At 36.4% G+C, this 114,586-nt stretch overlaps 4 protein-coding genes across 4 annotated transcripts; all 4 read left to right on the top strand.

The window, feature by feature from the left end:
• Nucleotides 1-16,834: 16,834 nt before the first annotated feature.
• Nucleotides 16,835-23,330, top strand: Smp_165560 (putative pcdc2/rp-8 (programmed cell death protein 2); the record flags this gene model as incomplete). The annotated part of the gene is made up of 6 exons (XM_018788800.1): nucleotides 16,835-16,906; nucleotides 17,902-18,099; nucleotides 18,135-18,283; nucleotides 18,325-18,499; nucleotides 18,551-18,744; nucleotides 23,291-23,330. The coding sequence occupies exons 2-6, from the start codon at nucleotides 17,923-17,925 to the stop codon at nucleotides 23,328-23,330; spliced, it is 735 nt and encodes a 244-aa protein (XP_018654306.1). The 5' UTR covers nucleotides 16,835-16,906; nucleotides 17,902-17,922.
• A 24,462-nt stretch (nucleotides 23,331-47,792) lies between these two features.
• Smp_080560 (putative ladybird homeobox corepressor) lies at nucleotides 47,793-62,466 on the top strand (the record flags this gene model as incomplete). The annotated part of the gene is made up of 4 exons (XM_018788799.1): nucleotides 47,793-48,653; nucleotides 51,024-52,067; nucleotides 56,348-56,419; nucleotides 62,395-62,466. The coding sequence occupies 4 exons, from the start codon at nucleotides 47,793-47,795 to the stop codon at nucleotides 62,464-62,466; spliced, it is 2,049 nt and encodes a 682-aa protein (XP_018654305.1).
• Nucleotides 62,467-62,661: 195 nt separating this feature from the next.
• On the top strand, nucleotides 62,662-72,150 carry Smp_080550 (putative developmentally regulated GTP-binding protein 2 (drg 2); the record flags this gene model as incomplete). The annotated part of the gene is made up of 15 exons (XM_018788797.1): nucleotides 62,662-62,690; nucleotides 62,862-62,996; nucleotides 63,036-63,121; nucleotides 63,153-63,224; nucleotides 63,270-63,359; nucleotides 63,395-63,455; nucleotides 63,617-63,707; nucleotides 64,186-64,258; nucleotides 68,311-68,401; nucleotides 69,107-69,204; nucleotides 69,244-69,320; nucleotides 70,038-70,126; nucleotides 70,175-70,233; nucleotides 71,524-71,577; nucleotides 72,064-72,150. The coding sequence occupies exons 2-15, from the start codon at nucleotides 62,933-62,935 to the stop codon at nucleotides 72,148-72,150; spliced, it is 1,092 nt and encodes a 363-aa protein (XP_018654304.1). The 5' UTR covers nucleotides 62,662-62,690; nucleotides 62,862-62,932.
• A 21,064-nt stretch (nucleotides 72,151-93,214) lies between these two features.
• On the top strand, nucleotides 93,215-111,091 carry Smp_165550 (Afg3-like protein 2 (M41 family); the record flags this gene model as incomplete). Its single annotated transcript, XM_018788796.1, has 11 exons — nucleotides 93,215-93,252; nucleotides 94,365-94,512; nucleotides 94,556-94,733; nucleotides 97,626-97,853; nucleotides 100,027-100,117; nucleotides 100,228-100,428; nucleotides 101,966-102,239; nucleotides 103,916-104,061; nucleotides 107,845-108,336; nucleotides 108,443-108,554; nucleotides 111,009-111,091. The coding sequence occupies exons 1-11, from the start codon at nucleotides 93,217-93,219 to the stop codon at nucleotides 111,089-111,091; spliced, it is 1,989 nt and encodes a 662-aa protein (XP_018654303.1). The 5' UTR covers nucleotides 93,215-93,216.
• Nucleotides 111,092-114,586: the final 3,495 nt, after the last annotated feature.

Below are 114,586 nucleotides of genomic sequence, written 5' to 3'. Positions count from 1 at the left end.
GTTATCGGAAATACATACTCTCCAACACTATGGAATAAGTTATTGGTCTTAGATGCAGAAAGATCCGAGTTGCCGATGTAATTGAAGGACTTTAGGAATATGCATAAGCTTTAGCTATTGTTCTAACAGGTAGCTAAACTTGCCTTTATTCACTTTGACATTCAATCAGTTACAAAACATGTATCCCACGCTTGACAGATAAGCGATTGAAAGCTAGGTCTAAGGGTTGAACGAAATTAGTGCAGTTTTACCAATAAAAATACTAGATTTTGTAAAATAGCACTTCATGTGACTAGGAAAGATAAACTTACTGCGAAAAACACTTAAATATACATAGTCTGTATAGAACCTTAGAAAGAATAGAACGAAGTAACATTGGTCAGTTACAATCAACATAGATACGCAAAAAGTGCTAGATAAATAAGCAGGAACTAGTGAGAGGAATATGGATCTCAAAAACTGATTCTTGGGCATGGTAATATTACATACTTACCACTTTTCATTTTTATTTATCTCTTTAGAAACATATTCTCTGTACTTAGATTGAACATAATTACTTACAACTGTTATCCCTCATGGAGGAGCATAGGCCGACCATCAGCATTCTCCAACCAACTCTGCCCTGGACAGTCATTAACAGTTGTTATTCATCCTTCTAATGTCTGCTTCCGATTCTCGGCGCAGTGTGTTCTTTGGCCTTATTCTTTTCCGTTTCCCTTCAGGATTCCAAGTTAGCACTTGCCTAGTGATGCAGTTTTATGATTACTTTAATGTGTGCCCTATCCACTCCCAGCATCTTTTCCTAATTTCCCCTTCAGCTCGAAGCTGGTTTGTTCTCTCCCATAGTGGGCTGTTGCTGATATCCGGCCAACGAACATTAAGTATCTTACGTAGACAATTGTTTAGAAATACTTGTACTTCTCTGATGATGGTTGTGGTAATACATGCAAGTTTCAGCTCCGTACACTAGAACTGCCTTGACGTTCGTATTGAAGATTAGTTGTTTTGAGTTACATACGCACTTCAACTGTAGGAATGCGGCCCTCACTTTGCCAATCCTCACCTTCATGTCTACATTAGATCCTCTACGCTCATCGATGATGCTACCCAGATACATGAATGTTTCCACTTCTTCTAGAGTTCCTTCATCAAGTGTGATTGGGTTGCTTTCCACGTGTTGTATTTGAGGATCTTTCTTCTTCCCTTGTGTATGCTGACGCCTACTGATCCAAAGGCTTCTGCTGTGCTGTCTGTCTTGACCTGAGTTTGTTGTTGTGTATAGGATAGAATGACCAGGTCAATTGCGAAGTCCAAATCATCTAGTAGCATCCAACCTGTCCACTTTATTCAGTGATTCCCCTCAGATGTATAGGTCATCATAATCCAATCAGCCACCAGAAAAGAGAGGAAGGAGGAGAGTAAGCAACCTTGTCTGACTCTGGTCCTCACTTTGAATTTGTCTGTTAGCTGCCATCCATACACCACTTTGTAGTGTGGTCCGTCGTAAGAATTCCGAATGATGTTGACAATTTTCTCAAGTACTCCATAGTGTCTAAAAGGTTTCCATAAAGTCATCCTATCCGCACCGTCGAATGCTTTCTCATAATCAAGGACGTTGATGCACAATGACAAGTTCCATCCAATTGATTGTTCGACGATGATCCGTAGTGTCGCAATTTGTTCTGTGCACGACCAATACTTACGGAATTCAGCTTGTTGATCTGGAAGTCGGGAATCCACTGAGCCGTTCATCCTGCTCAGCAACACTTTGTTGAAAACCTCTCCTGGTACTAACATTAGTGTGATGCCTCTGTAGTCCTCACATTTGCTCAGATCTCCTTTCTTTGGTATCTTGTTCAGGTGTTCTTCTTTCCAGTCTGTCAGTGGCACTTATTCTTCCTCCTAAATCTTCCTGAATAGAGTGTGAAACATGTTTGCAGTCAATTCTATGTCCGACTTTAGTGCTTTGGCTTGTATATTGTCGGATACTATTGCTTTCTCACTCTTGATTTGTCTTATGGCCATTCTGATGTCTTCCGTCGTTGGTGGAGTGATATCTATAGGAAGGTCTGTAGGTGCTACTCCGATGTTCGGTGGATTCAATAGAGTTGGTCTATTCGAGAGTTCCTCGAAGTGTTCCACCCATCTGTTCCTCTGTTCTTGAATCTCGGTGATTGGTTTTTCTTCTTTTTTCCTGACCGGTCTCCCTTATTTAGTTTATTTCCCTGTCAGTCTCTTCGTCCTTTCCTGGGTATTTCGCTATGATCGATTACAGCCTCTCGTTCAACTGATATTTATCGTCGTCATTGCCATCATCAGTGGGTGCATAGCATTGAATAACATTCACTGTGATTCCCTCCTTCTTTGTTTTGAAGGATGCTTTGATGATCGCGAGTCCATGAGATTCCCATCCTATAAGTGCATTTCGTACTTCTTTAGACAGCATTAGAGCAACTCTCTAATGGTGTGGAGTATTTACCGGAGTACAGCAGCATCTCTCCCGTACCTAACTTTTGCTGTTCAGCTTGGGTCCAGCGTGTTTCACTGATTTGGAGAACTTGTATCTTTTCGTTTCTCCAGCTATTTGACTGGACCTCCTGGTCTCCCACATTGTCCGGACGTTCCATGTATCTATAAAAATTGTTGCCGTGGTTGTTAGAAGGAGCATTGGCCCCGTGACTTCCTAAGAATCTCGGCTTTCATCCTCAGGCATCATAATTCTTCCTTCAACTGGGGGAGGGCAGAGTTTAAATGGTTTAATTTATTTATTCTGGTTAGCGTTTTTAGCAACGTTGTTTTCTATGGGGCGGGGTTGCCGACCCTACACCTATCCCTTTTCCTTTTTGCGGGCTTGAGACCGTTAGCAGCCCTAGAAGAGCTACAGGCGGAGTTATTTATATTGGAACTTCTCTGAATATTTTTTCTCAATTCGTGTTTTAATGACTTTTTCTAGCAGTGTTAGAGCAAATGAGGCGTCTTGAACCGATATAAGTCTTTTTCGGACGACGTGTTTTCTTTGATTGACTGGCTGAATCTAAAACAATAAATGACAATGCAAATCGGCAACCGATATTAAGTTAGTGTACTCCATCATATTCCAAATCATTTTGTTTGAACTAGTAATAATACTCGACTACACAAACTGAAATAGGATGAGTGAGTTTTCAACTTACAACTTGGTTGAGTGGTTGATTTACTCATTGGTATACCCGAAATCAAAGCCATAAGTCCCGTGTGATAAAGACTCAAAACTTCAAAGATGATTTATCTTTTTAACGAAAAATTGTCCGAATACGGTATAAAATTTATCATGGAAATAATGGTGATTAAGTGAAACGTCTACTTTGTGTAGAATTTGAGAGACTTAGTCATTACAAAGATCTCATTAAAAACATAAATATTCCGGAGATCGACAATTTTATTTTAAATCTGTTGCTTTTTCGCTTTATGGGTAGGTATTAAACATTTTTACTTCGAAGATAAAAATAGATAATTCAAAATTCTCCGAATGAAAAAGTGCTGCCCAGTGTGAGTTTTAACTCTCATGAAGCGAGATTTCGTTAAACACCAAACTACTAGTGCTGATGGAACTTTCAAGATGAATGAAGTGGTGGACACGCCCAACGACCTCATCTACTATCATTAACTCAGGTGTTGAAACAGACCAGCACTAATGTTTATAAGTTGGAAAAGACAAATTAACAGGTCACCTTTTATGAATCAACAGTGATGAAAATCGGAATTCTAGGTTTTGGTGTGTTTCTTCACAGACCACATTAATGCAAAGAAATAAACAAAGTTTACATACACGTTTGAAAAACATTCTCGATTAGCAATTTCCGACTTTCATTTAATGTAAAGTCTAACCTACTAGTGTAATCACTTAATAATAACTAGCAGAATTTAATTCAAACGATTCATTCATGCATTAGTGTGAATAGCTATCTAGTATCAGTAATCTTCAAAATGCGAGTGTCAGATGTCGAGACTGATGGCTTGCCCATATATCTAACAAAGCAATCCCGTTGTATATTCCATTTACACCAGAAAATTGGAGGAAACGGTTGTGCTGAACTGTTGAAATAGGAAACTAATATAGGGCACCCCAAAATGCCCTGGTACTGCCGAGGGTGGGGGGAGTCAACTCCCCCTCTCCGAATGCTCTCACATAGCCACGGTATACAGCCACTGCCAGAGAATTCCTAATTACTGCGTTCTCGCGGTGGAATGTTGTTTACGTGATTGAGAGGACGAAAAGCGAATATCCGGCGCTTAAACCGGACTGGTGAGTATGGAGTATCCACTTAAGGGATTTGGAAAACCTTGATTTCAAATCAATGGTGCACATGGGCTCCAGGATCCTAAGGGAACAAATGGCGTATGAACCTGTTGTTGGTCACTGGCTACCATGAAGGTGCATCTCTATTGTCTTGTGGATTAGACTTCTAGGTCAAAAACTCGGGAAGTGACAACTTAATAAAACCACTTGTTCTCGTTTGGACACACAGGAACCATTATGGCCATCACATCAAACGAATTATTTGTGTGGCGCATATATGGTTGGTAACTCTTTGTATCAATGTGTATGTGTTCACATAAACAATAAATAAGTACAAGGAAATACTAAATAAACGAACTTTTAAAAAGTGAAAGACAAGTGTTTTACTTAAAATAACTACGAATAAAACTAAACAAAGACGCCTGCTCAGTGATTTCCACATGACGGGACAACTTTCGAAAAAGTGAAAAATGTAAGTCCTCCAAAAAACTGCATTTTCTTGAAAGAAATTATATAAGGCATAACAATTCAGAATGTGCGTTTTATTTGTTGTATTTAAAAATGAAACCTTGGAGACAATGACGTCCCGTTCCTAAGAACTCCAAGTTTTGTCTGAAATGATATTGACATCAGAAAGCTATAGGACATTACGTAACAGAAACAGGAACTTTGCTCATGCTTATATATGCCCTGTAAGGAGATTATATTCCCTATGAAACAATGATATACTTATGTTAATATATTAAGTTGTCGATAAGAAGGCGTGTACGCGAGCACAAGATACCATTTTAAAGTAATGTGGCTTTTTTTTATAAAGAGAAACATTATAACAACCTGATGGATTATGCGCAGATAAGAAAAATACCAAATTTTGACATAATATAAAGGAACCCTACATCTGAAGTAACACACTTTAACGAACCTCCGCCACTCTAACATCGATAAGTGATCGAAATCCAAATTCCGACACAAGAACAAACAGTTTACCGATACTCGTCAAGGTCAAGGACAATCAATGCGCATTAGCCCATTCTACGCCGTAGATTAAGCCTAGTGTAAATATACTCACCATTGTAACACCAACTTAGGGTATCGTGGGCCCGAATTAACGGTCATGTTTACGTTCATGTAGTCAGTGAAATTGTCATATTATAATGTAATTTTTATTTTAGAAAACTATATTATGCTGTGAAGTTAGCTATGGCTATGATTCTTATTCACCATGTCATATTGTGTCACGCCGGAACACACAACGGTCTGGAATGATACCTTAAGTCGTTGAAAGCTTAATAAAAGTCGTGATTCTTTTGGAAGTAGACTGACAGTGAATAACGGATAAAAGTATGAGGCTAAGTTTAGCCTTTATAGTTGTGCTGTTAACCATGTTTTGATGTCCAAATGACTATAGTCGTTAGTCTTGAAACAATATCGTTTGTCCTCTGTTAGGTAAGTCTTGCTGGCCCATATCTTTTTAGGTTTGTATGCTTATTTATCCATATCTAACGACCTTAAGTAACACATCTATTCAAATGAAACATAAATACGACACAATTTACTACACTTTTTAGCGAAGTATACTTCGTTGTAGTACAATTCGGTTTGGTCGATATAATAATAGTACTTGAAAGAAGCGATAAAGCATAGAAGTTTGGGAACAAAAGTGAATAATTTTTCATTTCCGCTAATATACTTAAGCGCAAAACTTAGAAAAGACCGGTAAGGAATTCTGTAGTCATTGAAGAGGAGTGTTTCACTTTCTAATTAAGAGAGACTGGCTGTGAATCAAAATTAAAAATCTGTTTAACTACTGACAATGTTATTTTGTCAGACAGCGAATCCCCATATATATTTATATATATCCAATAAGACTTTTATGTTGGCTCGATAAGGAAAAGTGAGCTCACTATATGGGAACTAGTTCTAGTGCTATAGTGAATTTATTCCAAGACGTACTGACCACTGAAACTGCAAGAACTTTATCCAAAAATATAAATCGAGCAGAGGAGATTTTAAACCTCTAGGCTGTTACACATTACAATGACCTTAAACTATTTGTGTACTTCATCACAGACAGACTTCCGGAATAAGAACACTTTTGAAAGTAAATAAGTCTTAGTAAATTTAAAAATCTACTAAGGTTCACTCTGTATAATGACTTGCAACTGATCATGGTTTAATCTCCTGAACTACGAATCACAGGTCAGTTAACTTTTATCGCAAGGATAGTTTGGGATCATCTTAGGTGTAGCTATTATGTACCGTTTGAGAACGTGCTGCAAACAAAGCATGGCCTGGTAATGGCTAAGCTTCGATTTATTAGAAAATGAACACAATAACAGTTATTTACCCTTTTACTCTCTAACAATGGCTCTCGGCTTCCTTTCATAGTCAAAACAACAGACATACGCAGCTCACAGCGGATTTCCGGCCTTTTATCGTTTGACTTGCTTTATATATTGCTTCCAAGTGATCTAATAATGCTATATTTTCAAAAACGAGCCTCTCACAATTTAACGATTGTATCTCCGACTTGGTCCCAGGTTTTCAGATGCCTGTATTTCATTACTTACTTACTTACACCTGTTACCCCTCGTCGAGGAGCATAGGCCGCTCACCAGCATTCTCCATCCAACTTTATCCTGAGCCTTCTTTTCCAGTTGTTATTCATCCTTTTCATATCTGCTTCTATTTCCCGACGTAGTGTGTTCTTTGGCCTTCCTCTTTTCCGCTTCCCTTCCGGATTCCAAGTTAGGGATTGAGTCGTGACGCACATTGGTGATTTCCTTAATGTATGTCCGATCCACTTCCAACGTCTTTTCCTAATTTCCTCTTCATCTGGAAGCTAGTTTCTCCTCTCCCATAAAACGCTGTTGCTGATAGTATCCGGCCAATGAATGTTGAGTATTTTGTGTAGACAACTGTTTATAAATACTTGTACCTTCCTGATGATGGTTGTAGTAGTTCTCCACGTTTCAGCTCCATACAGTAGGACTGTCTTGACGTTCGTATTGAAGATTCTTACTTTGAAATTAGTTGACAGTTGTTTTGAGTTCCATATGTTCTTCAATTGTAGAAATGCTGCCCTTGCTTTGCCCATCCTCGCATTTACATCTGCATCCGATCCTCCTTGTTTATCAACGACGCTCCCCAGGTACTTGAATGTTTCCACCTCTTCCAGAGTTTCGCCATCAAGTGTGATTGGGTTGTTGTTCTCCGTGTTGCATTTGAGAATCTTGCTTTTTCCTTTGTGAATGTGGAGGCCTATATATGCAGAGGCTACTGCTACATTTGCTGTCTTCGTCTGCATTTGTTCGTGTGTATGAGAGAGGAGGGCTAGGTCATCTGCGAAGTCCAAATCATCTAATTGATTCTGAGCTGTCCATTGTATTCCGTGCATCCCCTTAGATGTCGAGGTCTTCATAATGCAGTCAATCACCAGAAGAAAGAGGGAAAGGGAGAGTAGACAGCCTTGTCTGACTCCGGTCCTTACTGGAAATGCATCTGTCAGCTGTCCTCGATGCACGACTTTGCACTGTGGTCCATCGCAGGAGTTCTGGATAATGTTGACAATCTTTTCAGGAACTCCATAGTGTCGAAGAAGTTTCCATAATGTTCTCCTGTCCACACTGTCAAACGCCTTCTCATAGTCAATGAAGTTGACGTATAGTGATGAGTTCCACTCGACTGATTGTTCTACGATGATCCGTAGTGTCGCAATCTGGTCTGCACACGACCTATCCTTACGGAATCCAGCCTGTTGATCTCGAAGTTCGGCGTCTACTGCGTCTTTCATCCGATTCAGCAGCACTCTGTTGAAAACTTTTCCTGGTACTGATAACAAACTGATGCCTCTGTAGTTCTCACATTGGCTCAGATCTCCTTTCTTTGGTATCTTGATGATGTATCCTTCTTTCCAGTTTGTCTGTGGCACTTGTTCCTCATCCCAAATCTTCTTGAATAGAAGGTGAAGCATGTTTGCAGTTATTTCAATGTCTGACTTCAGTGCTTCAGCTGGTATATTGTCAGGTCCTGCCGCCTTCCCACTTTTGATTTGTCTGATGGCCATCTTGACTTCTTCGATCGTTGGTGGAGTGACATCTATAGGAAGGTCAGTGTGGGCTGCTTCGATGTTCGGTGGATTCAATGGGGCTGGTCTATTCAGCAGTTCCTCTAAGTATTCTGCCCGTCTTTTCCTCTGTTCTTGAACCTCTGTGATTGTCCTTGACTGGTCTTTCCGGTTTCTTATATCTCCCTGCTAGTTTCTTCGTTGTATCATATAGTTGTATCATATTCCCTTCTCTTGCAGCTTTTTCCGCCGCCGTTGCTAGTTCTCCCATCTATTTTTGTTTGTCGGCCTTAATGCTTTTCTTCACTTCCCTGTTTGCTTCTGCGTAATCTGCTTGTGTTTTGACTTTCTCTGCTCGTGTTCGGGTGTTCCTAATTGCTACTTTCTTGTTCTTCCTTTCTTGAATCTTGTCCAGGGTTCCCATAGAGATCCATTCCTTATGATGATGCTTCTAAGGACCAAGAACCTCCTGACACGTTGAAGTTAGTGCTTCTTTGATTCCTTTCCAGTTGTCCTCCATCGTAGTTTCTTGTTCTGTCAGTAGATCCTGTAGAGCTTGGAACCTGTTGTTGAGAGTTATCTTGAATTCGTTGAGCTTGTCAGTATCACGAAGGAGGACTGTATTGAACCTTTGTAGTGCTGTTTGTCCAGTTGTCCAGTGTTTCTTTAGCTTCAGTCTCATCTTGGCCACAACCAGGTGGTGATCTGAAGCTATGTCAGCTCCTCTCCGGGTTCTCACATCTTCCATTGTCCTTCGGAATTTTTGTTGATACAGATATGATCTATCTGGTTCTGTGTGGTGTGGTCCGGTGAGATCCATGTAGTTTTGTGTATGCGTTTGTGTGGGAATATTGTGCCGCCTATAACCAGTTTGTTGAATGCGCATAGATTTGCAATTCTCTCACCATTTTCGTTCCTTTCTCCCAGTCCATGTCGTCTCATGACGTCTTCGTATCCGGTGTTGTCCATTTCAACCTTAGCATTGAAATCTCCCATCAGAATGGTCAGGTCCTTGGTTGGGCATTCCTCGAAGATCGACTACAGCCTATCGTAGAATTGGTCTTTAGCGTCTTCATCGTAGTCGTTGGTAGGCGCATAGCATCGGATGACGTTCATTGTAATACCCTCTCTCTTTGTTTTGAAGAAGGCTTTGATGATCCTTGGTCCATGAGATTCCCATACAATAAGTGCATTTTGTGCTTTTCTGGACAGCAACAATGCAACTCCTTGTGTATGTAGGGCATTTTCTTCTTCATGACCGGAGTATAACAGAAGTTCTCCTGAAGACAGTCGTTGTTGTCCAACCTGCGCCCAATGCGTTTCACTGATTCTAAGCACCTTCAGTTTGTATTTTCTCATTTCTGCAGCAATTTGGAAGACTCTTCCGGTCTAGCACATTGTACGGACATTCCATGTACCTATAAAAATTGTCGCTCTAGTTGTTAGAAGGCGCATCGGCCTCATAACTTCCGAAGGAACTCGGCTTTCATCATGAGACGTCATAATTATTCCTTCTACTCCCAAGGTAGAGTTTAAATGGTTTGAATAATTTTTACTGGTTAGCGTTTTTTTAGCGAGTTGGTTTTCTACGGGATGGGGTCGCTAACCCCATGCCCAACCCTCCTCCTTTACCCGGGCTTGGGACCGGCAGTAGCCCCCGGAGGCGCTACAGGCAGAGTTCTGTATTTCATAATCCTCTCGAATATTACACTGGTATCCATAACTAGGCACTCAGTATTGGTTTTGCTCGTTGAAGGAAGAGATGGGACCAACAGTGATCTTAGCATTAAAAACCCCTATACTGGTATCTGATATCTACAAAATAATACTGTAAGCAAAGTATATTAATTTTTTATCACATAACGCACTTAAGCATGCCGGAAAGAAAGTCCTAACCAGACTAGAAAGCGAAACCGATCCCAAAACAATAATGCTAACATTGACAGTATCACGTTAATGACGTAATTTCAGCACAATGATGAAATAACTTCCTCAGCAACACGAAAAAACCAGGGAAAAATTGCAGAACCAAGCAGGCGAACGACCACTGCCTACAGAGATGACGAAAATGATAATTCCCGTCTCATTCTGAATGGTCGCTAAGTAGACTGCCAAAATAATTAACCAGAGTTATGTTTATTTCTAGTCAAATAGCCCATGCAGCACGAGTCCTACTGTGCTTCTCGCACCCACTCTAACTAACATTTTTATCAGAAGGGGTTTTGTGGAGATTTTAGTAATTTTAAAGTTGAATTCATGAGTCAGTTGAAGCTAGAACACCATGGAGAACCTGGAAGCACTATGCGACCGTCTCGTCCTATTGTAGGACTCCTCAGCAGTGTACATCCACGATCCCGCCTCGTGAGATTCGAATCCAGGGCCTATCAGTCTCGCATGCGAGCGCTTTACCTCTAGACCTCTGAGCCGGCATCCGATTGTGGAAATGTCTAGCACCAACCAATTCACAAAACTGAGCAACCGTCCACCATCGATTTCAGCGAGTTACTATCTCACAACAGACCTTGTTTAACCCCACTGGTCACTGCTTCTCACTAGAGCTCCAGGAAATACCTCTTGAAGCCAGTCACTAGTGAGCATATGATTATTATCAGAAGTGTTTTGGGGAGATATTAGTAATTTTATAGTTGAAACCGTGAATCAGTTGAAGCTAGACCACTATGGAAGACCTGGAAGCACATTTGTGCAACGCTGTTTGTGTTGCACGGTCATCAGCGTCGCCATAGTACCTGGATGTGATGGAATGATGATCTATGATAGTTATAAACTGCGAGGAGTTATTTGGATGTAGGCTGGTTCGTCGTGGCATTCTCATTCAAACCAAGTAGGCTCCTAGTCATAGACACAGATCACCTACGTTGGTGATCCAAAACCTCATAACATGGTCGTATCTGTCAACTCCTGTGTGTCAGAAGGTCGATTCTTTATTTTAGAGACCTCACGACTAAGTCATTTCTTGGCGCTTTTTGTGGATAATTGAGGTTCCTTTCTCATTGGTTGTACTCAGGTGCATCATAGTGATATCAGACTTCGTGATACTAGCCAGTGAAAATGTGTAATCGATTGAAAGAGGATCCCCGAATTCCTTAGCACAAAACCAGACATAAAATAGATAACATATATTCGTGTTAGGCTGTGTGGGTTTCTTAAGATAAATGTCTCTGTCTTAGGTGCTTTTAAGGGCAGTTTGGTTGATCTACCAATATTGTCCTACTTTTCTCATCCGATTAAATCATATTCTTTCAACCTTCACAACTTCATTGTGGCTGAGAATCGTCGAACTCTTGAAGCACCAGAGTAAATATACAACCCCTTATCAATATGATGTTTCAGACTTGTATTTTACCCATATGTTGCAGATATTGCTCCTCTCTCTAGTTGTAAAGTGTTTTTTTCACAACTGATAGTAAATTTTTGTCCCTCAGTAAATAGATCCGGCATTCAGTTTAGTTGTTCAATCTGTATAAGCAATTTTGGCTGTCGAACGACACCATGAAGCAAACGCAAACTTGTAATCCTAATGAGAAATAGATTAGAAGAAGAACAAAGAACATACAGCCTCGAGAATCAGAACCAGATATGAATAGGGCGAATAGCAGCTGGAAACACTGTACAGGATTGTCGAAAGTAGAGTTCAGTTGAGAATGCTGATGAGCGGTCAGTACTCCTTAACGAGAGGTAACAGGCGTACGTTAATGATGTCCTTAATTCCAGTCGTCGAATCGTAGCTGAAAAGTGCTGTAAAAGTGATAGATTGAACTGGTTTTGTTTTAGAGTCTTATGGCATTACAAGTCTTCTGGTTAATATATAATCTGAAAACCGCTGATCTGCATATGCCATATAAAATATTTATTTGAAAGTAATGAAAAACCAGACCCTAATAAACAAAAAGATAGTAGTGTTATCTCGACTATGTTTCAAGAACGATAAAACCTGTAAAGCCGGTTTCAAATATGTATTGTTTTTTATGCACTCACTCGATTTCGGCACCGTTTATCTTGAGTTACTCATGGATGCTAGCACACTCATCTATGGAACCTAGAAGAATCAGGTTCAGTGACTTCATAAAAAGATTTCTTAGTCTCTTTTATGAAATTTTATGAGGACGTTACTCTGCACACCATCAAAATCAGAATCCATATATGTGGTCAGAAAATTACTTTCAGAAGCACTACTGCATATTAAAGCCTTTACCCAGACATTTCAACTTGAATAAAAGTATTTATGTACAGTTCATAAAGATCTTGTTCACTAATACATGTCCTTTCTCTTGTGTATAAATACGTCATCATTTTTATGTCAGCTGAGCGTTTCGGGAGTAACTTCAGATATTCAACGCACCATAAACTATTTTTCTGAATATCATTCTTTTTTAATACTTTTTGGTATATTCGCGGCACCCGATCTTCGGAACTGGTTTGCATGACCCTAGACTTTTTATTACCATTTTGCCCTCGATTTGGGCATGAAAACAACTGAATCTATGGGTTCTCACACACAAGTTACGTATTATCATGTCTTTGGGACGTGCTCGTTTCTCAGCTGTGGACAGTATTTTGCCAACTCATTTCCATTTTCGCGATTTTTTACCAATTTTATAGCTGTTGTCTTAGCAAGAAGTAGTTTGACTTATTTGTTGTTCATTGTTTGAGTGAATGGTGCTTCTTTCAATCAAAACTCGAGCCAGTGAAGTGTTCTGTTTCTCAAGACAGAAATAACATCAGATTTTCTAGCAAACGGAAGTTTTACTTATGATTTAGCAACACTCTGAGAGATGCTGATGAACAAAATGTCTAATAGTTGTTCATTAAATCCCAGTTAAAGAAATTCTATGTTAAATTATCTTTAAACATAAATGGGTTTCTAGTATACCACCATTTGCCACTATAACCATCATAAGTATCATCTTTTTTGACAGAACTAACTTTTTAGTAAGTGTTATAATGGTCAGAATATTTGATTAGCCTGACTAGGACGTAAATATATTTTTACACTCGAAACCGACACAATTCAACAAAAATCGATAATCAATAAGGATAGGGGAACATTTAACTCATTTAACGTTTGTTAGACTATGTATAAGTCTGACTAAGCAGACAACCAAACATTATCATTCTCTCCCATACGTCAGTAAGTATATATATATTTATTATCTGGGGGAAAATTGTGTGAGTAATAATTGACTCTGGTAACCTTCTGTATTCGCTTACTGAACATATGCAGCAACCATGTATAACATCACTGTAAGTGATAAATTAATTTGTTACATATTTTTCACAGGTATCATGATGTATATTTGTTTGAACAGTGTTGATGAACTAATTTAGAGTAATTGTCCCGTTCCGCATTAGTACACTGATATGAGCTGCCATAACAACAAAACTAATCTCAAAGTTGCAGATTAATCAGGATACGGCAGCCTAATCTATAAGATCTTACGTCGAAGTCACATTATTGTCTGTACTGACTCGTCACACCTGTTAATCAGCAACACAATGTTTAGTACTTCTGAAGAACACGCTGGATCTGGGGACATGAAAGGACATAATTAGCATAGTGATCGAGCCTGCATGACTGAGCTATGCCATTTCAAATCTGTTTTCGCGCGTTCCCACTATTTCGTTCGGGTAACCTGGTTCTATATTTATTCCCAAGGATAAATCTATGTGATCGAGCAGGAATAACAACGTGACCATTAAAACACCATCAGCAGTAGTGGACAACTTATCCCACTTTGAAAAAATAGCATTCCAACCTTTCCGTATAGCACTAAGTATACATCCAAAGTATCTTCGAGTTTCTCTAATGAGATCTGGATGTCTCACTGGTAGAGGTTCCACTAACGAACAGTCTGAAGTATTGACAGGTCTATATTCTAATGAATGCCGGGAAATGTGGTCAACGTCTTGAATTCGTTCGGCACTTCTGTGAGGAACCGTATAGTCATAGGCAACCAAATTAGTGCTTCATCGTTGAACTACAGTAGCTGAGAAACGCGCTAATGACTTTTCAGGATAACGAGTGAACTTTAAAGGCCTAGGATCAGTAACAATAGTGAACTTTCTTCAGAATGAATATTTATGACGGCTCAAAACACAGCTAATGCTTGTGAATAAACTTGTTCAGCAACAGTTTGTCCCGTACTACTTTATGGCAGTGAAACATGGCCGATAAGAGTAGAGGATATTCGTAGGCTAATAGTATTCGATCATAGGTGTCTTAGAAGCATAGCTCGCATATCCTGGAACCACCAAATAAGTAGTGCAGTTGTTAGGGAACGGGTATTAAATAGGGATGGCAAGTCGATTGATGAAGTGGTGAAACTTCATCAGTTGAGATGGATGGGACACGTGTTACGTATGCCCAACCACCGACTGCCCCAACGTGCAATGTTTTATTGTGTCGGCGTAGGTTGGAAGAAAGTTAGGGGCGGCCAGACCAAGACGTGGCACAAATCCATGAAGTCACTCACTGACAAGTGGACTGAGCCATGTTGGTAGGTGTAGACTACCCAGCTGGGATCCGCGAGATGATAACAATCGATGGTTAGAGACCTTGAATGACATAGCTCAAAATCGTTTGCAATGACGAAGGTGTATCCACTCTTTGTGTTCTCCCAAATTCTAATCTTCTGAATTCATGTCCCTTTCTTTTTTCTCTTTCCAAATTTATTTCACTGGATTACACTACTTGAATAACATCTTCAAACCCTAATCTTTCAGATTACTGCTTATACTCTTACTACTTCTACCACTACTGAACTTGGATAGACAACTACATCTCTGTGCCAATGTGGTGTGGCAACTCGAACTGATGTACGTACGTACGAAGTTCTACTCTGTGACTGATTGACTGACAGGTTTAATAAAAGGTGTTGAACATGATAAACATTCCACTGTTTATTACTTTTCGTAAAGCCAATTCGACTATTGGGAATCAAAATTATTTTGTGAATTTTAAAATGTAAAGAATAAAAATATTACTTTATCTGAATGACATGCTTTTGCACAACTAGCTACCTGAAGCTGAACTTACGGTTATGTTCGTCAACACTGAAGAATGTATCTATAGAGCATTAGGGAACAGTAATCACTTTAAATCAGTAAATATGTGTTCTTTTTTCCTTCGACTGCGCTTCTGTACCTTGTCTCTCATGATGTAAAAATAATCTTGCGTCGCGATGTCGTACAGCTTCGCAAGGTCTTTTTTGTTGACAGATCATGACAGGAACCGATCAGTTAATGTACCTGAAGCTCAAAAATATGTATGTTACTTCGTATCCAGCCGTAAAACCTGCACTTCTGAAGTGCTCGTTTTCATGAAGTGCCAAGTAGCGTGAAATGAATGGTAACTTCGTATATCATGGTGCGCGATAAAATATATCGCACATCTGTAATATGATCAAATTAATTCTGTTGACTTACAAATCTGTCCCTTCTTCCTTTCTGCTGGAGTCAAGCATCCAACGTTCCTAGTTACTCTTCAGATGACAAAGGGAACTTTTGAATTGATAGTCCACAATCAAATTGCCGCGGATGTTCGCACCCAGCGGACTTCGAAAGTAGCTGCTTCATATTTGTACTCAAGTTAGAAATACTCGACGATATGTTCTGTAGCACAGTATGCAGTCTATCAACGCTGAAAAACTACACTTGATCGTACTTACTCGGACGCTATTTTGCTGCCTTCACGCCTAGATCCGAACGTTGTTGGCGATGTATCTAATTGTGTCGAACTAGTTATTTCACATCTACAAAGTAAAGAAACCTTCTTGGCAATGGCGAGGCAACACTGTCAAATGACCGACATTTGGGATATTGAACGCGGCTATTTCCAGCTTACATCTCAGCCACATCCGTGTCAACAGAATCGTAAAGAAACCCTACTTTACGCTGTGATACGCCTCTACGAAATTTTAGTACGATTATTGTACTGAACTCTTCTGCTTCTCAATGTTTGGTAACAAGATGTTTTCGTCCGTCGAACTGTCTATACGGTAAACACTAAACTTTTTGAAGGAAAACAACAAACAATGGGCAGATTGGAGACTATCTTTAGGAAATGATCGTTAGTAAGTTTGCAACTTACCGCATTCATGAGTAACTTTACACTTCAGGACTGACCAATTGTCATCTGGCTGGTCACTGTTTTGAAGGCGAATATCAAACAGCTCCATTGGATAGGGACAAAGTTCTTTACCAATAATCCAGTGTCTAGTTGCTTCTTGCTTAGTGCGTCTATAATGACGTCTTGTTTGTTAGCGGGCTAAATATTACATGAGAGGAAATGAAACAAAATACATTTACATAAAAGCATGCAACAATGGAGCAATAACTAAATAATGAACACAGTTTATGGCGAGATTATAATTTATGGACGAAACAATCAGATTTACGACAACAAGTCTTAGGTTTCGGCGCGAAATCAATTTATTCATTTGGCATGAGCACGGAGTACTGAAATTGGCGCTGTGGCCTTGAAATCCCTCAAACTCTTGTGATTGGCTCGTCCATAAATTATGGTCTCGCCGTAGACGCAATAGGTAATCGCCGTCTGTTGCTATAACCGTTTTTCCAAATACGAAGATAGATATCATAGCCCCCTTGATAGTAAAACGTTATTGGACATTTTTGTTTTTAAGACTTGTTCATAGAATGAAAGGTTTCGTCGCTTCATTTTAGTAGTAGTAGTATTATAGTTTTATCAAATCAAAGTAGAAGACAAGCTATCTCTATAGATAGATATTTTGATTAATCTAGTTAGGTAATGGGCTTTAACTTTTCACCATAGTTTCTGCAGCGGTAGTATTCTCGTAATGAAATCGCTAAAATAGTTTTATAACCCATCATATCCCTTGGGGTAGGACTATCGAACGTTATTATAAGCTTTTCGACAAAGTGCACGTAGTTGAGTGTAAACTTTGTCACCCTCCCACAGTGCCTTAACTGATCATTAAAAAAGTACACAAATTTTATTAGTCTGTTTTTGCTTAGTTTAATATTGGTAACTTTCTCTAACTGTAACTAATCCAATCCCTTACAATTCTAGATCCGCCAGTAGTTTTCAAATTTATGGTATATGAAGTCACATAACCACTTCTAATAATACATCTTAAAAACGTACTACGTTACCGTTACAACACTCGGTTTTTTCGCCGACATGAATGAGACGCTAATTTACCTTAGCCAAATACCTACACTAGGTATCCCCTCAGTGCCTATTTTACAGGACTTCAACACAATTCAGATCAAAAACATGTGACTAGCCTGAATAAAACAAGTATATTTCTACACTAAAAGCCGGCAACAATCACAAAAATGGTAAGGGCAGGAGAATATGTATCTCATCTATTACCTGTCAAACTATCTACTAGTCTGACTAAACAAACAACTAATCATTATCTTCCTCCCCCACACATCACTTACCTACCCTAAAGATTTTTATGATTGTTTGTATGTAATTTCTCCAATTAGTTTTCTTTTTACTATCACTTTACGGCATAAACTCTAAATACAATATTTTCTCCTTTTGTGTTAGGAGTCGTACCATTTTTACCATATGTCAACTGAGCTTGCCCTTGGTTTCGCTGTTGAGGGTGCACCCTGGCACTTGGTTTCCCATTTATTCCCAGATAAAGTTGGTGGGCGACCAGCTTGGCTAGCTCTTCAACACCTACCACCTCCTAGTGAACTAAAGTGTCCAGTATGTTTGAATCCAATGTGTTTTCTCTTACAGGTATTGTCAGCATCCTAACCACTTACACTGCCTAGATATACTCCCCTCTATCTGAAAAACCAGACTGTTTTCATCGGATGCTATTCCTATTTATGTGCCGAAATAGTGAATGTCATTATAAGCCTGATCATACACCATTCTATGTATTTCGTTCTCAGTTATCAAGGCAAAATTGCTATTACAGGTAGTTATGTAATATATCGTAATCCATCTATTATTCCAAAGCTTCGAGCCTCCTGAGAACGAATTTCCCAGCCGCGAAATGTTAAACTCGATGATAAAGGCTAACTCTATTCCATGGTCTGGTAAATATTCATCTATCTGCCCAATATGTGGATGCAAAGCAGACAAAACTTGTTCAAAGTGTAAAACCACTTCTTATTGTTCTAAAATGCACCAGGTACAACGGTTTTACTTATTTGATTAAACATATTTTCTCTTATTGAATTAGGTTCTAGACTGGAAACGACACAAGTTAGAATGTGGTTCAAAGTGTCAAGATGTCATGTTATTATTCGAAGAAAATAGTTTCTTACTTCCTGAATACCGTTTATGTTCTGAACCTGCAGACAACTTTTCGAATGATGAAAGCACTTCGGAAGAGGTAGAAAGTGACACTGAAACTGTAGACCTGGGACTTCCAAAGTAAAGTAGTCGTAGTGTGACTTCCTGTTATGTACAAACGTGGATGATAATTTATTCCGCTACTTTTATCGTTTTACTAAAATGTGACAGTTTTTACGTGACACTAACCTTTGTGCTAGCTTGTTTGACAAATGTTTAAAGTTATTAGGGCGAAGATCCTGGACTCCATTTTTTTCGTGCTGACTTTTCAACTGTGTCTGAGCCCCTTAAGAAACTCATGCCATATTAGTTCCAAATGTTACTTAACCCCAGTTCATAGTTATTAATAATATTCTACTCTGTATACAAGAGACGTATTACATTATAAACCTTACCTACTCATTGCACTTATAGATGCTTAGTGTTAATACCTACCTGATGAAACTAAAGTAAGCTTTGTTAAAAACACTGACTTAATAGTTTCAAAGTGCTTACCCTGATTTTAAAGTTACAGTCCTTAAAATAGTATGAAACATCCAGCAAATTAAGATTAGAACGTGGTAGATAAGTTTACATAGGAGAACTAAATTAGTAATTTGAGTAGTTAAAAGTTAGGTCCAGTATTATTAGTACAATTATTATTCTGTTAGCTAGTCTTTGATACTGACAAAGTTTACGCTGTATACTCAAGAAATTTTAAGTTTAAGATGGTTTGATAGCACGGTACTTTGTTGCATTTATTAATTTTTGTTTGGAAGTCATTATTATTATTTTATTTAATCACATATATATTGGTACAAAGGGCACTGGATACATATGCGCCACACAAAATAATGAGAATGGGAGAAGGAAGAAGATGCGTATATATAAAAGATAAGAAAAAAGAAAAAAAGAGCAATAACAACCATAGATTAGTGTATGCTAGTGTAATAATAAGAATAATAGTGGGGGAAACAGAAATGTACAACCAGATCTCTTTCAGTTAAGGAAGTTATAACCACTCTTTATGAAGAAACTGATAACGTCTCTAGCCACTGTGTTGCACCATCTCTCGGACCCCAGCCAGGGAGTCGTGAAGGACCAACAGAAGCCATCCCGTTACAGCTTTCTTTCATACCACGACACCACTTCATACACTGACCACCTCTTCGCTTTTTCCAACCAGTCCCAGAGTCGGCAAATAATGCAAGACGAGGAATTCTGTGGGGCGACATTCGTAGAACATGTCCAAGCCACCGAAGTCGGTGTTTCAATATGGTGACACCAATCGAATTATCGTCTCTGCACCCGAACACATGATGCCGAACCTCAGCACTGCTAATATGGTGTTGACACTGGATGTCAGCAATCCTTCGAAGACAACGATGATCGAACACAGAGAGACGTCTAACATCCTCAACTCGGAGAGGCCAGGTTTCACAAGCATAGAGCAAAACTACTTTCACCGACGCGTTGTAGATCCGACCTTTTACATCCAGACTAGCATCACGAAGGCGCCAAAGATGGCCCAGATTGGCATAAGCCGCTCCAGCTTTCATTATACATGCATCAATCTCATCACTCACGCCACCACCAGCACTTATGTAGCTACCTAGATACACGAACTTCTCAACTACTTCAATCTGCTCACCATCTAGGGTGAGTACAGGATGAGAATCCTGCCAGTCTTGTAGGAGTACCTTGCACTTGGAGGGTGCAAAGCACATACCGTACCTGCGGACACTGATTGCCAACTGATTACGTGCGGATTGCATGCCTTGGGCATTGCATCCTCGACCAGAACGAAAACCAGCCTGCTCCTCGCGAGTCAATCGTTCTCGGGTTTTAAACAACCTACGAAGAATGACAGAAGCCAATAGTTTGGACGCAATCGGAAGTAGACTTATCCCTCGATAGTTGTTACAGAAACTATGTGAACCTTTTTTAAAGACAGGGACAGCTATAGACACGTTCCATGATGTTGGAACACTTTCTTCCTCCCAAACCTTTGCAAACAACGCAGTCAGTTCCTTAGCCAGAAAGTCATCACCATCTTTAGAAAGAGCCGGAGGTAAGTCATCTGGGTCCGGTGATTTGTAACGTTTCAAGAGTTGGAATTCCTTGCGGACTTCCGCCTCATTTGGTGGATCAGTCGTCACCGGCCATGGGGGGCAGGACAAGCTGGTTGATGTTGCCGGAGCAGCAGGCCAGTTGAACTGCCCTTCGAAAAATTCCGCCCATCGTCCAAGACGTCGACAGATGTTAGTGATTGGCATCCCATCATCCTCGTAGATTGTTTCACTCACACCAGACTTCTTGCTGCCAGTGGCTCAGATGAGTTGGAAGAGCTTCCGGCAGTTACCAGATGCAGCTGCTGCTTCCATCTCATTAGCACGCTCCAACCACCAGGCTTCTCGGTCCTTACGCAAGCTTTGCCCAATTTAATTACGTAACAGCCTTCGTTTGTGGTCATACTCACGGTGACCCGGAGTAGACCGGCGGGCTTCCATCAGTTGTAAGGAGCCAGAAGAAACCCAGTGCTTGTAAGCGGGACGTTTCGCGAAGCCGCAAGCGGCTTTACTCGCCATTTTCATGGCGTCGTGAAGATGCAACCAATGCTCATCTATACTTTTCGGTGAGATTATAGCTAACCTAGAAGCTAGCTCGGTTCAATACTTACTTGCAACAGAAGTTGCAGACAGTTTACTAACATCGATCCGTTGATGACGGTCGATCCTTCGGCCACTGAAAAGTAAGGTGAGATTGGGGCAGACCAGAGCATGATCAGACTCCAGATAGGTACTGCAAAAGGAGCAGCAGTCTTGTACACAACCACGCCAGCGGTAGCTGATCGCGATGTGATCAATCTGAGTCCAGGCTTGGGATGCAGAGGGAGGACGCCAGGTGGCACATCGGCGATGACTGTGCCGGAAGTTAGTGCTGGCCAGAAACAGGTTGTGGTCTGTTCACAGTTGCAGTAGACGGTCCCCGTTATCTGTCTTGCGACCAACAAGTCCCAATCGGCCACCTAAATGACTTCTTCTTTGCTTAGACGCCCGACCTGTGCATTCCAGTCTCCGGCTAGTACTACAATATCTGTCGAACGCGCTTTCTGAATAAGAACAGTTAATTGGTGGTAGAGTTCATCCTTGATCGCATCCGGGCATAGTATACTTATTCGGTGCAAGCTTTCACTTTCGACCAAACAGTGACTAGAAATCGTTTCGATAGTACAGAGTTTCCACCATGGGGGAGCTGCTGCATATGTTGAAAAATTGGAGTACATAAATTGGGAATAGAGAAAGATAAGTGACGTAACATATATATATATATATATATATATATATGATAGTACTAGTAATAATAATAAAAGTGAGTGTTACCAAGTGAATGAGAAATATCTGAATTCCAATTCGAGCGAGCATAGTATTCCATGGAATAATGGTCATCTCATAAGATTTGTGTGAGGGCTGTGGTACTGCCCGGGCCCCCAAATACCCTGGTACGGCCGAGAGTGGGGAGAGTCCGCTCTCCCTCTCGAAATGCTCTCACATGGCCTCGCATATATAACCTCTGCCAGGAAGTCCTACCCACTGCCTTTTCGTGGCATTATTGTTGTTTGCGAAATTGAGAGGACGAAAAGCGAATGTCTGGCGCTTTAACCGGGTTGGTGGACACGGAAAGTCCTTCTAGGGGAGTTGGATGCATGTATAGGAGTGGATGAAATTTATTGTAATCTTCCTTTGCTTTTAAGGTTGCTTTATTGACAGTGGAGTTTCATCAATGTAACCTCGTGTGTGTGGTTCATAATGGTCCTTCATGGCTATAATACGATCACAGCTCTCCCGAAGCTATTCTTTCTTGTCCACATTGTGTCAAATCGGTTTGATTAATTTCATGCACGACCAGGTTATATCTCATTTCTGTGACTATTTGAATGGTCCTCCTTGTCTTGCGCATTATTCGGACATTTCATACACATGTATTAATTGTCGCTCTGTTTTCCAGAATGGACATAGATCTTGTGGCTTCCGGAGACAGCTTTCACCCTGAGGCGTCATAATTCTTCCTTCTAAAAACCATCAACAGCTTCAAAGGGGCTCCATGTGGAGTTTGTTTTTAGACACAGTGTACTAGATGAAATGCAAAGATTTCCTTAAGTCGTCAGTTAGTGAATTTTAAGTTCCAATCCAGTTCAGTCTTCTTTTATGGGTGGTCTAAAAATATATTGGTAAGATGGCTTAAACCCTTAGACTAAAACACCACATTGGTTCAGGAAGTCAGGCAGTCACTCTAATCCACTTACCGAGATGCTGACTTTGCGGTTAATATCTTTTGGGTGGTCGTAGTTAAAGATTACAGGTTTCAGACAATCTCTGGAGTTGGTCGGTTTAATAATTTCTCATATTTCTTAAAGTTTATATTATATATATATAATATATTGTATATTATATTATATATTATTGTCCCACCACATTTATTCTTTGATCTTACTCATTTCTGTTCGTTGTTATCTAACCTTCTAACTTCAGTCGGTATTAATATTTTTTATCTATTTGAAGTGCGTTAACTCGTACCAGTATCAAGTCCTGTGTTGTTTATAGCTATCTACCATATATATTCCTTATTTGTTCTTGTTTTTATTTAGGTCATACGATTTCATAGAGGTGGTAAACCCATTTGGCTAAGTGACAATCCTGTAGAAGTTGAAAAATGTGAAGTTTGCAGTGCTGAACGTGTTTTCGAATTTCAGGTATGACTTTTAAAAGCATTTGAAGTTGATATCGTCCCATCTACGTTTTTAAAGTATTGTAGTTGATTTCAAACTAACCATATAGTTCTATGCATAAATTCAAGTCATGTAACATTGTCCACCGTATCATTGTGTGACAATCGATAATATTATTAGAATTATTTATCCGAACAGTAATATATTTGATCACTATATGCCAATAAAATCAATGCTGTAATCCCAAGTATTAATGGAGGTTAAATTACATAAGATTCGTGCAATATACTTACTAAGCCAGTTAATACAGTATGATAGACTGTGTTGAGTGTAGATCAGAGGTAGACATCGAACCTAATTCTCACAATTACTGGTAAGTTAGTTTAAGGAGCTAGACGTCAACGCCAATAAATTTAATCTTTCAACTATTTTTGAACTGTACATCACGTTTAAGCTTGGTATCTTTAAAGTTCCTCTTAACATGTACCAGGAAACAAATTTTTATAGGGTTCAAGAATGCTACTTTTTTAATGCTTTTTGTACCCTAATGACTCATACTCACGATTCAAATAAGTCACTTCTGTTATTCGTAAAGCATTTTTACAAATCTCTGTTCATTGTCTGCACTTATATCTGGAGTATTCTGCAAATTCGTGTAACTGTTTAGTTGTTTGAGTTCTATCTGAGGTGTTACAGGCATGATCGGTCATTGCATAACGAAGACCACTGCATCATATGCAAATTTAGCCCATCATCTTTCACAAAGTTGTGACTTTTAATGGGATTATAAATATCTTTTTTACAACACATGTTTGCTTTGTACGTGCGACATGTAGATCTTTTCATGGTGTGTATTTTATCATTTCTGTGTTCATGGTACTACACACTTTTAATGGCAATGCTATATAACAAGTATTCGGAGACGACAGAAATGATAACCGAACCTGTAGAAAGTAACTTCCTACAGACGTAGTTCTAAACTAATTCCCAGACTGTTGAGCACAGAGTCTTAGCTTAGCCAAAGTCAGACTATGTAAGCTATTTGGGTTGATAAACTTTATCTGTTCCTAAAACGTAAATTAACACCGTTAGCATATAAAAACAATTAATACAGCCTATCAAACAAGGAAAAAGAGCGACGTAAATAACACACCGAACAGTAATTAAAGCATAGGAAAAACGAGTCAACGTAACTAATTTCTTTTATGACAAGCATGGAAGATTATGATTAGTGAATGAATATGTGATTGTCATACGAAGTCAATGTGGTGGTGGGTGTTAAATACTGTCATTGTTGGGTTCATTCATCGATCACATCTTACAAAACCTGCAAATCTGTTTTCAATCATGGTGTTTAGCGGTTGCTGTCTTATGAACAATTGATCTTGACTTCTCGCATTACTTGTAAAATTTGGTTGCTGGTCCGTAGCATTGCATTTTATTAAAATAGACGATTTTGGTCTTTTAGAGTGTTACAGCCTCTTTAATGAAGTTCGAATTATCGAGCTCACAATTGGTTATATATATATATATATATATATATATATATATATATATATATATATATATATATATATTGGATAGCTAAAAATACTATTAAAAAATTATTAAATGCATCTATTTTATACAACCGTTTCTCGAAACTTTTAAGTCACTCATTCCCAATCTTATTAAGCTATTTTGTTTTGTTTATCTTTTACGTGGTTTCGTTTACTCCATAAAGTTTATATTTTGGTAATATTGTGGTTAAAAACATGGGAAAGTCCTTTTTAAAATACTTTTGTCTTACTTTCACAGGTTACTCCTCAAATATTGTGTTACTTAAAATTGGATAAAGTTGGTGAATTAAATCCAGATTTCGGTTCGCTTTACGTTTTTACTTGTTCTAATTCATGTGAACTTCCTAGAAGAAATAATAATACTATTATTGAATATCAACGTGAAATTGTCATTCGTCAAATGGTCCCCTAAACGATTAACAATTATTCTTATGTGAAGGTTCAGAGGGCTTGACTTTAAAATAAAATTTGATCCGAGTACAGCTTTGATCAGATATTGATATAGAATTGTGTAAATCAGTACCACTTTAATTCTTTACTTTACTTTACAACTATCAGTTATTATAAAAACGTAAAGTTCTCCCTCACTATTCTGTTAAACGTTGAAACGCATCTGTTTTCGTTGTTATTTATTGTTAATCTGTTGATTTAATCTTTGTAAAAAATATTTAGAATTTTATTGCTACCACTAAACTGATCGACAACGGTATTAAATTTTTGAATTTTGAAACGATAATCCCTGTCTCTTCATATTAACTTGTAATGTCTACACCATTGATATGTCTGTATCGATGACGTAAGAAGATAATTATTATCGACAAAGTGCATTTATGCTCTATTTATTTAGAATAATCCTTTGAAAGTGATGCGGTTATATGTAACTCTCAATTAATGCCACCTAGAAGACTTCTTTTCACATTATTACATCAAAAGTTATCTAAATAATATAAAATATCAACGTCTAAATATATTTTTCAATAATTTACAAATTTTCTGAGTTACCAAAACAGGGAGCTCGGAAAAATCAATGCTAAAGAGCAATTAAAAGTAATGAAAACCGGACATTAAACGAAGATACCGGTATCATTTTAAAGTTTACAACATGCTTTAGCAGGGTAATTAGCCACATTCCTTAATAAACACAACCGCGTTGGGTGAAAAAGTCAATTAGCATTCAGTTTCGTTTTGGCTAGTTGAAACAATAAAAATTATCAATCTATCGAACTATTAAGATGTGACTAATTAATGGTTGTTTGTAAATTTCCAGTAATTAGTATCACGAGACTCAATAAATCAATGATTAAGTTACATTGAGTAAATTATTTTCTTGTATACAATATAGAATAAATGTAATCAGAAGATAATTTGTATGCAAAACATGGTGGGAGAGAAAACAATAGATTATCAGGTAAATATAATATTAAAAGCTAATTAGTTTTCTGTATAGTCCCTGACTGTTGTTGGATGCTAAATTAACAGTCAACGTTCTGTTTATCAAGCGCTGAACTTTATCATCGAAATTATTGGTCTCTAACTATGATTAGTCGTCCCTTCATATCTGATGCAAAATGTAAAATTGATCAATTGTCCGGCTCACAGCAAGACAATATCTTGCTAAATGCACAAGAAGTTGTGACAGTATCAGATGACCGAGAAAAATAAGATCCTGTAAATGAAGCCCTGAGTCCAGAATTAAATGAAGTGTTATTGATCCCGCCTAACGCCGCAAATAAACTTCAGCCAGAACAGTATTATAGTTCACACGATATTGGTCGAGAAAGCTGTCGGGACTCTTATCCAGAAAATAACTGAAACAGTACGGTGAGCCCAACTGTGCCAGATGTAACTCAAATTCATTGGGAAACAGAAGCTTATGAACCAACTTGTCCGATTTTTCGTATCCTTTCACTAGATGTTATTTCTCATATTAACCGACCCAACATCGAAGCAGCACCATTGGACCTCCCAATCGATGTTGGCCAGCCAACAATTGAAGAGATCAACATGGCCATCAGGCAAATCAAGAGCGGCAAAGCAGCTGGACCCAGACAACATTCCACCAGATGCTCTGAAAGCAGACGTGTCAGTAACTGCAAAGATACTTCAACAAGATTTGGGATGAAGAACAAGTACCAACAGACTGGAAAGAAGGAAACCTGATCAAAATACCGAAGAAAGGCGATCTCAGCAAGTGTGATAACTACAGGAGCATTACTCCTCGCTTAATACCAGGAAGCGTCTTCAATAGGGTGTTGTTAAACAGGATGAAGGACTCCGTAGACGCCCAACTTCGAGACCAACAGGCCAGATTCCGTAAGGATCGATCGTGTACAGACCAAATCGCAACTCTACGGATCATTGTAGAACAATCAACTTCATTGACTATGAGAAAGCATTTGATAGCGTAGAAGGGACAAAAGTATGGGGGCTTCTTCGACACTACGGCGTGCCTGAGAAGATGGTCAATATCATACGGAACTCCTATGATAGATTAACCTGCCAAATCGTCCATGGAGGACAACTCACCGACTCATTCGAGGTAAAGACCGGTGTTAGGCAAGGTTGCTTACTCTCACCCTTTCTCTTTCTCCTGGTGATCGACTGGATCATGAAGACGTCAACATCTGGAGGAAAGCACGGAATACAGTGGACAGGCAGGATGCAGCTTGACGATCTAGACTTCGCGGATGATCTGGCTCTTCTATCACAAACGCAACAACAAATGCAGAAGAAAACGACCAGAGTAGCAGCAGCCTCAGCAGCAGTAGGCCTCAATATAAACAAAGAGAAAAGCAAGACTCTCCGATACAATACAATATGCACCAATCAAATTACACTTGATGGAGAAGCTTTGGAAGATGTGGAAACCTTTACATATCTGGGCAGCATCATTGATGAACACGGTGGATCAGATGCAGATGTGAGGGCGCGGATCGGCAAAGCAAGAGCAGCATACCTACAACTGAGGAACATCTGGAGCTCACAACAATTGTCAACCAACACCAAGGTTAGAATTTTCAATACAAATGTCAAGACAATTTTAATGTATGGGGCGGAAACCTGGAGAACTATGAAAGCCATCATCCAGAAGATACAGATGTTGATTAAGAGTTGTCTACGCAAGATACTTCGGATCCGTTGGTCAGACACTATCAGCAACATTCTACTGTGAGAGAGAACAAACCAGATTTCAGTGGAGGAAGAAATCAGGAAGAAGCGCTGGAAGTGGATAGGACACACATTGAGGAAGGCAGCCAACTGCGTCACAAGGCAAGCTATCACATGGAGTCCTGAAGGCCAAAGGAGAAGAGGAAGACCAAAGAACACATTACGCAGAGAAATGGAGATAGACATGAGAAGAATTAACAAAAATTAGATAGAACTAGAAAGGAAGGCCCAGGACAGAGTGGGTTGGAGAATGCTGGTTGGCGGCCTATGCTCCGTTGGGAGTAACAGGCGTAAGTAAGTAAGGTTTCTCATATTATTAAATTTCACCAATAATTATTTCCAAAATATTAGAACGTCTTGTCTTTATAAACTTATACTTTCGTCAACCTTTTGTCCAGTTGGTTGTAATGTCTCACTGTTAATTTTGTTATCTCCTTATGCCCTGTTTATGTATCACGTGAGTAAATCACCAATTAGGACATTAACTTATACGACCGAGGCATTGTGCCAAACCAATCCTGTGTTAACCAGGAAGAGCAGCCTAAAGTGAATTCTGAGTTCTTATTGATTCTTCTCTCCTAGCCTTGTCCTTTTAAGTTCAGGACACAATCTCAGCTTTCCCTATATGTGAATCGTTTGTTTCAGACATACGAAGTTTATATACTAGCGAATCAGACCGCATCATACCATGAAATAGGAAATAACAATTATACAAGATCAGGCCAAAGGTGACTGTGGGTGTGAGAGACTGTAACTAATAAATTGTGAATAACTTAAGAATAGTAAACCGTATAACAGTAGCCAATAGGTCAAATGAAAGCTTAGAATAAAAGAATTATGAACATACATATAATCTAGTTACTTAATAGTTATCTGACTAGAATATATGTGGTAATAGTCCATAAATAAATCCTAGCAGTTACCACTCATGTATTCTTCATTAGGATTTAACAAATTTTATGTGAATTGAATCGACCAAGTACTCTAGAATAAGTTTGGGATCGATGTGCGCAAAACGATCGTTCTTCAGTAATTATCCTTACTGTATTTGCATTGTACACTTAATCGAATTCTTTTGGCCATGTTTGCAATTTGGCCACTGAAGTAAGTGGCTGGACAGCGTGGTGTGTCTTGTCTAAAGGTTTGAAGGGATTATTAAGCAGCAGTAGACCTGTGTTTCGTGTGGTTGACATGCATCAGCAAGCTGTATCTACGCTGTTATATCTCGAACTTAGATTTCTTAGTCTGTCGCGTAATACTTGAGCACTCGAACGCCAGAACCCTCCCAAGTCACAAAATCAGAAGACAAGTAGAAGAAATGTTATTCCAAGCAGTGTCGATCATGGTACAAAACTGTCAGGTATTTATAGTTTTTAGTGGAAACGAAATCATCATTATAGTTATCCAATCCGCACACAGGGAGTCATCAGCATTGTCCAATAGGGAAGCTACACGTAGCGATTCTGGAATATTCTTCCAAAAGCTGATTAGATGGAATATGTCGGGCTCCTTCTGGGCTTCTAGGAGCTTCCTCAAATTCACCTGTGGACCATCCTCACATACACGAAGAGATGAACTACATATTTTACACTGTCTGATTTTTGCAATTGTGAGAGTGACAGTATGTTTGTAACGACTTGACCAGCCTAGTAATAATGTTTCTGGTTAACGTAGGTTTAAATTGTTGTGGTGGGGACACTGGTTTCTTCAGGTGTCAACCGGAATGAAATTCGTTTTCACAGTAGCTTCGCAACCATCTCTAATGATTGAAAATGAAAATCAATGATATGTATTATTTTACAGGGTAATGTTGCTAGAACTGGTAATTTAACAAAGTAGTTTACAAAGAGTAAGATTATAAACCTAATCTGTTATGTTATGTCGAGAACCCAACATCGGTTACGTCGTTTGTCCTAAAATAAATGTGAAGAGGTTTCTACTAAAGACCAATCAACTTGTCTTCGGTAATTTATCCCGTAGTTTCTTTTTCTGAAGATAAAGTTTGGGACATTGTGTTTTTAGATTTTTTTATTCCTATCTTTTTTGTAAATCTTATATTTAACAAACACCTGTTTGAGTTACCTTTCAAATCTATCACTTTTCATGTCAGGCACACCTATTTGATCCCTCAAAATATAATTTTACGTTTTTGTTCCCGTCTGTCTTACTGTAACTGATCGTTGGAGGTTAAAATTTTACCTGCTTATACTATGCTTTTAGAATGTCATTAAAATTTTCACATCGGTTGACGATTTTTGTGTCCAAGCTATCCTGAATGTTACCATGTTAACAATATTTTTGGTAACTTTTCTGTTTATTTCCTCAGTGAATGAAACATGTATATATTTGATGTTAAGATGTATTAATTAATCAGTAGAGTCTTTTAATTTCCACCCTGTGGATATTCTCAAAATGAGATCCAGGTTACAATTTTAGTAACAACATTAGTAATTGCTGGGTTACATTTATCGTAATCTCGAAACCTAATTGTAGGATCAAATGTGACCTTTCGAATGTGATTAGTTGATACCGTGTAAACACACTGTCTACATAGGAAGTAGTAATATTTAATGTTTTCAGTTGCATGCTGACAGTCGACACGTTTGGTCTCCACTTGTCGAGTGTTGGACATTTATTCACCGAAGGCAAGGAGAGAGGGTCGCTCAATATCATGAGTTGACTGAAGTTAAACATTAATATTATTGGATACTGATTCTGTTGTCTAGAGGTTAAGTTTTCGTGTGAGAGACCGATGGTCCTGGATTCTATTCCCTATAACTGAGGAGTGGAAGAACACTTATGAGAAGGCTCATACTAAAACTAAACACCTATTAAGTGCTCCCTGGTTTTCAGTGGTGGTCTAGCTAATATCGTTTCATGACTTAAATTTTATCTTAAATAATATCAGATATCATATATTTTGTTTTATGTTTTCACGGTCACGTTTAATTATCTGAGTAAAATGAAAAAAGTTATTAGACTTTTTTCGATGACATTTTAAATAGTTGCTCGTTTATAATTTTCTGGCAACATTTAATATGGAGATAATAAATTAGATTAAATTGTCGACCTAATGTCATCACAGATTGAGTTACATATATTTCAATATTAAAATAATGAAAAAGCTGTACATATTTATTCTTGTACATAATATAAGTTATTCTACATGTCATTGTACACTGACTGACACCCCTGCATTCTTGCCTCTTGCTTTTCAAAAAAAAATACCCCACCCTAAGTTTCATTCCGTTAAAGTTATTCAAGGTCATTCTGATGATGATAAAGTTTGAAATCCAATTCTAATTTGTCAAATTTATTGTTTTATTTATACAATACGATACGTGTAAAGTATTTCAAATAATTAAAAAATAGGTAATCTTGGCATTAAAAAATGAACAGATGTTATGTCAATTAATTTCAGTTTTATCCCATTTTATTTGTTATAAACAAAATGATGAAACTTTTGGCGAATGAAACAATTTTCAATTGTGTTCAATAGAATGTAGATTTACTAATTAATTATGATGTGAACTGAAGAGAAGGAAAATGCCCTATGACTGCTAACATAAACTCATACTTGTACCAAGAAAAAAATGTAGATAAATAATATTTGAATAAAACAAATAGGTGAAAATGAATGGTGTTCAGAACTAACGCAATACTGTTGTTTTCAGTGCTGATTCATAGATAAGTACTTGAATATGATAGAAACGTTAAGAAATGCCTTCAATTATACTTGGAAGCCACATAAAAACTCATATTTGGTTCAAATACGTTCAATCAGTTTGAGCATTATGTTAACAACACCTGTGGCTGACGTATTCATTTCCCTTTTGTAATAGACTGATCAAGTACTCAAATCACTACTGATTTCAGTATATTTTCTGGACACATCTTAGCTTCATGTTAGAGAGTGATAGGAGTCTACGATCACACAAACGTTCATTGTTCGATCTTAATAATTATAGTTGACAGGACTTATATTCAGTAAAAATATTGAATATTGAATTCGTTTATTCAAAGGATTACTCACTCTCTTGTTAGCTCGATTTCGTTGAAGAACTAGTGTTTAAACTTCATTATAAAATGGGTTGTACACAGAGACTGAATCTTGTGTTCAAGGATAAGTAAAAATATGCATTAAACCTTAGATGTGACAGCTTCCTACGATTGGTTTTTAGCATTCAGAACTTAGTTATATTTTTTTTATAATTATTTTGACAAAATGTTATTCAGAACATGTTCTTAAATAATCACTGATTAGTGATTGTTGATACACTTATTAGAACCTATCATTTATGTAAGGGACTTAATATTGCAGCGTATTTTTGTTACTGACAAAAGTTTGGAAGATGTAGGAAAGCTTTACTTCATCTACCATTCATACTCACTGATACTCTGAGTTTTATGGATATTCCGATAGAGTGATCAACGCCATATTCAGACACGTAATCATTAAGGTTTTGAGAATGTCACAGGTCATACTTCAAAGGTAACTTGTTTGCATTAGTCATTCACTGGTTATTAATGAATAAACGGTTGTATGATTATGTGTTTTACAAACCGAACATACGTTTATGGATCTGACTTTGAGCCATTCTTTTTTAATTTGAATAATTATGATGTTGCCGGTTTTCCTTAGACCAAATCAGGGGAAGCAGGTCCAGAATCTGCTACCAACTAAATGATTTATAATTATTCTGTTCGTTGAAAAAAAATTGGTGATCCTAGCCTGGTTTATTCAAATGTTCAGAGTAGCAATAAAACATGAATTTCGATTCCTACCAGGCAGTTGAACAAAATCGTTCTCCAAATAATTATCGTTTCACTTCCAGTGATTGTAACAGCAAAAAGAATCAGTTTCCTAAGCACGGCTACATCATATATCTTGCCTAGTAAATAAAAGATTCAATAATTAAATGAAACCTTTTGTTTCCGTCAAGACGATTATGAATAGCTTTGTCCTAAAGTCTACAAGTGTGAAAGCACATTAGGTAATAACATATCGTCTTCTGTTATTCTGAAGACAATGTAGTGTATTTATTCGACGTTACTGATAATGAAATAGGGCTTAGAGTGAAAAAAGTAAAAAAAAAATCAGAAGTTTCCTAAACAGTTCGTAAAGCGTCGAACTGAGTGACACCGTACATGTAGCTAAACTTCAAGTTTTATAAGCTTTTGATCCCAAATCTAATGCTCACTATTTACGGAATAGAGTTCACTTACAAGAATGGAGAAAAGAAATTCGTCGTTTAAGTTCTGTCCCTATATAAAATTATTGTTATCTTCCTTAATATTGGTTAATCTAACAAGTTAACTGTCATTTTGTTAAGCTATAACATTAAATATAACTATTACCAACGTATTTGGTTTTATCTGAATGAGAAAGGAATAGTTTCGTAGGAATTTCATTACAACAAGATTCTTTTCTTTCTTAATTAATGTATTAGGAAAATATTGAGAATAAATGCGTGTAGTCTGAAGAAAATATTCGTTTAAGGAAACTATCATTGAACGAACAACCAATGGAAGTGAGATTTCATATAAGAGTGAATTCCTTTCATGTTTTATGAACTGTTCAATTATCTTGGTTTCTTAAATTCAGTCAATTCGTAGTGTCATAAGATTCTCGTCTAATAATATTAGTGTTTTACTCAGGATCCAATTTACAATTGGTTATTCATGTATACCATCTCAAAATTATACCAATTTAATGAACAAGTCTAATATTAAATTTCAATTCTCTATTTTAATTAGCAGAACAAATGAATTGGGATTTCATTAAAAGTATATCATTAGAACAAATTACTTCTGGTACAACGTTATGCTACTGAATAAGAAAATAATAAGTAATATATAATCGCACAAAATCGTATCTTTAACTAGGCAGTTAAAGAAATTTTACACAAATGCTATTAGTTGCAGTTGTTAATTCTCTCTCTCTTTACATTTTATATCATGATAATGGAATTACAAATCATCAGCTTTAATTTCGTTCTGCTTCACTTGTCTTCATCAGTTAGGTTTATAATAATAATAATATCTGTTATTATTATTATTGGTGTTATTGATGGTATTCCCGTTTGTTTCACCACCAGTTTTTGTTGTTGCTGCATATTTTTTCTTCACTGAGAAGTGTTGTTATCATTCATGAAATTAATCACATTTTGTAACATTTTGAACTTATAAATTATCTTCTCTTTCTTCTACTATTTCTCTTCTCTTCTTTTTATCACAGTTATTGTAATGTGAAAATCTATTCAACCACATAGTATTATTATATATACAATTGTTGTCGTTAATAATAAACAAAATAATAATAATAATAATGGTAGTATTATTATTATTATGACAAAATTCAAAGCTAAAGATGGAGGGTGGCAAACAGAGCTGTTTGTTTGTTCTGACCAACGCGTGGGCCACTATGTGTACATGTGAATGCATACACAAGCATTTTATCTTATATAGATTAGTACAAAACAACAATAATTGTATGTATGCACTTTGTATGTTTGCAGGTATTTCCATAGGTTTATTATAGCTAGTCCATATGAAGTGTGATTATTTGTCTGTTTGATTGATAATGTGTCGTATACTGTCTTCTCACTCACTTATTGTCCAATACAAGGGTATATAATCATAAGATTTAATATTATTTATTTTATTCTAACTAAGAATATCATACTCTTTAGTGCTATCTATAATATAGTAATGGGGAGTGTGAGTTTCTTTCTGTTGTAATTTATGTAAATCTGATGACTATTTGTTGTCATTTCGCCTAACACCATTTATAAATTTATTCTTATTTATTCTTATCTTCATATTTTAGAAAAGGGTACTTGTCTCAGAAGTGATTATTTATTTGTTTTATTAGATGTGCTTCATTGGTTACAAAAACTACAATATCTAAGCTACTCAGTAAAAAATATGGATAAATATAGGCAGATTTTTATTATTACAATGAAATGTGACTAACTATTTACTACTACTACTACTACTACTACTACTACTGTGGTGTGGGCTACTTAAATCAACATAAGTAGTATATAACTACGGTCGGGCATTGAACGTATTTCAGTAGAAGATCGATAAAGAAAGAACAAGAACGAAACGCAATTGGTATGAAAATAAATGAACAATGATAATCGGAGACGATGGATTCATATTTGCAGAAGGAATAGTCAACATTGAGACAATTGTTTGATAGTTTGCAAATGAACTATTTACTATATGGTTGTCATATTTTTACTAAGATATTCTGTAATTTTGTCCCTAAATACATTGGATTGTCTACACTCGTCTTCTTATTCACTACGCTACTACTACTAATAATAATAGTAATAATAATACCATTGGTAACAAATAAATGTGAAATTTAATTTGTGAACTTATTTTTATTAGCTGTTCGATAGTTGCTGTAACTGAGGAGAATCGTAATGTTTGAGGACAATAATACTAACAATAATTTTGTATATAATAATCATGTTATATGTGTATTCCTGACAGCTAAGTATGGTTGTTTGGTGAAATTCAGTGATCAACACAGCTAACGTTTTTAAGTTCATGTTTATGATGACGATTTCAAGTAATAGTCGCCTAATTAATTAGTTAGGTAGTATAAACTCATGCATGTGGTACCTTTAACTATTCACATTAATATTGCAATTTTTTTAATGATTTGAATACGATGTTTGAACCTCAGAATATTCGTTTCTCTGTGCGAACTCTGAATATCTAAGTGTTAAAACACAAACATGAACTGAAATGAATCAATAGATTTCCTCCATAATAAAATTCCAATCTAGATTAATTTATATTTTTCATAGGTATGTTCTCCGGCGTTGTTGCATCTCAACTATATTACTTAATTTAATCTTCCAAGGATAGATGACATGGTGTTATTACAACTATATTGGTCAGTTAGAAACCCTTAGTTAGATGAAAATCACCGCTATTTTTCTTGCTACCTATCTTATATAAAAAAAACAAATTACCACAACATTCATCCAGGGATTAGAGTTATCGTACTCGAAATATAACCTTGAAGGTGCTAGCCGACAGGTATGCTCTGAATTGTGCTTTTTATTAAAAGTAGTTGAGAAGTGTATTAAACTGTCTTTCACTCTTTGCACCTATTGTATTAGGTCTGCATCAGTTCAAGTTTTAATTTAAACACAGATAGCTAATTAAATCAGCTCTGTTTTTAATCGTTTTTATACTAAAATTAGCCTCTCTGATACACGTTTTACAAACATGAGTAGTGAAATTGACATCGTCCAACTTCCCTTAGTGTGTATTGACTGCTCTAATAAAATGAAATTTGCGTAAAATCAACTTATTCGAGTGGTAGACTTTGGATTTACAAAAGGTTGAATGAACTTTCATGTTCCAGCTGTTCAATGATGTCGGGAAAACGTTGACTTCATCATCTTCATTTGAGAAGAATAGTTAGTCGGTAACTCTTTGAGGTAAATAGTTGAGTAGATATTTAAAACTTGACGCTGATATTTTTAGCTTTAATGGCCCAAACTGTTTGAAGTTGGACTGTTAAGCAAATATAACTTTCCACATCTTACTGTCCCATTTATTCAGACTAACCAGTATGTCAATATAGTTTGCATTAATTTAAATCTCATTACAAAAACTTACTATCCCCATTTTATAGACTGGATAGCGACCAATCATTAAACCGTTCTACATTAGTGGTTTGCTCGATGTGTTTCTTAGATTAGTCGTGTCCAGCAAGAGGAACCTGTAGGTAGGTGGTGGATTATAGTTCATATAGTATAATTACCTATTTTATTTGATCAATAGTTTTCGATCACTCCAGTTGGATGGGAATGATGTGACTGCTTAACTTACGTAATCTTTCTTTTAGGTCACACCATGAGAAATGACGTCAGCTTGACGGGTAAATTGGCTAGATTTCAGTGTTATTTCAATGACCCTACGAAACAATAATCTAATGCTGTTTTCCCTGCTGACTCTTGTTCTTCGATTTCTAAATTCTCTCTTAAAATACGGGTTACGGCCTTTATTTTGTATCTGCGTAAAATATGTGCTGATGTATCACCGTGTTTCCAGACTGTTAGTTGGCTTATTAGAATTATTTTCAACGCAAGATTTATATTCACTACTACAAACAATAGATATATTTAATGATTTACTGACTATAGAACCAACTGTTCAAAGTGTTACAATCTAAGCATATATATATATATATATATATATATATATAAATATATATATATATATATATATATATATTTGGGACTAATACATAAATAAAACATTGTACAATAAATGATATTCAGCCATGCGTTCCAATCGAGGTCAGTTAAGTGAAGCCTATCCCCTATGACTATCATCCAATTAAACTAACTCCTTGATTGTTCCATTAAAATTTTAACGTCACGTGTTTGTATGTATATAATGTTTTGGTTCAACAATTTGAATGCCATTAAAACATGTGAACTGTTTCTCAGCAGGAGTCTTTATTGATAGATAAAGTTGTTTCTTTGAGAGATATTTTTAAGAACCAAATAGATTTTTGTGTCCCGAATTTCTATAAGGTCATTATAGTGAATTATTTTATCAACATGAATTCTATGATATACTTTGATTAATCAAAGTAAAAACAGATTAAAACAACCAAGTAACATTTTTCGTATAGTCTGTAAGCTTTATTGAATTCAAAACGACTTCTAATAACAACAACAACACTAAAATGAATAACACTCTAAAAGATTGATTTAATTTTAATTGCAGTCTACCGTTATTAAATGGACAACTTCATAGAGAAATAAGCTTATAAAGCAGTTATCAGAAATATTGAAAATGAGTACAAGCTAATGTTAACAGTTACGATGCATTCAACAAATCCACGATACATAACATTGGAGGATACGTTTTGATACTAAAAGGTTTGTGTTCAACAAGTGTGCTGTTTGTCATTTGCAAGGCAAATGTTTCTAATTTTGTCTTCAGAAATGTGCTTTGTTCATATAGTCTTAGTCTCAGTCCTTTTAAGCAAGAAAAAAGTGAAATTTTCGAGGAAGGGTATTCCCTAGAGAATAATAATAAATGGTATTTACTTAGACTTCTGATCATCAGTTACTCGTGGCCGAAACATCAAAAGTTTACAGTCTTCAGTAGTGACTGAATTTCATTTTTTAGTTTTGTAATTTGGTTACTAAGACAAGTGACCTAATACCAATATAAAACCTATTAAGTGTTACTGAGTTGGAGACAATCAGAAAGAGGAATTACTAGATACTTTCTGATGGTTTCATACTAACGGTAATTAATGTCGTAGATGAAAATACTTATCTATTGCATGGCTTGTATAGAATATTATAAACAAACAATCTGAATTGAGTGGAGAAACCTAGTATTGGTTATAAACGGATTTGTGGTTATTCATGTAACTAAATAATCAAGAAAATCTCTCATAGCCCCTTTCCTACTGAATGGGATAATTTCTCCTATTTGAATGAATTTTATTCCCAATCGCTTCAACATATTTTCGATAACGAAGAAGATTGGTAGTTTGGAAAAAGGAAATACGAAGATTAGACATCAACTAAACTCTCATTTATTGAATCATTGAGTGAAGAGAAAAGCGTTGTCGTTTATAATTCAATAAACGATTCTTCTATTTGTGTTAGTGTCTTTAAACTGTGCCGCACAATAAAACTTTCAATAATGTAAGCACATTTAGAATTTCGCTAAGTTAGAGAACGTTTGTCAGCATCAACAATTTGGAAAAATTACCCATTGTCATCTACATATAGAGCATGATATGCATTTGTTTGAGACTTTGAACAAAGATGAAAAACGTTCTACCAAAATATTCTTCAGAAAATCATTCCCTCTAGGTAAATTGTAAAGGATTCTCTTAAGTTATCATAAGTTATTTAAAGTGTTGACTAAAAATTTTCGTACTCAAATTGAGTATTCTAAGGTTATTTAGTTATCCGGGATCATTACCGACTAAATTTTTTATACACCCAAGCTAATCATTAGATAAAGCACAAAACTTCAGTTTATTAATTACTTAGGGTTTAAGAGCATAAAGTATATGTAACTTAGTCTATTCCAGTAGTCAAAGCATTCTTAATATACTTTTATCGATTCAATATTCAAGGGAAATATTCCCAACAATAAGTGAATTATATAATTTAGGGAATATCAATTACATTTAAGTTATACACACATATATTCCGAGCATTTTCATAATAGAAAAGATTTATTTATAATCTAATTAACCACAATGTACTCATTATTATGTATTCATAAGCATTGTATCAAAACTTTATTTATATCTACATCAAAAAAGTGCGAACACACATAACCCAAACAGATAGATACATATACTTACTTATCCAATCAAATGAGTGTCAGTTTTTGTTCTTCTTCTTTGTAATAATATTTGTTTATAATTTAGTTAATTTTTCATTAATTAAGTTTAGAAATAACAATATTGGTAAAGAAGGGGGAAAAGAAGAAAAGAGGTAAGATTGACGATGATAATAATAATGATGATAATATTTATGAAATAAAATGAAACAACAATGGATGAACACTATAAAAAATGTCAATGTTTCAATCAGGTCCCTTAAATATAAGATAAACGTATAATTTACAATAAAATGTCACTTGGTTTTCCTTCATTTTTATTCTTTCTTTCAAGATTAAAGGGAGATTGGAAGTAAGCTATGTAGCATAGAATGTGAATTCACACTTCCCAATAGTGATACATTCACTCCTTTATTTTCATAAAGCATACATATCTATATTCAATCAACTTTTTGCTCCCAATCAACTACTCATATGAATTAAGTATTATTTAATTACCTAATTTTTTTGTTTGTTTTCACAATACATAAATATATATTTACTGATAGTATTGATATTTTGTACAGAATTAGTCCATTCATGAACTGCTACTCCTTTCCTATACTGATTAGATAATAACGAAATCCTGTTAGTTTGAAAAAAAGTGTACATAAACAAGAAAATAAACTCAAATCAATTTAATCAAGTTAATTTATTTCTAATTAAATGACAATTGTATTTATGATTGAATTAGATTTTAGGTTGCTTTGGTCGTAGAGATGGGAAGTCAGAGAGGGAGAGAGAGATAGGGAACTGTAACGAAGATATAAACATAATAAACTTAACCATTCATTCATCCAGCCTTTCACCCCACCTACATACACTATTCTCTCCAATGTATCCAATATGAAAATAGATTTTTTATAAATAATTTTCTGTTTTTCGTTTCAGAGAATGGATATTTCTCTTTTTTTCTTTGTTAAAAAGAATTATTTACCAAAGAATATATGCGAATTTTTACAACATAAATACAGTTTATTTTAAACTTAATATAAATATTGAAGTGATTTTAAGACATAAAACAAACATTTCAGTTTCATGGTTTACGAAAAATATACAGCTCTAAAATAGCTCTCAATTTGAGAAATGTGGCCCCATTGGCTAAATGATATCGTGGTCACCGTAGGACCTAAATATATTGCGTTCTATCACATATGCGGTCACCAGTGAGAGCCCCTAATGGGTCTTAAACTAGAATAAGATATATGTGCAATGTTTACTGGTTTTCAATAAGTTTCTTTGGCTAGTTTTAGTCTGTAGCTAAAAATAAATTAGAAATAAATGGTCAGTGGACAAATATAAATATTAGGTTTAAAAATCTGATGTAATATTCAGCTGTCTAATCCCTCTCGAAAGTCGACTAAAAGGAATTTGATAAGTCTTGAAGAAATTTAACTTGTGAGTAGCTAGACATAATCATATTTTAGGAAAGCTTAAACTTCACCTCCTTTATATAATACAGTTTTGTTCGAATTTATTTTAATTACACTTCACTGAAATGAAGAAATAATTTTTAAAATGTATCAGAGCGTATAATATCAACTTTGAAATTGTATAATAGCGAAATGAAAACTTGAAGTTCAGCGATACTTCCATCCAATGATTTGTTTTTTAAATCAAATAATTCACTCACTGGCAGGATACACAAAATTTAATAAACCGACTTCTTTGTGCAAATAGATAAAGACAAGTACATATTAACAAATAGTGTTGTCAGGGGTAGTTTAAATGAAACTATTAACATGATGTTACATTTCATTCGAAATTGTCAACAAATACAGTTCATCAAATAAACTATTATTTTAATGAAAGATTGACTCTCAATTGCGTTCTTGCGGATAGCGCAAAAAAGTTAAAAGAGCCCATGTTCAAGGCTTGTTCACATGCATCTGATTGCTTGATCAATAATCCTATAGGAAGTGATATTCCCTCAGCTAAATAGACGTATATAGTTCAAAGATGCAGTAAAAGAAGTAACTAGTGAGTTAGAGTGGTTAAAGATACCTTTATTCGCTACTCGATATATCTTTCTATTCGGCTGCGACAAGATTGCCAGTGGTTGAATTTTGTTAACCAAATTTGCAACGTGGTCACTAAGTTGATTAAATTAACATCTTCACAAATTATTGTCTAACAATCGATGATTTTTGTATGATCGATAGCAAACATTAAACTTGTGTTTCGATGTTACTGACATTTAGCAACAAAGCGCACTTGGAAATCTTAGATGACAAAAACTTCTCATCAGTTAGTACCAATGAATTTCTGCTCTAAATATCAGAACAAAGTTCATTCTATTATGATCTGGTGTCATCTAGATTAGAGATAGCATGGAAACCTGGTCGATTAAATTGGGTTTTTGAACTGAAACTACAACTCCTGATTTCATTTATGCCTACTCAGAAGTTAAAAACCGTCTTTCATATCTTTTGAACTTTTAAGGAACAGTCACAATCTGAATATTATATTGATTACATAATTTCTAAATTTAGTTAGCCGCTAACAAAAGTCATTTTCTGTAACTACCGTTGTTATCGTATTGAGTGGTATGGATTCAAAGCATGAATTGTCTTGAATTCTCATGTATTTTAGAGCTATATCAAAAGCTAACTCCACAATATACAGCCAAAATTTAAGCTTATCCTTTGAAAATCGAAACAAAAAAATTGAACGAGAATCACGATGTATTTGAGAAACAAGTTACCATTTGTAAATCTCGATGGGATATAATGCTATCTGTTAATTGAATCCTAACTCTTTATTATCATAATTTTTTACATTTGAGTTTTAAGTTGGAAATAATGAAAATCCATTGACGATGCTCCGACAATCCAGGCTTATTCATCATCTTCCAGTATTATCAACGTCGTTTTGCTTGTTCTTTTCGTAATTCATTCATATTTCTCAAATAACTCTTAGTATATATTTTAAAAAGTTTGCCTGAATAAAAAACCTTTCTGTAAATCTTGTTAATTCTCTAGCTAGTATTTGTTTCTATGAGGATATTTCATTATCATCAACAATAATATATCAACTTTTGAAGCCCCATCAGAATAAATATTGTAACGGATTTCTCCGTACTTATATATTTCTTTTCCCCCTTTTTAATGAGAAAATAAATTTTGAAAAGTACTGAAAAGATTTATTGTAATACTTTTATTTATAAATTTGTTATTTGTATTGGTTACAGCAAAATTTATAGTTGGTTTCATTTTGTTAAGAGATTTCTAGACAAATACCCTCATCCTGTCTCCTATAGGTGAACACAAACACATTCATATGTACATAGGTAGAAGTTAAAATTTATCTTGATTACTAATTCAAAATATTTTCACTTGTAGATGACCGTTTTTCTGACTCTTTCTCCTATACGTCAATCTACTTCTCTGACCTTTATTTTAATTCAAAGCTCATATGAATTCACTCTAGTTCTCATTCTTTTCCCTCCCTTTCTTTTCACTCTCGTTCTTCTCTTTTTCTCTCTTAGTTGTCGTTTTCTTGTTGCAACTTGGAACTGTGAACACCAAGTTCAATGGTTGTCTCAAAAAAAAAACAACAACAGTTAACCAATCAGAAGATGAAAAGTAAGCTAATTTTTGGGAAACTGAAATTATTTAATTTATTGCTATGAGTCTTATGTGGCTTTTATTAAAAATCCTGAAAAGAATAAATAAAATTAGCTACATATATATATAGCGAAAATATTTGACAGTACAAATTCTTGTCATTTTAACACCTGACAGCAGTTCTATATCTACAAGGTCAGTTACCGGAAGTTTTTATTTATAGTGAAACTAATACTTATCAGCAGTATATTTTATGCGAATAGCCAGTGTTAAATATTTAGAAATATTGATTAGATTCGGTAGTTCAGTAAAGGCTTTTAATTACTGACAGATTTGATAGATTTTCATGTATCATTAAAGATTTTAATACTAGAAGGTGACTATTTTCCAGGTCTCCATGTTTTCCTAAAATCATGAATTAAACAGAACCAACAATTGATGGAGAGTAATATGGATTCCTTTTATTTTGTGATTTCTTATCAGCTGCTCTCAACAATATTTGTGGTTTCAAAGTTAACTTTCAATACAAACGCGGTTATAAGAAGCCAAAGAGAGATCAATAAATAGAAAGAATTTACATTATTGTTATTGCTCTGTTCAAATTTATAAAAAGAACTAACTTCATGAAATGTTCAAGAATTTCTAGCTAATAATTATCAGTATAGTGATAGATTCAAACTCAAAATATAGACCTTAGATTACACTGTATATAACTTTTAATCGTTCTAACTTCACCGTGTTAACCAGTCGAAGTATTTACTTATGTTGTTAGCCTTTCTTTATCGTAACTGTTATTTACCTGATATGTGTTAATAAGTAGTCATGGTCTAACTCATGGTGACGGATTCTATTATTGAGATAAAGTTGATGATTGATTGAAGTCTGTGACCATTTAGGAAACGCGTCTGACAGTTACTTAAGCCATTCATCGATAAGACGCTTAAAAGTAAAGCAAAGTGAAATTTCTGCCTTGTCTTCATAGAAGTGTTTTTTTCACTAAATTTAGTCGTCACCAACAAGTTACATGGCGTTAGCATGTAACCTTGCATCTCGCATATCAACAACATCTTGAAATATTATACAGTGAAGTTCAAGAGATGATAATTTGTCTTTAGGTGCTTTGTTATGAAAATATTCTTCTAAGGACAGTATTAACTCTGAATTGGAAGTAAATGGTTACAAAAGATTGAGTAAACTTTAAACTAATAGAGAAGGTTTACAACTCAGATGAGTTTGTTGTTGTATTGTATACTCTGGGCTGAGTGGATTACCCGTGAAACCTGTACTGTAGCTTTGGACAATATCATCAGGGCTTATTCCATTTAGAACGAAATGTCTTAGTTCTTCTGTGAGAATTAAATCAATTTGTTCTGATGTGTTGTTTGTGTTTCATTGTTTTCGTAAATTTTGTCTCATTGACTTGTCTTGGCATTTCTGGTGATTGTCTTGTTCCGTTGACCTCTGACCATGTGAATGATTGACCCATTACACATTGATTGATAGACTGAATTTGTCCCGACGTATTTATTGATTACCATTGATCTGAACCAGATGGGTCTATAAATTTCTGATAATGAAATCTCAGTTAAACCATCTAGCTCAGAGATTACAAGACCATCATAATAATTAAACGGTTTTAAAAACGTTTTGGAGTGGAACTTTTCGGAAGATAGAATACATAATGTAAAACAAATGGTTTCAAAAGTCACTTTATACCTTGACGATCAACTACAACTGTAAAATAATTCGTAAATGGCTGTTGAAGTAAGTTCGTTTTAAAGAGGATGACTGGAATGTTAAAGTAAATATGATCACTAGTCATAATCAGACTGATCAGTGAATTTTTAAACCTTATCTAGTTGATCTATGATTAATAACGTCAATCTCTATTAGATTTCCAGAACTTAATTTCGAAATTTATATTTTGAGTGAATGGTACGTCTATCGATTTTAAACGTGAAATAATGTGATGTACCTAAGTGATAACTGTTGGGAAGTTTTAATATATCCCATTAACTGGCACATATCATGTTTCCTCCAAATTAACGATGATCACACGTTTGCTTAGTCATTTGGTGTTGTATTATTAAATGAAAAGTGACTGTTACTTACATATAAAAGATTCTACGTAAAACATACTCCAAGGTATAGCCTTTTTGATAAGAAGTATAACCAAAATTATCAACCAAGTCAATCTACGTTTTTTTAATAGCAGCTAAATGGATTTCCAATCATTCACAATACAAACATATGATTGGTATCAGTTTGGTTAAATGACTACATCAACGATTCAAAACATGACTGTTAGCTTCATTTTATATTCCAATAAACAAAGAAATCGATTCACGTTTTGTAAGGTTAGCACTTAACCGATAATAAGTAAGGTGGTTTTGTATAGATTTTTGTATATTTCAAGGGTAATTTTCGTCATGATCAGACATCAGTTAAAGGAGCATGTTTTCTTAAATTTCTAATGTCTTTCAGATCTAAAAAGTTGTAACAGAGTGCCAACTTATATTGATACTTCTGTGTTTTGGGAAATTTTTGTATCATGAATTAAGATTTTACCTTAAGTAAATGATTTATTTGACTTTATAAATTGAATAATTCTTAACTGATTCTACACTTTCATAATAACCATATTCGATTAATGATAAAATACTAGACAACTGATAAATGTGGAATAATTTGTGAAGATTGAATGTTAATTAATTAAACTAACTGTGTTGTGCGACTTGTTTACATTCACATACATACTTTGAGTTAGCAAAGGAGGACTCATCAAAAAACATAAACGGCTGGTTATGTTATTGAGAAAATCTCCATGATACATTCCTTTTATTTAGTTACTATTGAGCTGGTGTAGTTTCTCTAAACAACTAACTGTTTTTGATAAGAATTCTTGTTCATAACCATACAAAGTATTTTTAATTGCAGTTTAACAACACAACCTTGTTAAATTGTGTGAACCAGATAAGATGTGTGCTGTATTGTTGTTCGGAAATTTGATTGTTCCGTCAGACAGTTAAGAAAATAGAGAGTTTATCATTAGCTTTCATCGTTTTAATTATATATTACTGATCAATATCGATTATTATGTTACTTAAATTTACTTATAATAGTAGATAGTTGACAATAAATAAAATACAGTAGTTGTAGACATACTTGTGATACAGAACAAAACGTCATTGGTGTCAGAATATCATTTCTTGGAAATGGCGTAATTCTTTTCTAATAAGCATTAACTTTATCGCTTGAATTCTTTGTTATTATCATGATTGTTAGGCAGATCTTTGAAATTTATGTTTTTTAATTCTATGAAACGGTTGGTATAACTTTAACTCATTGGTTCATGGAGTTACTAATTATCAATATTTTTTTAATTTGTTCAAATCTATTTCACCCTAAGCGTCAGGTTATTATTTAAAACACTTATAATATCAAATATGGCGTAAGGGAAAACGAACGAATTGTCAGAAGGTATAATCCTCTTGAATAAAACTTATTTCTTTAAAATTTTTTAAATTTTTAAAGGTGATTTAAAAAATCTTGTGTTTGCTCAAAACCCGATCATTGATCATTTTTTGTATAAAGTAAATATGAATAAGTAATAACTGTTTTGTCAGATGATTACTTAAGCTTTGTTCTTCCGGATGATAGACATGGAGCAATGAAACCAAAAGCTTTGTTGTGACCTATAGAACTTTGCAACAATAATCAATGCAATTTTTAATAAACTGTTTATACAAACTTATCAGCAACGAACTCTATAAAACATTATTAGTTCAAAAACAAATCAAATATGGAAACAATTGTTGCAATATGTGTAAGTTAGGAAACAGGTACTCATTAGATTCATTCACATCAATTGTGCACTGGGAAACGCACTGTGAAATAAAACGGTAGTTTTATCATTGAGGTTGTGACCAGTGCAGTTCATCTGTGTCGGGTGGGAAGCACTTACCCGATCATGATAATGGAAGGTGGTTGAGTAATAACGTGTATTGATCAAAATCAGACATTGAGATCATTGTATGTCTGCTCAGTGGTTTAGACATTAAGTGTTGACGCGCGATACTGAAGGTCATGGGTTCTATTTCCGTGTTCGAGATCCTAGATTCTCACTTTTAAGGAGTTTCATACTTGGACGAAACGACTGTTAGGTGATTTCAAGTTTTCAATGGTACTTTTGTTTGATTAAAATAAATAAGGCTCCTCATATATTAAAGATTAAAAATCTGGACAATTAACAAAGATAATACGCCTGAATATTACAGATATTAAAGATAACACGGCTCTTATATTGTTCTAGATAAAACATTCCTGTATATGTTCAATAAAAGATGAAATACAATCAAGCACTACTTACTACTAAATATAATATTGTAAACACTGGATTTATAATACTACAGTACAATTTCATCCGTCCATTCGATTAAGTTACTTTGTTATTATGTGTAAGGGTATCGTCTTAATTATTCTTTAACGGCAATATGTTTTTTAGTGAGTACAACCATTTTTAAGTATATTCATCATCAAAGAATAATTAATAAATATTTTTCGATTATATAGGTCACTAGAAAAGACCCTGAGACTGAAAATTTACAACTAATCACATTTTGAATACCATTTAATTTCCATTCATTTACCAACATTTTTATCGTCCTCATTTTGTGACTTTGTCTTTTTGAAATTTCAGGTACTACATAGTGAAATTTCTCCAGTACTATCATGGATTTAAAAGTATACAGTTCACAATTTCGTCTAAGCGATATTTTATATGGTTTCAGGTCTTCAGCTAATCAAGAAATTGATTCAGACTATAATGTTAATTGCACAAAGAAACATACTGATCATAATGAAAACGCTATGAAAAAAGAATCGAAGAAAGTTCAAGAACTACAAAATTCGAATTGTGTATCAGACATGGATCAATGTGAAATACAAAGGGGTTCACATGAAATTGAAACCAGTAAAGTTGATGATAACTTTAATTGTTTAAACAAACCAAATACATCACTTACATCTAATCAGTATAACAGTATTGACAACCATAACTATTATAATGCATCAACTTCGTCATTTAATGCGAAAATAAATTACACGGATGAAGAATCTCTTAATAATTCACCAAATGAGAAATCAATGGATCATCAGCGTCATCATTGTAATAATAATTTATATACAATACAACTTAGAGATCAACCTCTAGTTTGCTTAAATATGGGTGGTGTTAAACGTTTGTGTTTAGCACAAATTTCATCCACACTGTTAAAACAATATTCATATAATGAAATACATAACAGACGTGTTGCATTAGGTATTACATGCGTTCAGTGTACACCAAGCCAACTAGAATTATTAAGAGAAGCTGGTGCGATGCCTGCGTCATCAAGGCGCTGCGGTACAATTACGTATAGAGAAGCTGAAAGATTGATCAAATCGTTTTTAGATGAACCACAACATCCTAAACTACCAGAAAATTTTATATTCCAAGTGGTTCATCATTGTGGATGGGGATGTCAAGGTGCTTTTTCACCATCGAGATATACTAGTTCCAGGGCTAAATGTATACGTTGTTACATTTGTCAAGTGAGTTTTTTTAATTGAAAGTCACTGTATTCTTTTCCTAAATTTCGATTGCAAAGCGTTTTCAGACGATTTACATTTTCATTTAACATCAGATCATATATCTCACTATCTAAGCAATATTAAAACGTCTATTGTCAACTGATCCATCCAGATATTTTATTCCATCTTAGAAGACCTCTTTGACTAAGTATTGTAACAACCACCTTAGATTTAAATCCCCACAAACGGGCAATCATATGTTGACTTTTGTATATTTTGTCTATGAGTGCAAGTGTAAAAGGTCTGTTTTTGAGTATTCTATTCTTGCAAAAATTCTGGTAGTTGGGTTGATCAGAGGCTGTCGGTATGCATGTCCGTTTCTAGGTTTCTTGATAATTTGGCTATTATCATCGCATATACTTAAGTTTGAGGACATAATTTACTCCCTAGAAATTCCAACTCAGGAAAGTCAATAATGAAGACAAGTGTCATCATACAGCTATTTAATTATCAACTGACCCTGTATACGCTAATCGACCACTTAGTAGTAATTACTGTCATGATATCTTGTCACTAGCACCTGTCGAATGGCTTGAGTAAAGATGGTAGATAGGATTTACAAATGTTTCCCAACAAACATGAATTTTACTCAGTCAGTCGAAATACAGATTACTGCTTCACATAACATTTTTTAAATACTGTAGGTCTACTTGATACTTTGATCATTCTATCTAATCTCTGTTAAGATAGACTGTGAAAAAATTACCTGAGCAATGACGAAAATAATGCAAAGATACAATAACGTGTGTGTGTGTATTGATTTATTTCATTATTAATTGACATCAACTGAAAAGCTACTGAAGGCAGAATATTTATGTGCATCAGCCTTGTTTTAGTTTAGTATCCCACAGTATCGTCCAGTCACAAACTCGCCTTTGAGTGAACTAACGGTTTCTAAGTCCAGTGGCGAAATTTAACTGGGATTCAGTGATATAGCCCTCCTCCATAAGATACTTATGATTATTATTGATGTTGGGAACTAATGTAAGTAGAATTTCAATAAGCTTAGGAATTCAAAGTATTTTTTCTTGCTTCGGTAAAATTTATCAGTCAAAATATGTACGTTTTTCCTAATTTGGTTCATCGTATATCCTTATAATTAGGCATCTTTTTGAGAATCTTCTAAAATTACAAGACCTTGAAAAAATTTTTACCCTAACACTGAGCGGAAGCTTCCACCATATTTTCACCTCACTGGGTATAAGTCCAAACCTCATAGAAGTTAATATTAGTTAGGTCAATGTTTAATGTAAAATTTTTCTAGTAAATCAACTGGTGAGAAACTGACTGGTTTATGTGTTCACTTGAGCACATTAAGATAAATAAGCTTTTGAATTCAAGGCTTTGTCAGTTACCATTGTGAAATCTATTATTTTGTAGAATTATTAGGATATGAACAGATCATCTTATTTCAGAAGATACAAGCACTTACTGTGATTTAGCTTAACTTCCACTCTCCTCTATTTGTAAACCAATCTTTCGAATGAAGATTTTTTACGACGAGCGGTCTTGGAATCTTGAAAATTACTCCTTTTCATTACAGACTTTCCAGAAAATAGTTTTTTTCTATTTGAAATTCTAGTCAATTGTACTTTACTAGAAAAAGAACCAAACTTGTTACTAAGGTTAAATTAAGTATATCATAAGAAACAGTGAATGTTTAGACAAGCTGTTCTTTGCAATAACCTTGTCTTTGACTTCTGCAGGACATAGTAAACAAAGAAGCTGAGCATTCCATTTTGTTTCATAAATATGTTTGATTCCTACGAGCTGATCTTAATGGCCTTCGCTGCGTAGATAAGATGTAATATTTCACCTTTTGGTATATTATTTGGAATCTAATATAATCGAAGGAAAACTTCCATATATATATCCTGAGTCAATAATTCCTATTCATCACAGGAAAAGGGATTAAAGCAATTGTAGACTTGGTGTTTGAATTCTTTAGCCAAGGAGACATGCTTGGGAGCACCTAAGTATAAAGACTCCTGAGTTCTGCTCTGGGTGCATCACACTGGAAATCTAAATTGCAACTTATGGTTCTAAAGATTTATTAAAGTTCAGGTTATGTACTATGTTGGTTCGTGTGTACACGCTGTGCCAGGAAATCACCAACCAGGATAAGCAAGTTTTACACTACTCATCTGTTTTCATTTCTGTAAATTATATCAGTCATCTAAAAACATTCCGTTGAGAAGTTTTCTTTTAATCTTTATTTTATTTTGCATTTCATTTTGATTACATCCAGAGGTGTTAGTAGAATTCCATTTTTTGTTAAGGTACATTATATTAAATAGTTTAGTGTAGAAATTTCTTTTTTTTATTTTATAGAGTTATTTTTCACCAAATAAATTTATTTTTCATTGTCATTCACCAAAAAAAAGTGACAATGTTTCATTGAAATCAATGTATCGTCATCCAGATGCTGCAAATTTCAATGCATGGAGACGTCATTTATTTTTAATTGATCCTAATCCACCTCTTGAAGTTATTTATGCATGGGAAGATGTTAAAGCTATGTTTAATGGTGGAAACCGTAAACGTTCCCCTTTACTTCATACTAATCAGACAATGTCACCACCTACTACTGCTACAAATAAACATAAAAGTATTGATGATTCAGGATTTATGGTAAATGACTTAACTCTAAGCAGCACCCACAGTCTGTTAAACGCTTCGAATTCTAAACACTATAGGTTATATTCATGTACAACAAATTGGAGTGACAGTATTTACTCAAGTAATGAAGCATCATCATCGTCGTCCTCATCATCACATGTAGATGATTTAGATAAATCAGTCAAAACACACATACAAATAGACGCTTCCATACCAACGAAAAAGGCGAAAACAGAATTTATGATTGAAAATATGATGGAAAGTCAATCATTGAATAATACAAAAAAACGTCAAACTCATAAAAAATATGAGGAAAATCCAAAAGAGGTACTTGAGGAATACCCCAAATTTATGTTTCATTTTCAAACTGATGTTCAAAACAATTACACTTCACATAATTCCAATATTCACCCTGAAAAAGATTTTGATAAGATGCGTGATCATACATCTGTTAACTCAAATGAGATTGTAAATTTTAATGCGGCTAAACATTTCATCACAAATTCTAATACATTATCTACATGCGCTTCACTGGTACCTAGTCAGTCATACGTAGATGGAAATATGACAGGATATTTTCTAAATACATGGCCTTCAATATTCTTATTTAAGCAACTGATGTATGGTCGACAATATTATACTCAATTACAAGGATCCTCAGACTCTATAATGTACAGTCCATTTTCATCGGACTGTATTCTGAATTTAAATAATTTACAAAGAGAAAGAAGTATAACTAATCAAATTGACACAAAAGTGACCAGTGTTAATTTAATTAGTGGTATCACTGAAAAATCCCGTTACATGAGCCAAAACGACTCATTTCAATCCCCACTAATCACTTCCATTTCAGCATCACAATAGTCAAATGCAATGACGATTAATTGGAAAAGAATATATTCAAACTAACTATATGATGTACATATACTTTCATTTCAATCTTACGACATTACTGATTAAACTAATCGCTGTACTTTTTATTTAAACTTATTAATTGCACTCAAAATACCAATGGTCATAAATAAATATACACAAACTTGATCATATTTTTCACCGAACTCAGTTTTTAAAATGTGTTTATGTATAACTACTCACATGTATATGACGAAATCGATCAAATTTTATCACATCGTCTGAAAGTCCCAGAAAGCGTATGTAATGGCTTTGCTTCGTTAATCGATCACCTCATTAAGCGTTATAACATAAATCCTAAAAGTGTTTGAAATCAATCAGAAGGCAATGAGAGGCGGCAACTACAGTTTATTAGCGGATAGCGAAGATCACAAAGTTATAAGCACATCAAGCAAAGAGACGAATAAGTGTATATGTGAGCAAACACATTGGCAAATGTATAATCACATTGCATAAGAGCACAGTAGGGCAAAGCAAAAAGCTAATAATAGAATCTGAGTACAAATATACATGGGGAGGTGGATGATCATTGAGTGATGTTTAAGCAATCAACATTTTAGGTAGAGTTTGTCATGTCATCTAGTGATCATAACAGTACAAAGAAATATGCGTGTTGTTACTGTTCAAATAACATTGTCTGGTAAGTAAGTTAATAGAAGGGCTTAACCAAAATTAACCATAATCGAAATTGATTGTAGGACAGTTGCCATATTTACACTAACCTATTCAGCCACTATATTCACATCATTTTTCAAATCATTTGATAATATTAAAGTAACGACGGTTTAATCAATTAGTTGATTTAACCACTAACCTTTAAGTTCATTAGGTGTTTGATATCGAGCCACTGAAGAAGAATATCCAGAGAATAAAATACAGTAAAGCTATCAGAGAAGCATAGTGAAAGTTATTGTTGTCTGACTACTTAATAACTAGTCTGTTTAGTAGTTTGCTAATAAATAATTATCATTCTAATTAATAGCCTGAATTATTACTTATGTGAATAAAATGCTAGTTATGAAACTTTATAAATGAAACTATGATCAATAGAGTCCAGTCGTATTAGGAACGAAACAGACAACATCAATCGCAATCGATGATGGTTGAGCAAAATCTCGAATCGATTGAAGTTATAAATGCGAATTATCAGATGCCGACTTAGTGTTTTGAATGTAAAGAATTTATCTCGATCCCATAAGTTTCTGAATTTGATCCCTGTATAGACACTGTTGAGTAGTCTCATTCCATGAGCAGCTTTGTACGCCTATCCGGTTTTCAGTAATCGTCTAGCTAAAGTCAGATAATAATGTAAATTATAAATTAAGATGGTTTCATTTCTGAAGGGTTATACTTTCTCTTATACTAAATGATTTTATCACAATTGAATAATAATAATTAAAACCTACTGATTGTTTCGAAGTCCATAAATTTGATTGCACTAAGAAAGCTATGTTTCACTTAGAATATAGTTAGTAATATTTGTCAGATATTAGTGTCCTACTGAAAATCATAGCTACTTTTCACGTAAGATTTAGTGATTATTTTCAAGTATCCTTCATCTTATTATGGTGAAAATTGTGGTTTAGTAAAGATTTTAAGTGCCTTTGCAGCATCGATAAGATAAATGACTCCAAAAAGAAAAAAGGTTGATATTACTTAAATACATTGGTTTAAGTAAACTGCAAACTTAGATTTTTAATCAAGTCAGTAGAAAGGCCCTATTTACCCTAAAAGTTTAGAAATAATTCCGAAAATCAGTGCACTTGGCTCTTCAATATTCTTCATCCATAGATCCGTTAACTTTTAGGAGCCACCAAGTCCAGTATTGGATTCCTCAATAGTCCCAACCCTTGAATACATATCAAATAAACATAGTATATAAAGGTCTTGTGACAATTGCTATACTTTGACTTTGGAAAGCTCCACAAATTTCCTATTTCAAAAAATACTGACAAAATGATAATTAGGAACAAAAGTATCTATCAGAAACCAAAGATTGGAGTGTATTTCAGCATTTTAAAATTCTGCTTTAACGAAGCGACCAGTATGTATTATTGAAAAATTATTCTACTATATAACATGAACAAGAGAATTATAATAAATTTTGTTCCAGATATAAAATAAATAAAACTAAGGATGTGTTAAATTACAAGAAAGATTAAACGTAATTTGGAAAATGCACACAGAACCATACTTCTAATGATGAAAGTACCTGCCTTAAGTAAATATATACTTGTCATCTCATTTATAAGTGAATATGTCAATTTGGATGTGCATGAAAATGATTTAAGTCTCAAGGTATCATTATTCCATCTAAATTTAAATTAGAAATGTTGATGATTATTCTTGATTTCTTTTTAAACTTAAACAACGTGATTAACCCTATTAATGGATAAAAGGTAAACAATTCGAATTTCATCCTTTTTTTATTAACATTATGTTCTCAGTGGTTTTCGCAGGTAGTGTAACATGATAAAATGATATCGAAAACTTCAGAACTATCAATCTGATTACTTATCTTAAGTCCTTAAAATCTCTCCTGATTAAAACTACACACTAATTTTGCATTTAAAATATTTTGTTGACTGGTGATGTGAAAAATGCAATAAAATGCAGTTAATTAATCTGATTCTGTAGACATTTTTGTTTTTCGCATGTTTATTTCATAAGAATTAAGTTAGCTGTTTAATTGTTAACATAGTTCTCATTATTTGAACACCAAGTTCATTCCTAATGTTAGAAGTTATTCAATAAAATTAGCAGGTCAAATGATATGATAAGCAAATTATTAATATCACTATAGGGTTCTAGAGATTGTTGAGTTTAAATTGATATCATGAATGGATCATTGTGTGACATTAACACTGTTGGATAATGGCTCAGTGTTATAGAAGTTAACCATTCGCGAGTGAGACCGAAGGTTTTGGGTTCGAGTCCCACATGCGGGGTCGTGGGTGGAGATTGCTGAGGAGTTCCGTGCTGGAATGGAACGGCCGTCCTGTTCTTCCAGGTTTTCAGTGGTGGTCAGATCTATTCAATATAAATTATTTATAACTTGACGATTGTTTACAACACGGAGTAATACGAACAATATCATTCATAAAATTTAGGAAATATTATGGGACTGTTTCGTTTCGTCGTCAGACTCTTCATTAAGGGACCCTATAAACATTAAAACCAGTGTCAGTCATTGTTTAGTGAACGAAGGCTAAGGTACGGTAAACAAATTTATTTTCCCATTTTGCAAGGCACAATGGCTTCATGCGATACGAAAACCATGTATTAAATACATTATTTGGACATGTTCCATCAGTTTTCCTTTACATACTTCATGATTCTTGCAATTATGTTGTTAATTTAATGGCTCTCTGTTTCCCTTCCTGTTCTCTTCAATTAGGTCTTATGCTGGAATGCATTCCACTTCCGAGCGCTTTTATATACTAGTTAGATCTGTCGGCATAAGTAGCATACACCACAATAGTATCTTCAGATGTCAAGGAGAGTAGAACATTATGAAACCGGTAAGTTGTAATTAAGTGGTCCACATATTTCAACCTGAATGATTTCGTGAGACCGCGCAAATATTACTAGAAACGGAGCAAAATAACTATTAACTCTTTTTCATGTTTGATTGTCTTTTAGCAAACGATAACCAGTTATGGAATGAATTTGAAAGAATGAATTACAGCTCCTAATTTTTACTATGATAATTCTGTTAGTTGAAGAGTAAAAAAAACATTACAGTTCAATGTTTTTTTATTATTTTTGAGCTGATGGTGTCTGGAGTCGTGGGCACTTAAAACATTGTATTACCAGACTAAACACACAAGTGAACATATCTATTCAAGCATGAATAAACACAGTTGGTCTGGTTTTCTTTAAGTAAACGAAAAAATTTATATCCCTAAGTACTTATAATTAAGATATATTACTAATCACTTTTACTAAATATCTACTTAACATTTGAAAAAATTAAATCAAAAAGAAATTTCAAGTAGTTGGTCATTGAAAGCTCACTATTGTTTGAATGTACTTTTTGTTTCTATGGTTGTTATCACTTGAAAAAATTATTAACCGTTTATTATATTCTTATTTCAACTTATTTATAATTTTAGGTTCATTAGTTAGGTGAAGTATTTGAAATCTATGAACTTGAAGCAACAAATGGGCCATTGGAGCTTCAGCGTTTACCAGGTGTAAATAGTTCAAGGTAAAAACTTGTATTGTTTTCTTAGTATAAATTTCATCAATTCGATAAATACAGAGTGGATAATTATATTTTTCAAGAAAGAAAATCATACATAAATCTGTTAACATATCTGTTTTTAAACCATTGAAATTTCATCCTAAAGTCTACAAAATTACTAAGAATGTTGAGGGTTTAACATCGATACATTAAGAGATGTTAGCCTGAGTCTTGAAATGCTCGCACTAATTAATAGTGTATCAGTAAATTGAAACATATTTTGCACGCTAACAGACCTGAGTAACTTTAGATCTCACCCACGAATTTTCTTATAAAGCTATTTAAGAATTGAGTTACTTCACATAGGAATATATTAGGCTACGTGATACAAACAGTATTACCCAGAGTTCTTGAATGTACATTCTAAATTAAATCTCTCAGTATTCACTACCGCATAGTTAGAACAATTTCTAGAGGTCATGTGAACAGATCCCAGCTTGGAAGATATTATTTGTGACTTCCAGCTTTAAAGAGTGGTACCAGTTTTTCTGACTAAATGTACCTAATGCTAAAGTGAGCAAACAAGCAGAAGATTTAAGGTTACAACCTTAAAACTTTCAGTAGCCCTCACACCGAATTACTTGATAAGGAGATTTCTGGCAGTAATGATGACATTAACCAATTATCTGTGGTTGCTGCATGAAGATAATACCGGTTCAAATCGCACAAATCTGTAAATAACGTGTGCTTAAACTAAAACTTGGTTCGGAAACTTTACTTCAAGAAGATTCACCGAATGAATTATGACTTAACTAATTGTATTTAACAGTTTACTGTTCGTTGCAAATCAGAATAATATAAATGACGAAATTCAACCTCACTTAACTTTGCAATATCTCCTAGCCAAAGATCGAATTCCACAATAAACGTAAGAAGTAGAAACTAATCAGAGTGAGAAATTTTATTCGACTACACACGTATTTGGTTCACAAGGATTATTCTAACGACGTTTTTAACCCAGCTTACTCAATAAATTAAATGAACCTTTTGAAAAAGATATTTTACATGACTTTCCATTGTTTGTTATTGCTACTCCCTTAGAAAACCTATCAAAGCACTTATGCTATACTTTTAACCTAAGAAGCAAGCTAACCCCTTAAATACTTAAAATAAGCCACTGAGACACTGAATGAAAATAAAGAGAATTCAGAGAATAAAATGTCCTTTTCTACATCGATTTGCATATATATAAATTTGCTTTCTCTTGTGGGGCAGGTTCTATTGGTCACACGAAGCAAAAACTTTCTAAATGCGTCTCAGAATATTACCCAGCGTGGTTTTCGAAATGGGATGCAAAACTATCACTAGCTGATGAGCTCTGGGCACATTGTTCCAAAGACGTTGTGCTTAAAAGTAAACTATACAGTAAAAAGAATTGGATCAAAGGGCTGCCGAATCAAAAACCTGTCCACCACTATGGAGTCACGTCCCATCAATTTAAGACCGAACTCTGCGTCCAATCTCTCACTCTTCCATAACCTTACTTTCCTTTTCCAATATATTTTGGTGTTATTCTTGTTTTTCATCATTATTTTGCGGGTTTTTAAACTATAATCATTTATTATTATTATTATCCTCTAACAATTCATGATTATTGTTCAATTATTATTGTTGTGACCTTTAGGTTCTTCGTTTTCTTTCATATATCTCAATTCGATTTGTCAGATGTAGCTAAGTCAATCATAATGGGAAAAATTATAACAATTAATTCTGTGATAGGAATTATTCCAAAATATCTACAATTAAATGACTAAATAAACGAAAACATGGCCGTAATCGATGGCCACGACACACTTAGATGTCCCCAGCTTTTTCTCTCTGACCCGTAAATTATTTTTATCTTCCCATTATTTTCAAGCCCTTGTTAGTCATGGAGCCTTCTTTTGATATTTGAAATCTCAGATCACTTTATGATGTAATCTCTTCTATCTTTCACTGGACTCTTATATTTATCAAACAACTACAAATACGAATGTACAGCTTAAGTAAATGATTTCTTCGTAAAGATTTTTTGACTGAATTTCCCTTATTTTTAATCAATAATCCATTAGATGCCCAATCTAATGGAAAAAAGTCTTTCTGCTTTCAAATCGCTTAAAGACAAATAAATTTGTAATTGCCAAACAAAGTTCATGCCAAAGTGAGCCGAAGCACAGAGTTTCGTATTTAAATACTGTAATGCTAAGTAAATTAGATTAGATGGTATCTCTTGACAACAAGATAAATTTTTAAACAGTACCATATATAAGAATAATTCAAGTGAATGCACCTAAATTAACGAATTGGCATCTTTACTGAGACTCTACCTGCAAATTACTTTCATTTTGAACGACTAAATATTAATCACTAAGTTATTAATGATACGTCTTACTGATTGTATGCTAAATTCGGATCCTAAGCTAGTTTCGTAACCCCCAAGCTAGAACTACACAGCGACTTGAACACGAGAGAAAAGGCACAAAATATGCGGGAAGCACTTTACTCCAAATGTTCATTTACGTACAGAAAATATAGGGTTTTTATAGTATTTTAGAAGTCCTTGGGTTTTCCTGAAAATTCTAGAATACTACTAAACATAGTAGCAGTGTAGTAATCAGCCAATCAGAACCTCTACATGTGACTTTTCATTTTCGTGCTATTTCTAGCAAAACTTCTAATCAAACGCTGATTGGATAAAATGCTTCTTAATGTTTCCTGAGCTTGTCATGTCTATTGCGAGAAATTTTCAGGATCATCGCAACAATTAATACATTGGTAGAACTCCGGAATGCAATTTACTTAACAAATCGAATGTCTGTTTTATTATTTCGTAAACCAACAGGCGCTGATCACATTGGATCATCCGGTGAATAATTATAGAAATTGCACTTCCTGATAATTGAAATGCAAAACTAACTGATTTAAAAACTATTGAGATTAATGAGATTCAGAATGATCAATCAAGTACATAAACTTTGGGGAGACTGGTAAAATAAAAGTAATTGTTCTCGGTACCGTTGAGTTCTCTGAGCTAAAAGGTAGACTGAAAAGCTTTCATTGCCGTTCAGACAGTATAGTCAACACTTATGTCATATAGAAGTGGGCATCTTAGTTATTCCACGAGGCTCAAGTCAGTTGGTTCTATCGCCCTTATTTGTGATCGGGTATTCAAGTAGATTCAATTATTTTGTTCGACCTTATATTCAATTTAAACTTATTGTTCCATCGACCTTACACCAGGCTTCCAAATGACCTTGACGGAGGGGGGCTGATAGACTGGGTCTAATTTCATATTTCTGTTGGTTGTTAACTAATATGAATGTAATGAATTCAAAGATTCTCAGAAATTCTTAGAATTATCTCGATCCAGAATTTTTATATTTTTTCAATTGAGCTCATGTTATTATTTATTTACATACATGCAACAAATTAAAACATATAGCTCAGAATACACCATAACAACAAAAACAACTGCCTAAGCAGAAAATATTGATCATTATTTCGGAAACTGTTTTCATGTTTATTTTTCAACTTTCGTTCATCTGTTATCACGCATTACTGTTGATTGCTTAGTTACAGTTATAAATGATAAATAACGGACAAAAACTACAGCTTTTCAAGTTATAAAGATGACCTTTGCAACTTACACGTAATATTCTTCATAAAAAACATTTGCTGTCACGCTTTAACAATCTTAAACTTCATCGTTATATTATTCTTAAATTATGTTTGAGATACACTGGAGTATATAAGGATGTTAATCGTATAACCGATTAGACTTGGACTTTCCATTTATAACAAAAAGCATTTTATTAATTACTTCCGTCTGTCACTCCTCGTGGAGATCCATGGGTTGTCCACCAGCATTCTCCATCCAATTCTGTCCTGAACATCTCCCTACACATCCTTTTTATGTCTGCTTCCAATTCAAACTCAACATGTCCGCTGATCTTCCTCTTTTCTGTTTCCCTTCAGGATTCCAAATTAGCACTTGCCTCGTGATGAAGTTTGGTGATTTCCACAATATATGTCCTATCCACTCCCAGCGTCTTTCCCTAATTTCCTCCTCAGCTCGAAGCTGGTTTGTCCTCTCCCGCAGAGAGCTGCTACTGATGGTATCCGGCCAACGGACATTGAGTATCTTGCGTAGACAATTGTTTAGAAATACTTGTACATTTTTGATGATGGTTGTGGTGTTCTCCGTGTTGTATTTGAAGATCTTGGTTTTTCCTTGTGTATGTTGAGACCTAATGCTGCACAGGCTGCTGCTACACTGGCTGTCTTCATCTGCATTTGTTGAAGTGTATGGGATAGGAATATCAGGTTGTAGTATCGGTTGTTATTATAAGCCCATATGCCTTATTCTAGCTTCAGAACAAGCCAATTTACCTATCTATCTTTAGTCATGTTTTGACCTTGTTAATTATTCACTTATTAACACCGACTATTTTTTATATAAGTGTAGGTGTGTGTACACTTCTTATCCTATTCATCGCATCTCTGTAACTTATTCTTGTCTGACTATAAATATTGATTAATGCTTGATTAAAGTGAGTTGGCTTCCCTGCCATCACCAATGCGTGTCATTTTTGTTTCGCTCGCTAATATTTACTCATGTGCTTATAACTTTCTGGCCTGCGTCGTTTGTCAATAAAACTGCAGCTGCCACTTCTCTTTGCCTTCTGATTAAATGCACTGATAAGATTTGTATTATAACGGTTATCGAGATAAAAAATTAGCAAAGCACAGCACCACAAGGTCAACTGCGAAGTCCAAATTGTCTAGTTGAATTCGAGTTGTCCATTGTAACCCGTGCTTCCCCTGAAGTGTGAAGGTCTTCATAATTCAGTCAACCTCCGGAAGAAAGAGAAAGGAAGAGAGTAAGCAGACTTGTCTGACTTTTGTCCTTACTTGAAATTCGTCTGACAGCTCTCCTCCATGCACCACTTTGCAGTGTGGTCCGTCGTATGAATCCCGGATGATGTTGACGATCTTCTCAGGTTCACCGTAGTGTACAAGAAGGTTACATAAGTCCTCCTATCCACGCTGTCGAGTGCTTTCTCATAATCAAAGGATCTGATGTATAGTGATAAGTTTCTTTCAGACGATTGCTTAATAATTGACTGTAGTGTCTCGAATTCATCTGTACACTACCGCTCCCTATGAAACTCTATCTGTTGATCTCGGAGCTGAGTGTCTTCTGGATCTTTCATCCGGTTCAACAACACTGTTGAAAACTTTTCCTGGTACTGACAGTAGTATGATGCCTCTGTAGTTCTCACATTTGCTCAAATCTCCTTTCTTTGGTATACTCGGTATCGATTTCCATATGCTTGGAGTAGGTAATCAACAAATATTCCCGAGTTTCCCTTACTACGAACTTGTAATACAGAGGAAATATTTTAGGCTAAAACTTCTTGATCAGAGTTCTTTCACGGTACATAACTACCAAAACTAGTTCGCTAACTGATCATATAGGGATTTTTTGTTGAAATGATACCACCCATAAAACCGTTCGCCAGGGGCGACAGCAAAATTCTCTAACCAGTACATGAATGTAGAGGGGTATGTGATGGTGTCGCACATAGATCACACTTATCATCAGTCTCATCGAACAGTGTTCTGTTTTTCAGTTTTCAAATGTACCTGAAATAACCTCACCTAACAGTTGATTATAAACGATAACATACGAGAATATTTTAAGCTCACTAATAAGAGGTTGTCTATCTAGATCATTCCTTAATTTTACTTTGTATCTACAAAACAAGACATCTCGAAATGCTTTTTCAATCACCTACTCGATAAATAACCCTTTTTTAATCCTTCAGTATTAAGAGCAGTAGTTCCCTAGGCTTTTATTATCTCCTATAATATGTATTTCTGTTAAGATACTGTTTCCTTATCAAAGTATTCACTGATTTGTTTCATTTTATTTTCTTGTGTGAGCCACCTATATTAGGGACTGCGGTATTGGAAAGGCCAGATTCTAACATAGGTCCATTCGACTATGTTCTTTAAATTTCTTTTCATGTTTGCGGAATTATTCAGACTTGGAACGAATGTTTTTACTGAGGATCAGCTAAAGCATTATCTTCATTCTTCTCCACTAATCATGCATTTTCAACCTGTAGCAGATCTTAAGGAAACGTTCACTCGCTAACAAATGTCAGGAAAAGATGGTCAAGGTCATAGGCTATTGAACAATTTGATACTAAATCACAGCGGCCAATATATTTGCAAAGGTCTTTGACGAGTTGAGCCATTAGATCCTAGTTTTGATCCCTATGTTGCTATAATCTGAGACTTGTGTTACTACTGATTGTTTTCTATTGCTTACAACAATAAATTTAAATACGTTGTGGGCTCCTGCGGGGTCGTCGACTCAATTTTTGTCTTGTTCTTCTGTTTTCCAGCCTTTCACGCAACTCTGCATGCTTCCCTGGTAATCATAGTACCTGGCTAAACGAAATTCGCTACAGGGTCAATGGGGATACTTGATAAAATTGCCGATATTGAGAATGAAATTGCAAGGACGCAGAAAAATAAAGGTTTTTTTTGCCTTATGTTATATTAACACTCTTAAAAAGCGACGGAGTACCATCTCGGTTTGCTGAAAGCTAAACTCGCCAAGTACCGATCTCAACTACTGGAGACACAAAATAAAGCTACTAAAGTATGTCCATTCATCGTGCTTACTCTGTAAGGGTGACGGATTTGATGTTATGAAATCAGGCGATGCTCGGGTATCTTTAATTGGCTTTCCATCCGTCGGGAAGGTTCGATATTTTCATATTTCGTTGCTGATTTTCTTATACTACTAGTCCACGCTCCTAAATTCTCTTACTTCTACACACAGTGAGTGCGCATCATATGAGTTCACAACTTTGACGTGCATACCGGGTGTTATTGAGGTACTTCATACGGTTAATAGTACATCATTTTCAAGTATAAAGGCGCTAATATCCAGTTATTGGATCTTCCAGGGATAATAGAAGGGGCGTCACAAGGTCAGTTACGTATCAGTTGCATTTTTTGCATTTTACACGAGTCTCAGTTTCCTTTCTGCTCATGTCAAATGTCTGGTCATATATTTTTATAGCCATAGTTATTTCTGCTAGCTATAAAAGACTGTTATCTAAACTCCTATGTGTATGGGTTTTTATTTCAGGGAAAGGGCGGGGACGCCAGGTGATTGCTGTTGCCCGGACGGCTGACCTCGTACTTATGATGCTTGACGCCACCAAGCCTGATGTCCACCGGTAAGTATTTCAAGAGTTCGCCAAATAGTTAGTAATTGCAGTCATGGTAGAATAATAAAGATAGGTTTTAGCGTCAGAGCACACTAGCAAAAGGTCTAAACTTCCGAACACTGTTATGAGGGTCTTAATCAAAGTACTTGTTTTTTTAACATACACCCATAGCCACGAACTCCACGAGTAAGCACCACATATGTATGTAATTGTTCACAGCCTTCAATGGGCATTTTCCTAATTTCATATTACAAGTCGAGATAGTAAGTTATTCAGTACACAAAACGTCTCTTTTCTCAATTTTCAGTTTAACCACTCGGCTCAAACTGTTTATCAAATAGAAACCCATCAACTTCAAATTCACTAGCTAGCATTTCAAACAGGGTGGTAGTATAAGCCAACCGTAAATTATCAATTTACACTTACTATGTTTAGACCCCATCTCGTGTTTTCATTAGAGGGGTTTGTTTTTTTAATCCTATTTCAGGAAGTTACTTGAAAATGAACTAGAAGCTGTGGGTATTCGATTAAATAAAAACAGACCAAATATTTATTTCAAGGTAATTTTAAATTTTACCATTGTCCTAAGGTCCCTAACTTTTACAATGTCATAAGGGATAACTAAGAAGAGTATCAATACTGAACCTGTGGTTTAGTTTTATAACCACGACTATGAAATCACGTGATTGAGTCAGGTTTCATCTCCCAAGACTTAGCTAGGTGGTTTCGTTTGTCACTGACTTGGATTCAACCAAGCAGTCACGTACAAACTTTTGAAGTATCTTATTAGAGCCAGCGATATTACATTGATCTGACTTCGGAAAGCGAAACGACTCAAATACTACCACAGCTTCATGCTTATTGACCAGCTTTGACATAAAGTCAGGTCACTTTCCTCATATTAATAAATCATCATAATTTCCGGTCTATCAAAACGGTAGTTACAGTAAGAGTTGTTAAATACTAGCATTAACATCTAAATAGGCGGAAAACACCATTAAATAAATCACGACTTTTTCAGTGTTGAAAATAGTTAACAGTCATGTAATGTAGCTTCAGTGTTAATTTTCTCCATAGCTACAAGCACCTTTGCTCTCCGCCAAACTAGATTATTACTGAGTGTCGCTGGCCAATGAGAAATAAATAGCTTTGCTAAGCACCGGTTTTACTCGAAATGAATATGTGGGCTACTCTTCATTCACGGCCTTGCAGTGCGGTCTTTCGTGAGAGTTCTGTATAATGGTGGAGATCATTTCAGATTATTCTCATCAACGTAAGAGATTCAGTAAAGTTCTATCTACTCTGTCAAATGTTTTTTTCATAGTTAAGGGGTTTGATGTATAGTGATAAATCTCATTCAGACTATTGCTCAATAATTGTCTGTAGCGTCTCGAATTCATCTGTACACTACCGGTTATTATGGAACCCTGTCTGTTGATCTCGGAGCTGAGTGTCTTCTGGATCTTTCATCCGGTTCAACAACACTGTTGAAAACTTTTCCTGGTACTGAAATTAGTATGATGCCTCTGTAGTTCTCACATTTGCTCAAATCTCCTTTCTTTGGTATCTTGATGAGGTATCCTCCTTTCCAGTCCATCAGCACTTGTTCTTCCTCCCAAATCTTCCTGAATAGAACTTGTAGCATCTTTGCAGTTACTTCTATGTCTGACTTGAGTGCTTCAGCTCGTATGTTGTCTAGTCCTGGTGCTTTCCCATTCTTGGTTTGTCTGATGGTCGTGGTGATTTCTTCGATCGTTGTTGGAGTGACACCTATAGGAAGGTCTATATGTGCTGTTTCGATGTCTGGTGGGTTCACTGAGTCTGGTTTACTCAGGAGTTCTTCATGGTGTTCAACCTACCCACTCCTTTATTCTAAGATCTCAGCGATTGTCTTGCCTTCTTTGTCTTTGACTAATCGCTCTGGTTTAAAATATTTCCTTGCTAGTCTCTTTGTTGTGTCATATAGCTGTCTCATATTTCCTTCTCTTTCAGCTTTTTCTGCTTGTCGGCCCTAATGTTCTTCACTTGCTTGTTTGCTTCTGTTTATTCAGCTTGTGCCTTGACTTTCTCTGTTCTTGTGCGGCTGATGCTGATTGTCATCTTCTCTTTATTCTTTTCCTGAATGCTACTCAGGGTTTCGATGGAGGTCCATTCCTTATAATGGTGCTTCCTGAGGCCCTGATCCTCCTAACACATTGAGGCTATTGTTTCTTTAACCCTTTTCCAGTTGTCCTCCATAGTTTCTTTCTCTTTGAGTAGATCTTGTAAAGCTTGGAACCTGTTGCTAAGAGCTATCGTAAGTTCGTTGAGTTTGTTAGTATCTCAAAGGAAGGATGTATTAGACCTTTGTAGCGCTGTTTCTCCAGTTGTCCAGTGCCTCTTTAGCTTCAGTTTAATCTTGTCAACCAGCAGATAGTTATATGAACCTAAGCCAGTTTCTCTTTATGTTCTCATGGCTTTCATGGATCTTCCGAAATTTTTGGTGATGCAATATAATCGATCTCGTTCCATGTAATGTGATCCGGATAGACACATGTAGCTTTGTGTATGCATTTGTTGAGGAATATAGTGCCTCCTATGACCATTTTATTGAATGCACATTAATTTGCAGATATATATATTCTCGTTCCTTTCCTTCAGTCAATGTCGTCTCATGATATCTTCATACTCGGTGTTGTCCATTCCGACCTTTGCATTTAGTTCTTCCATCAGGATAGTCAGTTCCTTCCTCGAGCACTTCTCTACGACCGATTGCAACCTACCATAAAACTGGTCTTTATCGTCTCCACTGCTATCACTAGTGGTGGCGTAGGACTGAATAACGTTCATTGTAATTTCTTTGTTTTGAAGGATGTTTTGATGTTCCTGTATCCACAAGATTCTCATTCTGTAAGCGCTGTTTGTGCTTCTCCGGATATTATAACCGGAACTACGTATTTGTATGTAGGGGGGGGTATTCTTCCTCATGTTAAAAGTACAAAAACACCGGCTTTATGATTTCTGAAGAACCTAGGCTTTCGCCATGAAATTTCACAACTCTTATTAAATGATTTTTCATTCACAGGATATAGTTCAAATGATCTTTTATGATCGTCATTCTTTAGCTAGGTTCTTTTCTACTCCTTGTGGTGTGTAACCTTATGTTCAACCCTCCTTTATTTTTACCTGGGACTAAGACCAGCCGTCATCATTGAAGGGCTCCAAGCCTAGTATGAAATTTGTTTAAATATTAGAATAAAATGAAAAAAACTAAGCGAATCTTCTTTGGAGTCATGTCTAACAGTTTGAGTTGTTCTGTTCAATAACATTCACGTTCACGATGCTTACCTACTGAAAATCTTCTGTCGTTTAAACGACCGGGAATTTAATATTAGTATCTCAGTATCCAAACCGTAATCGTCTAAAGCAGCAGTTGTTGAACTGGATTTTTGTTGAGAACACTAATACTGACTGATGTTCAAATACATCTGCCTGATAAGCTTCAATTCGAAGAAAGGCCCATCATAGAAGTCTTCGTTAGTTAACAACAAATAACTGACATGTCTTTTGCATTTTGTACATTGTTTTTTTAGTGAAATATATCTTTCGTTGAATGGTTCCTCACCATTATATTCAGTTATGGCTTAAGAACTGCTCCTAATCGATGACTCAAAGTGAAACCCTGGATATCGCTAGAAGCCTTTGCATTGGGTGTACATCAAACAACGGTTGAACAGACGTCAAAATAAAGCCCGGCACACGTGTGTTGGGCCAAGTCTCCATACCTAGTTATCACAATCAGATAAATAGTAGCAAAAGAAAGCGAAATAATGTTTTGGGAATGATAATATGAAAAATCAGACGGTGGAAGTATAATTTCCATAGAAGAAGTGGAGTGGTATGTATAAAAGGATATTGGAATTCAAAATCGAAAGTAAAAGAGTGAATGTACCTGGGTCTCTGCAAGTGATTTTGAACCATGCTACCTAAGACCTCCAATTATCGGTCGCCGTTATCACGCAAACCTACCAAGTAGTCTCCACGTTCCTACGTATTTCAGACCAACAGTTAATGTCTTGATGGACTGATGCAACCTTTCAGTTTGGCTAGCCCTAGCTTTCTTCCAACCTACTGAACTAGCAAGCATTGCTTTTGGAGGTAGGCGAAGGTTAGACTTACGTAACACCTATCTCAGTCACCTCAGTTGATAAAGATGCACTACCTTTATCACGTAACGTATGCCTAACCTCAAGATTGTTCACTCGACTATTCCAAGAAACTTGGACAAAGTTTCAAAGACACCTATAATTAAAAACTTTCAGCCTACCCATTTCTTCTACCTTCATATACCATGTATCACACTTATAAGGCAGGACAGAGCGAACTGTTGCACCGTATACACGCCCGTTGATGGAGAATCAAACCCCTTGTCTACGTCAAATATGCAGCTAGTTGTCAAATGCCAACTACCAAAATTTGGTACATAATGTTGTATTCAGTTTATTCGTTGTCTAAAATAAATTAGATCTAACTGTTAATGTTTTTATGGGTTCATTTTTCTCCGATTATTTGTCTGTGTTTTTATTGTTATGTCTTGCTGATATACGTCGTGTTATTTACTTATACTATCTAGCAAAAGAAGACTGGTGGGTTAAAAATCACATCAATGGTTCCCTTAACAAAGATAAACGAGAAAATGACTCAAATGATACTACAAGAATATAGTATCCTTTTTTAGTTAGTATTTTCACTCTTTTAATTCTTCTGATTTTTAGTATAGAACCGCTAATATATAAAATTGTATTGTTGGACAGTTTTAATTCGTAACAAGTTGAATTGTCCATCCCCTTCACATCCATGACAAAAGAAGTCACAAAATTAATTATTGTGTTTATAGCTATGAGACGGTATTTTTCTGGTCGTCTGCCATGTTTCACTATTTGATCTGTAAAATGAATTCAATAGCTGCGAGAACACCGCTCCGTTTTTATGAAGACTTCGAATCACTTAAATAACTCCCAAATGAATTAAAATTTTATTTTGCAAGATTGTCAGATTAATTAGGACGCTCTTAGCGTTGTACTTTAATTCAGAATACCTATAGTATCTATTAGCGCATCGTATATAAATCTATCACGAGAACTTTCTTGCCTGATAAATAATTTGTCTTAAATAGCTTCATGTTCACTCATCTAAAATTTAGAATAAACATGATTATTCAGTTCAAGTGAATATAAGACAAGAAGGCTTTGGGGGGTATTCGGACACTTAGAAAATAGATAACCCAAACGTTCGAGTATATCTCCAATCATAATTAGAGTTATTTAAGCAAAGTAAGTTGTGTATTACATTTACGATCCCTATAAATATCTAGTATGATCCGTTTTTGTATTTCTGTTCACCTCAACTTCATGTTGCCCATTATGTAGAAATATTTAATGCAGAAGTTATCTTTCGAGAAGATTCTACACCGGATGAATTTATCGATGTAGTGGTTGGCGGTCGAGTATATCTGGCTTGTCTTTATGTATTTTGATCTCATTTCTTTAAAAAATTCCGGATTTAGGTGTATAATAAAATTGATCAAATATCACTTCAAGAAGTTGACAGATTAGCAAGACAGCCTCATTCAGTTGTTGTTAGGTTAGTTTAAACCTTTTTTTAAGAATTGTTGTTTATGCACGAGTTGATACTTTGTATTATTTTTTTCAGAGTTTCCTTGCTATCTTTTAATGGGGCAGCTTGATCTGTTTTAGTAGTATATTTGGTCTTATAATGTTCTAGTTGGTTTGTGGAATTGACGGTCAAGTTACTGTTCATTTGTTCTTCACCTTTATATATCAATAAAATATCCTGTCAACCTCATTGTTGAGTAACAATCGTGAATCTGCTGCTTATTTGTTTGAACTGTATAAAATTTGCTAAGCGCTTATATATGGTTCATAAATGTATAGCTAATAATAACCTAACCCAGGACATTTGCAGTTTCCCAACTAGCTCATGCGAGTTCTTAGTTTGGTCACTCTAAGAACTTGCTTCACTTCATACCTACCCCAACTGTCATCACGTGCCAACACATATATTGAGCATGTATGCTTTTAAGCACTTCAGTTTTCAGAAGTTCAATTTCATAGATAAAAATACTCATCCAAAACGTCTACTTGATATTCTAACGCTTATTAAGTAGTACTTTTGAGACGACAGATTGGTGCTCCATAGTATCCGTTTCCTTCTTTTAAATAATCCTATATATATAATACCTTCTTCCCAATAAATACAATAAAGCAGTTGTGTTCATGCATATGTACAATGTATTTCTGTTACCAAATACATTTCTATATTACTTCATTTTTTATCTAGTTGCAATCTAAAGCTGAATTTGGATTATTTGCTAGAAAAACTGTGGGACCATTTAAATTTAATTCAAGTATTCACTAAAAAACGTGGACGTAAGAATCAGTTAATGATTTTTGACTTCACTTAATTTAATGTATTAGAAAAACCAGACCTTGATGAAGGAATTGTTTTACGAAACGGTTCAACAGTTGAACATATCGTAAGTTTCATTGTATTTTTTCCTGACAAAACTGGTAGTGAAGTTACTTTCGAGTCTTTCGATAAGCTCCAGGGATCGTAGTGATAAATGTTCGTTGAATGTTGTATCTGATAAATCACTAAACTTCGACACTTTTTCTGCCTTAATGACAGTTTTTCGGACTCAGTGTCACTGTCTAGCATTCTAATGTCTAAATTATAAGTCAAAGACTTACACTTAAAAGTATGGCCAAATATTAATGACCCCATTCATCCACTACATTTTTCTGACAAATCAAGCCAACTGTTTCAAATACTTACTTTCCAATAAGAGTATAAGCTTATTAGTTGTATTGAATACCATAGGTGGGAACAATTCATGGGTCTTTTTCACTTCATTTATCATGTAAGTCTCATCATCCCTGAAGAATTGTCTGCTAATGGAATACATATGCAAACGCAAATAACTTGTCATGTGTTCCCATATCTGAAAGCTTGTATGGTGATCAGTTGTTCTCACTTTATTACTCAACGTCTGCAAAACATAAATGTGAGGTTTGAAAACATGCGTAGGTCGCAAGTTTTTAGTCATAGGTGCCTTAGAAGTTTATTGGCATATGGTTGCATTAAAGAGTAAGTATAAGTATTGTCAAAGTTAGGCGCAGGGTACAGTAGCAAATGGTAGTTTGGTTGTCGGAAATATAAGCTCTCATGTCACTAGATGGTTGTTTCACTTTTTGTGCATATCCAATCACTACCTACATCGATGCCTAATTCTAACCGGTGAAGAAATAATTTTAAAGGCCGGTTTATAAGGTCACTGACCTTTGGTCCCAGTTGTATTGGAAGATGTAGACTTTTTAATTGGGGTCTACCTAAAAGTCGTCGTTTATATTTGAAGACGTTTGATGACATATATTTAGATTAGGCATAATAATGTACACACGATAATCTTTAACTTTCGAACTTACCATTATACGTAAATTTTCATTCCTCTATCTCAGTCGTTCCTTTTAAACTAGATTTTTAATGCTTAGTTTTCCAACGCAATGAATATGATTGGTTCTGCTCTTTTGGTTTTCAACTTGTAAATTTCCTTTGTTTTGAAGTGTAGTCACATGAACTGAACCACATTTGTCCCAGATCATCCACACTCTGTAACTGGTTGGTGTGGCAAATAATAATATGTGTTAAACCTTAGTTCATATTTTGTTGCTGAGTGTGTTCAATTCAGTTGTTCTCATAAGCAGTTTGCCATAAATTTTTTTCCATCCTACTTCTTGTTACGATCTTTTTTTTCTCTTTCATCTAGTGCCATTCAATTCACAGATCTTTAGCATCACAGTGTAAATGTGCTCTTGTGTGGGTAAGAATAGTCGAAATTCCTTTTGTTTACCTTTTCATTTATTAAATGGATAAATTCATATATTTTGTTTATCGTAAAAAATGAATTATTTATCGGTCATTTATTCTCAACGGTATATAATAGCCTGAGTTGTCTTAAAATGTTGGAAAATGTTTGTAGCCCAACCTGTGAATATCTGTTTCTGTCAAATAAAGTAACATGAACTCTCCTGAAGACTTTCATTCCAAACAAGTAAAGCCGATAATAATGAAAACAAAATACTTGAATAAAATAACCAGTTATTCAAAATCTAAAGGAAGGCTGAATGCATCACTATGCTTGATGATTTGTTGACTCCATCTAGAGACATAAACTGTAGACTTAACACTTCGACGAACCGGAAAAATTCCTAAGCAAAGCAAACTAAAGTCAATATGAAAAAAGTTTAAATAAAAAAGGTACATCACTCCGTTAAACTACGTTTTTTTTCCTTCCTACTTTTTTAAGGGAACAAGTGTTAAATTCAGTCCACAACATGTTGGGTTGAATCACGTCTTACATCATCATGATGTTGTGCAAATTGTAAAGAAATAATGATTAAATGGATTAATATTTCAGTATGTTATTGCTAATTGATTTCTCCATGTCTTTCTCTATTGATAAATATATTGAATTTTTGGATGCTATGTGGTTTTACTGTTATCATAAGAAGGGACACTTTCAATAGACTACATTGACCTATTTCTGTACTAAATAAATATTGCCAGTTACATTGTAGTTCATAAATTCAGATATCCTGTTAATAATCGTTTATGCTGTCCACAACCTATGAGTTATAAAGTTCATTGTTTTTTTCCTTCACTATCTATACACGGAAAGATAACTAATCCATAACTTCAAATCAAGCTAGTCTGTAAGGACTAATACTCTGACCCTAAATAATCCTCTGTAAACTACTTTTTACAGAACATTCACTCACATGGATTTCGCTTCTAAAATAGGTCTAGATTCTGTTATTCTCAACATGCTGTTTACTGATACTTCTTTAATTGTTTATTTGACAGTTGTCTAGCTAACATCACTATAATGTCACGTAAGCCAGTTGATGTGTATTTGGTGTTCGTTAAGTTACTCAGTTGTATGGCATAAGCTACCAAATTAATATATAAATTCAACGGAAACTTACTATGCTTGGAATAACTTCCTCTAACTATCAATGAGAGCTTGATTTTGTTTTCACATTTGGTCAACCTGTCGATCTTAACGGGGATGATTGTCAGCCGAATTAGCAACAGTCTCGAAAACTGCAAATAAAAACCCAATTCCTAATGCTTGGACGTCAACCTGTAAGTCTGTTAACAGATTATTAGTTGTGAGATGTATCAAAAAGATCACTGTCGTGAAGTTGCTAGCATTGTCCAACCTTGCGTTTTATTGCCAACCTATTTATGGTTACCCTACAAATGATTTAATAAATATTGGACCAATAGCTAGATCGACTAGGAAACCATTAGGTCAAGCCACCAAGTATCACTACTCTCAAAATTTCCGGACTGGATAGCTACTACTTGGTTACGCTATTAATAATATTAACAAGAAGACACTAAAATCCTGATGGCGTCCTGTAAGTTTCAGCTGGTCAATTGATGTAGTTTGAGGAAGCTTGACAAATGTTTTTGGTACGGTGGTTAAGCTTCGACTAGATGTTGGGAATACAAATACTAAACCTACAAATCCACTAAAGAATCTAGGAGTATAGTCAGACTGGTTACGAATCAACTTTTTTATCGCCTTGACGGTAACATTGCGCAAGTGGTGTGTGTAGGTTCCATTAACATGAGAGAATTAGATGGAAGTACCATGGGTTGATGTATTCAGAGGAGCTGCTGCGTAGCGTGAGGGGTTCTACAGGTCGATCAAACAATGGATGCTTTGAGAGTATTTCCTGTGTTTCTATTTTTTTCTCAAGTTTTGCACTTGTGTTACCTTATTTCTACATTTATTTGACTAAATATTGATTGTACGGCTTTAGTTGAATATCCCACATAATTTCGTTTTGCTAATGTATGTTACCAGAACATTGACATTAGAATCGTATTTGACTAATGTTAAGATTATGCATACTCAACTCGTTCATATCCGACATCTGGGCCAACACCAGCTGTTATTCATACTACTTTACCTTTTATAATCAACTGTTAGGTGAGGTTATTTCAGGTACATTTGAAAACTGAAAAACAGAACACTGTTCGATGAGACTGATGATAAGTGTGATCTATGTGCGACACCATCACATACCCCTCTACATTCATGTACTGGTTAGAGAATTTTGCTGTCGCCCCTGGCGAACGGTTTTATGGGTGGTATCATTTCAACAAAAAATCCCTATATGATCAGTTAGCGAACTAGTTTTGGTAGTTATGTACCGTGAAAGAACTCTGATCAAGAAGTTTTAGCCTAAAATATTTCCTCTGTATTACAAGTTCGTAGTAAGGGAAACTCGGGAATATTTGTTGATTACCTACTCCAAGCATATGGAAATCGATACCGAGTATACCAAAGAAAGGAGATTTGAGCAAATGTGAGAACTACAGAGGCATCATACTACTGTCAGTACCAGGAAAAGTTTTCAACAGTGTTGTTGAACCGGATGAAAGATCCAGAAGACACTCAGCTCCGAGATCAACAGATAGAGTTTCATAGGGAGCGGTCGTGTACGGATGAATCTTGTAAAGCTTGGAACCTGTTGCTGAGAGCTATCGTAAGTTCTTTGAGTTTGTTAGTATCTCAAAGGAAGGACATTTGCAGTGCTGTTTCTCCAGTTGTCCAATGCTTCTTTAGTTTTAGTTTCATAGTGGGCACAAGCCGGTGATGATCTGCAGCCATATCAGATCCTATGCTATTGCGCACGTCTTTAGTTAAACTTGTGATGTTTTTGCTGATGAAAATTTGATGTACCTGGTTCTTTCTGGCTTTATCCGCTGTTGTCGATGTAGCTTTTTGTAAGAATATTGTGCCTCATATAAGTTATTTCTAATGCACATAAATTTGCGAAGCCCTCACTATTTTTGTATTTTTTTTTCTAAGTATATGTTGTCTGATGATATTTTCATACTCGGTATTATTGATTTGTCATCTTGTTCCCCTATCACAATTCTCAGATCCTTTCTTGGGCAGTTCGCTCTGAGCGATCGCAGCCACTCGTAGGACTGGTCCCCAACGTCGTCACTGCTATCTTAACAGGCATGATCTACAAGTTACAGCATTTATTGGTTCTCAGTATGCATCCCAAGCAGGGTTGTTCAGTAAATATAATCTATAAAAGTGAATATCGGTTCATTCGTTCAAATACACTGTCCAGTCTTCATAATATTTTCTAAATTGGCATCGCGTCCACGTTACACATGAGTACCAATCGCGACAGAATTTCGGTCGTACTAAGTATTTATGCAATGCGACTTTTTAAGTTTATAGTTGTTACAAAGCAGCCTTGCGGAGCACTCGGTGTGAATTATGACCTTGGGAAAGCGCGTACGTCTAGTTTGTTCCAGATGTCAGAAGTTCCATAGTCTTTCCTTCAGATCAAGATTCTGAAAAAAAAGAGAAACCAAGGAGCAGCAAAGCATCTGGATATGAAGGATAAACTATGTTTAACACTTAATAAGGCAACAGGCAGAGGTGTGGTAAATTATTGGAATAAATTCATACTAGCTCTGGTTACTAAAATGAAATGTGATCAGAGACTTCAGATGAGAGAATGCAGTAATAAAGGTGAATGAGTTGTGATATTTATCAAGGTGGAATAAGTTCAAATGAGGGGAGGGAAGTCAAGGTTGGAGTAAGGAAGGCTGTTTATTAGAACAGAGTGCGTATAGAGAGTAATGTGTTAAGGAAACTAACAACTATATCCTTTGTCTGTTCTTTTTTATTCATCCGATGCCTGCCACACAGTTTCAATGTAATAGTTCGAGTTAGCATGTTATATGTTGTCACAGTAGAATAGCTGATCCAGCATAGAATTAAAAACATGAGTCTGAATGGTGGGCGTGGGAAAACAACCTCAATATCACAGATTGATTGACTTGTTCTTAACTATAAAGAGCCTGATACAAACAGAATGTTCTGCCCTACAAACATGTAGAATAAGTAAGGATCTTGAGGAATTTGAAAGAGGGAATCAAATTAGACCTAAGCCCTCTTCTAGAGGGGTTCTAGTCCTAAGATGTCGCATCGGGAACTGTATTCAATGAGTCGTTCTTAAGTATTTTGCGAGTAAAATCTCGTCGTATTCCTCCCACCTTGAGTATATCGGATATGTGTTGGTTGGAAAATAAGGACGAGCAGTGTTCGGCGATAGGTCTTACACAGACTTTATAAGGAATGATTCTAGTTTCGTTTTAAAAGAAATTACGAATAATGAAGACAAGCAATCTCCGCATTTGAGATGCTTTATTTGAGATATGTTCTGAGAAGTTAAGACTGTCTGAGTAATTTACCCCTAGGTCAGTTACTGATGTCAGTCTGAGCAGTGTGTTCTTATTAACTGCCAGTTTTATTTTGAGAGACCTATCTCCAATGCATTTCTCTGTGTTGAACACTGTAGGGTCGGTGAAATGTCACTGAATATCGAACAGATCATCGATCCCTGTCAAGGTCAAGGATAGTCAACGCGCACCAGTCAATCATACGCCATGGACTGGCCCACGCAGCAGTGGTTGTTCTTTCACTTCTGTATTTTCGTGGTTGTACCTTAACTAATATATTTTTGTAATAACGTTCTTTGTGTTGTACAGTCTCCATAGCGTCCATGATCCTTTGATGCGTCGATGGTTCAATCCACGTAAGGTGCTGGTCTTGAGGTGTGACTTCAGCGTTAGTTGGTTCGTTACCATTCTCGTCTAACTATAGTAGGCCCCCAATCATTGCTGTCCTTTTTAGGGACCATGTGCAATGGGGGTGACCATGGACTATTCGATGGTCGAATTATACCTAAGTCTATCATATGTTCAAATTCGTTTTTGGCTAACCTAAGTTTTTCGGGAGCGAGTCGACGGGATTTCGAGAATACAGGTGGTCCTGTAGTCGAGGTGTGATGTGTAACATTGCTGGTTACACAAGGCAATTTCGATTGCGATTGGTATATACCGGGGTATTTGTCGAGTACTGATTGGTACAAGGGGTCTATGGCGTGCTTAGTTGTGACTGGGGATAACCTGCAACCAGAACAAGGAGTTACGCAAACAGATAACTTAGTGTTTCCGTCTATTAACCTTCGTGAGCGTGTGTCGATGAGTAGATTGTGGTATTGTAACAGATCTATACCAATGATTGGCATAGAGACATCTTCGACAACGAAAATCCAGTGAATGGGTTTGCGTAAACCCACGTTAAGGTAGACGTACCTTTTACCGTAAGTAGCGATCGGCTTTCCGTTTGCCGCCTGTAAACTTAAAACAGACTCGCGAAGTCTGTCGTCGGGATTTGCTGGAAGAACGCTAACTTCTGCGCCAGTGTCGACGAGGTAGCGAACTTTCGTAGTCACATCCGTGACATATAAGAGGCGGCTGTGTTCGCCGGCTACGGTTGCCGTTAACGCGTGCCGGCTGGGAAGTTTCCCGAACTGTTTTTCGTGTCACTCGATTTTGAGGTAGGATAATTGCAGGGTTTCCTGCAATTTCTGGAAGACTTACCGTACTGGTTATGATACCAGCACCAGTCGGGATTGTCTGTTTCTCGTGGTCGAGAGCCAGATCGCCTACGTGAGACACTTCTACGCGGGGTTTTTGACCGACTACGGTCATTACGAACTCTAAGATATCGTGTGTGTGACATAGTTCGGTGATGTCGTTCGGGGTCGTTTGAGGTTTTTATTTGACTGAAAAAACCTCGGCCTTAGAAGATCTAGTGATTTCCAAGATTCGATCGGCAGATGCAGCCAGCTCGTCTATGGCGTTGTTTTGAAATGAAACAAGCACTGCCTGCACCTGATGAGGAAGTTTAGACAAGAAAAGTTGTCTGAATAGGCCATCATCGAAAGTTCGTTGACCTCTCTCATTCTTAGCAACATGTCTGTCGCAGAACCCTGTTGCAAGTCGATGTTATGGAAGAGTTGATCTAACCGCTGTCGGTCGGTTAGGTCTCCACGTTTTAGAATCGAGCATTTGAGAGTTTCGTAAGGTTCGGGAACATCACTATTAAACATACTAGGTGTTACGTACCTGTTAAACTCGCGCGATAACGCCTTAACTACCGCGAGGAATCGTGTGCGCGAGTCCGTGATTCCGTGCATGCAAAAATCAGCTTCTGCATAGCAGAACCAGGACTCGATATTGTCGGGCCAAAATGGCGTTAACTGAATCGAAATAGGGGGAATATACTTTAACTTAAAAACCTTGGGTGAGTGTTCCGTCATAGTAATATAGATAACGAAAAATGTCTAATTAAAATATATCCGAGAAAAAAAATTCGCGAAAAAAGTATATCACAATATATAAAATTCAAATAAAGAATAACAATGAATAATAATATTCCAAAATGGAACAGACTCACAGTATATTGGCTTGGTGTACCAGATCACGTCGGTCTCACCACTCTAACCGGTAGCGCTTGTACCAGTTGTCTACCATGTTGAGTTCATGTTGTACTGGTTGCATACTACGTACATTGCAAATGTTAGCTTTATAGTTAACTTTTAAGTCATCAGCGTAGAGGTAGGTCTTACCTGTGGTAAAGCACTTGCATATAAGGTTGATGTGGATCATAAAGAGCGGTGGACCCAAGACACTATTCTGCACGACACCACTGGTTATTGGTAGACGTGTAGATGTTGTAGACTTAGTTTTGGTTATTTGGTATCTGTTTTTAAGAAAAGACAATCCATTGCAATAGGGGGTTTGTAATCCCAGCTAACTGAAGTTTGTTTATTAGGAGGTTATGAGGTATATTATCAAAAATTTCCTTAATATGGAAATATAGTATAACCATTGGTTTGTTTTGGTTACGTATGCGAGTAATCTCGTTATAGAGATCTGTCAGGCATGTACTGCAGGACCTTGTTCTAATGGAGCCATGTTGTGACGAGTCTATTAGATCTTCCTTAAGTAGTTGATCAGACAGTTGATTTTGTATCTCTTCTTCCATTATGTGTGATATAACTGGAGTGGTATTTATGGGTGTGTAGTTTTCGACCACGTTTCTCGGTTCTGCGTGTGTTTGAGAAGAATATACGTTACCTTTCAGGTTTCGGGATATGCACCCGCCTCTGAAGATAATGTGTATATTTTGATGACTGGCACACCTCACTTGTCAAAGTCGAAAACGAGTAGAAAATAAGCATTTAGTGCTTAACATCTTACTGCTGAATGTTATTATTACTTACTTACTTACGCCTGTTACTCCCAATGGAGCATAAGCCGCAGACCAGCTTTCTCCAACCCACTCTGTCCTGGGCCTTCTTTTCTAGTTCTATCCAGTTCTTGTTCATTCTTCTCATGTCTGTCTCTATTTCTCTGCGTAATGTGTTCTTTGGTCTTCCTCTTCTCCTTTGACCTTCAGGATTCCATGTGAGGGCTTGTCTTGTGACGCAATTAGGCGATTTCCTCAAGGTGTGCCCAATCCACTTCCAGAGCTTCTTCCTGATTACTTCCTCCGCTGGAATCTGGTTTGTTGTCTCCCGCAGTAACTTGTTGCTGATAGTGTCTGACCAACGGATCCGAAGTATCTTGCGTAGACAGCTGTTAATAAACACTTGTATCTTCTGGATGATGGCTTTCGTAGTTCTCCAGGTTTCCGCCCCATACATTAAAATTGTCTTGACATTTGTATTGAAAATTCTAACCTTGGTGTTGGTTGACAATTGTTTTGAGCTCCAGATGTTCCTCAGTTGTAGGTATGCTGCTCTTGCTTTGCCGATCCGCGCCCTCACATCTGCATCTGATCCACCGTGTTCATCAATGATGCTGCCCAGATATTTAAAGGTTTCCACATCTTCCAAAGCTTCTCCATCAAGTGTAATTTGATTGGTGCATATTGTATTGTATCGGAGAGTCTTGCTTTTCTCTTTGTTTATATTGAGGCCTACTGCTGCTGAGGCTGCTGCTACTCTGGTCGTTTTCTTCTGCATTTGTTGTTGCGTTTGTGATAGAAGAGCCAGATCATCCGCGAAGTCTAGATCGTCAAGCTGCATCCTGCCTGTCCACTGTATTCCGTGCTTTCCTCCAGATGTTGACGTCTTCATGATCCAGTCGATCACCAGGAGAAAGAGAAAGGGTGAGAGTAAGCAACCTTGCCTAACACCGGTCTTTACCTCGAACGAGTCGGTGAGTTGTCCTCCGTAGACGATTTGGCAGTTTAGTCCATCATAGGAGTTCCGTATGATATTGACTATCTTCTCAGGCACGCCGTAGTGTCGAAGAAGCCTCCATAGTGTCGTCCTGTCCACGCTATCAAATGCCTTCTCGTAGTCGATGAAGTTGATGTAGAGTGATAAATTCCATTCGATTGATTGTTCCACAATGATGCGTAGAGTTGCGATTTGGTCTGTACACGATCTATCCTTACGAAATCCAGCTTAATGATCTCGAAGTTGGGCGTCCACGGAATCCTTCATCCTGTTTAACAATACTCTGTTGAAGGCTTTTCCTGGTATTGAGAGAAGAGTGATGCCCCTGTAGTTGTCGCACTTGCTGAGATCGCCTTTCTTTGGTATCTTGATCAGAAGTCCTTGTTTCCAGTCCATTGGTACTTGTTCTTCATCCCGAATCTTACTGAAGAGGATGTGGAGTATCTTGGCAGTTGCTGCTACATTTGCTTTCAGTGCCTCTGCCGGGATGTTGTCTGGTCCCGCTGTTTTGCCGCTCTTGATTTGTCTAATGGCGATGGTGATCTCTTCAATTGTTGGTAGGCCAACATCGATTGGGAGGTCCGTGGGTGCTGCTTCGATGTTGGGTGGGTTCAGTGGATCTGGTCGATTCAAGAGTTCTTTGAAGTGTTCTACCCACCTGTTCCATTGTTCTTCAATGTTGGTGATTACTTTGCCTTCGTTGCTTTTCACTGGTCTTTCTGGCTTATGGTAATTTCCAGCGAGTTTCTTTGTTGTATCATACAATTGTCTCATGTTTCCCTCTCTTGCAGCCTTTTCCGCCTTCATTGCTAAATCCTCCACATATTTGCGTTTTTCAGTTCTGATGCTTCTCTTCACTTGCCTGTTTACTACTGTGTATTCGGCTTGCGCGTAGGCTTTTTCTGCTCTTGTTCGACTGACATTGATTGCTGCCTTCTTGTTCCTACTTTCTTCAATCTTATCCAGTGTACCAACAGTGATCCATACCTTGTGGTGATGCTTCTTGTGGCCCAGAACCTCCTGACATGTTGAAACGATTGCCTCCTTGATACCTTTCCAGTTGCTCTCCATTGAGTAGATCATGAAAGGCCTGGAACCTGTTGCTGAGGGCTATGTTGAATTTGTTGAGTTTGTCAACATCTCGAAGAAAGGCCGTATTAAACTTTTGTGATGTTGTCCGCGCCGTTGTACAGTGCTTCTTGAGTTTTAGTTTCATCTTGGCGACCAGCAAATGATGATCGGATGCTATATCAGCTCCTCTTCTGGTTCTCACATCCTCCATCGTCCTCCTGAACTTTTTGTTGATGCAGATATGGTCGATTTGATTCTGTGTAGTGTGATCCGGTGAAATCCAAGTGGCCTTGTGTATGTTTTTGCGTGGGAATATGGTGCCACCTATGACCAGTTTATTGAAGGCACATAGGTTTGCAAATCTCTCACCATTTTCGTTCCTTCCTCCCAGTCTATGTTGTCCCATGACGCCTGTAGCTCCTCTGGGGGTTACTGCCGGTCCCAAGCCCGGGTAAAGGAGGAGGGTTGGGCATGAGGTTAGCGACCCCATCCCGTAGAATATCAACTCGCTAAAAAAACGCTAACCAGAATGTTACTATAGAACGATGATAAGACTCTCTTGCAAGATCTTATAGTTTAGTTAGTCACTACAGAAAGTCTTCAATTTCGACCTAAGGGGAATGAGCTTAGTACGGACGTGGACAGGAATCTTACAGTTTTACACATCCATGGTATCAACTGGAATTCCTCTCGATAAAATGCTAGTCTGTATTTTGCTTCATTAGTGCGAGCAACATTGTATATATAGGGAGAGGACTGCATCTTACTTCCACTAGTGGCACCAAACACAAGTAACAGAAACTTAAGGTGTTGTTAACATTATTACGAGGGCGATGCGATCAGGTTGCTAGCATTATGGACTTGAGCAACATCTATTGTGACATTTACATTCAGTGATTTTTTGTGGCAAAAAAATAAAGATCACATATTCTTCCTCTTTTCACACCATATATGTAACCACAAATTCAATATCTATTGTTTCTCTGTATCAATGGTAAGAAACCGAATATAGTTGTTTGGTTATATATAACACTACTTCACTACCGCGATTCCTAAAATATAAACGTTGTATTCAGTTTTGGTAGATGCTGATTTTTTCAACGACACATTATTCTCTAATGAAACTTGAAAAAAATTGAGGGAAATATTTCAGAAAGTATCAAATCCTGATGTCATGTCATATATTATTTATCCTCATAATGCATTTGCTTCTAGTGGGAAACTTTGAATGCGAAGCACGAGTACTAAGTGAGCTTGATACGACAGTTGTTTATACTTATCATGAATTCACTTCTGATGAATACTCCAGTCAATACGTGAAATGTGTTTTGAATGAAGCCACATTATTCATAAGTTGGGGGTATGACCGTCCAATATTATTTCATGGGGGTATATAGTGTTGGAAAATCTATAGTTCCAACTCTAGATATCAGTGGTCTCAGCGCACAACCGATATGGTGATTGTATGAAGTTCCAGGACCCAGACGAGTCTGTTCCAATTTCGGTTGTTAATTCCAGTACTAACGATTGCATTCTAGATAGTACACAGTCTATATCCAATACACTGTCGAATAGGCGTAGGATAAACTTAAGAATAAGACGTACAATCGATTACATACACTTTCACTTCAATTTAAGCTGTGGCGGATTCGGTGTTTATATGATCCAATGAATTCTTTGTATTGATGACTGTTTTGATTTTGAATTCCACATACAGTACATTCGTTCGTGTTCATCTAATACTTCTTGATTAAATTGCGTTGTTTCTGGGATTATTAGTTTATACTTAAATTCAAATACTCTTAAACGTCACGAGCAGCTTCAATGAAAACGGCATAGTTTTTGATTAGAGAAATGTGTCTCTTGATGGCACAAATAAAAACACACATAAAGCACATACTATCCCAGGTTATATTGCTACTGACATCTGGTGTTTGTCCAGATATTCGTAAACAAAAACTTTGAAAATATCTTTATGACAGGAATAAGACTTTGCTGTCACCGGGAGACTTAATTAAACATCAGGATTTATGGGGCAGATTTGAATGTAATTGCAAATTTCAGGCTAATTACATATCTGAAATAAAGCGTTATCGTATTCGCTGTGGCTGTAGGATTGGTTGAAGCCCTCAGTTGACAAGCACTGAAAAGACTGTGAGGGCAATCATTCGTCAGCTATTTGTGCATAATGTTTACTGAATAAAAAAGAGCGAAAAAAAGTTTTGGTGTAGATGAAACGTAGACAACCTGATCCATGCGAAAGAAGCCACACACTAGCGAAAACCTTCTGTAAACAAACCTAACCATAGTTCTTACCTGACGCTATTAGATTGTAGGGTCGGTGAAATGTCACTGAATATCGAACAGATCATCGATCCCTGTCAAGGTCAAGGATAGTCAACGCGCACCAGTCAATCATACGCCATGGACTGGCCCACGCAGCAGTGGTTGTTCTTTCACTTCTGTATTTTCGTGGTTGTACCTTAACTAATATATTCTTGTAATAACGTCCTTTGTGTTGTACAGTCTCTTCATAACATCCATGGCCCCTTGTTACGTCGATGGTTCAATCCACGTAAGGTGCTGGTCTTGAGGTGTGACTTCAGCGTTAGTTGGTTCGTTACCATTCTCGTCTAACTTTAGTAGGCCCCCAATCATTTGACATAGATCATCAACGTGGATGTTCTACAAGATTAATGAAGTGAAAATTTCGAAACGGTAGGAAGGGCTTCAAGACTGTGTTTATCATTAAACATGTCGACCTGATAAAGCTTTATAAGTTCATGTTTCAAATGTTTTTGTACAGAATAGACGAAGCTTTAGCTTAACGGGCTTCCGTTTCCAGTAATACTGGATCATCAGTAACTCCAGGCAGGAACCTGGGTTTATTATCGATAAAATTGGTAAATCACAGTAAGATACCATCCTTAGTCCATAAGGATATGTCAGGTTTTCTCCTAAGTGGTCTACTGAGTAGTCGCTTGGACTAGCTCGGTCGTAAGTGAATTCAAGCATTTGACTACTCCTAAGTACTAGAAGAAATTAATATTGAAAACATATCAACTCTGCCCTGGGAATCGAAAGGTCTTCATTTAGAAGAGTTATGACGCCTAATGTTAAAAGCCGAGATTCTTCGGAAGCCACGAGGTTGGTGCCCCTTCTTACAACCAGAGCAACCATTTTCCTAGGTACATGAAGCGCTCGTACAATGTGGGAGACCAGAAGAGTCTTCCAAATTACTGAAGAAATGAGAAAATACAACCTAGAGGTGCTTGGAATCAGTGAGACACATTAGAAGCAGGTTGGACATCAACCACTATCTTCAGAGGAGTTGCTGTTATACTCCGGCCACGAAGAAGAAAATGCCTCACGCACACAAGGCGTTGCATTGATGCCATCTAAACAAACACAAAAAGCACTTATAGGATGGGAATCTCATTAAAGCCTCCTTCAAAACAAAGAAAGAGGGCAGTAGTACGAGCGTCATTTAATGATACGCGCCTATCAACGATTACAATGGAGATGTTAAAGATCAGTTCTACAATAGGCTGCGGTCAATCGTCGAAAAATGCCCAACAAAAGACCTGACCATTTTTATGAGAGATCTAAATGCCAAGGTTGGAATGGACAACACCATATATGAGACGACATAGACTATGAGAAAGGAACAAAAATGGTGAGAGATTTGCAAACCTATATGCCCTCAATAAACTGGTCATAGGCGACACTATATTGACATGCAGACGCATATACAGTCACATGGACTTCGCCAGATCACACTACGCAGAACCAAATTGACCATATCTGCATCGATACAAAATTCAGAAGGAGGATGGAGGATGTGAGAAGCAAAAGAGGAGCTGATATAGCATCAGATTGTAGATGGGTTTGAGTCGCGATTGACTATGATCACCACTACAGGAAGGTTACTTGCCAGGTGCCGACGTTGATCCCTCGGTAGGCAAAAAACCAGAAGGTTGTTAATGGTCCAATTAAGATATATTTGATGCGATCTCGTGGTATCGAAAGAATACCGATACGTGCCAAAGTTTACGGGCGGAACTTCTGAGATTAAGCAAGTTCCTGCAAGGTCACGGAACAATGGGAGAGTGTCTTTTGGTGCACTCAAACCAACAGCCATAGTTAAACGATCACTGGTAAATTGGTTATAATAAAAAATTGTTTCCATTATACTAATCGCGTTCTCGTCATAAAAGTAGGTCACTGCAAGATCATCACTTGCTGGTTGCCAAGATGAAACTAAAACTCAAGAAGCACTGTACAACGGCGCGGACAACATCACAAAAGTTTAATACGGCCTTTCTTCGAGATGTTGACAAACTCAACAAATTCAACATAGCCCTCAGCAACAGGTTCCAGGCCTTTCATGATCTACTCAATGGAGAGCAACTGGAAAGGTATCAAGGAGGCAATCGTTTCAACATGTCAGGAGGTTCTGGGCCACAAGAAGCATCACCACAAGGTATGGATCACTGTTGGTACACTGGATAAGATTGAAGAAAGTAGGAACAAGAAGGCAGCAATCAATGTCAGTCGAACAAGAGCAGAAAAAGCCTACGCGCAAGCCGAATACACAGTAGTAAACAGGCAAGTGAAGAGAAGCATCAGAACTGAAAAACGCAAATATGTGGAGGATTTAGCAATGAAGGCGGAAAAGGCTGCAAGAGAGGGAAACATGAGACAATTGTATGATACAACAAAGAAACTCGCTGGAAATTACCATAAGCCAGAAAGACCAGTGAAAAGCAACGAAGGCAAAGTAATCACCAACATTGAAGAACAATGGAACAGGTGGGTAGAACACTTCAAAGAACTCTTGAATCGACCAGATCCACTGAACCCACCCAACGTCGAAGCAGCACCCACGGACCTCCCAATCGATGTTGGCCTACCAACAATTGAAGAGATCACCATCGCCATTAGACAAATCAAGAGCGGCAAAACAGCGGGACCAGACAACATCCCGGCAGAGGCACTGAAAGCAAATGTAGCAGCAACTGCCAAGATACTCCACATCCTCTTCAGTAAGATCTGGGTTGAGGAACACGTTTTTAATGGAGTTTTGTTCTCTGAGTTAGATGGTTCGGTCGTGAAGCTTTCATCATCCTTCTGACGACATCATCAGCTCAAACTTCGGGTATAAGTGGAATGTTCGAATTTTTCCACATTTGGTTCACAGCTTGTCATGTACACCTCGATGTTGATTGGTTCTTGTCGACCCTAAATCTGTCCAGTCGAACGCGTGTCCGCAGTTGTCCACATGCATTGATATAAATGAAGACATGTTATGGCATTTGACTGTTAATTGTTCATGCACTTGAAGATGAAGAGCGCGTCTGCTTTGTCCGATGTAGTTTTTTTTGTCGATGATGTTAGGTTTGTTTTCTTTTGTAATTTCATCCTTTGGTTTTCATGGGATTGAATGGAGGGGTTTTGTTGGTTTGTGCGCAACACCTGTTTCGAAGGTTTTCGGCAGTCTCCTTGTCGTTTCTGATATACCTTTTATGTATGATAGGGTGATCCTTTTGTTGATTTCTATACTTGACTTTGTTTCTGCTAATGGGTTTGGCTAGTATACTCTGATGAACGATGCAACAAAATCATCCATCTATGCTACAAATCTTCACCATAAATAACAAGTGACAACAGACTGGAAAGAAGAACTTTTGGTAAAAATACCAAAGAAAGGCGATCTCAGCAATTGTGCTTACTACATGGGCATCACTCTTCAGTCAATCATTGTGGAACAATCAATTGAATGGGGTTCATTACTCTACATCAACTTCATTGACTATGAGAAAGCATTTGATAGCGTGGACAGGACAACACCATGGAGGCTTCTTCAGCACTATGGTGTGCATGAGAAAACAGTCAATATCATACAGATTAAAATGCAAAATAGTGCATGGAGGACGGTTCAAAGACTCGTTAAAAGTAAAGGCCGGGGTTAGGCAAGGTTGCTTACTCTCATCTTTTCCATTTCTCCTGGTGATCGACTGGATCACGAAGACGTCAATATCTGGAGGAAAGCACGGGATACAGTGGACAGCTAGGATGCAGCTGGACGACTTAGACTTCGCAGATCATCTGGCTCTTCTATCACACGCGCAACAACAAATGCAGGAGAAGGCGACCAGTGTAGCAGTGTAGCAATAAGAAGACTTGTCAAACATGATAGGCCTTTCCGAAAACAATGTTGTTCCCTGGATGGAGGATTATACCCTTCCACATAGTTAGTAACAAACACCCGAATAATCCTTTCCATTACTTTCACAAGTGCACTAGTTCAACCAACAGGTCAATAGCTATTAACTAAGTCTCTACTACAAGCCTTACACATCGGACTAATCATAGTGATGATGCAACGGATATTCTAGTTTTACAACTGGATACCAGTAGCACCTTCTATATTCGATCGTTCCCAGTCAGATAGAAATCAGAAGTCAGACGAGAAGAGGCAGGAAAGATATATTTGATTCGTTACCAATATATCGAGGACCTTTTCTATAAGCTGGCTAATGAAACGTAGGAGCTGTGTCCCACGCTGTGTTGAAACGTGATCTGGTGCGGATGCATGACCGAAAGCCTTTAGCTAAACAAGTCCACTTAAACAACATGGTCAGCATCCAATGTCGAACACTTAATGAGCTATTGATTTTGGGGAATTATTTACAGCTACAGATCACTCCCCTCCTAGTGAGGTAGTGATGCCCCTAAGACGTGACCAGCCAGAAGTTTAAACCCAACGAGTTTGTCGTTGGTAAACACTCTTCTGATAGCTTGCTTCGTTTAGCAGCGTCTGGTCGTCTTTCCTTAAACTATGGGACCAAAATGTACAACGTAGCAATAAAGAAATATAGTACAATGAAAATTTCGGTTCCTTGCGAAACTTCGTCGTTCTTTTCCAGCCGTCCTGGAAAAGAGGAAAAATAAAACGTGTGAGTGCATGTCGAAAATACACTCGTACTTGCGTAAGGACACAAGATGAGCGGAAAAAAATAAACTGATACACTTACAAACAGCGTAAAAGCGATCGGAAAAAAAGGTTTTCTTTTGGTTTTTTTCAATATATAAATATATATATATACGCTCAAAAAAATGTGTTTTTTTTTTGTTTTTTTTTTATATAAATAAAGAAATGAGCATATTAAAAAAAATTTATAATAAACTTTGAAAGGGTAATTCAAGATAAAGCTTATGTCCTACGTGCAATATTCGTTAAGATGTTCTGGAAATCTTACTCGTCTTCCAGAACGCGTTGTTTTAGGTTTTTCTATCGACGTTGACGAAGTATCAAGTTGTGTGTCGGTTGTCGTGTAGGGTACTACGAGTGTAGTAGCTGTGTCGTTTGCTTGTACCGAAGGAAAATCGACGTAGCTAGGGTTTCCTTCTAAGTACGCTGCTTTGAGTTGGTCGATACTGATGCTATCGTTCGTACCGTTCTTATTGACTACATAGTACTTAAGTTCGCGTTGAAGAACTTTGAAGGGTCCTTCGTATGCTGATTCGAGGGGTCGTCGATGTGAGTCTCGACGAACGAAGACGTGTGTACTATGTCGTAATTCGGGTTGAACGAAAACATCAGTTGATTGAGGTCGAGTGTGAGCAGGTTTAACTGAACGCATAGCGTTTGAAAGCCTACTCGTGTCGGCGTTTAGATCCATGTTCAATGAAGAAGCTGAAGGATCCACGAATTCTCCTGGGAGTCGGAGTGTCGTTCCGTAAACGAGTTGAGATGCCGTATATCCAATGTCAGCTATCACTGCATTGCGGATACCTAGCAAGACGAGTGGAAGAGCGTCTGTCCACTGTGAAACGTTTGAAGCTGATAATGAAGCTTTTAGTTGTCGATGAAAACGTTCTACCAACCCGTTTGCTTGTGGGTGGTAGGCAGTCGTTCGGAAGCGCGTGATTCCTAATAGTGTGGTCAGACAACGGAAAAGTCCAGATTCGAACTGGCGTCCGCGGTCTGTAGTGATGGTTGAAGGGCAGCCGAAAAATTTGCTACCCATCGTTCGACGAAAGCACGGGCCACTGTTTCAGCAGTAATGTCCTTAATCGGTACTGCTTCTGGCCATCGCGTGAAACGGTCTACGCATGTTAGGAGATATGAGTATCCGTTCGAGTCGGGTAAGGGTCCTACTAAATCTATATGGACGTGGTCGAAACGAGCGTCAGGGGTTTTGAAAGAACCTAAGGGACATTTGTTGTGTCTGATCACCTTAGATTTCTGACAGCTTACACAGGAGCGTGCCCACTCCCTCACGTCTTTATTCATGCCAGGCCAACAAAAGCGTTCGGCTATAAGTTCGATTGTTGCACGAGCACCTGGATGAGAAAGATTGTGCAACGTATTGAAGACGTTGCGGCGATAATGTTTTGGTACAATTGGACGATCCCTACCTGTAGATGTGTCACAGAGTAAGGTTTCCTTACCTGTTCCCATCTGCTTAATACTTAGTTTTAGAGTTGTCGAGGATAACTCATGCTGAAGATCAATGTCTTCTTTTTGAAGCTGAGCGAGTTTAAGAAGGTCGATTCCCTGGAAACTGTTCAAGGAGCTAATTCGAGACAAAGCGTCTGCGACTACATTGTTTGCTCCAGAAATATGTTGTATGTCTGAAGTAAACTGCGAAATATAGTCGAGTTGTCGAGACTCTCGCGGTGAGTACTTGTCTGAAGATGAACTTAAAGAGAAGGTAAGAGGTTTATGATCGGTAAAAAGCGTGAATTCTCTTCCTTCGATGGAATGTTGAAAATGCCGTACAGCACAATACATAGCTAGGAGTTCTCTACCGAACGTACTGTACCTAGATTCCGTGTCTAACAACCGTCTCGAGAAAAATCCTAAAGGTTGCCACGAGTTGTTAACCCATTGTTGTAAGACTGCTCCGATTGCTGAGTCAGATGCGTCTACTGCGATACTAATGGGTGCTTGAGTGTCCTGATGAGCAAGCAAGGTTGCTTTAGCGATGTGTTCCTTAACTGTGGAGAATGCTTTACGGGCTATGTCGTCTAAACTAATTGATTTCGCATTTCCACGAAGTTGATCGGTTAACGGTTTCATTAGGGATGCGCATTTAGGTATGAACCGTCTATAGAAACTTACGAGTCCGTTAAAAGTTCGTAAGTGCTTGATCGTGGTCGGTTCTGGGTAATCCAGAATGGCCGCCACTTTGCTCCTAAGGGGTCGGATGCCTTGGGCATCAATAGTGTGTCCTAAGAAGTCTAAGGAGTTAGTTGCGATTTGGCATTTCTGAATGTTGACAGTAATGCCATGCCTTTGGAGTCGATCGAAAACAATGTCCAGATGCTTGAGATGTGATTCTCTGTCCGGACTTGCTATTAGACAGTCATCAACATACGCATGTACGAAGTTGAGACCTCGGAAGACGTCGTCTATAAACCTTTGGAAGGTTTGAGCCGCATTTCTTAAACCAAAAGGCATTCGTAGAAATTCGTAAAGACCGAAGGGAGTGATGATGGCGGTTTTAGGAATGTCGTCAGGTGCCATCGGGATTTGGTTATAAGCTTTAACCAAGTCGATTTTCGAAAAGACAGTTGTACCTTTCAAGGTAGCTGTCAAATCGTGAATATGAGGCAGCGGGTAACGATCGGGAATGGTTTTAGCATTCAGACGCCGATAATCACCAGTTGGCCGCCAATCATTGCTGTCCTTTTTAGGGACCATGTGCAATGGGGATGCCCATGGACTATTCGATGGTCGAATTATCCCTAGGTCCATCATGTGGTCGAATTCGTTTTTAGCTAACCTAAGCTTCTCGGGAGCGAGTCTTCGGGCTTTCGAAAATACAGGTGGTCCTGTAGTCGAGATGTGATGTGTAACATTGCTGGTTACACAAGGTAATTTCGATTGCGATTGGCATATACCGGGGTATTTGTCGAGTACTGCTTGGTACAAGGGGTCTATGGTGTGCTTAATCGTGACTGGGGATAACCTGCAACCAGAACAAGGAGTTACGCAAACGGATAACTTAGTGTTTCCGTCTATTAACCTTCGTGAGCGTGTGTCGATGAGTAGATTGTGGTATTGTAACAGGTCTATACCAATGATTGGCATAGAGACATCTGCAACAACGAAAATCCAGTGTATGGGTTTGCGTAAACCCACGTTAAGGTAGACGTACCTTTTACCGTAAGTAGCGATCGGCTTTCCGTTTGCCGCCTGTAAACTTAAAACAGACTCGCGAAGTCTGTCGTCGGGATTTGCTGGAAGAACGCTAACTTCTGCGCCAGTGTCGACGAGGTAGCGAACTTTCGTGGTCACATCCGTGACATATAAGAGGCGGCTGTGTTCGCCGGCTACGGTTGCCGTTAACGCGTGCCGGCTGGGAAGTTTCCCGAACTGTTTTTCGTGTCACTCGATTTTGAGGTAGGATAATTGCAGGGTTTCCTGCAATTTCTGGAAGACTTACCGTACTGGTTATGATACCAGCACCAGTCGGGATTATCTGTCTCTCGTGGTCGAGAGCCAGATCGCTTACGTGAGGCACTTCTACGCGGGGTTTTTGACCGACTACCGTCATTGCGAACTCTAAGATATCGTGTGTGTGACATAGTTCGGCCATGTCAGTCGAGGTCGATTGGGGTTTTTCTTTGACGGAAAAAACCTCGGCCTTAGAAGATCTAGTGATTTCCAAGATTCGATCGGCAGATGCAGCCAGCTCGTCTATGGCGTTGTTTTGAAATGAAACAAGCACTGCCTGCACCTGTTGAGGGAGTTTAGACAAGAAAAGTTGTCTAAATAGGCCATCATCGAAAGTTCGTTGGCCGATGACTTCTCTCATTCTAAGCAACATGTCCGTCGCAGAACCATGTTGCAAGTCGATATTGTTAAGGAGTTGGTCTAACCGTTGTCGATCAGTTAGGTCTCCTCGTTTTAAAATCGATAGCTTAAGCGATTCGTAAGGTTCGGAAACATCACTATTAGACATACTAGGTGTTACGTACCTGTTAAACTCGCGCGATAACGCCTTAACTACCGCGAGGAATCGTGTGCGCGAGTCCGTGATTCCGTGCATGCAAAAATCGGCTTCTGCATAGCAGAACCAGGACTCGATATTGTCGGGCCAAAATGGCGTTAACTGAATCGAAATAGGGGGAATAGACTTTAACTTAAAAACCTTGGGTGAGTGTTCCGTCATATTAATATAGATAACGAAAAATGTCTAATTAAAATATATCCGAGAAAAAAAATTCGCGAAAAAAGTATATCACAATATATAAAATTCAAATAAAGAATAACAATGAATAATAATATTCCAAAATGGAACAGACTCACAGTATATTGACTTGGTGTACCAGATCACGTCGGGCTCACCAATGAATGATGCAACGGATATTCTAGTTTTACAACTGGATACCAGTAGCACCTTCTATATTCGATCGTTCCCAGTCAGATAGAAATCAGAAGTCAGACGAGAAGAGGCAGGAAAGATATATTTGATTCGTTACCAATATATCGAGGACCTTTTCTATAAGCTGGCTAATGAAACGTAGGAGCTGTGTCCCACGCTGTGTTGAAACGTGATCTGGTGCGGATGCATGACCGAAAGCCTTCAGCTAAACAAGTCCACTTAAACAACGTGGTCAGCATCCAATGTCGAACACTTAATGAGCTATTGATTTTGGGGAATTATTTACAGCTACAATAGCGTCTTCCCGGTCTCTGGGCGGTTTGGACTGTCGAAGAGACATATAAAACAGCATGGCTAAAGGTTCAGCAATTACATGCGATAGGGCTTTCATAATCCTAGGATGAATATCATGAGGCTCGCTGGACGTATCGGCTTGAGATGCTAAAGTAGTCTCTAGAATGTACCTTTTATATTAACTACGGGGTCCATCAACAAGCCGCCAAAATCACAATAAATAGTTGATCGTTCCTCATTACTGATAGAAAACGCTCTACTGAAATATTCCGAAAAAGCTTCAGCTCTTTCGACATCATCTCTTACCAGTATTAATGGATTCTCTTTTACCGAAAGTGATGGAATTCCATCAATTCTCTGAGTTCACCTTTTTATCTACGGGAATAACCATTTTGGATCAGGAACAATGATATAACACGGATAGAAAAAGAAAGAAGAAGTCAGTCCATTTACGCTCTTTTATTACAAATAAAATATATTGCATCAGAGTTTTTTTTAATGCATCTCGATTAACACGCTTTGGACAATTTTAATTTCGGCAAGGTCGCTCGACTGATGATTAGGTTTGCTCCTTTGTGGTGGGGTTCCAAGGTAATTTCTACTATTTGCGATAAAGTTTACTAATATACCAACATCTGATTTGTGTTAACATTGAATGTACTGCAGCCAAAATAAATTCCAGTCCTCCAGTAACAGTTCGAGTTGCAGTTACGATTTCTACTTTATAAGATTGACAATCTCCTGAGATACTCCATTAGACTCACTAGTATCCATTGGGTGAAACCTCAGTGTTTCCACATACACTCAAGATAGAAGTGCATTATTATTCGCCGAAACTTTAATTTCTGATTGCTAATTGAAGGCCTTCATCCATTTACGTCTATTTCGAAAACTTTTCTGGGCAGTCATTTTCGTTGATTATCAAAAATTTAAGTGTGAAATTACAAAAATCCTCGTCTTTGCTCATTCGGACCATTCACTTTTTTAGATATGTGAATCTCCCGATCTGTGTATCTCTTGATGCTTCGTGATCGATTTATTGAAGTCGTATAACCCGGTTTTCTTGCATGAGATGAGCTATAAATGTTTACGAGTTCCTGAGTTCATTAAGAGAATCGTGTGCCATCAAATGGAGAGTAAACAATGTTTCGGATTTCTCTCGGATACAGAAAACTGAGTAGTATATGTGGAATAGGTCCGGGTGGTAAAATGTACAGCGATTTTTGTGCGATCTCAGAGTAACTGAGTGAAATGCACACAAACGGTGACAACTGATTTCTAATTACGATACCTTTTCACGAATTATATTGGGAACTTATATTAACTATAAGTTTATGTCAACAAGTGATAAAATCATGCGTACACATACCTCTTCTGAACCTACTTTACTCTCACCATGTTTCTTCGTTCTGAATTCCTATAAACACCAAGGAGGATTTTAGTTTGCATTGCGTGGGGTGCTCAGTTTTCCCTGAAATCTCACTTCCTCCATTTCAATCTATAAGATCACAAGACAGCGTTTCATTCCTCTAATTACAGCTTGGTAGTCGGTCAGCTTGGTTAACACTGATACTGCAGGTTCTGTTCGTGGTTGTAAGTATTGAACTTGTAAATGTGGTCCCCTTTTTCTTGTTTAATGATAACGAAACGTTAATTTATTTATACTAATTAAACCAAAAGAAATTTGGTTTCTTTGTGTACAGAACTTCAAGTCTTTACTCTCATGGAGGTCAAACAAGCTGATAAGTTCCTCGTTCAAACTTCGGTTGCCTTCTTGTTTCCGTACTCAGGAGAATTCCGGTAAAGCATCGCGTCCTGGAGAAAGCAAGAATGATCAGACATCTAATATTCGTAATACTGTTTTAAGTATTTATAAAGATAATATCTATTTTAGCAAAGCTTGAATTGCGGTTTTCATTTTCTCGAAATAAAATGCCTGACCCTCCTGGCGGATGGCCTCTTGCTTCTTGGGCTATACTTGGTGTTGTTGGTTTGACATGGGTTGCCTATCACAATTTTTCAATGTATCGAAAGGTCGATTGGAAGGAGTTTACAGATAACTTCCTACTAAAGTAAGGCTTCAATATATTTCCTTACTTTGTTATTATAGGAAATTGTTGGTTTAGTTGTCCAACCTTACAAACAGGTAAAATGTCTTTAGTTGGACAATAGATAGAGTTCCATAGCGCCCACATACGTGCTAATATTCTCGACAGAATTGCAACTTAAGTGATTCTTATTTTGTCAAGTTCTAGTGTAGCATATTGGTTGTGAAGTCCGATGGGTATTGTGACTCAATGATATTTGGTTAATTCGGTCATACAAATCTTTGTGTATTTTTATATCAATGTGGCACAAAAGACATGGTAGCAAGCTTATTATCAAATTGAACTAATGTCAAACACGATCTCTTAGTTTATCAGTCAGCGAAATCAGTTGGTTAACCGTAATTGCTAGCCTGTTTTGGAATGCGGGTGATAGTAAATAAGTAATACAGCACTTCATAGTCTTGAATTCCTTTTATCTCTCTTGTCTACGTCTCACGTTTCTACTTTGTTAATGTCAATAGTTTGTTGCAAACACTAGGAATCTTCAATCATTAAAGGTCACTTTTCACATATGAACTATTATTTTGTTAATTTTTAATATGAAATCGTATTTCCTTGAGTATTTAAACCTTGTCATAATAATAATTGGCCATTACTATATTAAAAAACGGCCTTTCAAGGTGTAAGAATTAAAAATAGTATTTCAGTCAGTTCATTTATGATGGATTTGACTTGAAGCATAATACACAGGTGATCTCTCCGTGTTTCTTGAGTTTCAAATTCTCCATAAGTTTGAACTTGTCACATTAATACTGTTCGATCATAAATGTATCTCATCAATATCGCCTAAAAGGTCAGCTACTTGTGATTAAAATACTTCCGTAATTGTTCCGGAGATCATAACGCTTACATTAGTACGATAGTTTCGAAACTATTATTCCACTTAGTTAACGGCATTCATGCTTCTTACTACAAGACCTATCTGTTCTCTCTGATTTAGTTTGGAAATGTTGAAATAATTCTGATTGTTAGATTCTAGACTGTTAATTCAATCCATATGAAATCAGAATTTGCAACTAAAAGTGGTATTTACTAAGATTATTTAATTTTCTCATTCCTATTTAACTTAAATGGATATGTTTTTAAAGTCAACATTCTCGTTGTCTGGTTTCTCAGGAATTTAGCCAGTGCCAGAAGATTCACTTTTTGACTTAGCATGTACAGACTACATACCTATGTTTAATGAAAACTCTGACAACAAACCAAGTCTTCTGATCTCTGAGCGATAATGCAAACACGTTTGGCAAATATTTCTCCCTCTAATAGCGATATTTTGCCTCAGCGTTGTTCTATGTCAACCCCTGTACTGACAATACGGAGTAAAGTAGTTAAGAACGTCTACTACTACCCTAGAGGTCTCATCAGCGCTAGTGGGTGGGTGTCCGACAAAATCTTGTTACAGGTTTGTAAAGCTTGTTTAGCCTTTGCCAACTTACGTCACTTGTGGCGTAGGCGGGTTGTCCGTATTTCAATAAAAGATTACTGTGAGCGACAGTTCTCTCCGTCCTGCTTCATTTGGGGAATTAGGAGCCATGCACAGGCTAAACTTTTTTGAATATAGGTCTTTTGAAGTGCTTTACGTATTGACGAACAACCGACAGGAATGTTGGTGTTAGGCATAAGATACTAAGTACAGGTGACGGATCGTCTGGTAAGGTAGTAGCCAGCTGCCTCCCACCTTGACATGCGACTTTTGCTGGTATAAGAGTAAACTGAAAAAAGGCTAAAGGGGGCCAGACCAAGACATGATATCGATCCATGAAGTCATTAGCAACTTGACTGAACCATGTTGATAGATACAGACTACCTTGTTGGAGTCCATGGAAAATAGTGATTGGTGTTGTAGACTGGCTGACGTAACTAGAAATCGTTCATAGTGAAATGACGCCATGTACTCTTATATTTTCCTAAAATCCAGAGTCTTAAAATCTTGTGCTTTTTCTTCTATACTTACTATACACCACCACTACTACGACAACAGCTACAACTTCTCTTATATTTACTACTCTTAGATTTGTTTTGGAATTTTTTCTCTATTTCAATGTATGGCAAAATGAACCGGTCCTACGTTGCATATAACTGACTAACGAGTGTAACCCGGTACAACTTTTCACTGAAAATAAAATGCGCTGTACAAAATACTGAGATAACATTGGAAAGTAAGGACGGAAGTATATTCAAAAAGTAGATAAGTATATATATATATAAATTAAGAAGAATGAAATACAATAGAAAATATAGTTTATTCATTAATTGCGTTCCTTACAGTTAAAGGAGTTTCACTCATTTTTTATAAAGAATAGACAAATAAACTACACATTCACCATCGTTTTTCTATTCTTAGCTATATCTAATCATGTCTATACCCGCCGGGTCGTATCATCTCTACGACCTCGACCTACGAGAAATGTCAGTCCTACCCAGCTTTCTTTCATCTCTAATACCATATTATTGGTTGACCCATCTCCTTATTCTAACCAGTCTTAGTGAGTGTAAATGAAGCACAATGTGGAAGCCGCTGGATGACATCCGTAAAATATATTCGAACCGATTGAATCATCATTACTGCACCCGAATACCCATTGTCGAACCTCATCACCACCATTAAATGTCAGCAATCATTCTAAGACATCAAATCTTCGGGTTATTAAAAAACTTTAGAATTCGTATAGCTTTTCATTTTGATGACTTGGATGTAGCACTCATAACTTTTAACCTATTCAGTCGAATTACTTTAAATTAATGATGCGTCACGGTTAAAAGTATAATGTAAAACTGCTTATGTTTAATAAACAGACTGAAAATTTCTTTGTATAATATATATGTGCATCTCATTTATATCAGTATATTTCGTAGGGGCGCTGTCCATCACTTAGAGGTTGTGAACAAATCTTGGGTTCGAATTCATCTCCAACCAGGCGCAGAGTCCGAGTCGTATGGATCAGTTGATCTCAGCAAGAAAATTTATTGGTTTGAAATCGGTTCAGTTGACACTTTTGAACGAAGTTTACGTGATATGGAGGCTCATATGGGTATAGATCCTATGCATAGAACGTTTATAACCTATAGCAGTCGTCTAAAGCCGTAAGTATCATTGGTTTCTTATAATTAATTAACTTTTTTAAAAATTATTTACAAGGCACAGATTTGTGTACATAACTTCGAGTCACACTTTAAGTCTAAGGTGTTTATGATCATCAAAATCGAAGTAGGTAGATTGGGGTTCAAACTTGTAATTTAATGGCTACAAGTTGAACTTTCTAATCACTGACATTATTTATATTTATTTATGTAAATACATAAACATTGGTACAAGGAGGCACCAAATAGATATTCGCCACATAAAATCATTCGGTTTGTGTGAGGGCTGGGATACTGCCCGGGTGCCCAAACCGAAGCAGGTAGTTCACTTAGGGAGGCCACTCCCCGAGCCTTTGATCTAAAGGTCTTATCCACAAGTCAGTGGAGCAACGTAAAGTGATGCAGTCCCATTGTAGCCGGTGACCAACAATAGGTTCATACGCCATTTGTTTCCTAAGGATTCTGGAGCCCATGTGCACCATTAGTTTGGAGTCAGAGTTTTCCATTTCCCCTACGTGGGTCCTTCGTATCAACCAAACCGGTTAAAGCGCCGGACATTCGCTTATCGTCCTCTCAATTTTTTAAACAACACCGCCGCGATAAGGTAATGAGTAGGATTTTTCTGTCAGTGCTTGTATGCACATGGCCACGTGAGAGCATTTGGAGAGGGAGAGCTGACTCTACTCACTCTCTGCCGTACCAGGGCATTTGGGGGCACATCAGAGAGAACTATCATTAACTTTGGTATGAAATTAGTCTACAGATTTTTTTATAGATTTACAGTGTGACAATTCACAGTTAACAAAAAATAATTGTCTATCAGTAAATCATTTCATACACTTGGAGGACTTTGTTTTTACAGAGTAAAATGATACGTTTTGTAGAAGCTACTATTTATCGTGATTTGCTTCGACGTTTGATCATGATTTATTCTGATCTCACCACTCATTCTGTCGTCTTTGTATGTGACCTTGAGATGTGTGTATCGTCTCATGTGTCTCTATGGTTGCTTGTATCTTTTATGTCCATAAATCTTGATTCGTGTTTTAGATAGGTTGAGTAGATACATTTAAACTCTCCACTTTTCTTTATTCTGTATTTGCGCTAACGAATGTGTGAAATATATGTATTCAAAATCATTTTCATATTTGATATGTTTTATCCAATTATTTACTAACTCAAATTAAGTCGATAAATATACACGAAATTAAGTAGGATATGTATTTCATTCGCGTCTGTTTCATCTGATCATAATAAAGTCAGTACATTGGAAGTTTAAAACCTTCCTGTCATTCTATTATTACAACGCATCTAACTAATAATCATTCAGTTAACTAAAAGGTTTTTCCCACACTTGTCAGTCATTCACTTCCTATTGAAAAGCTTGATGAGGTTTGAAGGTTTTGAGGTTCACTACAGTCTCAAGTGAAACCATTCACGGTCGTTAGTACCTGTACACTACTTGGATAGTTTTACAGTAGAAAACTTATTTGTTATAAGCTCAAAATATTTTGCTGTCAATATTATATTACATTAAACATAAATTGCTAATCGTTCAGCTGGTTTTGTTATTTACTTGAATTAATCCTTCACTTTATATCAAAGAGTAAAACAACTGTATTCGAAGTGGTAACTGTGGGATAAATGCATGTTCAATGTCACAAAAATTGTATTCTCCTGAGCAAAAATTAATTACAGTTATTTTTGTCACCTCTAATGAACTGTACACAATCTCTTTAAAACAAATAGACGGATAAGTTTTTTGTACTACAACCAAGATATGCGTTTCTGCGAAATGGAATATTCAGTATCTAAATGTTGGTTTTCTCATATTTTGTACATCACTTGTCATTTGTTGATATTTACACATAAGGCCTAACCGAAAGCTGAGTGAATATTTGACCAATTTTGTAGAAGTTGCTATGAATACCAAATGTTTTTCTGTAAACCTAGTTTCTCATGTTTTCACGACCATGGATTCTGATTTCCTTCATTTAGTAGTATATATATATATATATATATATATATATATATATATATATATATCAGAAACCGAGATTTAGTGGGACTTGGAGATTTCCCACGTGCTTATTATTCACGACTATTTGCAGGATTTCGAATCCTATTGTTTTACCTCTTGTGTGTCCATGCTCTTATCCTTTTTTCTCATTTGTAGATCAGATGTTTTATATGGCATTTTCTATATTTCTTTGTTCTTAATGGCTGTGTATTCTTTACGGCCTGCATCTGGTGGTGTTGTAAGGAAGGTAAGCAGTGTTTATGGTAGCACGAAAATCAGTTAATAAATTTAATAATAGGTTTAAGTGTGAAAGTATATTGATGTTATGCATATACAACCGATTCCTTCTTTTTCTAGTCAGGACTGGGTTCAGGATTATTCAATTTCGGACAATCACCTGTGCGTTTAATAGAAAAAGATAAAATTGGTGTACGTTTTAGCGATGTAGCAGGTTGTGAAGAAGCAAAACTTGAAATAATTGAGTTTGTTAACTTCTTAAAAAATCCAACAAAATATGAAGCGTTAGGAGCAAAGATTCCTCGTGGTGCCATCCTAAAAGTTAGTTTTTTGTGGTTTGATTTACAGTCTTATAATGTGCCATAATTACTGTCCGTTTATTAGTTTATATTTCAACGATTTTTTATTGCACGTTCTATTTGTCACTTGTTATCTCTATTTTAGAACCAACTTCACTTTATTATCAATTGGGGTTAGTGATTAATGGTGAATGACTTTTAAATTGTTAGAAACAAATTCTGTGTCTATCGAATAATATGATTTGGCTGAGTGATGGCTGATCGTACGGCTAAATGAGTGAGATATTTTTAGGGTCTTCATCGATGGAAGTGGATAGAATACGTATAAAATGACCATCTGCTGCCCACCTCGACGCGCGACGTTTGCTGGTATAAAAGTAGTAAACTAAAAAAAGGCTAAAGGGGGCCAGACCAAGACATGATATCGATCCATGAAGTCATTAGCAACTTGACTGAACCATGTTGATAGATACAGACTACCTTGTTGGAGTCCATGTGAAAATAGTGATCGGTGTTTGTAGACTTTGGTTTACGAAATTTATGATCTTTTACATTAGGGAAGATTCATTCACTCATAGTCTTCGCTTAGTTCCTGACTTTTAAAATTATCTTATACATCATATTCCACAAATCCGTCTTCGAAGTGCATTCTCCCTGCTTAAGCTTATTTAATACTCGTATGCTACTACTTTGGTATTCATAGCGTTGTACTGTTTTGTGATAAATTGAACCAATATACATATATGTTGAGTCCTACATTGCTTAAAACTAAGTGACTGTGCCATTAATTTTTATTCTCAAACCAACTTAAGATCGTCGGTTATATTGCAACTTATTTGACAACAAGGCAGTAATAACAATAATAATCGGATGTGATTGTAGTAAAGTGTTCTCTTCGAAAACTTCCTATTCACGCTGCTACATGGTCTTATCAATTCTTTTGGATAGCTTACTCTCTAGTTGGGTCAATCAATGAAAAATATTTAACCGTTTTTTTATTGTAAGTTTTGATTAGTTGAAAATCTGACTGGACATTTTGTTGAATGATAAACAACATAATTGTTAACCTCTGCTTATCAAACGGAATCTTTCTCGAACTCATGGGTTGTAGCGTTGCTAATATTACACTCATCGAACTCACTTATTTTTCCCAAACTGCATTTCTATTTTGAATGTCATCGAAGTTGGCTTTTATTTCTCACCTTTTGTTTCCTGTCTTGTTAACTTATTTTCTAGGTGTACGTATATGTGGCGTGGCAACCTAAATCAGCATACATTTATGTCTTTTCTTAGGTGTATGATAACTGTTTGTGGGAAGAAAAAGAGCATAGTTTTTTGAAATGCACCACTTATTTTTTGTATTACTTCACTCTGTCACAGCAATTAACTACACAGATTTCATCATTTTGTCTCGATTTACTTTAGCCTTCAGGTTTGCTGTGAATATTTTAAAATTTTCCCCATAAGTGATGAATTTTTTTTGTAATTCAGTCTTCTTAGAAGATTGCACTCGCTATCAATTTTCCTCGGGCTTAACAACAGGTGTTCTCTTAATTTAGGGTCCTCCTGGAACTGGAAAAACACTTTTGGCTAAGGCGACTGCTGGAGAAGCGAATGTTCCATTTCTTTCCGTTTCCGGGAGTGAATTTTTAGAGATGTTCGTTGGTGTAGGACCGAAAAGAGTACGCGATATGTTTGCCTCTGCACGAGACAAAGCTCCCTGTATATTGTTTATTGACGAAATTGACGCTATTGGTGGCAAGCGATCTGGTACATCTTTCGGTCATCAGGAACGGGAAAATACTCTCAATCAACTACTTGTGGAAATGGACGGTACTATTATCCTAAATTGACACTTTGGTTTTCTCTGTAACGTTTTTAACACCAAATTGCTTTTTTTACAGCAAACAGTCTTTATAAGTTACCGATAAAACAGTGAAAACAAGTTTGTCCCAAGGATTTGTAGATCATTTTCTGGTTGTGTGATTACAAGCGTTCGCCAGTATGGACACAATCGTCATTAGCTTTCTGCTTATTTTGGATTCATTTTTGCTAATATGCTGAATTAAACAAGGAACATAGTTTTTCTGCATTTATAATTTTCAAACTTCCACATTAGTGTACTACATACTGTCCGTATGGATCGAAGGAAAACTCTTAGCGAATATTTTATTTCCCAGTGTAGCACAATAAACATGATATCTGAGTAACTTAGGTTAAACCATTGGGTGATTACTGTTTAGATTTTTTATTACTGTTAGGAGTAGTTAAACTAAAGGTTATTATTTTTACAAAACAATTTACTAAATGGAGTGCTTTGGAAATATTTTAACCAAGTATAACTTTTTAGTGAATACGTTCTCCAATGAGTGTTATGTTTGATTATGGCTGTGATAAGTTAGGTACTTGATTCACTAAGGAATTCCTTATAACTCGAGTAGGCAGTATAACTTTCAAGATGAAAGCTGATTTGATCTAAGGAACCGACAGAAAATCCAAACATTTTAGATCAAATTTATACAGAAATAGTGAGTGTAATAGACGCCGTTTAAAAAAGTCTTGTTGAAAATAGTAACAAAACACATCAAAGTTAATGAACAGGAAATCACCGAAGTATTTTCCATACTACTTTTTTGTACTTGGGATACAATTTGCTGTTTTCGACTAAATTTATACCTGGGTTTTTTTCCTATGTAATCTCTGGTTAAGTGCTCTATTTCATGCCAAATGTTGATAATGGCCTGAAATCAAACTTCAACTTATAATTGTATTTTTACCGAAAGTTTCATTTTATTCTTTAGTGATTTTTGTTTGGGGGCTTTTCCTTTCTAATGACAATTAAGATCGGTTTTCATGTTTATTATTTATGTAGACATAAATATACAACACAGTTTATTCCTATAGAACATGTTGGTTGAATAAAAAGTAGAAGTTATTTTAACCTTTAAACCTAGTGGTATTAATAGCAAAAGCACACATTTCGCTTTGTAAGTTAGTTGTTCACTGAACTTGTGTACATTTATTAAATTCTTCAGATATTCAAAGTGAATAAAGTTAAGACATTATATTTATTAATTCCTTGAAAAAGCTTGGACCAGATTGCCAGGCGAAACGTTGGATTTACTACAAATTCATTCGCTGAGATTTTACAAATATATATTATTCCTATTTAATGTCTTACATCAACTCGGCTCTCAAATACTGTGAAACTATTCGCTCTAATTTAGACGAGAGTTCTTAAATGAATAAAGTTAAGTTTATTTGAGACCTTGGTTTTTTATGCAAAACCTTATTTCATTCTCGTTCAAAGCATATTTATCACTAAAGGATACTTTTGAAATTTTTTAACCTCGTATTTAATTTATGTCGATTTAATTCAAATGATGAATTGTAACAACTGAGATGATGCATGGATACATCCATGTTGGTCATCAGTGTTGTATAATCTTCTCGCTGATTATCATTATAGATGTTTGCAAGAATCCTAATGACTATTTCATTTTTGTTAGGGTTTACTACTCAAGAAAATGTTGTCGTTCTAGCTGCTACCAATCGTGTTGATATTCTAGATCCAGCTCTTCTTAGGCCTGGACGTTTTGACCGTCAAATCTATGTATCGTTGCCCGATATCAAAGGTCGTGCATCAATATTTAAGGTTTGTACATATTACCTTACAGATTTTACTGTTTTAAATTTTGGCATCTTGAATTTATGAACATTTGTATTCCGTTTGCATACTCAGTTAAAATGTCAGTGTTAATCATGAGAGTAAATTTAAACGTAAATGCATATCTATACCAAGTTAAAACTATATGTATTCCTACCCCCATGATCTGTGTATGAATCCTAAGGGCTCTTTTGTATATCTCAAAACTACTTGGTATCAATACATATTCTGCGGTAAGTGAAGGATGACGCATTAAAAGACTGATCTTATGTTTTCATAACGCAGTTGTATATTCTGTATTTGCGGTATCATCAAACTGATGAATATTGGACCAGTTTAACTCTAACATATTTAAGCCATCATTGACAATGTATAGCAATAGTAGATTCTTTGTGCTCTCTCTTTCTGCTCTGTTAATGTACTGATATTGAATTGCACAGGGATGTGATGGACTGCATTCATTTCGAATCTGTTGTGTTATGTTTGAAGTCTGTCAAGTTTGAATACTCCACAACAGCCTAGTGCATAGTTAGCCTGGGATCACGATAAAGTACACATCAATAGATTTCATTGGCTGTAAGCTGCATATGTGGTTTAATTAAAATTATTCATTTAAAAGAAGCTGTAATTCAGATCATTCTACTGTTCGTTTGTTACCAATAGCACCCGTTATATTTCGTGTTCACTTAAAATAATTGTTCTCCAGACAATTAACTGAATTCTTTCTTCCTCGTGGATCCTGCCTAATATAAAGGTACAATCTTTGTCTATTTCAGCAGGTCCCAATCATCGTATTCAAATGTCTCTTTAATTCTCGATCTCGGGGCTCCTTGTATACAGTATTTTGTATGAAAATGACGTTAGCTTCCCGGTCATGTACAAATTATTAACTACGTTATCGGTATTTGGTGGGTCTTTAGATTTCTGGGACACTACATCGATGCACAGGACTCTGGGCTCCTTGCTAGTGACGCCTGTTGTCCGGTTTGAAATAGAATCCGAACATAAAAAATCACAATCAGTAGCCTAGGGCGTGATTTCAGAAGACCTGGAGTAGAATTTTGTGGACTTGAGTTGTTACCATCGGTGGCACACGTGTAAGAAGCCAAAGTAGGAGGTGAGATTTGACAAAGGAAACAGAACTAATATCTGATAATGAAGATGGGATTTGATTGTAAACAAGGTGGTCTCATGTACCGTTAATGGTTCGAAAGCAACTATCACTTTTCGGTTACCCACATCTTGGATAGTCCTTTAGTTGCTTGATAAGAAAACTGTTAAAAGTGGTCCTGACGAGCTAAAAATCTGATCACAATGCCTAAAGGACAGTTTCTCAAGGCCAGCTATATACGAGCTTTTTGCGAGTTTTTGCTGTGTTAGGTCTTTAGTTTAGAAGGAATCACTCTCTAAATCGAAAATCCGTATGGCAAGGTGATATGTGTTATTTTTATGTTTGTCCCTCTCCTTCCGTTTGGAGAAAGCAGCATTACAGCAGATGCCGGCTGTCTAGGAAAAACCGTTTATATATATATATATATATAAAGAGAGAGAGAGAGAGAGAGTTGGATTACGTAGTTTGTTAATGATTATATAGGGAAATTATAATCACTTTATAATTCTGTGTTATGATTATTGGCGAATTTTTGTTCCCCTTATTCATCTTCTGTTCTATGTTATCTACCTTCATCAGTTTTCATAAATATGTGTGTTTCTGTTTTGATACTAGATACATTTGAAACCGATTAAATTAGCTGATGATATGCAACTTGTAGCTCGCAAAATGGCTGCGCGTACTCTAGGATTTTCTGGTGCGGATATTGCCCTTATGTGTAATGAGGCAGCGTTAATTGCTGCGCGAGAAGATGCTCATAGCGTCAATCTGATCCATTTTGATAAAGCTATCGACCGTGTAATTGCTGGGTTAGAAAAGAAAAGTCATGTAATGTCGTTCACTTTTTTGTTCCGTTTTGACATGATGTGTTTATCCAGTTTCTCTGTTTTGAATTTGTCAGTATTTAATGATGTGTTTGTTGCAAACATAGTTAAGGGTATATAAGATGGAAACTACCAAATTTGAAGAGTATTCAGAAGGAAAAAAGAATTCAAAAATCGTATGTGAGTACCAGTTTAACAACTCAGATGAAGTAATGCACAGTTATGGGGTAATTGTGTTACAGTGTTTTAGGACTAAAGTTTCTCAGAATTTAAGATAGTTTCTCTTAGTTGAACTAAAAGCTAGGATAACTACAACAACCTATGCCACAGATGATTACATTGTGTTACGAAGAAATGATCATGGATTTCAGTATTTAACGAACGCAACTGTACGTATCTCCAGAAGAGGATAAGGATTCTTGACTTACGTGTTAATCGTTTGACATTTAACTAGTTTGGAACATTTTCGTACTCTGGTCCCCCTAAATTTATTTTGAAAGCTTGATGGTGTTGTGGCGTATGTTACTTATGCCGACAGACATAAGTAGTATGTAGCAACAATTGAAAGTAGAATGCCTGGCAGCAGAAAATTGAAGAGAACTGAAAGGAAATCGTAGAGTAGTTGAAATGAAGACATAATTAAAGGAATAGTGGAGTATGGGAAGGACAACGCAAAGTGGATGTGTGTATAATGTATTTAATGTATGATTTTAACATTTTATTAAAACACTGTGTGATTTTGCATCAAACAATAAATTGGTTTTCCCCGCCTGGGTTCTCGTTCACTAGTTTGGCTAGCTCACATAAAAGTGTGGCTCAAAGTGAAGTACACGAAGCTGTACGGAGTCACGTTAACTGATAAGTTTAAATAACCGTTGTTCCATTTTCGGTAGTAAAGGTGAATCAGATGATAACCCTTGTGCTAAAGTGGTTATCAGTTAGCAACAATTTTTTCTCCTTAAATTGAAAAACATATTAACTGTATGTGAAGTGAATGTGGTCCGGGAATTTTATTTCTCCAATCCCCATATGTTTGTGTGAGTGCTGATAAAATGTGTCATGTAGGTGAAATCTGCTATCCTGTTATTTTAAGCGTCTTTCAGGTTGACGCAGTCAGGCTGTCATGACTCTGAAGCATAATCTTCGTGAATTATAAAAATAAGAACTACTGTCCTAATGCCAGTAATTTTGTATGAATGAGGTCACATGACTAAGTTCTAAGGGTTGATAGGCAGGAAATAATAAAAAGAGATTGATCTGATCTGAAGGTTTGTGCTGCTCTATGTTTCACAACTTGGTATTTTCTACATTAACGTTCTTTATGTAATTTGTGCATAAAGTATTACTCGTCGCTGTTTGTTTATATTGGAATCGAATCAAATTCACTTAACAAGTATCATTACCTGCTAGACGTTTTCTACAAACTGAACCAATGAATTTTGTTGCCGTAATTTTTGTTTTTATATGATATGACTAATTGATTGCCTCTCATCACTAAATATTCTTTAGATTAGTTAGCTTTGTAACATCTTTCGTTTTTAAACCACGTCTCATAATTTACCTGACTCTCAGACTTCAACTATGCGCAATGCTTTTCCGTAGTACACATTTATGATTTTGATATGGAACTGTAACAGGCTATATATACAGGAAATAGTAGATTGTTCTAGCACTGCTGAAACAGACCTTTATTCTGATTCCTCTTCACTGTAAGCTGATTTCTGTTATGCTACTGAAAGTTGCTATTTTTTCTTTTATGGTCTAGGTTTATATCTGATGTATTCTACTACCTAATGTTGGAGCGGAGTAACTGTTTTGTATTTTTTGTTTACCCAGGTATTACAACCCGAAGAGAAAAAAACAGTTGCATACCATGAAGCTGGGCATGCAGTTGTTGGTTGGTTTTTAGAACATTGTAATCCATTGTTGAAAGTATCAATAATTCCTCGTGGTAAAGCTCTTGGCTATGCTCAGTATCAACCTAGGGATATATATTTGCGTACTAAAGAGCAAATGTTGGATGAAATGTGTTTGGCATTAGGGGGTCGAGCGAGTGAAGAAGTATTTTTCGGTAAAGTTGGAAGTGGAGCAGTGGACGATTTACAGCGTGTAACTCGATCAGCTTATGCTCAAATTGTCCAACTAGGATTCAGTTCAAAGGTTGGGTTGCTAAGTTTCGATTTGCCTCAGCAAGGTGATATGGTTCTTACCAAACCATATTCTGAGCATACTGCACAAATAATAGACGAAGAAGTTAGGAAACTTGTTCAGTCTGCCTACGAAAGAACACTTACGATATTAAGAGAAAAAAAACAGCTTGTCGACAAAGTAAGTTCTTCGTTTTTATTTTTTAGAAGTGTTGTGTTGAATTTTAAAATGTTTAGTTGCTCTAAAGTTTATTAATTCTTTCATTGTTCTGCTTATATTCTATCAGTTAGCTCTACAATTACTCGACAAAGAGCAGTTGCAAAAAGAAGACTTGATTGAAGTATTAGGTCCAAGGCCGTTTGTGGAGAAAAGCACATATGAAGAACTCGTAGGTCCTGGTAAGTTATCTTCGATTTTTTTTAATTTTCCTATGACGAAGTTTCTAAAACAACTCATAACATTTTTAAGTAGTTCAGTGCTTAGAGTTATATAATTTGGATGTACTTCCTGAATCCTAGAGTGATCTGCTTTTGAACAGCAATAATATCCTTAAGTAACTTGAGCAAAAGACTTATGGAGGACTCTCTCGAATCAATAATCCCTCGCAAACTCATTTCTGGCTGGTGATGAGAACGACAGCAATTCCAATGTCTGAAAAGCCGTTCACGCAATGGAGTTGCTTAGTAGTGAACAATAGAACTAAAAGTAATTAGGAAGTAAAAGCCATTTTATTTTAAACATAGGTTTGGATTACAGTTGTTTAAATAATCACAAAAAATTAAGTAGTGGTTTACTTACAAACCTAGTGACTCCAGCAATGGTCGTACTCTTTTACGGAATAATTTAATTCACCGTCAGTCAATCTTCTGTCCACTTCTATCCATCAACAACCTATTAGGGGATTACATAAAACCTCTAACTCTTAGTGATATAAAGAAAGGAGCAATGAAATTTTAAGGAGTAGAAATGTATTCCAGTGAATTAACTTCAGAGTTCTTTAGATAAGATTGCTCAGCACTATCAGTAAGATTAACTGGGGTAATATTTATAGCTTCGAAGCTAATAGTTCGTGTACTAATATTTCTTGCGTTTAACAAAATAACAGAAGTCTTTTGTTATTCTCAACAATATTAGTTTTACTTGTATATCTGTTAGAGTATTAGCTTTCTATGTTTAGTAGCCTCCGCGAAACAAGAAGACAAACTTGTATGTATTAGTACTATTTTTACTGTTCATCAGTCTTGTCCCGTGATTGTAATATAGGATATGTCTCTACCTTATTGTAATGCGTGTTAGATGCAGTTTAAAGCATTTGATTTAACACATCCACGTCTCTATTTGGCAACCCCCACCTCCCAATAGTGTGATTACGACATCTTAGCGTTTGCCTTTCTACAGGCATTATAAAACTTCTGGCTAAGGTCACTCTTTATTCCATGTATGCTGCATTCCGTGAAATCGTAAGCATAAAACTTCGAGTTTTAATTTTATCACTTATTCTGATCCATATAAAATGTCGACGTGGAGAAACATTCAGACTGGCTGCTATGCCTCCGAGCTTAGTGATGCTGTTGTTTAGGTACAAGTAGAGTATGTCATATTGAACCTTCTTACTGAATGAGATCAAGTAAATGACTGCACTTGAATCGTGGACATAAATTTCGACATCGACGATCCGCGGTTCTAGAGTTATTCTCCGGGTTTACGTAGCGTTCCAGAAATGTACCCTCTAGCATGTCATATCAATTGCGGTTCCAGAAGACTTCATGTAGCATTTCGTAAACTTGAATCGTTATTATTTGTGGCGCAGATGTAAAAAATCTAAAGATTGGTAGTAAAAGTATGGAAAATATTAGTTACTGAAGAAATTTGACCGTGATCGAGGTTAGCTTGGTTGGTGTTAAAGGTACAAATTTTATATTCCGTTTTCTGAAAAGACACTTATTGAGAGATTTTGAAGGGAAAATGAATCTCTTTTCGTCTTCACTATTCAGTAGTGTGACTTCAGAACTCATGAGACAACTATGTAAGGCCGATAGTATATCGTCTTTGTAAGTTTCTAGTGCGGTAGCTCCTCACATTAACCTCATGATAACACTAATTTGAATTAACTTAGGGCTGGGTCTTCTCTACATGTGATGATGGTACTGGTACTAAATGAAAATAAGGAGTCTCAATCCCCTTAACTAAGTATGACGTCACAACTATGAAGTGATTGCTAGTTTACTCCAAATTTAAAAGTTTTGTAACCCTTTACCCCATATGAACTTTACAAGATAAGTATCTTCTAAAATAGTCAAAGATCTAATACTGTATACATAGGATGCTGTAGACCGTCCTTAGCATAATGTTTCAGTTTCTACTGAAAATAATGAGTGGCATTTGAGGATTAGGTGTTCACAGACATATACAGAGTCCAATAATGCTAGACCGAAGATACTAGATATTCGTTTTATCATTAACTGAAAGTGTACTTTCGTAATCCTAAAGTACTGATTAGTTGGCATAACTCCTGATCATGATTAGTAATTTAAATAGGTTGTTGAGTTATCTATTACCTGATAGTAATGAAAGAATGATTATTATCCTTTATATATTTTGTAGTTTGTTGATGACCATACTTCATCTACTCTAGTACACATGTAAAATATGATCAGCTCCATGCTGTAATTAAAAGTATTAATACAGTTGTCTTTTTGATTTGTCTGTAGTGATATATGCTGAGATATAGTATAATTTATACAAACATGTTCGGTTTGTCGAAATTAGTATTCATTCTCTTACGTAATAAACTTGAAATTACTTCTTTCTGTAACAGAAATAGGTAAACTCTTTTGTGTTTCTTTTTCCAGGCTCCTTGGATGAAGATGTGTCACTCCCTCCTGGACTCAAGGACTGGAATAAAGAACCAGATTCCAAATCGAAGGCCTCGTAAACTTGCATGTAGTTTAGTCTGTATACTTATTCCACTAACATAACTTTTACATTTAACGTCGAAAAGAAAAATTGCAGTATGTTTGTAAAATAAGCTCTAAATTTCTTCTAATACATGGAATTATCCTTGTCTCCTGATATTTTTTAGTGCTTCGTATTACAATATCCCAAGTTTCTATTTAGGAAAATTACGCATGTCGATTTTGATGTGGCGCGTCGCTTCGTAAGCTTACCTTGCTTGGTAGAAATTACTCAATAATGTGTCTACTTGAGGGATAATAGTGTAACATTAAAACCAAGGACATTTCTTTATGATAATCCTTCTTGTATTGGTTGCTTGAATCTTCTCATCGACGTTTACGACTCTAATTGATCAGGCATGGAATGTCTTGATATCGCCATAAGTTACAATCATTATAAACAGAGATGGACAGTGGCTAGCATTCGAATCTAGGAGACGCGTTTTGTCCTTGTATATCACACAATCGCACAAAGTAGTGATTATCTGGACTCAGTAGCTAAGTGAATAGTTTGATGGCGTTTAAATCGTACGACACTGTGTTCGAGTCTCGAAATAGAGAGTTGTGGGATATATGTTCAACCAAGTGACAAGTCCTGGTTTCTACTAGCGAACATCGATCTGTATTTGCTTACTACTGTTTTAACGTGACCCTGTCACTACTTCACTGTGTGCATAAAAAAGTTCATAACAGCTCCCGCGTACTAGAAATAGATTCCTATGAACAGCATAACAATTTAATATGACTACAGAGATCCACAACACGTATTAGAACTTTACAACAAAGAAGAAACAGTTGTCTACTAGAGAATTTTCAGGAAAACAGTACTCAGGATCCCTTAAGTGTGAAGGCAGTGTGCACTGCCCGTACTGGGATAAAATAATATACTCATCAGTACTGTCAGCTCAAAACGGGAGGAGGAAGTGGATTAAAATCAGCTCTAAAGGTAGGACAACTTTCCCGCACGAAACTTTTAGAATGTGGAGCTAGTACAATAAGGACCACAATTTCTAAAATATCGTGAATTTTCACTTTATCTAATCCTAGCTTGATAGTGGTGATCTTTGGTTCAATAGACATTTTAATCACTCAGTGGTCTAGCGACCTAATTGGTATGGTTATCGTGCTTATGGAGGCATCTGCGGTGTTCATAAGGAAATATGGTTGTCGTCGTATGATTTTAATCCTCTTGTGCTGTGTGGTTCGCCGAGTTATTTGGGTGGAATCTGTTACTCAGTAGTGCTGTTCCTGAAATACTTCTGTTTGATGTAAAGAGACAGGGTTATGAAGGTCACCCAAGTTATGTTATCTCAGCTCTCTGTAGAAGAAGCACATCAAGAAACCCAAAGGCAAATAAAGTCTGCAAATGTAGAAAGTAGAATTAGTGTAGGTTTTGTAACGTGTATTATAAGTCATCTACGAAGAACCAGGGGATTTTTGTTTGAGGAAATAGATTGGTAAAAGTACAAATTAGGCAGAGTTCATGTAATAGATTATTTATCACAATATCCAAAAATACTTTGGGTTTGGATTTATGTTAGTATGTACGACTAATAACTAGGTTTACAGATGGAGGTTTGGGTTAGGAATAACGAGTGGAAGAATGCTTTATAACTTGTGGATGGTACTTATGCAGTCCATTGGTCTTTGGTAAAAAGAGCTTGGGGGTATTAGTGAAAATTTGTACTTGAGTACAGAGGAAACAGCATAACTCAACAAAGTCATCTTGCTCTGTGTTGAAACCATGTTTGACGACCGCTTTGCAGCTTCCTATGCGAAAACCCTACATTATTTAGTGAGCAAATGCCACTTCTGACAATGGTTGTCGATCATATAGAATAATACGAGGCCAAAAAATCTGATTTGCCATAGGAAAGTCGGCGCGTCAGTGGGCAAATAGGCTTGTTCAATCAGAGGGTATTAGAAGTAGCGTGTCACACCAACACGTTAACCAGATAGTGAAATATGGATTGTGTTTGTGGAATTCTCCATGGTCCCTGACCTACACACTGAATGGTAATTCGAAATGCAGTATTATTGAGTGTCTGTTTATGTAATTATACCAACTAGTATATGTAGTATTTATAAAAAAGGAAGTAAGCAATGGTATAAATAAGGCAAGTATGGTTATTGTGAGAGGCTAAAAAGTTCTTCAAAAATACGTATATGTCATATCCAACAACCAATTTATCATATTACGGTTTGTTCTCTGTACGTCGATCTTTTGATGTTCTGAAACTCTACTCTGTGTCTGAAAACTGACAGTACTATCATGACGAAGCACGATAGATCTATAAACATCAAGGGGATGGAACTTATTAGGTCTAGGCTTATCATTTTCGGATAAACATTCAAGAGTCAACATGCATAAGATGGAAGTGTTTTGCATGAGTTTTATTAGCTATGGTAACAGTTCTAACACTAAAACTCATCTACGGTATAGCATACGTTCAGATGGACTTATTTTGTTCGGAGCTGTGCGATGTTTGCTTGCAACAATAATCTCTGCACGCTATTCAGCGGCTGATTTAAATGTCAAATACATTACCTCCGTCTGTGTTCACATAGGTCCCTTTGACTCGAATACTGGTCTATATGTGATTATTAGAGTATGAATTGAACAGTTCTAGGTATGAATAGTTAGCCTAAAAAAGTCAGTCACTAATTATTATTCACAGACATTTTATGAGTACGACAGTGTTATGAAGAAACCATTTCGGGTTTCTTCAAAAATGCAACAATACACAAGTTTCAATAATGTTGGCATTATATCTGCCATATTTGAAAAAGAGAAAGGAAAGAAAAAAATTAAAATTTTAGTTATAGAATTGTAGCTGTAAATAATTCCCCAAATCAATAGCTCATTTAGTGTTCGACATTGGATGCTGACCACGTTGTTTAAGTGGACTTGTTTAACTGAAGGCTTTCGGTCATGCATCCGCACCAGATCACGTTTCGAACCAGCGTGGGACACGGCTCCTACGTTCACTAGTCAGCTTAGAATAAGCGCTTAGCGATATATTGATGACGTATCAAATATATCCTTCCTACCTCTTTGCATCTGACTTCTGATTTCATTGAGTTGGGGAAAGCTTCGTATATGGAAGGTGCTACTGGTAGCAGGTTGTAAAATCAGAATACTAGTCGTATCTTCAGTGGTGAGACCGACGTGATCTGGTACACCAAACCAATAAACTGTGAGTCTGTTCTTTTTTGGAATATCATTATTCATTGTTTTTCTTTATTTGATTTATATATACTGTGATATATCTCTTTTTTCCCGGATATATTTTAATGATATATTTCTCGTTCTAATAATACTATGACGGAACAGTCACCTAAAGTTTTTAAGTTACAATCTATTCCCCTAGCTTCGATTCAGTTAACCCCTTTTTGGCCTGACAATATCGAGTCCTGGTTCTGCTACGCAGAAGCAAACTTTTGCAGGCACGGGATCACGGACTCACGCTCACGAT

Source organism: Schistosoma mansoni, chromosome W (assembly GCF_000237925.1).
Source record: "Schistosoma mansoni strain Puerto Rico chromosome W, complete genome".
NCBI lineage: Eukaryota > Metazoa > Platyhelminthes > Trematoda > Strigeidida > Schistosomatidae > Schistosoma > Schistosoma mansoni.
This window is presented reverse-complemented; position numbering and strand designations above follow the sequence as displayed.